This window comes from Mustelus asterias, chromosome 22, assembly GCF_964213995.1.
Source record: "Mustelus asterias chromosome 22, sMusAst1.hap1.1, whole genome shotgun sequence".
Lineage (NCBI taxonomy): Eukaryota > Metazoa > Chordata > Chondrichthyes > Carcharhiniformes > Triakidae > Mustelus > Mustelus asterias.
The window spans coordinates 6,051,492-6,180,263 of record NC_135822.1 but is presented as its reverse complement, the minus strand read 5'-3'; the positions used below and the strand labels follow the sequence as shown (position 1 = coordinate 6,180,263).

Here is a 128,772-nt window from a genome sequence, read left to right as displayed (position 1 = left end):
ACCCGGAGGAAACCCACGCAGACATGGGAAGAATGTGCAAACTCCACACAGATGGTGACCCAAGACTGGATTTGATCCTGTCTCTCTGGCGCTGTGAGGCAGCAGTGCTAACCTCTGTCCCTCACGACAACCAGTTGGGTGCACAGCAAGCTCCCACAATCAGCAATCAGATCACCTCTCTTTTGATTTGATTTATTATTGTCACATGCATTATTATACAATGAAAAGTATCGTTTCTTGCGTGCTATGTAGACAAAGCATACCATTCATAGAGTACATAGAGCAGAAGGAAAGGAGTGGGTGCAGAATGTAGTTACGGTTGTAGCTACGATGTAGAGAAAGATCAGCTTAATATAAGGTAGGTCTATTCAAAAGCCTGATGGCAGCAGGGAAGAAGCTATTCTTGACTCGGTTGGTACGTGACCTCAGACTTTTGTATTATTTTCCCGACGGAAGAAGATGGAAGAGAGAATGTTGGGGTGTGTGGAGTCCTTAATTATGCTGGGGAAGTTTAGAAGGTGTCAATGGATGGGAGGCTGGTTTGCGTGATGGACTGAGCTACATTCACGACCTTTGTAGTTTCTTGCGGTCTTGGTCAGAGCAGGAGCCATACCGAGCTGTGATGCATCCGGAAAGGATGCTTTCTTTGTTGATTGAGTGCTAAATATTGGCCCAGAAGTGCGAAGGGTGTAAATCCCTTACTGCTCTCTCTTGAAATAGTGCGCTGGGGTCTTTTATGCCTACCTGTAAGGATGAGTCGGCGGCCTTTTGGTCTCCTCTGAAAAACAGCACCTCTGGCAAGGCAGTACTTCCTCAGGGCTGGCACTGGAATGTCAGCCAAGATTTCTGTGCTCAACTCCTGGACTGGAACAATAATTGGACAGTTTGTCAAATTGCGGGGTGGGGGGTTACTCGAACCTGCTTTCTGTGAGAAGAAAGATTGGGGGGGGGGGTGGGTGGACAGTTTATTTATATGTGCTTGCAATGCTTGAGTAGCTTTTATAATCACAGCACACAAAATGTACCCAGGTTCACAGCTCCAGGTAGCGGGAGACCAAGGAGGTCATCCAATCTGACTGTCTGCCCGCCCCTCTACTGCGGTTATAGTCGCGACCAGCTGTCCCTGGAGAGGGAGTATGCAGTGTCTACAGGCACCATTGAGGCCTTCCGTACTCGTTGGGCACCATAGGGACTGAGGTGTATTATCGACCCCCTTTAATCACATTCTGATTTAATGTTTTTTAAAAGTTTATTAGTGTCACAAACAGGCTTACACTAACACTGCAATGAAGTTACTGTGAAAATCCCCTAGACGCCACACTTTGGCTCCTGTTCGGGTTACACTAGGGGAGAATTTAGCATGGCCAATGCACCTCACCAGCACACCTTTTGGACTCTGGGAGGAAACCGGAGCACCCAGAGGAAACCCATGCAGACACGGGGAGAACGTGCAAACTCCACACAGACAGTGACCCAAGCTGGGAATCGCACCTAGGTCCCTGGCGCTGTGAAGCAGCAGTGCTAACCACTGTGCCATCGTAATGTTTTAAGTTTCCTTTCTGCTTTGTGTTTTGTTTTGTGCAGTTTTCTTCTATTTGGGGGCTGCCCTTCTTGCTTTGTCCCTGAGTTTGTTTGAGTTAGTTTATCAAAAGGAATGCCCTCTACCCAGGTGTACGGAAGTCTTAATTTAAAAAGAAGCTGGCAGGAATATGATTAAAATAGCTAAAATAATCAGATCAAAATTACTTATTTACTGCGGCACTTATTGAAATTAAGTGTTGTTGAATTTAGGAGCCCATTGAGTGTTCAACTAAGCAAACATGTCAACTGTTCCGGGACATTTGTCGCAAACAGCTTTTGGTATGTGCTGTGCAGGGATTTGGCTGAGGGGGGAATGTTAGCTAAGGCACTGGGAGAGCTCTTCTTCCAACGGTACTGTGAGATTTTTGATCATCTCCAGCATTAGAACAGCTTCTCAGTTTTGGCATCTCGCTCTGAAGAGGGAAACTCAGCCAACACCGCCTCAATCCTGTGTGTGGTGTTGGCCTTCATTTTAAATGATGATAGGGAAGTTGAACGTAGAACCTTCAAACCGACGGGTGAATACCATCAAGGTCTCTGGTTCAAAACCTAGTTGGGGGGGGCGGGGAAAGAATCATTTGCTGGCACAGACTGGTTGGGCTGAATGGCCTGTGTCTGTGCTGTTGGTTAGGCCCCTGTTTGTTTTGGGAGATGATGGACTGCGGTCAGGGTGTATACCACTTCTGAATTGGACATCGTTGGTGGTGCCTGTTGAGGCCAATTAATGAGTCCCTTCCACAGCTGGCACAGATGAATAACAGTGGCCTGAGGATGACTGATGTATTTTTTCCTTCTGGTAGACCTCCTCTAGCCAGATTCTAATCACCAAATACAGGGAGGCAGTGTACACACAGTGTAAATTAGCACTGAACTAGCAATCCAGAGACCCAGGGTAACACTCTGGGGACGTGGGTTCAAATCCCACCACAGCTGATGGTGAAATTCCAATTCAATAAAAACCTGGGCCGGGATTCTCCCAAAAGAATTCCAAGTTCCCATGGGAGTAACTCCGCTGATTATTTAACGTGATTTCCAGAATGTATCTCCAACACTCTGTGCATCCCCTAGCGGGATTCACTCCGGAAATCTGGGGGCGGGGCCTATTCCCACCCAAGAGGCTGGTAGCATAGCGCTGAGCGGGCCACTGCGCATGCGGCTGATCTGTCAGCGTGGATTTCGGCACATGCGCAGTAGCCCCCCCACCCCTCCCCCTGTTGCCGGCCTCCAGATAGCTGTCCAGTCCTGCAACATGCCATATGTAACTGCGCCCCCCCCCCGGCCGCCAGCCCCAATCTCCCTGCTTCCCTCGGCAGCTCCGACCCTCCCACCCCAGTGGCTAGCCCCGATGTCCGCTTCCCTCCCTCTTCCAGCGATCCCAGTGCAGAATGGCAGCCCCCCACACCCTTACTGCCCACAATAGACCCTGACCCCTTGGCACTGCCAGATGCCCAGTTGGCAGTACCTAAGTGCACCTTGGGCAGTGCCAGTTTGCCTCTTGGGCAGTGCCAAGGTGGGGGGGGGGAGAGAGAGATGCTAGCGGGCCTGGAGAATTCTGTCCCGGGTTCGCGAATCATATGGAAATGAAGATTTCCAAATTCTAATCAGCTCTGTGCCAATTTCTGGCGCGGAGCTGATCATGAAAAAATCTAGTGCCGGAGATGCGCGGAGGCCATGGTACCCAGCGGGAAGCTCACAAAATGGCCCCACCTGCTGTCTCCCGACCCTTTGCGCCACTCGAGCAGTGCAGCAGGCTGGGAGAATTGGTCCCCTGGAATTAAAAGTCTAATGATGACCATTGTCAGTTGCTGTAAAAACCCATCTGGTTCACTAATTAAGTGAAGGAAATCTGCCATCCTTACCTGACCTGGCCTACATGTGACTCCAGAGCCACAACTGGAAACGGAGAGCAGTTAGGGATGGGCAGTTAATGCTGGCCCAGCCAGCGACGCCCACATCCCATAAAAATTAATTTAAAAAGAAAGCTGCCCAGTCAGTTACGCTTCTGGTTTAAGGTGCGGCTGAAAGCTGATAATTTCACACCTTAAACTATCAGACTTAAATGACTAACAGAAGATAAACAGTGATGATTTACCTCTGTGTGTCATTAGGAAAACATCAGGAATGTGCTGGACGCAATCGGTGTGAACAGGGGACAGGAGCTTGTGGAATATTTGAATGATTGTGCATTTAACATGCTGATTCTGATCAGAAAATATTGTTCCTGCCATCGTGCTTTTTTAACAACTTGATCTGACAAGCTCATGTACGCACAGTAAGAAGTCTCACAACACCAGGTTATAGTCCAACAGGTTTATTTGGTAGCACAAGCCACAAACTTTCAGAGTGCTCCTTGAAGGAGCCCTTGGGGGCATCTTTAACCTGTGCTTAATGCTCCCTCCACTCACATTGTCTGTACCTTTAAGACTTGATTAGCTGTAAAGACTCACATTCCAATCATTATTCATGTAAATTGAGTTTGTGTCTTTGTGCCCTGTTTGTGATCAGAACTCCCACCCACCTGACGAAGGGACAGCCTATTCCGAAAGCTAGTGGCTTTTGCTACCAAATAAACCTGTTGGACTTTAACCTGGTGTTGTGAGACTTCTTACTGTGCTTACCCCAGTCCAACGCCGGCACCTCCACATCAAAGCTCATGTGTAGCATGGAATGATGCTGTAATGTTAAGGGTTTGGATGGATTGGGATGAGAGTTCACAAGCATCTCAGTTTTATCATTAACTAAACTGGTTGCTTGTTTTGAAGGAGCTTGTTTAAGTTTTGTCCTTTTGTACCCCACCCCCCGCAGTTGTTTCCCAATCTCACCGTAACGTCTCACTGGGGCACAAACCCAAGAGCAACAGTCATTATCTGAACCCTGGCTTAAGCGACTGTTGTCTATGCGCAAGACACAACAATAGATACCAGCAGCCTGTTGAATGTCAACAAGCCAAACCTGTTCTTGATGTTATCCACTGTCTGCACATGCACACTTCTAGTAAAGAATGTTGCATTGGGTTCTGGAGCCGCAGGAACTCTGACTAAGGCTTCCCTCTTTTCAGTTTAGATGCCCCTCTGTTACTCCTGCTGAATTCAACAGGGAACAAAAATTGAATCTGGGACCTTCTGGTCCATGTGGTTTAAAGGCCCAGATGATCTCTGACTGTCAGAGCTTGTCATATTATCTTATCCATTGTGTTGGCACAGGTAGGTGGTCATGATGTGGAGATGCCGGCGTTGGACTGGGGTAAACACAGTAAGAAGTAACCTGGTGTTGTTAAACTTCTTACAGGTAGGTGGCACAGTCGGTTAGCACTGCTGCCTCACAGCGCCTGGGATCCAGGTTCGATTCCTGGCTTGGGTCACTGCCTGTGTGGAGTCTGCACATTCTCCCTGTATCTGCATGGATTTCTTCCCACAGTCCGAAAGACGTGCAGGTTAGGTGCATTGGCCATGCTAAATTCTCCCTCAGTGTACAGGCGCCAGAGTGTGGCGACTAGGGGAATTTTACAGTAGCTTCATTGCAGTGTTAATGTAAGCCTACTTGTGACACTAATAAATAATCTTTAAAATTGTCTCCTTTTGTGCTGTGAGATTCCAATCTTTCAATTTTTCTTGGCTGTTGATATTTTTGCTCTTTACCAATCTTACCTCCGCCTCTTAAAAATGTTACCATTTTGTTGGAGCTATGATATCAGGGACAGAGTTCCCAACAACAAATGGCCATTGTCATTGGTCAACATGCATCTCCAATCCAATGCTAGCCACATCAAATTAACTGGACATTTGTCCTTTTTCTGGGACTTTGCTGCGTACAGATCTGTATAAACAATGACTACACTTCACTCTGAATTGCTCTGGGTTGTGAAAGGTGCTATATTAACTCCAATTCTTTATTCCCATGTAAACTTTGAAAAGGTTAATGGAAATTGCAAGGATACAGGATCTTATCCTCACCTAATGTCGTCATAAGGTCATCTGCAAGTAGAAACTATTAACTATTGTGTGCATATACACTCTCACATTCAGCGTCTACTGATCAGAAATGTCAGGTAAAGATTGGGGAACATCAAGTAAATACCCTGGAGCTTAAAGTGCATCATATAGATTTAAACTTTAGGCACTGATTCATTTGCAATTTCCTATTTTATAATAATTGTTGTATCCTATAGTTAGACGGTCAAAAGATTAATAAAACATTCTAATCTTATAATGACAGATTTGTACTGACAAATCACTTTGTCAAGTCATTTTGAGGGTGGCACAACGATTAGCACTGCTGCTTCACAGCGCCAGAGATCCAGGTTCGATTCCCGGCTTGGGAACAATGTTCAGTATCCGTCGCCACTCTTCAGAAACTGAAGCAGTCTATGTCCAACTGCAGCAAAACCTGGAAAATATCCAGCTTGGGCTGACAAGTGGCAAGTAGCATTCGTGCCACGCAAGTGCCAGACAATGACCATCTCCAACAAGAGAGGATTTAATCATTGTCCCTGAACATTCAGTGGCATTAGCATCACTGAATCTCCCACTAACAACATCTTGGGTATTACCATTGACCAGAAACTGAACTGGACTCAGACAGTAAATACTATGGCTACCAGAGCAGGTCTAAGGCTAGGAATCCTGTGACGAGTAACTAATCTGACTCCCAAACCCTATCCACCATCTACATGGCACAGGTCAGGAGTGTGATGGAATACTCTCCACTTGCCTGGATGAATGCAGCTCCAACAACACTCGAAGCTTGATGCCATCCAGGACAAAGCAGCCCGCTTGATTGCTACCTCTTCCACAAACATTCAATCCCTCCACTACCAACGAATATTGGCAGTAATGTGTACCATCTTCAAGTTGCACTGGAGTAATTAACCAAGGTTCCTTAGACAGCGCCTTCCAAACCCATGACCATTGGCATCTAGAAGGACAAAGGCAGCAAATAGATGGGAACACCAGCACCAGGAGGTTCCCCTCTAAGTCACTCACCTTCCTGACTTGGAAATATGTCGCCATTCTTTCATTGTCGCTGGGTCAAAATCCTGGAACGCCCTCCCTAACAGCACTACAGGTGTACCTACACCTCGCGGATTGCAGCAGTTTAAGAAGGCAGCTAACTACCACCTTCTCAAGGGCAACTAGGGATGGGCAGTAAATGCTGGGCAACTAGGGATGGGCAGTAAATGCTGGCCAGCCAGTGACGCCCACATCCCATCGATGAATATAAAGTTTCAGGTCTGGTATTGATTCCACAACAGTTGGGACAGTGAGTGATTTGATTTTGAGTGTTTTTCCAGACTTGATGAGATGAATCACGTGTTAGCCCATTAGAGACTTACCTTGCCTGTCTTTTAGTTCAAGAGAATGGATCCTTCTCCAAATTGTTGCCTTTGAGCTGGGTGGGAATCTGCTTCCTTCCTGTTCTGCACCGCGCCCATTCCAGAAGCCTGGCGCAGGTTGGGACTTGCGCCTTGGCAACATACAGCTTTTGATTCATTTTACAGATGAGATTGGCTGTCCTGATGCTGAAACCCCTTCATGCAAACCTGCCACGGAATATATTCATCGTATTTAATGCAGGGAGGATTTTTAAAAACTTTCTTTTAGATGTTCTAGTGGTTGAATATTAATATAAATTAACATTCGGAAAAGAATATTTAGTAATTCAATATTGTTTGAACTTTTGAATTTCATCTATATCAGGTGTGGCTCATTGGATAGCACTATCATCCCCAAGTCAGAAGGTTGTGGCTTCAAGTCCTCTCCAGATTACTTGAGCTTTTTGATTTGATTTATTATTGTCATGTGTATTAGTATGCAGTGAAGAGTATTGTTTCTTGCGCGCTATACAGACAAAGCATACCGTTCATAGAGGAGGAAAGGAGAAGGTGCAGAATATTGTGTACAGCCATAGGTAGGGTGTAGAGAAAGATCAACTTAATGCGAGAGGACCACTCAAAAGTCTGATGGCAACAGGGAAAAAGCTGTACTTAAATCTTGGGCAGCACAGTGGTTAGCACTGCTGCCTCACAGCGCCAGGGACCCGGGTTAGATTCCCGGCTTGGGTCACTGTCTGTGTGGAGTTTGCACATTCTCCCCGTGTCTGCGTGGGTTTCCTCTAAAGCTCCGGGTGCACCGGTTTCCTCCCACGGTCCAAAAATTGGTGCTTTTTGCACCTGCATAATGGCATGACAGTTTCCACCCCAAGGCTTTCAGATGCTGGTATGTTGGGGTCCTCGGATTTGCGTTGCATTGACTCGCTGAATGTTTTTTTTTTGCTGTCTGCTAAAACATTTTCTTCAAAGATGTGACTGCTCCATTCGGGAAGCTGTGATAGTCTTTCAGAAGTTAGGCAGGGGGTCTGTGGGAGTGTGTCAATATTTGTGAGAGAGATCTGGGAACATATCAGTCTTCACAAAACGTCTCCCACACAAAAGTTTGAGAACCACTAATCTCACCTACTGCAGTGCCCGTTTTTAAACATGACTTCTCATAAATATTCAAATCATAAATCTTGAGTTTATTATGAATATGTGCCACAAGCCATAGTTTTAATGAATTATGCAAGGTGTCTGAGTTAGGATGAGAAGCAATTATTTTGTTCGAAGTTTCATGTGGAGGTCAGTGCTCTAATTATTGCACTTCCAGCTTTTTCTTAAAGAAAAATCTTCAGTTTCAGTGCATTAATATAATTTTAATATCACAATTAGAATGCAATAAATGAAGATGACAATTTGCAGTTATTAAAACATCACTCCTTTTACCTTTGCTAACATATTAAAACTGCTGCAACAGGACTTGGGGCCAATGAAATACTTTTGAAGCATCCTCCCTCCTGTAATAGAACATAGCAGCAAATTTGTACATGGCAAGATCCCACAACCAACAATGGGATAATGACCAGATAATTTGATCTAGTGATGTTGGTTGGGTTCAAATATTGGCAGTGTGTATTTGAGTGTGTTCCTAAACATGCTATAAATATTTGAAGCATTCTGACATCTGTGCTGACTAGTACACAGTAAGAAGTCTCACAACACCAGGTTAAAGTCCAACAGGTTTATTTGGCAGCAAACACCATTAGCTTTCGGAGCGCTGCTCCTTCGTCAGATGGAGTGGAAATGTGCTCTCAAACAGTGCACAGAGACACAACATCAAGTTACAGAATACTGATTAGAATGCGAATCCCTACAGCCAGCCAGGTCTTAAAGATACAGACAATGTGGGTGGAGGGAGCATTAAGCACAGGTTAAAGAGATGTGTATTGTCTCCAGACAGGACAGCCTATGTCACATTATCAGTAACCCCCACAGCTTGCCTCCTGGACTTGCAGGCTGTCCTGTCTGGAGACAATACACATCTCTTTAACCTGTGCTTAATGCTCCCTCCACTCACATTGTCTGTATCTTTAAGATCTGGCTGGTTGTAGGGATTCGCATTCTAATCAGTATTCTGTAACTTGAGTTTGTGTCTCTGTGCACTGTTTGAGAGCACATTTCCACTCCATCTGACGAAGGAGCAGCGCTCCGAAAGCTTATGGTGTTTGCTGCCAAATAAACCTGTTGGACTTTAACCTGGTGTTGTGAGACTTCTTACTGTGTTCACCCCAGTCCAACGCCGGCATCTCCACATCCTGACTAGTACAGGCAGTGCACAATGTCAAACCAGTCCCATTTTTTCTCATGTAATTTTATTTTATTTCATTCAGGAGGAATTGTGAATGAGGTAGCAGCTCAGTTATGGTGGGTACAGCTTTGAGTGCAGGCGTATACAGGGCAAACATCGTGTGCCTTCTGAACCTAAGGAACATTCAAGAATGAGACTCAAAAATGGACTGGTAGGGTTTCTATAGCTGTTAGTGCACAAAAAAATGTTAATGCCTTCGTAATCTCCAATCTGAAATTTTACTGACTATTTAGATTATAATTATAATGAAACGTCTCTGATTGTTTCCTTTTACTGTTAAGTATCTATTTAAATGCATGTTAAAGCCACCACAAATTTACAGTGTAGTTATTTAGCATACAGCTGTCAGAAGAAATATACCATATGGCTCTTGTTTCCTGTGCAGATTTTATTAGTCATCTCTTTTTACACTTCCATTAGAAACAGTAGCAAACACAATTCGAAGATTTTAAAAAACAGTTGGGTTTTACCGATGAGCTAGTTGGGTGAAAATGAAAACCCCCTGGATGAAGGAGGGACAAACACTGCCAACAACATCATGTGGATTGCAAAAAGCCGTCTGCTAAAGTGGACAGAATTTGTTGTTAGCAGGGAGATGAAATATGACCTCGATTCCCATCAGCGGTGTTGGATGAAATGTTGATGTACATGTGGGCTGATTCTGCAAGGAGGCTGTGCTGCAACTGTAAACTTTAAGAGAGTTTTGAGAGCAGATATCCACTCCATCTGACGAAGGAGCAGCGCTCCGAAAGCTAATGGAATTTGCTACCAAATAAACCTGTTGGACTTTAACCTGGTGTTGTTAAAACTCTTACTGCACTAAGGAACTGACAGGCAAGCCAGTTACTCAGGCCATTGATGTGAGTGTCTAATTAATGTTACCTGATGAAGGTGGGAATTTTTGGGATTGCATACTACATCTTCAGTCAACCCTTGTGACTCTCCCTGTGTCATTGAGTTTATTCAGTGATTATTCAAACCATGCAGGCGTTTAAGGAACCAGATTAGATTCCCGAGCTGAGCTGAGTTAACTTGTCTCAGGCAGAGTGTGAACAGAGTACTAAAGTTGGGCTTAATGTCTCAGGGTTAGGGAGGGGACAATTGGACAGTATACATGCCGTCTTGTACTGAAGTTGGCTGAAGATGGAATAGGGCTTGGATGTGATTGGGGGCAATTTTTTCACTCGGGGGTGGTGAGTGTCTGGAACAAGCTGCCAGAGGTAGTAGTAGAGGCGGGTACAATTTTGGCTTTTAAAAAGCAGTTAGACGGCTACATGGGTAAGATGGGTATAGAGGGGTATGGGCCAAACCCGGGCAATTAGGACTAGCTTAGTGTTAAAAACTGGGTGGCATGGACAAGTTGGGCCGAAGGGCCTGTTTCCTTGCTGTAAACCTCTATGACTTTATGACTGTCCAACATTTGACAACTTTCTGGCTTTCGATCCGAAGGTCCATGCATCCATAGTGGTCTTGGGTGATCTAATTGTGGAACGGTATCCCAGCAAGAAGTTGAGATCTTCAATAGGTAGAATTGGTGCTAAAAGAAGTTGTAGGCGGTAGGGAAACTCCCTTCTACTTGGGCTGATTGAGTTCATTACCCTGGAAGAACTCTCTGGTTCCTTTTTGAACAGTGCCATGGGATCTTTTATGTCTTCCAATGAGCTGGCAGCCGTTGGCATAACAGCTCATCTGAAAAACACTGCCAGCAGTACAGCGCTCCCGGACTTGCACAGAAAGTGAGCCAAGTCTGAAGAGTTTAAATCCATGTTCTGACACAAAAAGGTGGAAGCTGCCACTGAGCCATTTGAGAGTTGGAATACAAGAGAACATTTTACAACTGTCCTATTCGCCATCCGGCTGCATGGGGAGCAGCCAAGTTTGGGTGTTGCCCTGCAGAGGAAGGAAAATTGAATCGGGAACTTCCTCCCTGTGGTCTGTCAAAAGCAGGAACATTCTTATAGCCGTATAGCTGCAGAAGGAAACCTGAGAAAAGATATAGTGGGAGACCTTTCGATTCAAGTCCAAAAAGGTCACTATATCGGCAGTGATCAGACGGCTTTAACTATTTACAGTCTACTGTTTCAAACCAGGGCCCTTGTGCGTGTAAAACAACCGTTATACCACAGGAGCTACTCACCTGAATCATCTTCACGTGTGAACTTTAACTGGGTGTTGCCACCAGGCTGTAGGTGACCAATGGGCAAACAGCATTATTTTTAACCGCCTCCAGTTTTTCTTTTAAAGGTTGATGGTTAAGTCTGGAAAATGTGAAACTGATACTGCCAATAACACCATGAAGGTTGCAATAAGATTCCTACGACCAGTGTAGGATCCCCATTGGCATATTTAAACAGCCTCCTGCCTATTTGAAGAGTTCTCGGAAAATTAAATTGGGTGAGCAGATGGTCAGAGGAGAAGACCACCAGATTTTCCACTGCTCAGAAAGTTTAAAATACACCCAGCTCCCCACCCCACCCACAAAAAAAAAGTTTAAAGTTTATTTTTTCTCTTTATTAGTCACAAGTAGGCTTACATTAACTCTGCAATGAAGTTACTGTGAAAATCCCCTAGTCGCCACACTCCGGCGCCTGTTTGGGTACACTGAGGGAGAATTTATTATGACCAATGCACCTAACCTGCACGTCTTTCAGACTGTGGGAGGAAACCGGAGCACCCGGAGGAAACCTATACGCACACCCCGCACAGACAGTGACCCAAGCCAGGAATTGAACCCGGGTCCCTGGCATTGTGAGGCAGCAGTGCTAACCGCTGTGCCATCCCAAATAAATGTGGAAACGTTTGTACGTGACATTATTAACACATGCTTCAATTTCCCTATTCCATTCATGATCTCGGCTGTTTCTTGGGTAAGGATTTATTGGCACAAATATGTTCTGTGCCTGGCATTTCTGTTAAGATTGGAGGAGGGTGATTCTGTGTGCTGCCTATCTCCATTTATTACTGAAGGCAGCTTCCCCTCTCCCCGCACCAGATTGAGGTCTATAATGAGAGATGTGTCAAATATAAACACCTGAGTGCTGTGTGCCACCCATCCCAATTACTTCATCAAAAATTAGCTCTGGTCTAAAGTCCAAAGTAGAGAGCAAACATGCTGTCATTTTGCTCTGTCTTTATTTGTTTGCGTTTATCACTGAATGGTTTACACACCTTTTTATGAGAGGAGATTGTGAGCATGGTTAATTTGACAGTTTTTGTAATACCGCCATAAACCTTACCGATTATCAGAGATTCATCTTATTAGCTTTCCATTTTAGTTTTTTTTTTCTCGGTAAAAGTTTTTTTTCCCCCCTCTGGTCATGCACTTCATATTTTTTCAAGTTGGAAACCGCCACTTCTGAGCAGCACACTGTGGAAGGTGTCTGATCTGTAAACCACACCGACCCAATACCATGTTCCCCACACATTTCCTCACTTCGCAGGTTGATGCATCTCATCTGCCCCTGAAATAGGTAATGATTCTGTTTTGATCCTCTAGCGTGGTGCCAACTGAGCTTGCAGCTGCTTGTCTTTCTAAGGTCACCAGACATTTGAAAATGCAACATAATACTGAAAGACTCCCCTCGTGCATCATTTTTAACTCCGAGGCTGTATTGTTGCAAATGTTGTAATACATCATCAGAGTTTTACTTAATTGATATGTAATTTTCTATACATGTTTTCAGCTGGAATTAATATCCTTATAACAAGAGGGGAATGTACTAACACACTTGTTGAATCCTGACTTACCTCACTTCCAGCCATCCTCCCACCTCCCCACAGCACCTAAATGATCACCCCCTCCTCGCTTGGCTCACGATGGAACTGCAGCAGCACTTTGCCAACCTACTCAAATGACTATCTCTTGGTAAAAGGCTGGATAGTAAGCGTCCACATTCCTTTTGGAGATGGAGAGCCATGTCTCATCCAGTCACCTTTAGATATCCATGCAGCAGAATGCAGTTTATAATGACCATTAACAGGAGCCCTGGGTGATTTAATTCCTTGCTCCTCTCCCCACACGTCATCGACGCTGAGTTGATTGTAGTGGATTCTGTTGCCACTCAGCCAGCTCAACACAAACTGGGAATCAAAGCTGGACTGCACTGCTGTGTATATGGTTCAGTACTACACTAAGCAATCATTGTCTTTACCCATCAAAATGGATGCTGATGTGTTGGTCGTGTAGTTAGCCTATTGGTGACACACAGCAGATATAATCTGTATTGAGATATATACTTGAAAGGGAAAGATTTATGTGGCTCTGGGAAAAGAGCAGAGGAGTGGGAATAATTGAACAGCTTTCAAAAAGCTGAAGATCCTGTAATTCCATTATGATTTGGGTGCTATGGTTGTAATTTGTTTCTGCTGTAGTTTTGCTTTATTAGTGCGTGGTAGGCATATTAAATCAAGCAATCTTTCAAATGAGATATTAATTCAAAGCTCCAACTAAATATAAAAGATCCCTTAGTACTATTTAATGTTTTTAATCTATTTAATCTAAGCTAATGTTAACCCTTGATCAACATCACTAAAAGAGCTTTCTTGCTTATTTACCCAATTGTTGTTTGTGAGATCCTGCTGCATGTAGATTGGCTTCTGTTTTTGCCTCCCAAGACAAGAGTGAAGTACTTGGGGCAAGGAAAGCTCTATATTGACACAGGTTTGTTCGTTCTTCCTGGCAGTATACGATCTTGGTTGTGGCATGGCAAATATCTCGCACCGTTTTATCTGGAACTCTTTCCTAAATTCCTCTGCCTTCTCTTCCCCAACCTTTAATGTATCCTCAAGTGATCCTTCAGTCCCTGCACAGGGCTCTGTAGTTCAATGCCTCATTCCATCCATAAACTACTGTGGGATTTTATGATAAGTAAGTTGTTTGATATTTCCCTGTAGGTTTCTTTGTAGTGTAGCTCCCGTGAATAATTCCAAGAGTTGATTTTTTATTTAAGCCTTTGTGGTGGACATTATCGAGGTTGAGCAGGGTGGGAGTGACGATGTGAGCAACTTCGGAAATAGCAGTTCATTCAATAGCTGGATGAAATGTACCTCAGGCTGTTAAAAGAAGCCAGGGAGGAAATTGCGGAGGGGCTGACCATCATTCTCCAATCCTCACTGGGTACAAGTGAGGTGCCAGAGGATTGGAGGTCTGTTAACGTTTTGCCTTTGGTTAAGAGAGTGCAGGAAGGACCGAATAATTACAAGACAGTCAGTCTAACCTCAGTAGTGGGCAGATCAGTTCTGAGGAAGAGGATAAACTGTCACTTAGAAAGACATGGATTAAGCATGGATAGTCGGTATGGATTTGTTAAGAGAAGGTAATGTCTGACTAATTTGATTGAATTTTTTGAAGAAGCAAAGATTGAATTTTTTTGAAGAAGCAATGAGGATTGATGAGGGAATTGCATTTGATGTGGTCCTACAAGGCTTTTGACAAGGTACCACTTGAGAGACTGGTTAAAAAAATAACAGTCTCTGGGCTCCAGGGGAATGTAGCAAGCTGGGCACAAGATTGGCTCAGTAACAGGAAATAACATTATTGTGACTGGAAGGCTGTTTCCAGGGCAGTTCTGCAATACTGTGTCCCCCTACTTTTTGTCAGATGCATTACTAATTTGTACGTAAATGTAGGAAGACTGATCAAGAAGTTTGCAAACAAAAAAAATTGTTGTGAGGTTAATAGTGAGGAGGATTGTTGTAAACTGCAGGGAGATATCAATGGACTGTTCAGGGGGAATTCAACTCGAGAGTGTGAGGTGATGCATTTGGGAACTCAAGCGAGGCAAAGGATTACACAGTAGATGGGAGATACTAAAAGTTGTAGAGACATGGGAGTGAATATCCACAGGTCCCTGAACAGGTTGATAAGGTGATTAAGAAGGCACAGGGAATCCTTTCATTTATCAGCTGAGGCATAGAGTATAAAAGCAGAGTGGTTGTGCTGGAACTACGTAAAACATTAGTTAGACCACAACTTGAGTACTCCCTGCAGTTCTGGTCACCTCATTACAGAAAGGATGTAATTTTACTAGAGAGGGTACAGAGGAGATTGAGGATCTTGCCGGGACTGGAAAATTGAAGCCATGAGGAAAGATTAGATAGGCTGGTACAGTATTGTTCTTGGTACAGAGGAGGCTGACGGGAGATTTGATACAGGTGTACGAATTTGTATGGGGCCTGGATGGAGTGGATGGGAAGGGCCTGTTTACTTTGGCAGAGAAGTCAGTGACTAGGGGCATAGATTTAAAGTGATTGGGAGAAGGATTAGACAGCAGATTTTTTTTCCATTGAGGGCTATCTGGGATGTCTGGAACTCACTGACGGAAGAAGTAAGAGGCCAAAACTCTCAACTCATTTAAAAGGTGTTTGGGTTTGCACCTGAAGTTCCATAACCATACTTGGCACGGTGGCACAGTGGTTAGCACTACTGCCTCACTGCTCTAGGGACCTGGGTTCGATTCCCAGCTTGGTTCACTGTCTGTGTGGAGTTTGCACGTTCTTCCCGTGTCTGCGTGGGTTACCTCCGGGTGCTCCGGTTTCCTCCCACTGTCCAAAAGACAACAAAGAACAAAGAACAATACAGCACAGGAACAGGCCCTTCGGCCCTCCAAGCCCGCGCCGCTCCCCGGTCCAGGATTGAATCCTGAATCCAGGATCCCCGCCCAATTTTCCAGCCTATCTACATACCAATATCCTATCCACCGAGCTGTCCCTCACAGCTACGATGCTTTGTTCATTACAACCTATTAACTCACCCCCACCCCCCCATTCCAGACCATGTGATCTCCAGGGAGAGACGAAAACCCAGAGTGAAAAACCCCAGGGCCAATATGGGGAAAAAAAATCTGGGAAATTCCTCTCCGACCCCCTGAGGCGATCGAAACGAGTCCAGGAGATCACAATGGCCCCGATCGGAAAATGCTTCCCAACCCTAGTCATTTCCACTTCCACAAACACCATATGAATTCCCTGCCCCCGAGACAGGTTCCCAACTATCCGCAGTCTCACTCTGTACTGGCACCAGCAAGATGATCATAGAATGAAGCCTTGAAACGAGAAACCAGGAACAATTAGCCCGCGCCGCTCCCTGGTCCAAACTAGACCACTCTTTTGTATCCCTCCATTCCCACTCCGTTCATATAGCTGTCTAGATAAGTCTTAAACGTTCCCAGTGTGTCCGCCTCCACCACCTTGCCCGGCAACACATTCCAGGCCCCCACGACCCTCTGTGTGAAATATGTCCTTCTGATATCTGTGTTAAACCTCCCCCCCTTCACCTTGAACCTATGACCCCTCGTGAACATCACCACCGACCCGGGGAAAAGCTTCCCACCGTTCACCCTATCTATGCCTTTCATAATTTTATACACCTCTATTAAGTCTCCCCTCATCCTCCGTCTTTCCAAGGAGAACAACCCCAGTTTCCCCAATCTCTCCTCATAACCAAGCCCCTCCATACCAGGCAACATCCTGGTAAACCTCCTCTGTACTCTCTCCAAAGCCTCCACGTCCTTCTGGTAGTGTGGCGACCAGAACTGGACGCAGTATTCCAAATGCGGCTGAACTAACGTTCTATACATCTGCAACATCAGACCCCAACTTTTATACTCTATGCCCCGTCCTATAAAGGCAAGCATGCCATATGCCTTCTTCACCACCTTCTCCACCTGTGACGTCACCTTCAAAGATCTGTGGACTTGCACACTCAGGTCCCTCTGCGTCTCTACACCCTTTATGGTTCTTCCATTTATCGTGTAGCTCCTCCCTACATTATTCTCACCAAAATGCATCACTTCGCATTTATCAGGATTGAACTCCATCTGCCATTTCCTTGCCCAAATTTCCAGCCTATCTATATCCTTCTGTAGCCTCTGACAATGTTCCTCACTATCTGCAAGTCCTGCCAGTTTTGTGTCGTCCGCAAACTTACTGATCACCCCAGTTACTCCTTCTTCCAGATCATTTATATAAATCACAAACAGCAGAGGTCCCAATACAGAGCCCTGCGGTACACCACTAGTCACAGGCCTCCAGCCAGAAAAAGACCCTTCCACTACCACCCTCTGTCTTCTATGACCAAGCCAGTTCTCCACCCATCTAGCCACCTCCCCCTTTATCCCATGGGATCCAACCTTTTTCACTAGCCTACCATGAGGGACTTTGTCAAATGCTTTACTAAAGTCCATATAGACAACATCCACGGCCCTTCCTTCGTCAACCATTTTGGTCACTTCTTCAAAAAACACCACCAGGTTCGTGAGGCATGACCTCCCTCTCACAAAACCATGTTGACTATCGTTAATGAGTTTATTCCTTTCTAAATGCGCATACATCCTATCTTTAAGAATCTTCTCCAACAACTTCCCCACCACAGACGTCAAGCTCACCGGCCTATAATTACCCGGGTTATCCTTCCTACTCTTCTTAAATAACGGGACCACATTGGCTATCCTCCAATCCTCTGGGACCTCACCTGTGTCCAGTGACGAGACAAAGATTTGCGTCAGAGGCCCAACGATTTCACCTCTCGTCTCCCTGAGCAGCCTTGGATAGATTCCATCAGGCCCTGGGGATTTGTCAGTCTTTATATTCTCTAACAAACCTAACACTTCCTCCTTTGTAATGGAGATTTTCTCCAACGGTTCAACACTCCCCTCCGAGACACTCCCAGTCAACACATCCCTCTCCTTAGTGAATACCGACGCAAAGTATTCATTTAGGATCTCCCCTACCTCTTTGGGCTCCAAGCATAAGTCCCCACTTTTGTCCCTGAGAGGTCCGATTTTTTCCCTAACAACCCTTTTGTTCCTAACGTATGAATAAAATGCCTTGGGATTCTCCTTAATCCTGTCTGCCAAGAACATTTCGTGACCCCTTTTTGCTCTTCTAATTCCCCGTTTGAGTATTTTCCTACTTTCATTATACTCCTCCAGAGCTCCCTCCGTTTTTAGCTGCTTGGACCTAACATACGCCTCTCTTTTCCTTTTGACCAGTCCCTCAATTTCCCTGGTTATCCACGGTTCTCTAATCCTACCCTTCCTATCCTTCTTTTTTACAGGCACATGCTTGTCCTGTAGCCCTAACAACCGTTCCTTAAAAGACTGCCACATACCAGATGTGGATTTACCCTCAAACAGCCTCTCCCAATCAAGAGCTGCCAATTTCTGCCTGATCCCAATAAAGTTAGCCTTCCCCCAATCCAACACCTTATCCCTGGGACACCACTCATCCTTTTCCATCACTATCCTAAAGCTAACAGAATTGTGGTCACTATTTGCCACATGTTCCCCAACCAAAACTTTGAAGACCTGACCGGGCTCATTCCCCAGCACCAGGTCCAGTATAGCCCCCTCTCTAGTTGGGCTGTCCACATATTGTTCCAACGAACCCTCCTGTACACATTTTACAAATGCCTCACCATCCAGAGTCCCCGCCCTCAGCGATTTCCAGTCTATACCAGGGAAATTGAAGTCTCCCACTACAACAACCCTATATTTCCTGCACCTATCCAGTATCTCCTGACATATCCATTCTTCCACTTCCCTTGGGCTGTTGGGGGGCCTGTAGTACACCCCCAACATAGTGACTGCGCCTTTCCTGTTTCTAAGTGCTGCTTAGATGCATTGGCCATGCTAAATTCTCCCTCAGTGTACCCAAACAGGAGCCAGAGTGTGGCGACTAGGGGATTTGCACAGTAACTTCTTGCAGTGTTAATGTCAGCCTACTTGTAACCTGCAGGGCTGCAGACTAAATGGTAGAAAGTAAGGTTAGGGTGGCTCAGCTTTTGGCCAGCGCAGACACGATGGGCCACATGGTCTCTTATCTGTGCCATAAACTTCCTGTAATGTCGTCAGCCTTGGGTATTAAAAACTCCAAGATTGCCAGTTAAGCAAGAGCACATTGCAAAATGTAACCGAGTTTGAAACAGAAAGTGGGAGAGTTGCAAAAGTGAAAATGCTGTGTAAAATCTCAGATGTGTGTTGTTTTGCTGCTCAACCGTGGTGCGCATCACAGGCAAACCTCCTCTGTCTCTGTTGGGCCTCCATATGCATTCACTCTCCGATAGGAATCATTAGACTATAATGGACTGCGGGGATTCCTGATTGATTGATCTGTACTTTCACCTCCTGTCTCTCCCAGTCCTGAAGCATCAAGATAAAGTGTAGAACACCTGCAGTTACCCCAGCTGAGATCGACTAATTTAGGGAGATTGAATCTGGAGTGTCTGTGATTGGATACGACTTGTTCTGCATTACAGTGAATTTCTCAACTTATCCCTCAGAGAAACAATTTTGCAGATTTCTTGGCATTGCCCATTATCCAGCTTGGGTTTGGAAAATGAATAAAAATGTTAGCTGAATTAAACAGTAAAGCTGACAATTTAAAATCCCTTTAACATGACTGATGCCATTGGCCTTTTTACTATATAATGCTCATTAAGATGGTTATATTGTATTTTCCAGACGGAGCATTTTAGCAAAATGTATTGCCTTGTGAATTGAATGTAATTTTAAAACCATTAGTACTGTTCTTCACATCGTGACCCTGACTGATGCAAAGAGTAATTGGAAATCTTTCTCTTTTTACCCTTTGTGCTATGCCATCAAGAAGAAGTGTAATCTTATTTCAGTCGTTAGTGCAGTTGTTTGAGCAGAGTAGGATCTATTTTAATACAGTTACAACATGAAATCTGAGCTGAGGATGAGGGAAGAGTAGATTGTCTCGATCATTTCAGACATTGTGAGACTGCCTTGGCACCAGGGTCCCCCCAGCTGAGATCTCCTTTATACTGACAGCTGACCAAGGAAATCTTAAAGCAGGGTGAAGCCAGAAGCTGTGACTGACACTGGTTCAGCTGTCTAATGTTTGAAGGTCCGCTTATTCTGTGCTTCTATCTTGAATTTATTCAGTACCGCAGTAAATTAATAGCAATTTGTAAAGCTTGGAGGCTTGAATAAGAGGTGGAATGCAAATGGATTTGGTTTTTACATCTGATTTTTGCATAGCATGTATAATCAGTAATTACATTTAGTTTCTAAGTGCTGAAATTAAATCCAGATCTAACTTGTCTGCAATTTCGCGTACTAATCCGTTGCCTGGTCTTTATACAATTATACCAGTAATCCTATAGTAAAGCCATGTAAAATAATCTAGGGTAAAAATATTCAAGGCTAAATGTGATACTGGATTTGTAATTCACCCCTATAAGTATTTGCTGCTATGCAAATATTGATGTAAGATATAGACTGCACTTTACCCCTTCTCACTGTCTCCACCACTTCCCCACCCCCCAAAAAAAATGGATGGCTCAGTGGGTAATTGTTTTCAATATGTCAGAAAGGCCCAAGTTTGTTTGCTCCTTGTTATGGGTTCAGTTCACTGAAATCAATTATGTTGGTGACTCGCTACGTTTGGACTTCATGTCACTGGGCAAGGAATGGGCAGAAATTAGCAAGGGTCTCTACTCGTTCCTTTGATCTTTGTTGGAAGGTTTGGATTCGAGTCCCACTCCAGGGATTTGAGCACAACAATCTCGGCTGCCAAATCAGTGCAGTACTGAAGGAACGTCACATTGTTGGAAGTGCCACTTTTTGGATCAGATACTAAGGGCGGCACGGTGGCCCAGTGGTTAGCACTGCTGCCTCACAGCGAGCCAGGGACCCGGGTTCGATTCCCGGCTTGGATCACTGTCTGTGTGGAGTTTGCACGTTCTCCCCGTGTCACCCGGTTTCCTCCGAGTGCTCCGGTTTCCTCCCACAGTCTGAAAGAGGTGCCGGTTAGGTGTATTGACCCGAACAGGCGCCGGAGTGTGGCGACGAGGAAAATTTCACAGTAACTTCATTGCAGTGTTAATGTAAGCCTTATTTGTGACTAATAAATAAACTTTAAACTGAGGCTGTGCCTGCTATCTTGGGTGGGCATAAGATCCCACAGAACAATTTCAAAGAACAACAGGGTAGTTCCCCTCTGTGTCCTGGCTCACATTCATCCATTGATTGCCTTCACACCAAAACCGATTATTTGGTCATTATCACATTGTTGTTTGGGAGTTTGCAGTGTGCAAAGTGGCTCTAGTTTCCTACATTGCAAACAGTGACTGCTTTCAAAAGTATTTCACTGGCAGTAGAGTTCTTTGGAACATCCTGAAGTCATGCACGGTGCTATATAAATGTAAGTCTTTTGGCTCTTTCGTAAATGCATGGGCTGTGGATGGCAGGTGATCAATTTTGCAGGCAATTCTAAACGTAGAGGTGCACAGGTATCAAAGAGAACAGCCCAGGAATTACAGAATGAGCTAGACAGAATAATGTAAGTGGGCAGAAAAACGGCCAAATGAAATTTAATGCAAGCAGAGGAAGGAACGTGGACTCCATGAATGGTGTTGAAAAAGGTAATGATGAAGCTCGAAGGAATCTAAGTTGACTCAAAATGACTAACTAATGCAGAACAGCAGTCAGTAGAATGCTGAACTATATAACCGAGACAGTGGAGTAGGAACAGCAAAGGTTGTGATCAACTGTGAAGTGTTCTGGTTGGGCTCAATATGCCCAGTTCTATTTGCTGAGAAACAAGAGGAGATAGTCCAGCACTGCGGGGCTGTGTTGGGAAGAATTTGATTTGATTTGGTTTATTATTGTCACATGTATTGGGATACAGTGAAAAGTATCGTTTCTTGCGCGCTATATAGACAAAGCATACCGTTCATAGAGAAGGAAAGGAGGGAGTGCAGAATGTAGTGTTACAGTCATAGCTAGGGTGTAGAGAAAGATCAACTTAGCGTGAGGTAGGTCCACTCAAAAGTCTGACAGCAGCAGGGAAGAAGCTGTTCTTGAGTCGGTTGGTACGTGACCTCAAACTTTTGTATCTTTTTCCCGACGGAAGAAGGTGGAAGAGAGAATGTCCGGGGTGCGTGAGGTCCTTAATTGTGCTGGCTGCTTTTCCGAGGCAGTGGGAGGTGTAGACAGAGTCAATGGATGGAAGGCTGGATGAGGATGATTCCTTGTGTCAGAGCTGTGAGTAATGAGACTTTGTGTCTGAAAGGTGACTTCATGCTGTAGTTAAGGAAATAGAAAGGTTATTTCTGGAATCCTGCTTCAAGTTAATTTGTAGCGCATGGAAAAGTGACCACAGTTTCAAACTAGTGAACAACTTCGACAACAGATCACAGGAAGTTTGTCTTGCAGCGAGATTGGCATTTAGGATTAATTTCCAGATAGAGTAGTGGAGATGACAGCCTTGTTATCATTTAAGCAACAGTTGGGGAGTGGTGAGACTAAAAGTTTCAGTTTGGATGGGCAAGTCAAGGTGAGCCAAATGTCCGTCCTAATCAGTCATTACTTTGTGACCTTACGAAAGAAGGACTGGCCTCGACTGTGGTTTGAATGACTCACATTTGAATGGGTCACAAGGACATCCATATGTCAAGAGTGGAATTTGGTTGACTAATCAGGATGGCTTTTATGAATCTTTGCTGCAGAGTGAGTGACAGTTTTATGGAGTAGGGAGGTGAAATCTAAGAGGAGAGGAAGAGGAGCTTCAGGGATATTTTACAAACATCGGACAGTAACATAAAGAGAAAATGCTGGAAAATCTCGGCAGGTCTGGCAGCATCTTTAAGGAGAGAAAAAAGCTGTCAAGGACAAAGAGTTGTCTGGAAACGTTAGCTCTTTTCTTACATTACAGATGCTGGAGGAGGCCATTCGGCCCATCGAGTCTGCACCAACCACAATCCCACCTAGGCCCTATCTCTGTAAACCCACATATTTACCCTGCTAGTTCCCCTGACACTAAGGGTCAATTTAGCATGGCCAATCCACCTAACCCTCACATCCTTGGACTGTGGGAGGAAACCGGAGCACCCGGAGGAAACCCACGCAGACACGAGGCAGCAGTGCTAACCACTGTGCCACCCTGCTGCCCTGATGAATGCGGAATAGCAGGTAAATAGATGGTGGTGATAACTGGAATATGCTCTCCGTGCAAAAGAAAATCTGGTGTTCTTCAAGACTCTGTTTTTTGGATTTCCATTGTTCATGTTGTTTCTAAATTAACATGAAACATATCTTTTAAAATAATAGTGTTAAATTTACTAATGGCATGCATCAGTAGAAAGAAGACTGATCATTGTTAAAAAGAATCGGGCCACTTTATGTGGGTGGGCAGATGGGTTTTAATGGAGATAATTGTAGGGCAACGTATGTGGGGAAAAGTAATAATATACATATGTAACGAGAGGGTGGAAAGAATTTGTATCATCTCTCACCATACCACAAAAAAACATCTGGTAGCATGGAGCAAATTATCAGTAAAGCAGCTTGGGTACCCGAATATTTCAGGCGCACACTGGATCACAAATCTAAGTGGGATAGATTTTGTACAGATGAATGGTGATGCCGGTTCTGGAGTATTAGAAAGTGTTTGGAGAAGACTGAGCAAGCTTTGAGGGATTGCGAAGAAAGACTGGAATGAGAAAACTTATTTTCGTTTGAGAAGAAAGATTGTGGGGGGATGTGATGCAGATCTTTAAAATAACGAGAGGGGCAGATAAGATGGCAATTCGCAAAACTGTTTATCTTGGGCAGTGAACATAGAATTAGAGGACACAAGCTCAAAATTCAAAAGCTTCAAACAGGAATAGAGACTGGAATATGTGCCTTTTCCCACAAGATAATAGACTCTGAAACTAGTTGGCATAAGTTAAACTGAAAGCTGTAAAGGGCAGCTGGATTTGGCTATTTATTGAAAAGGAAGACATGGCATTAGAGAATATTTGTTTTTTGGGAAGGGGGGCTGAATTTAGTGTTCCATAATGTAGGGATTAACGGGTTAATTTTAAAATAAAGTTTATGAAAGAACGATCACATAGACTGTGGATGGAGCGAGTGGCTTTTCTTGCTGTAGATATTAAGCCCTAAGCATTGGAACAGTCAAAGTCAATCACTGCCACAAACACCATCATCCATCACCATCACTGTCTCAGGCTGAACCAGGCATATTCAAACTACTGCTGAGTTTACAATTCCTTATCTTCAACGCAGACCACCGACAATCCACCACATTTCATTCTTCGTCTCCAGTTTATTTTTTCGTGTCACAAGTAGGCTTACATTAACACTGCAATGCCGTTACTATGAAAATCCCCTAGTTGCCACACTCCAGCGCCTGTTTGGGTACGCCGAGGGGGCATTTAGCATGGCCAATCCACCTAACTAATATGTGTTTCAGACTGTGGGAGGAAACCGGAGCACCCGGAGAAACGCACGCAGACATGGGGAGAATGTGCAAACTCCACACAGGCAGTCATCCAAGGGTGGAATTGAACCCGGGTCCCAGGCGCTGAGGCAGCAGTGCTAACCACTGTATCACCATGCATATATAGGGCACTGGTGAGGCCAAATTATGTGCAGTTTTGGTGTCCTTATCTGAGGAAGGATGTTCTTACTATAGAGCGAGCACAGCGAAGGTTTACCAGGCTGATTCCTGAGATGGCAGGTCTGTCAAATGAGGAGAGATTAAGTCGGTTAGGATTATATTCACTGAAGTTTAGAAGAATGAGAGGGGATCTGAGAGGGAGAATCTTATAAAATTCTGACAGGGTAGATTCAGAAAGAATGTTCCAATGGTGGGGAGTCCAGAACTAGGGGTCATAGTTTAAGAAGAAGGGGTGAACCTTTTAGAACTGAGGTGAGGAGAAATGTCTTCACCCAGAAGGTGGTGAATGTGCGGAATTCACTACCACAGAAAGTAGTTGAGGCCAAAACATTGTCTGATTTCAAGAAGGAATTACGTATAGCCCTTGGGACTAAAGGGATATGGGAGGAAGGGGGGAATCAGGATACTGAATTCGATGATCAGCCATGATCATAATGAATAACGGGGCAGGCGCAAAGGGCCGAATGGCCTACTCCTTTCAATTTCTATGTTTCTATGCCACCTCCATCTCTACCTAAACCCACCTGCCACTGATGCATTTGTCGGTATCTTTGTTAACTTCTGGGTTGACTGTTTGAATGCTCTATTGGCTGATTCCTCACCCTGCGTGCTCCCCAAACCTCAGCTCGTCAAAGACTTTGCTACCCCTACCTTACCTTACATCAGTTCATACTAACCCCATCACACTTGCCCTCATTGATCTGCATTAGCTGCTTCAAATCGCAAATCTTCTTCCTTGTATTTAAATTCTTTTGAAGTGTATGGAGTTAGATCACAGATCAGCCATGATCTCATTGAATGGTGGTGGGGTCAGTCTCGAGGGGCTGAATTACCTCCCCTGTTCCTATGTCTTGCCTGATGCTATCCCTGAAGCCTCCTCCAGTCCTGGACCCCACCCCAATGATCTCTCTGTTTTTCTGGCATTCTCCTTTTATCCGTCCCTCACTGGCTTTGTCCTAATACTTGTAATGGTAGTTTTGACTGTCCAGACCGCTGCTCTGGATTTTCCTCCCTCTGCCATTCTGTCTCCTTACCCTCCTTTAAGGCCATCCTTAAAACACAGAGGTTTGAATAAACATTTGGCTGCTTCTCAATGCCCCATTCTTTGTGAACATTCATTTTCCAGATAAATATTAGTTGGTTCTGTTCTTTTAGAATGGCACTGAGGACTGTGGAGGAACAGAGAGATCTTGGGGTCCATATCCACAGATCTCTAAAGGTTGCCACTCAAGTGGATAGAGCTGTGAAGAAGGCATATAGTGTGTTAGCTTTTATTAACAGGGGGTTGGAGTTTAAGAGCCGTGGGGTTATGCTGCAACTGTACAGGACCTTGGTGAGACCGCATTTGGAATATTGCGTGCAATTCTGGTCACCTCACTATAAGAAGGATGTGGAAGCGCTGGAAAGAGTGCAGAGGAGATTTACCAGGATGCTGCCTGGTTTGGAGTGTCGGTCTTATGAGGAAAGGTTGAGGGAGCTGGGGCTGTTCTCTCTGGAGCGGAGGAGGTTGAGGGGAGACTTAATAGAGGTTTATAAAATGATGAAGGGGATAGATCGAGTGAACGTTCAAAGACTATTTCCTCGGGTGGATGGAGCTATTACAAGGGGGCATAACTATAGGGTTCATGGTGGGAGATATAGGAAGGATATCAGAGGTAGGTTCTTCACGCAGAGAGTGGTTGGGGTGTGGAATGGACTGCCTGCAGTGATAGTGGAGTCAGACACTTTAGGAACATTTAAGCGGTTATTGGATAGGCACATGGAGCACACCAGGATGGTAGGGAGTGGGATAGCTTGATCTTGGTTTCAGATGAAGGTCGGCACAACATCGTGGGCCGAAGGGCCTGTTCTGTGCTGTACTGTTCTATATCTATATCTATAATTTAATTTAATTTATTATTGTCACATATATTAGCATACAATGAAAAGTATTGTTTCTTGCACGCTATGCAGACAAAGCATACCATTCATAGAGAAGGAAAGGAGAGAGTGTATGATGTAGTGTTACAGTCATAGTTAGGGTGTAGAGAAAGACCAATTTAGTGTGAGAAATTAGATTCTGTTATGGATGAAGCTTCTGAACATACTGTTGGCAAGATAAGTTTGATTGATCACTATCAAAGGTCTAAAGTAAAATAATGAAAGGTTAGCCTGTTTTGTGCGGGTGTGGATGAGGAACATATATGGGGACCATTTAGCCCATCGAGCCTGTTCTGTTGCTATTCAGCGCTATTCTTGGCTGCTCTGTGGTTCCATATACCTTTCTTTGCCCCATTGCCCTTAAAAACTTTGGTTAACAATGTTTTTCAATCTGAGATTTAAAATCGACAGTTGACCAGCATCACCTGCCTCTTAAGGAAGTGAGTTAACATTTCAGGCTGATGATCTATCATCACAATGGCCCATTTCCTGACAATTGGGGTGGTGTGAGGTGATGGATGACGTAGATCCATAGAATCCCTACAGTGCAGAAGGAGGCCATTCGTCCCATCGAGTCTGCACCGACTACAATGCAACCCAAGCCCTATTCCCATAATCCCACCTATTTACCCTTCAAATCCCCCTAACACTAAGGGGCAATTTAGCATGGCCAATCAACCTAACCCGCACATCTTTGGATTGTGGGAGGAAAGCGGAGCACCCGGAGAAACCCACGCAGACACGGGGGTAACGTGCAGACTCCACACAGACAGTGACCCAAGGCTGGAATTGAACCCGGGTCCCCTGGCGCTATGAGGCAGCAGTGCTAACCACTGCCACCGTGCCGATGTTGAGAGAGCTCTGGTTGAGTTGCAGCCTTAAGATTTTACATCATAGTAAATTTATCTGAGAGTCGCCAGTATATAAATAAATTAAAAATTAAATTCCTTCTGCGGCTTGGTATAAAGATCGGCTTTATTTTCACACTAAACGTCCCTGCAGCCACAGTTACCCATATTCAATCTGTTCTGACTGGGTATTGAGTGTTAGCTGGAGAACAGATGCCTTGTAATTGAAAACAAAGCATCCTTTTCTTTCACATTGCCATAAATAGGTCATGATGGAGTAAGACATCCTTTCACAATTTGGAGCCAAGACTCCTTTTCGTACTAGCGTGAGCAGCTCAGAACAAAAAACAGGAAGTGTGGTTTTTTTAACATATATGTAAACTCTCAGAGTTTTAGCTTTCTTTCCTCAAAAGTACGTTACAAAGCAGTTATATTATCCAATTTGTATTGATGCAGAGCTGAATATCTTTGCACCAGTGCCAGCTGTGGAGAGCGTTTCTGCTTACCCCTAGCACACTCTTGCCAGGAAGCTTGACCACCTCCAGCAGGTGGGGATAACTACAGCCAAGTATTAGGCTAAATTTAAACTGGATTTTCATGTTAGCAAGAGCAGACAGTCTCTTTTTAAGGTATAGCTCTAATGTGCAGAGCTCCATTGTCCTGGACTGGTAGTGACCATGGAAGCCACGTACTGTGACTCAAACGTGCCAACACTATGTCGCTCTCTGTGTAGTTACCTGTCTTGGACGCAGCCACTAGTGGGGGGGTGGGAGGCCGTTGTGGTGTGTTGGGGGGGAGGGATGCAAGGTGGGGTTTTTGAGGGGGGGGGATGTGTTTCCCTTCGCCCAGGTTTTATTGCTGATGCCTCACTCATTTCTTCCCGCCTTCGCTGCTTCAAACTTGTGAAATGCTTGTGATGGTTTCTCCTCCTCCTCCGCCACCCCCACCCCCCCACCCACCCACCCCCCCACCCACCCACCCACACCCACCCACACCCACCCACACCCACCCACACCCACCCACACCCACCCACACCCACCCACCCACACCCACCCACACCCACCCACACACACCCACACACACCCACACACACCCACACACACACACACCCACACACACACACACACACACACACCATGCGTCTAAACAACAACTTATGTCTGGCAGTGCTTCTTATATCAGACCAGTACCTGTCGCAAAACTAACCTCTTGAGAGTTAATCACTTTCCCTTTCCAGCATACCTTACGCTAAAATATACGAAAGGAAAATCTGAATGCTGTGACATCTTTCCTACTGCAGGAAAAATCAGAATAATGAAGCAGTGTGTGTATCGATTGTTCCGTTTTGCTGTGTCCCATTGTTTTTATAGGAGGTGAAAAAAATGCTGGCTTTGACCCACAGATAGAATTTTTTTAAAAACTTGTTTCGAACCGGGATGAATAGTTAATTTTAGTAGCCCCTCCATTAACTATAGGGCTTTTCGCTTAATGCAGGGCATTGTTATCAAGGTGCTATCGAGAATTGACAGCAGCTTCACTGCTTTAAACGTGGTAACTTTCTGCCCCCGTAAAATTAAAATCGATAATTTTGCTTGGAAGCATTATCGCTTAATTCGCTGAGTAAATGTGTTTGGTTTGTATTCTTGCATTTCATAGTAATACACACACCCGTCAGTATGTAAATTGGAGTTTTGCACTGACTTGTGGTCTGTTGTATTCCTTAGAATAGAGGGTGTTATTTTTTTTTGCTCGCGTCACTGAGGTGCTGATATTCCTCATGCACGAGCCAAAAATGTGCAGTGATTTCTCTTGGTTCTCAGCTAAGCTGCTCTCTAGGGCTGGGGGTGGCGGGTAGGCAGCAGCGAGGTGGTTGGGGGGGGGGGGGAGGGGTGACAGATTCCTGTCAGTTGAGTACATTGCAGCTCCAGCGAAGGGAAAAACCATGGACCCATGCAGGTAAGCAGGATTTATGGGTGTGAAAAGAGGAGGATTGGGGCAAAGGAGAGTTTGTGCAATCACTAGATTGCCAGTGAACTCAGCTCCTGTCTGCTTATTCGTTTTTGAGCAGAGTTTAAATTGATCCTCCGTGCCTCTCAGCTGTTGGAAGCAGCAGCGCTGGGTATAAAATCATTGTGTGGTTGCCACAGCGTTCTTTTGTGCTGAGTAAATTTGTTCTTGTTGAGCTCAGATATAGATTCCTCAGGAGCAATAACTGGCATTTGAAAGGGAATTGAGTTATTTTCTTCTGAAATGGGAACGTTGTAAGCATGACATTGCTACATCGAAGTGTAGGAAAAGATCTGAGGTTTTGGATATTTAAAATGGGTAGCTCAATCAGGCATTGCTGTCCTTTCCCCTTCCATCTTTTAAAAAAAAAATACTGCTTTAGTGCATATCCCCATCTTAAAGATGAATCATTGTGACCCGTGGAAAGATCCAAAGCTGTAACCATATGAAATGCAAACAAGTTTCCAAATACTGTAAGCTCCAGAGTTCTCTGCATATCGCTATATGACAAACATGTGCTACATAAGACTAAAACTAGTAAGCAGCTGTCTTGCTGAAGGGGGTCTTTCTACAGTGTGTGTCACAGTGCTGTTGTCCTTTTGGATATCATATCTCAGCTAGTTGCAATAACCTTGCTCCCTTTGTGTCACAGCCCCAACCTTTTAAACATGCTGCCTTTTATGTAAAATTTAATATTTGCAGGTGGCACAAAGACAAATTTAATCAAGTCTGTGAAAGGTTTACACTGCTTAATGGAATTACATCTTCATAACTCCAGGTTGAAGTACCTGTTCTATACATACAAATGCGTTGGATCAAGCATTATATTACTGTATAAGTTTCTCTACCTTCAGAAGGAGTACATCAAGAGAACACAACAGCACTGTGTCACTTCTAGAAACCACAAGTTTAGATCATCAGATAAGAAGTGTTTGATAAGTCCGGGAAAGAAAATTGAAAACAAAAGATTTCTCTCCTAAGGCACATGAAAAACATAATGCTTAAGGCACAGTAGGTAAAATATTAATTGGTGTACTCTGTGTGCAACTTGATGCAAGTTTGAAAACAATAAATTTTAATGACAAATTTATCATTGCTTTGCTTTAAGACCCAATACTAGGTCAATGACCTGCAGGATACGGTGTCAATGCCTGCAGCGGGAAGTATAAACCTCTTAGTTTAAAATCATTTACTTCAAACTATTATCTATTAATTGAACTTTTAAGGCACAAAAACCCTCCTGCTCCGTTTTATTTAAGCTGCTTCATTCTAATAATTGATTATTCACACTTTCTAAGTATTTGAATTTAAATATTGCAGAAAAGAAAGACAAGATGCCAAAGTTTTTTGTCTATTATTTACAGGAGTAGATTCTAATGCTTTGAAACTAACCTAAGGCTTGGTTTGATTGAATTTTGGCAAGTGGTTTGAAGCCACCTTAAGCCTTAGACAATTTGGACTTTACTCTGGCCACAGTGTATCTGCAAACAGCGCAAGGCTATCTCTTTGAATTCCCAGGAAGACCTTGGGCCACCTTTTGGGTGTCAATGATGAGTTGGGAGGAGAATTGGCTCCTCCTGACAACAACTTGCATTTAGCTAGCACCTTCAATGTCCTAAAACATCCCAAGGCATTTCACAAAAGCATTGCCAAGCAAACTTTGCCACCTAAGAGGATACAAGGGGCGATGTGGCGCACTGGGAGATGGTGATGTAGTAGCATTGTCACTGGACTAGTAATCCAGACAGCCAAGGCAATGCTTTGGGGACCTGCGTTTGAATCTCACCACAGCAGATGGCGAAATTTGAATTAATGGAAAATCTGGAATTAAATGTCTAATGATGACCATGAAACCATTGTCGAATGTTGTAAAAAAAACATCTTGTTCACTAATATCCTTCAGGGAAGGAAGCCTGCTGTCCTTACCCGGTCTGACCTACATGTGACTCCAAACTCTCAGCAATGTTCTCTTAAATGCCCTCTGAAATGGCCTAGCCAACCACTCAGCTGAAGGGCAATTAGCAGTGGTTAATAAATGTTGGCCTTGCCAGCGATGCCCAGATCTCATGAATAAAGCTTGGTCAAAGAGGTAGGTTTTAAGGATCGTCTTAAAGGGGAAGGGAGAGGCAGAGAGGTCCTCAGTAACATTAAAATGATTCACTGATGTTTCAATACTAGGTGGTTGGAGCTTTGCACAGTCATTTAAGTTCACACAGACTGAGCTTAGAGAGCAGAGCCTGAGCAATGAGTAATGTGGGTCCAGCAGTTTAATGTAATGCTGTCAGCCTGTGCTCTCGACAGCCATCTATGATGCAAAGTTAATCCTTGTCCCAAAATGACTTTTTTCCAGTATAGGAGCAGTAAGGTGTGCTTATTTATTACATTTTCATATCTGAACAAGAGCAGTTATTTCAATACTTGTTGCATCACTGAAATAGCAACATCATTAAATTACAATGACATATCTAAACTCTTGAGGCTGTGCATAAGAGCCGTTTAAGGTGAAGCTAGATTAACGTACTAGAGAGAAAGGTAAAGGGTGAGATGAAGCTCAAGTGGAGCATAATCACTGGCATGAACCAAATGACCGAATGGCTTGTTCCAGTGCTGTATATTCAGTGTCATTCTCACAGGTCATAGAGAATTTACACATGTTGTAGGTTCAATCCTAGGTATGCACCGAGTCCACTGATCTTATCTGGGGCAATTGTACAGATGCTACAATGCTTCAGTGAAATTGGGCTACTCAATTCAAGATGGCGTCAAAGTGCAGTGATTGTTTGCGAGCTGTCCCCAGCATACCCTCCAATTCTATCTTTTACTCTTGCTCTATGCTTTTAAGCTCTCCTGCACCCTAGCTATGACTGTAACACTACATTCTGCACCCACTCCTTTCCTTCTCTACGAACAGTATGCTTTGTCTATATAGCGCATACGAAACAATACTTTTCACTGTATACTAATACACGTGACAATAATAAATCAAATCAAAAGAAGAGCGAACTCAGTCGAGGGGTGCTCCTGCTTCTGCTGACCTCGCGATGGAGGGTATTTTTCGTGTGAGGATAGGATCCGGTTCAGTTGTGATGTTTCCCACTCTCAACTGTGTACAGTTCTGGTCACCCTATTATAGAAAGAATATTATTAAACTAGAAAGAGTGCAGAAAAGATTTACTAGGATGATACCAGGACTTGATGGTTTGAGTTATAAGGAGAGACTGGATAGACTGGGACTTTTTTCCCTGGGGCTTAGGGGTGATCTTATTGAGGTCTATAAAATGATAAGGGGCATAGATCAGCTAGATAGTCGACATCTTTTCCCAAAGGTAGGGGAGTCTAAAGCTAGAGGGCATAGGTTTAAGGTGAGAGGGGAGAGATACAAAAGGGTCCAGAGGGGCATTTTTTCACACAAAGGGTGGTGAATGTCTGGAACAAGCTGCCAGAGGAAGTAGTAGAAGTGGGTACAATTTTGTCTTTTACAAAGCGTTTAGACAGTTACATGGGTAAGATGGATATAGAGGGATATAGGCCAAACGCGGGCAATTGGGACTAGCTTAGGGATTTTTAAAAAAGGGGCGGTATGGACAATTTGGGCCGAAGGGCCTATTTCCATGCTGTAAACCTCCATGACTCTATATCCTGCTGATAATCATTGGCCGAATTTGCAAATGAAGGTTGGCCACCAGTTCCAGAAGAGTAACTCCTGGAGTACTGTGTACAGTTTTGGTCTCCTTACTTGAGAAACGATATGCTGGCACTGGAGGGGATGCAGAGGAGATTCACTAGGTTGATTCCCGAGTTGAGAGGGTTGGCTTATAAGGAGAGACTGAGTAAATTGGGGTTGTACTCATTGGAATTCAGAAGAATGAGGGGAGATCTTATAGAAACATATAAGATTATGAAAGGAATAGATAAGATAGAAACAGGGGAGTTGTTTCCCCTGGCAGGTGAAACTAGAACTAGGGGGCATGGCCTCAAAATAAAGGGAAACAGATTTAGGACTAAGTTGAGGAGGGACTTCTTCACAAAGGGTTGTGAATCTGTGGAATTCCCTGCCCAGTGAAGCAGTTGAGGCTACCTCATTGAATGTTTTTAAGGCAAGGGCAGATAAATTTTTGAACAATAAAGGAATTAAGGGTTATGGTGAGCGGGCGGGTAAGTGGAGCTGAGTCCCCGAAAAGATCAGCCGTGATCTTATGGAATGGCGGAGGAGGCTTGGGGGGCCAGATGGCCCACTCCTGCCCCTAGTTCTTATGCTCTTATTAACTCGGTGCGATGACTACTGTCACCAGGGGCGAGAGAGGACTGGGAGGGAATCTACTGCCAATTATGTATAATGAAGGGGAAAAAGAAGAGTTTGCATTTATATATTGCTTATACAATTACTGGTTGTCCTCGAGCACTTTATAGTCAATGAAGTACTTTTGAAGTGTATTAATTATTTTAATGTAGGGAATGTGGCAGCCAATTTGCATACGCTGAGTTCCTACAAACCACCGTGTGCTGTGACAGTGTCAAAGCAAAATACTGAAGAAGCAGGAAATCTGAAATCAAAACGGAAAAGCTCAGGTTTGGCAGCGTCTGTGGAGAGAGAAACAGAGTTAGTGTTTCGAGTCTAATATGACTCTTGCATCAAAACTGGAGGAAGGTGGAAATGTGGGTTTTATGCTGAAAGAGGGGTAGGCAGAGCAAAATACAAGGTCAGGGGTAGGTTGGAGCTCAGGAGAGATTAAATGGCAAAGATATGGAACACAAGACAGAGAGTGGTGATTATTGTATTAAAGACTAAAGCAGATGTTAATAGTGGAACAAATGTTCGTGAAAGCACTGTGTGAAAGCAAAATAGCAGTTGTATGTTGATAGCAGGAAAAAGAGTCGGCACTCTCTGAAAGCAAAACATCAGAATAAGAAATCAAAAGAGAAAATGCTGGAAAATCTCAGCAGGTCTGGGCAGCATCTATAAGGAGAGAAAAGAGCTGATGTTTCGAATCCAGATGTCAAAGGGTCGTCTGGACTCGAAACATCAGCTCTTTCCTCTCCTTACAGATGCTGCCAGACCTGCTGAGATTTTCCAGCATTTTCTCTTTTGGTTTCAGATTCCAGCATCTGCAGTAATTTGCTTTTTTTACATCAGAATAAGATACAGACTGGCACTAGGGAGTTGGGGGTGGGGTGGGGGGGTGGGGGGGGGGGAGAATCAAAATGGAGGATGGAGTTCTCTGTTGACAGAAGTTGTTGAACTTAATGTTGAGTCCACAAGGCTATAAAATACCTAATCTGAAGTGAGGTACTGTTCCTCCAACTTGCATTGTCCTTCACTGGAACATTGCAGCAGGCCGAGGATAGAAATGCGAGCCTGGAAACAAGATGGTGAATTGAAATAGCAAGGAACCGAAAGGTTGGGGTCATGCTTGCGGGCCCAATGAAGGTGTCGCACAAAGCGATCACCCAGTCTGAATTTAGTCTCCAGTGACGATATTGTGCCTTTAAGAAATATATTTTGTGTCATGTTTCTTGTGCAGAATTTTTTAAAGAAGTCAGTTCTATTCACCCGGTGCCGCTTATCCTATAACCAGCAGCTCACATGTTGATACTGGAGAAGCATAATTGATCCTAATTGTTGGTGTGTTTGTGTTAATCTGGATTAATGCAGCTTGGTTATTTTAGTGTTTTCCCTGGGGTTTTTCAGAGTGGGGTTTGATTATGTTGATTGACAAGAAAAATCATGTGACTGGGTAGGGTTAGGCCCATCGAGAGAAACAAGCCACATTGCAGCTTGAAGTCGTTAGAGGGAGTAGCTGTCTATCTCTCACTGGAGATTGGAGTTTGGAACCTGCCAAAAATAGGTCTCCTTCTCTGAGGTTCTGCTGTTTGAAACTAGATCTTTCTCTAGAGGCTGCTGTATGGGGATTAGAAGACAGGTGTCTTTCTATATCTCTGTCCAGAGTGTTAAAGGCACCCCTGTAAGCCTGTGTGTTTTTGCTAACTGATTCTGAAGCGAGATTTATGTCTGTGGGGATATTGCTTAAACTGGAACTAAAAAGATAGCTAGCAGTTAAGAATTATACTTTGTCACGTTTAAGTATTTCAATTGGTGAAAGTTATGTTAATTCTTTTTGTTATATTTTAACTGTTGTTAAATAAATGTTTGTTTTAATTAAAGCTTCCCAGTGGGTCATTAGAATCACACCTGGAGTGAAACACCTTATGCTCACACTAATGCCAAAATAAAAATAAAATGGTTCTCGGTTAACTTCATAATATACCTTGGAGTTTCTAATCTAGTCCCTAACACTCCCCAAAGTGAAAAAGACCACATTGTGAACAGTGAACACAATAGATGAATTGGAAGAAGTGTGTGTAGTAAATCATTGCTTCATCTGAAAGGAGGATTTGGGGCCTTGGGTGATGAGAAGGGAGGAAGGAAAGGGGCAGGTGTGACCTGTAAGTACATGGGTAAACGCTAGGGGAAGGGGATAAGATGTTGGAGGTGATAGAGGAGGGGAGCAGGGTGACACGAAGGGAACAACCCCTTTAGAATTCTGATGGGGAGGTGAGGGGAATGTGTGGTGGCTGGGTTTGGCAGAGGATGATACTTTGTACAAGGGGGCTGGTGGGGTAGAAAGTGAAGAAGGGGCAGCTGGTGGGGGGGGGGGGTGGTGGAAGCTGGTGAGGGAAGTATGGGAAATAGGTCAGACATGGTTGAAGTCGAGTTATTCTTTTAAAAAATTCAATTTATGCACTTGCAATGGTGCATGCAAGTGGTCTAATTTTGTATTTATTGTAACCTCGCGTTATGGACATTACATACCTCTTTCTGTCGTCAAGGGGAGCCCGTTGACCAGCTGAAAAGTTTTGTAGCAAGCTCTAAAAATAATGAAGCCTCTCTTTCCCAAGAGAGTAATTTTATATGTTGCCCATATCTGCTGAAAGTCAGCTGTCCATTGAGAGTAGTGTAATTACAGGAGGTATTCAGATCTGCCTGGTGTCTCGAGGCTGAGGGATATTGACTGATGCCTGACACTTGAACGCATAAACATCAGTTCTAGTGAATGAGTTTGCTGAGGATTGTAAGTTGGCAGGCATCTTGCAATGAGGATTACACCCCAGGCAGCAGCAGAAACATGCCCTTACACGTCCTCTTCTGAAAAGCTCCAAAACGAAGGTGGGGGTTGGGTGTAGTATCGCTTGTCATTTCACCTGTGGGACCTGACTTTAGGTACGGTTTCAAACAATGGATTGGAAGTTCAGGCCCCCTAATAGTATAGGCATGGGCAGTGAAAGCCTATCGGCTTGTGTACATTTTGAATGATTCTCCCCCTGCCACACAAGGCACCAGCTCTTGCTTAGATTCTGTGTAAGCCAGTGTCCCTTTGATGCCTTACCCATTTGACGCTGAGTCAATGTGACCCTGGAGAGTAAATATTATTGGGCTATTTTACTGTAGTGCCAGTGCACCTGATTCTGCCCACACATCCTGTTTTCCAGTAATAGTGGTCTAGAGTAAGAACACTTAATTGATTTCCTCTCCATCACTCATGAATACACAGGGTTACTGTTGTGCCTGCTTGGTGCCTCAACAAGTTATCAGCAATCAGCACAAATAGGAGTTTGAACTAAGCTGGGCGAGGGCAAAGGATCAGGCCAATGAGGTTAAACCGAGGCTTTACCTGATGCAATTTATCAAAGCCACCTCAGCCTTTTGGCCGGGATGAGACATCAGATCAAGCCCGGGAGGAGGTGCAATGCCTCATCCTGTCAGCTTGGATCTTGTTTGATTGAGCCCAGAATGGGATGCAATGTCTTGTCTTGTCAGCTTGGATCTTGTTTGTCCCTCGTGGGGAGCATGATTGGACTTAATTTGAATTGAATTTGAATTTTGATTAGAATTAAAGTACCGAAAAGTACCCAAAAAATACCCCTCTGCCTGTTAATCTGCAGTATAGCATTCAATCAGGTGGACACCTTTTCCCAATAAATCCCCACTCGCCAAGAGAAGTTGTCCAGAACAGCAAGCTGCCTTTAATTTGAAACTACTTACCAGACACCATTGGTGTAGACTGATACAAGGAGAGTGTGAAGGTTCAGCCTGGTAAAATGTAAATTTCGGACTGGTTTTGGGATGGTTTTCATGCAGGAAAGTGCTCTATACTTGGAATGGGCTGTTGGGTAGGATAGTGATAGCAAGAAACTTGGATTGATTGAAGGAACAGTTAGACGACGTTGGGGAGGATGGATGCGTATGGGTCGGTGCAAGAGCCTGAGTTTGTTGCTGGGTTAGTCTTTACTATGTGGAGATGCCGGCGTTGGACGGGGTAAACACAGTAAGAAGTCTCATAACACCAGGTTAAAGTCCAACAGGTTTATTTGGTAGCAAAAGCCACTAGCTTTCGGAGCGCTGCCCCTTCGTCAGGTAAGTGGGAGTTCTGTTCACAAACAGGGCATATAAAGACACAGACTCAATTTAGAAAATAATGGTTGGAATGCGAGTCTTTACAGGTAATCAAGTCTTAAAGGCACAGACAATGTGAGGGGAGAGAGCGTTAAGCACAGGTTAAAGAGATGTGTATTGTCTCCAGACAGGACAGTTAGTGAGATTTTGCAAGCCCAGGCAAGTCGTGGGGGTTACAGATAGTGTGACATGAACCAAAGATCCAGGTTGAGGCCGTCCTCATGTGTGCTGAACTTGGCTATCAGTCTCTGCTCAGCGACACTTCGTTGTCATGTGTCGTGAAGGCCGCCTTGGAGAACGCTTACCCGAAGATCAGAGGCCGAATGCCCGTGACTGCTGAAGTGTTCCCCAACAGGAAGAGAACACTCTTGCCTGGTGATTGTCGAGCGGGTTCATTCATCTGTTGTCGTAGCGTCTGCATGGTCTCCCCAATGTACCATGCCTCGGGACATCCTTTCCTGCAGCGCATCAGGTAGAAAACGTTGGCCGAGTTGCAAGAGTATGTACCGTGTACCTGGTGGATGGTGTTCTCATGTGAGATGATGGCATCCGTGTCGATGATCCGGCACGTCTTACAGAGGTTGCTGTGGCAGGATTGTGTGGTGTCGTGGTCACTGTTCTCCTGAAGGCTGGGTAGTTTGCTGCGGACAATGGTCTGTTTGAGGTTGTGTGGTTGTTTGAAGGCAAGAAGTAGGGGTGTGGGGATGGCCTTGGTGAGATGTTCGTCTTCATCAATGACATGTTGAAGGTTCCGGAGAAGATGTCGTAGCTTCTCCGCTCCGGGGAAGTACTGGACGACGAAGGGTACTCTGTCCACCGTGTCCCGTGTTTGTCTTCTGAGGAGGTCGGTGCGGTTTTTCGCTGTGGCGCGTCGGAACTGTCGATCGATGAGTCGAGTGCTATATCCTGTTCTTATGAGAGCATCTTTCAGCGTCTGGAGGTGTCTGTTGCGATCCTCCTCATCCGAGCAGATCCTGTGTATACGGAGGGCTTGTCCGTAGGGGATGGCTTCTTTAACGTGTTTAGGGTGGAAGCTGGAGAAGTGGAGCATCGTGAGGTTATCCGTGGGCTTGCGGTACAGTGAAGTGCTGAGGTGACCGTCCTTAATGGAGATGCGTGTGTCCAAGAATGCAACCGATTCCGGAGAGTAGTCCATGGTGAGTCTGATGGTGGGATGGAACTTGTTGATGTCATCATATAGTTGTTTCAGTGATTGTTCACCATGAGTCCAAAGGAAGAAAATGTCATCGATGTATCTAGTGTGTAGCATCGGTTGAAGGTCCTGTGCGGTGAAGAGGTCTTGTTCGAATCTGTGCATGAAGATGCTGGCGTATTGAGGTGTGAATTTGGTCCCCATGGCTGTTCCGTGTGTCTGGATGAAGAACTAGTTGTTGAAGGTGAAGACATTGTGGTCCAGGATGAAGCGGATGAGTTGTAAAATTGCATCTGGAAACTGGCAGTTGTCGGCGTTGAGTACTGAGGCAGTTGCAGCAAGGCCATCGTCGTGGGGGATGCTGGTGTAGAGTGCCGAGACATCCATTGTGACGAGGAGTGCTCCTGGTTCAACTGCTCCATGTGTGCTGAGCTTCGTCGTCCAGTACTTCCCCGGAGCGGAGAAGCTACGACATCTTCTCCGGAGCCTTCAACATGTCATTGATGAAGACGAACATCTCGCCAAGGCCATCCCCACACCCCCACTTCTTGCCTACAAACAACCGCACAACTTCAAACAGACCATTGTCCGCAGCAAACTACCCAGCCTTCAGGAGAACAGTGACCACGACACCACACAACCCTGCCACAGCAACCTCTGCAAGATGTGCCGGATCATCGACATGGATGCCATTATCTCACGTGAGAACACCATCCACCAGGTACACGGTACATACTCTTGCAACTCGGCCAACAATGTCTACCTGATACGCTGCAGAAAAGGATGTCCCAAGGCATGGTATATTGGGGAGACCATGCAGACGCTACAACAACGGATGAATGAACACCGCTCGACAATCACCAGGCATGAGTTGGGGAACATTTCAGCGGTCACGGGCATTCGGCCTCTGATCTTCGGGTAAGCGTTCTCCCAGGCGGCCTTCACAACACAAGACAACGCAGAGTTGCTGAGCAGAGACTGATAGCCAAGTTCCGCACACATAAGGATGGCCTCAACCGGGATCTTTGGTTCATGTCACATTATCTGTAACCCCCACGACTTGCCTGGGCTTGCAAAATCTCACTAACTGTCCTGTCTGGAGACAATACACATCTCTTTAACCTGTGCTTAATGCTCACTCCACTCACATTGTCTGTACCTTTAAGACTTGATTACCTGTAAAGACTCGCATTCCAACCATTATTTTGTAAATTGAGTTTGTGTCTTTATATGCCCTGTTTGTGATCAGAACTCCCACTCACCTGATGAAGGGGCAGCGCTCCGAAAGCTAGTGGCTTTTGCTACCAAATAAACCTGTTGGACTTTAACTTGGTGTTGTGAGACTTCTTACTTAGTCTTTACTAACCATTGTCACTGGATGTTAGTGGCCAAGTAAGTCTAATCCCACTTTTATTGTATCTTTGACAACAACAGGTGAGCTAAGACAGGCAAAGTCAGTCGATGTTAGAGGGGGATTTAGGTAGTCTTAGTGATGGCCAACATAGGAGGTTGGAACCTCATCTCGGGATCGAATGTGACAGCAAGGTTGCAAACAGGTTGCTTAATCTCGGACTGTTGCCAGGGAGAGGGATGGAGTCTGTAGCTAAGTTTAAGTTTATTTATTAGTGTCACAAGTAGGCTTACATTAACACTGCAATGAAGTTACTGTGAAAATCCCCTAGTCACCACACTCTGGCGCCTATTCAAGTACACTTAACCTAAAGGAAGGGAGTTCGGAGTGGGGACTGAGAGACTGATCTCATGGCTCCCCTCAGGAAGAATTCCAGGGTTTGACTACTTCCTTATGTCTGAGTGACCAAAACCTAGATGCAGTATTCGAGGTGTTGTCTGAATAGAACATTGTACAGTTCCAGCATGGCATCCTCTCATTTATACCCCCACTGACTGATTATAGTTCAGTGCTCTGTTTACTTTGATTGCTGTTCTGCAGTAACAGGATGTGATTGTTAAGTCCTTGGCTAATTCAACATGATAATCTATTGCACTCATGTAGGTTTTTACTTTTACTGAACAGAGTGTTTAATCCAGAGTTTAAAAACGGAAAGACTGACTTGCATTTATCTAATGCTTCTCATGATGTCAGAATATCCCAAAAGCCCATCATAGCTAATGAAGTAATTTTTGAACTATTGTCACTGCTGTAATGTGGGAAAAACGTGGAAGCCAGTTTGTGCATGTACACCCTAGTTGTGACCGCAACACTATATTCTGCACCCTATCCTTTCCTTCACCCCTATGTACTCTATGAACGGTATGCTTTTGTCTGTAAAGTGCAAAAGAAACAATACTTTTCACTGTGTACCAATACATGTGACAATAATAAATCAAATCAAATCGCAATGTGATCATAACCAGGTAATCTGATTCAGTAATGTTGATTGGGGGATAAATGTTGGAGAACTCCTCTTCCTTGTAAAAACACAGTGGGATTGTTTGCACCCGAGAGGGAGGACTGGGCTTTGGTTCAACTGCACCTCTGATAGTGCAGCATTCCCTCAGTACTGCACTGGAGTGTCAACCTAGATTTTGTACTCTAGTCTCTGAGCCATTCTGTCCACCGAGCTCAAAATTCGAGGCCCAAAATATGGTTGCCGTGTGAGGAAATTTGAGAGATTGACTCTACAGCCTCGTACAGGGAGTTTATTGTTCTACTGTCAGAATGCTTTGATTTCCTATTTAAAGGTGTACTCCCATGTTTTCTGCAGTTGATCAGTTCTCAATTATAAATGTTGCTTTGATTATTGATGAAAGGAAATTATCCTGAAGAATGAAAATATTGTATTTAAAGAGAAACCTGCTTTTTCTCATCATTAAGTGATAACAGAGTGACTGGAGCTGAGCAGATGAACCGTGAAGGTGCCCACGGGAAGACTCCCGAGGAGATGTACATCCAGCAGAAGGTGCGAGTGCTGCTGATGCTGAGGAAGATGGGATCAAATGTGAGTGATGAACCTAATATGCAAATCTAGCACAGTGGAGACTATTCAACCGTTCAGGCTTGTGCTGGCTCTTTGGTAGAGCTATCAACAACAAGTTAGATTAAAGGAACTATATAAATATAATAAAACCATCCCAAGGCACTTCGCAGGAGCATTATAAAATAAAATATGACACTTAGGCCATTTAAACAGATAACTAAAGGTTGGTCAAAGAGGTAGGTTTTGAGAAATGCCCTAAGGGAGTGCAAGTCTCGGGAGAAATTTGAAAACAAGTTTTGAGAATTTTAAAATCTAGGCATAGCTTGACCAGGAACCATAGAAACTAGAAGCAGAAGTAGGCCATTCGGCCCCTCGAGCTTGCTTCGCCATTCATTTTGATCATGGCCAATCATCAGATTCAATATCCTGATCCCCCTTCCCCCATCCCATGACCCCTTTAGCCCCAAGAGCTATATCTAATTTCTTCTTGAAATCAGACAACATTTGGACCTCAACTACTTTCTGTGGTAGTGAATTCCACACATTAACCACCCTCTGGGTGAAGAAATTTCTCCTCACCTCAGTTCTAAAAGGTTTACCCCTTATTTTCAAACTATGACCCCTAGTTCTGGATTCCCCCACCATTGGGAACATTCTTTCTGAATCTACCCTATCTAACCCTGTTAGAATTTTATAAGTTTCTATGAGATCCTCTCTCACTCTTCTAAACTCCAGTGAATACAATCATAACCGACTTAGTCTCTCCTCATATGACAGACCTGCCATCCCAGGAATCAGCCTGGTAAACCTTTGCTGTACTCCCTCTATAGCAAGGTCATCCTTCCTCAGATAAGGACACCAAAACTGCACACAATACTCCAGATGTGGCCTCAACAACGCCCTATACAATTGTAGCAAAACATCCCTATCCCTACACTCAAATCCTCTCATTATGAAGGCCAGTATACCGTTTGCCTTCTTTACTGCCTGCTGTACCTGCGCACTTACTCTCAGCGACTGATGCACGAGGACACCAAGGTCTCATTGAGTATCGACTTCTTTCAATTTACACCCATTCAAGTAATAATCTGTCTTCCTATTATTGCTACCAAAGTGGATAACCTCACATTTATCCACATTATCCATACTCAGCCTGTCTAAATCACGTTGAAGCACCTCTGCATCCTCCTCACAGCTCACCCTCCCACCCAACTTTGTATAATCTGCAAATTTGGGGATAATCTATTCAGGTCCCCCTTCCAAATCATTAATATGTAATGTGAACAGTTGGGGTACTAGCACAGATCTCTGCAGAACCCCACTAGTCACTAACTGCCAATGAGAAAAAGACCCATTTATGCCAACTCTTTGCTTTCTATCTGCTAACCAGCTTTCTATCCATCTCAAGACATTACCTGCAACCCCATGTGTTTTAACTTTACATAGTAGTCTGTTATGTGAGACCTTGTCGAAAACCTTCTGAAAGTCTAAATAAACCACATCCACTGGTTCTCCTTGGTCAACTCTACTAGTTACATTTTCAAAGGATTCCAATAGATTCGTCAAGCATGATTTCCTTTTGTAAATCCATGCTGACTTATCTGATTCTACCACTTTCTTCCAAATGCCAAGTTATGAAATCCTTGACAATAGACTTTAGCAATTTCTCCAGTACTGATGTTAGGCTCACTGGTCTATAGTTCCCTGTTTTCTCTCCACCTCTCTTTTTGAATAACGAGCTTACATTAGCTACCCTCCAATCTGTAGGAACTATTCCAGATTCCAAAGAATTTTGGAAAATAACCACCAATGGATCTACTATTCCCAGGGCCACTTTCGTAAGTACTCTGGGATGAAGATTATCAGGACCTGGAGATTTATCCATCTTCAATCCCATCAATTTCTCCAAAACCATTTCTCTACTAATGCTGATTTCCTTCAGCTCCTCACTAAAACATGTTTTTCTCAGTGCTTAACATAGAACATAGAAATCCACAGCACAAACAGGCCCTTCGGCCCACAAGTTGCGCCGATCACATCCCCACCTCTAGGCCTATCTATAGCCCTCAATCCCATTAAATCCCATGTACTCATCCAGAAGTCTCTTAAAAGACCCCAACGAGTTTGCCTCCACCACCACCGACGTCAGCCGATTCCACTCACCCACCACCCTCTGAGTGAAAAACTTACCCCTGACATCCCCCCTGTACCTACCCCCCAGCACCTTAAACCTGTGTCCTCTCGTAGCAACCATTTCAGCCCTTGGAAATAGCCTCTGAGAGTCCACCCTATCCAGACCCCTCAACATCTTGTAAACCTCTATCAGGTCACCTCTCATCCTTCGTCTCTCCAGGGAGAAGAGACCAAGCTCCCTCAACCTATCCTCATAAGGCATGCCCCCCAATCCAGGCAACATCCTTGTAAATCTCCTCTGCACCCTTTCAATGGCTTCAACATCTTTCCTGTAATGAGGTGACCAGAACTGCGCGCAGTACTCCAAGTGGGGTCTAACCAGGGTCCTATAAAGCTGCAGCATTATCTCCCGACTCCTAAACTCAATCCCTCGATTAATGAAGGCTAGTACGCCATACGCCTTCTTGACCGCATCCTCCACCTGCGAGGCCGATTTAAGAGTCCTATGGACCCGGACCCCAAGGTCCTTCTGATCCTCTACACTGCTAAGAATGGTACCCTTCATTTTATACTGCTGCTCCATCCCATTGGATCTGCCAAAATGGATCACTACACACTTATCCGGGTTGAAGTCCATCTGCCACTTCTCCGCCCAGTCTTGCATTCTATCTATGTCTCGCTGCAACTTCTGACATCCCTCCAAACTATCCACAACACCACCTACCTTGGTGTCGTCAGCAAACTTACCAACCCATCCCTCCACTTCCTCATCCAGGTCATTTATGAAAATGACAAACAGCAAGGGTCCCAGAACAGATCCCTGGGGCACTCCACTGGTCACTGACCTCCATGCAGAGAAAGACCCCTCCACAGCCACTCTCTGCCTTCTGCAGGCAAGCCAGTTCTGGATCCACAAGGCAACAGCCCCTTGGATCCCATGCCCTCTCACTTTCTCAAGAAGTCTTGCATGGGGGACCTTATCGAACGCTTTGCTGAAGTCCATATAGACCACATCCACCGCTCTTCCTTCGTCAATGTGCTTGGTCACATTTTCAAAGAACTCAACCAGGCTCGTAAGGCACGACCTGCTTCTGGTACATTATTCATGTTTTCCTTTGTGAAGACTGAAGCAAAGTACAAATTTAATTCCTCAGCAATTTCTTTATTCCCTGTTATGAATTCTCCTATTTCTGACTGTTCGGGGCCTACATTCGTTTTTAATCAATCTTTTTCTCTTTACATAGCTATAGAAACTTTTACAGCCAGTTTTTATGTTTCCTGCTCGCCTACTTTCATACTCTATTTTTCCCTTCTTAATCAATCCCTTGGTCCTCCTTTGCTGAATTTTAAACTGCTCTCAATCCTCAGGCCTTATAATTTTTCTTGCCAGTTTGTATGCTTCTTCCTTGAATCTGATACTACCTCTAATTTCCTCTAGAAGCCATGGTTTGGCCACAATTCCCTTACCTCTCCTGCGGCAAACAGGAATAAACAATTTCTGGAGTTCACCTATTAGTTCTTTAAATGCCTGCCATTGTCTGTCCGCTGTATTTCCTTTCAGTAATGTTTCCCTGTCCATCATGGCCTCTTCATGCCTCATGTCATCATAGTTCCCTTTATTGAGATTCAGGACCCTGGTCTCAGAATCAACTACATCACCATCCATCTTGACAAAGAATTCTGCCATATTATGGTCACTCGTCCCCAAGGGTTCTCTGAGAAGCAGATTGCCAACTAATCCTTTCTCATTGCACAACACCCAGTCCAAGATGGCCTACTCCTTTTTGGTTCCTCAACATATTGCCGCAGAAAATCATCCTGTATGCACCCCAGAAATTCCTCCTCTATTATACTGATTAATTTGACTCTCCCAATCTATATATAGATTAAAGTCACCCATAATCACAGAGCCAGTGAGCACAGGAGAAGAGGACTTCAAAAATAATCATAGAATCCCTATAGTACAGAAGGAGGCCATTTGGCCCATCAAGCCTGCAACAACATCAATCCCTCCCAGACCCTATCCCGTCATGTATTTACCCTGCTAATCCCCCTGACACTAAGGAGCAATTTAGCATGACCAATCAACCTAATCTGCACATCTTTGGAGCGTGGGAGGAAACCCACGCAGACACAGGATGAACACGCAAACCTCACACAGTCACCCGAGGCCGGAATCAAACTCAGGTCCCTGGCACTGTAAGGCAGCAGTGCTAATAACCACTGTGCCGCCTTGCAGAGAGTTATGCCACAGGAAGCAGAGCTTTGAATGACGTAAGTCAGTGGAGGGTAGAATGTGGAAGGCCAGCCAGGAATGCATTGGAATTGTAGAGTCGAGAGGTAACAAAGACGTGAATGAGAGTTTCAGCAGCTGGTGTGCTAAGACGAACCGAGTAGAGCGATGTTCCGGAGATGGAAATAAGCAGTCTTAGTGAGGGCAGAAATGTGAAGTTGGAAGCTCATTTCGGGCTCAAATGTGACACCAAGGTTGCAAATAGGCTGCTTAATCTCAACTGTTGCCAGGGAAAGGGGGTGGTGTGTGGAGCCAAGGGAACGGAGCTTGGAGTGGGGATCAAAAATAAAGGCTTCAGCCCTCCCACTATTTGATTAGAGAAAGTTTCTGCTCATCCAGTACTAGATCTTGGAAAGGCAGCCTGATCATTTCGAAACTATCTGGTTAATCCCAATTCCCTTCTGAATCCCCATAGCCCTGTATATTTAACATTCTGATTTTCCATAATTCTGTTCAGATAAAGGAGGTGAGGCCTGGCTTTATGTTCGGTGTCGCCCCAGTTTATGGTCTAGAAATATATTGTTATCTCTCTCAGGCTTATTGATTCTGCAGATATAAATATTTAAGAACTGGCAACTGGGGAAGACATTTAAGTCCGAAATCAGTCTCCGATGGCTAGCAGCAGAACTCCTTTTAGGACCATAGAATCTTGTTAATCCTAATTCATGGTTAGTGTACAAAACCCAGGGAACTAAGAATTTAAGCCAGCTCTGTGAAGCGAAATTAAAATAGATGCAAAAGTTATGAGAGAGCCCAAGAAAATGGCTTTAATCTCTCCTTTGTGTGCTTTTTGAGATAGAGGGAAATAAAAGTCACTCCTGGAGAAGCTTGAAAGATATTAAAGCCCTTCCAGGTTTATGATACCCCAGAGTAAAATATGTTAGTTATAGTAATACAGCAAAACATTATTTTTGTGTAGCAAGCTTGATCTTTAATGGTAAACCAATAATTGTGGAATTTATTACACTCACGAGAGGCGGCTACAACTTGCTCACAGCCGCACCGTTCTTCAGTTATCATTTGTGGAATGAATTCTGCACTCAGCAGGTTCTGACAGACTATCCGTGCTACTGTGAAGGTACTTGTGAATTTCCTATTTACCCGATTTAGAACTGATCTAGACTATGTTATTTATTCTCGGTATTTCCCACACATGGGATAAGGCTCTCCAACACCAAAACCGACCTTTCTCCAGTGGCGAATGGAAGGTGCCTGATTTGAAAAATTAACCCAGGTTTACAGCACCGGGATCCCACCCATTTCAGCAGTTTCCTCCGTGCTTTCGGGCTGAAAATTGGAAAATTTAAAAAATCCAAATGTATGAGTTAGGAGTATTGATGGGCCATTTGGCCCCTCACACCCTGCTCCACCATTCAGTGGCAATACGGAGTGGCACAGTGGTTAGCACTGCTACCTCACAGCAGCAGGGACCCAGGTTCAATTCCTGGCTTGGGTCACTGTCTGTGCGGAATCTGCACGTTCTCCCTGTGCCTGCGTGGGTTTCCTGCGGGTGCTCCGGTTTCCTTTCACAGTCCAAAAGATGTGCTCGTTAGGTGCATTGGCCATGCTAAATTTGCCCTTAGTGTACCCAAACAGGCACCGGAGATTCAACTCAGGGATTTTCACAGTAACTTCATTGCAGTCTTAATGTAAGCCTACTTGTGACAATAATAAATAAACTTTATAAGACCATGGCCTCAACTCCACGTTCCCACCTACTCCCAATAACCTTTGACTCCATTGTTAGTCAAGAATCTCATCTACCTCTGCCTTCAAAATATTCAATGACCCTGCCTCTGGGGAAGAGAGAGACCCTACCTCAAATCTGTCTTAAATGGGGGATCCTTTATTTTAAACTGTGCTCCCTAGTTCTAGTCTGTTCCACAGAAGGATGCTTTGAGCATCCACCCATCAAAACCCACAGGGTTTTATATGTTTCAATAGGATCACTTTTTATTCTTCTGAATTCCAGTGGATACAGATCCAACCCTGTTCAACCTTTCCTTGATGTGGAGATGCCGGCGTTGGACTGGGGTGAACACGGTAAGAAGTCTCACAACACCAGGTTAAAGTCCAACAGGTTTATTTGGTAGCAAATACCATAAGCTTTCGGAGCACTGCTCCTTCGTCTCCTCCTGACGAAGGAGCAGTGCTCCGAAAGCTTATGGTATTTGCTACCAAATAAACCTGTTGGACTTTAACCTGGTGTTGTGAGACTTCTTACCGTGTTCAACCTTTCCTTGTCAGATAATCCCTCCACACTCCCTGCCATCCCATCCTACGATCCCAGGTATCAGTCAGTTGAACCTCTATTTATATCCTTTCTTAAATAAAGAGACCAAAGCTGAGCGAGATGTGATCTCACCGGCTATACAACTGCAGCAGAGCATCCTTACTTAAATATTCCATTCTTCTAGCAATAAGCAACAGCATTGCATTAGCCTTGTTAATCACTTGCTGTGCCTGCATACTAACGTCTTGTGAATCATGCAGCTGGACATGCAGATCCCTCTATATCTCAATAGTTCTGCGATCTCACTTCATTTAAATAATTTGCTGCCTTTCTATTTTTCTTACCAGAGTGGACAAGTTCACCTTTCCCCACGTTACAATCTATTTGCCAATTTTTTTGCTCAGTCATTTAAGCTACCTGTATCTCTTTGCAGACATCTTATGCCCTCCTGAAAACTTATTTTTCTACCTGTCTTTGTGTGAGCAGCAAATCTCACAACCAAGCGTTCGTTTGGTGATGTAGATTGTAAATAGCTGAGGCCTTTGCACTGATCCCTGTGACACTCCAGTCATCACATCTTGCCAACCTGAAAATGACCCATTAACGCTTACTATAATAAAAGCAAAATACTGCGGATTCTGGAATCTGAAACAAAAATGGAAAATGCTGGAAAACCTCATCAGGTCTGACAGCATCTGTGGGGAGAGAATAGAGCCAACATTTTGAGTCTAGAACAAAGAAGAAAGAACAAAAAAAGTTACAGCACAGGAACAGGCCCTTCGGCCCTCCACGCCTGCACCGACCATGCTGCCCGACTGAACTAAAACCCCCTACCCTTCCGGGGACCATATCCCTCTATTCCCATCCTATTCATGTATTTGTCAAGACGCCCCTTAAAAGCCAAATGATGACCATTTGTCCCTTACTCTCCATTTCCTGTTAGCTAACCAACCCTCTGTCCATGCTAATATGTTACCCCCATACCATGAGCTCCCACTTTGTATAATAAAGTGATAACGGCAAAGCTCACTCATACAGAGTTTCAACGAAGATTCCACACAGATGGTACTTGGTGTGCTGAGTGCAACTAAATTAGAAAACTGACTTCCAGCATTTGCATTTATAGCCCATCCCTAATTGCCCTTGAGAAGGTGGTGTTAAGTCATCTTCTTAAACTGCTACACCACTCCAACCAGGTTGGTACACCCACAGTGCTGTTTGAAAGGGATTTCCAGGTTTATAACTCAACAGCAGTGAAGGAGCTGTGATATAGTTCCAAGTCAAGATGATCCGTTGTTTGGAGAAGGTGCTTGTGTTCCAAAAATATTTATTATAACTATAGCCTGCTTCCAATGAACATGCAGTTGTTCAAAATTTGCAAAATGGCTATAAGGGAGCTGCACACTTGCAACTCTTGACTGTGCTCAGTGAGCGTGACTCTGTTAGCTTGGCTAGGAGCTTCTCGGACAATGAGAGAAGCTGTGTACAACCTAGCAATGGAGCAAAGTGCATTGTGAACAAGCACTGTGAAACTTGCAGTCGAGGAATGACGGAGAGCATTATTACTGTCTTGTCTCCCAGTGAATAGCAGGTGGCTTTCGATCTTTACTGAATTAAATATTAATTTTGAGAAGATGACCCCCCCCCCCCATCGTTGAACTAAACATAATTACTTCTTTCCCTTTACTTTTTTTTCCTCATTATCTCTTCATTTTCTGAGGGCCTTGATTCCTAGTTAGAGTGTGATCCCACATGCACCTTCTGGTTGCTCACCAAAGTGGCTACTCTTCATGCAACAGCCCAGACGGAGGATTATTTGACTTGAGGCTTTTGTTTCTGATTGCGTGTAGAGACGGCACTAATACATGTTTGTCAGTTCAGAGCCTTGGTTCTGTGATACCGTCTGAAACCTTGAGCAGAGGCTCAGGAATTAAATCATTTGTGTGGGGAAAAAAAATGTCACAGTTGGACTCTGGAATGAAAATGATCTTAGAAATTCTGCATTCATCAGCCCTGCTGCATTTAAAGAAACATCGCTTTAGTGGCCTATTCTGAATAAACCTAATGTACTGTAAAGCTATGGAGTTGTGTAGAAAGAACTTGCATCAATTTTACTGCCATTTTGATGATTGTTGGGATGACAATAAGTGAGTTTCCAGCAGATTAAGGGAGATGAACTTCTTTTGCCTGCCAATATTTTCTTATTTAGCAATCCCTGTTTTTGAAATCACTCATTTAACTGCTGCATCAAGTAAGAAGATGAGTCTGTAATAGTCAAGAGAAGTTCCTGTGTATTTACCTTGTAGTTCTTAAAAGAACAAAAGCAGCGAATTGTGTGCTCATTCTGGCAGTCAACCTTTTAAGCATCTGAAAAGATGAGTTGGGTTGACAAGAACATGGTATATAAATCAATTGGTGCATTTACAGAAGTCAACTGCAGGTATTTTTACATAAACACAAAACCTGCACACAGAAGTTACCGGAGCAACATAATTCAGTGCTTCAGCCATTGACATGGCAACACTCGAGTTGTTCCTGAGGCAATGACATATAATGTCAACATTATCTTCCATTAACTGCGCTCTCCTGTAATCGAACCTGGAGAGTGTTTTGGTTGCTGCAGCTTTGATTCCCACTTCGTTGAGCCCCCGCTCTTAGGCTCTGTGAGGATACTCCAGCAGTCTTCAGGAATTATAGATTAATCTCCTGGATACTGCTGTGAGCAAACCTGAGAGAAAAATCATTGGGGAATTTTTAAAACATGTTTCTTTATTTTTTTTTTTGGACGCTATTAGGTTATAAAAGTATTGGAAATGAGGGAGGGACGGTTTGGAGTAGAGAGGAAACTTCCAGGAATTATTCCAACCAGAGAGATTGCGGAGTCCAAGGGAACATTGTTGCTTACCTTCATGCTGCCAATTTGAACAGCCAGATTGATACACCACTGATACACCAATGAAATAATCTCAACAAAAGCTTCAATTAATACTCGAAACATAAAAGTGAATTTTGAACAGTTTGTCAGAATTTAACTTCCCAAAGCAAGATTGTTTTTATTGAAATTGTTCGTATTAATTGCAAAAACATGTCATTTAGAGGTTATAGAGGTTTACAGCATGGAAACATCCCTTTGGTCCAACTTGTCCATGCTGTCCTTTTTTTTTAAACCCCTAAATTAATCCCAAATGCCTGCATTTGGCCCATATCCCTCTATACCCATCTTACCCATGTAACTGCCTAAATGCTTTTTAAAAGACAAAATTGTACCCGCCTCTACTACTACCTCTGGCAGCTTGTTCCAGACACTCACCACCCTCTGTGTGAAAAAATTGCCTCTCTGGACACTTTTGTATCTCTCTCCCCTCTTACCTTGAACCTATGCCCTCTAGTTTTAGACTCCCCTACCTTTGGGAAAAGATATTGACTATCTAGCTGATCTATGCCCCTCATTATTTTATAGACCTCTATAAGATCACCCCTCAGCCTTCTACGCTCCAGAGAAAAAAGTCCCAGTCTATCCAGCCTCTCTTAATTCAAACCATCAAGTCCCGGTAGCATCCAAGTAAATCTTTTCTGTACTCTTTCTAGTTTAATAATATCCTTTCTATAAGGGTGACCAGAACTGTACACAGTATTCCAAGTGTGGCCTTAGCAATGTCTTGTACAACTTCAACAAGACGTCCCAACTCCTGTATTCAATGTTCTGACCAATGAAATCAAGCATGCCAAATGCCGCCTTCACCACTCTGTCCACCTGTGACTCCACTTTCAAGGAGCTATGGACATGTACCCCTAGATCTCTTTGTTCTGTAACTCTCCCCAATGCCCTACCATTAACTGAGTAAGTCCTGCCCTGGTTCAATTTATTAAAATGCATCACCTCGCATTTATCTAAATCAAACTCCATCTGCCATTCGTCAGCCCACTGGCCCAATTGATCAAGATCCCGTTGCAATCCGAGATAACTTTCTTCACTGTCCACTATGCCACCAATCTTGGTGTCATCTACAAACTTACTAACCATGCCTCCTACATTCTCATCCAAGTCATTAATATAAATGACAAATAACAGTGGACCCAGCACCAATCCCTTGATTTGGAGGTATTGAGTCTTGGCTACAGTTCTCCAGGCGACTGAAATGCCTCTAGTATAGAATCATAGAATCCTACAGTGCAGAAGGAGGCCATTTGGCCCATCGAGCCTCCACCGACCACAATCCCACCCAGGCCCTATCCCCATACCCCATAACCCCATGCATTTACGCTAGCTAGCCCCCCTGACACTAAAGGGCAATTTAACGTGGCCAATCCACCTAACCCACACATCTTTGAACTGTGGGAGGAAACCAGAGCACCCGGAGGAAACCCACGCAGACACGGGGAGAACGTGTGGACTCCACACACAGCGACCCAAGCCGGAAATCAAACCCGGGTCCCTGGCATTGTGAGGCAGCAGTGCTGACCACTGAGCCACCCAAGTATCTTGCCCAAGTGGCCATCCTTCATACAAGAGGCAAACCACGGAGGATCACAGCAAAACCCAATCACATCCTGTCCTTTCTGAATTCCAAAGAGGAGTCCTATTTGTTTCAAAATAATTAACTGTTTTTCTCTTTCCAAAGATGCTGCTTGACATGCTGAGCTTTTCCTGTTTTTATTTTACATCCTATCTATGTGTGTGAACATTTCTGTGGAGCTCATTACTGCCCAGTGACCTTGACTAATCTCCTTGTCCATTTCCCCACAAAACCCCCCCACCCCACACCATGCTCGATGTCAGGAGCAACAGAGTTCCAATTGTTTGGTGAATTCAGCTCAGTCCAGGACTTGCATCTTGGAGGCTCTGTATGTAACTTGTATTAACTTTATTTAGGTTTTGCTTCTGGGATGTCGCAGTGCTGCTTTTCTCAAATGTTGCTGTAGGAAGATGAAATTAAATACCGCTCCGCTAGGGTACAGTGCTACACACACATGCTTGCAACAGCAGCAGTGTTGTACAACGTGAGCTGTGATAGCCAGTACCAGAAGTCTCTTCTGAATTCTGAATTGTGCTGTTTTCCTGCAGGGGATTGCTAAGCAGAGTTGGATTTCCTGTGATGGTTTTCCTGCCACTGCACACTGAAACTATTCAGAAAATTAACCCCATTGACACAAGAGTTAGAAACATGACATTCCAAGCAACCTGACTATGCATACATTGGCAGACTTGTGTTAATTCCAGATTCTGAAGGGCAAATTGTTTACAATGAAAAAATCACTGCAGTAATTGAGCAAACATTATGATCAGTCTAATATCTACCTATCAGTGGTTTCAGGTATTTGTTTGTTTAAATGTGAGTCGTCTTAGTTGATTCTAGCTAATTAGGATTATAAAACAAGAATAATCATAGAATCCTACAGTGCAGAAGGAGGCCATTCGGCCCATCGAGTCTGCACCGAGCACAGTCCCACCCAGGCCCTATCCTGGCAACCCCATGCATTTACCCTAGCTAGTCCCTTCTTGGGGTGGTTCATTGACTTAGATGTCCAGATAAGACCATTGTTGTCTATTTTGCTAGTTGCAATATCTAAGATATTATACCCCATGATACCTCCCTCGTGCCTCTTTATCACATTTTTCACCTGTACATTCATAACTCCTGTAAACGTGCTGATTCAATCAACTCCCTTGACAATCCATACATGCGCTGACCAACTTCTGCATAAAGCAATTAAAACCAAACTGTACTTTATAATCCTGCTACTCTTTGTTCTTTTTCAGAATCTTTGATCATGTCAGACATGTTGGCTTTGATCCCAGCCAGCAGTCATGTCCAGATTCTGCTTGCTGTTCCCCTCCATCATTGAACCTGCCGAGACTTGTGTTAGTGGAAAGGCACATAATTTACATGTGGCCCATGGGTGCCTCTACCACTGTAGAGATCTACTTCCGCTATGCTGCTGGAAACACTTGCACCTGACTACCGTCCAGGTCATTTCCCTTGCTGGATCCCTCACCCCCACCAGTGGAACCAAATCGCTCCAATTTGAAGGTCGCCATGCCTTATCTCACTATATAGAAGCCTCTAGACATGCCATGTTTTCAAAATGTCAGGACCAAGGCAACTCCTGGCCCATAAGATCCTAGCCCTGGCTCCAGCTCCTTTTCTGCCCATTTGGTGCCATTGGTCTTGTATGGGGAAGCTGGAGATTCCACCCTATGTAAGGCCCAGTGGAAACTCTTGATAGAACATAGAACATAGAACAGTACAGCACAGAACAGGCCCTTCGGCCCACGATGTTGTGCTGAGCTTTATCTGAAACCAAGATCAAGCTATCCCACTCCCTATCATCCTGGTGTGCTCCATGTGCCTATCCAATAACCGCTTAAATGTTTCTAAAGTGTCTGACTCCACTATCACTGCAGGCAGTCCATTCCACACCCCAACCACTCTCTGCGTAAAGAACCTACCTCTGATATCCGTCCTGTATCTCCCACCACGAACCCTATAGTTATGCCCCCTTGTAATAGCTCCATCCACCCGAGGAAATAGTCTTTGAACGTTCACTCTATCTATCCCCTTCATCATTTTATACACCTCTATTAAGTCTCCCCTCAGCCTCCTCCGCTCCAGAGAGAACAGCCCTAGCTCCCTCAACCTTTCCTCATATGACCTACCCTCCAAACCAGGCAGCATCCTGGTAAATCTCCTCTGCACTCTTTCCAGCGCTTCCACATCCTTCTTATAGTGAGGTGACCAGAACTGCACACAATATTCCAAATGTGGTCTCACCAAGGTCCTGTACAGTTGCAGCATAACCCCACGGCTCTTAAACTCCAACCCCCTGTTAATAAAAGCTAACACACTATAGGCCTTCTTCACAGCTCTATCCACTTGACTGGCAACCTTTAGAGATCTGTGGATATGGACCCCAAGATCTCTCTGTTCCTCCACAGTCTTCAGAACCCTACCTTTGACCCTGTAATCCACATTTAAATTAGTCCTACCAAAATGAATCACCTCACATTTATCAGGGTTAAACTCCATTTGCCATTTTTCAGCCCAGCTTTGCATCCTATCTATGTCTCTTTGCAGCCTACAACAGCCCTCCACCTCATCCACTACTCCACCAATCTTGGTGTCATCAGCAAATTTACTGATCCACCCTTCAGCCCCCTCCTCTAAGTCATTAATAAAAATCACAAAGAGCAGAGGACCAAGCACTGATCCCTGCGGCACACCGCTAGCAACCTGCCTCCAATCCGAAAATTTTCCATCGACCACCACCCTCTGTCTTCGGTCAGACAGCCAGTTACCTATCCAATCGGCCAACTTTCCCTCTATCCCACACCTCCTCACTTTCATCATAAGCCGACCATGGGGGACCTTATCAAACGCCTTACTAAAATCCATGTATATGACATCAACTGCCCTACCTTCATCAACACACTTAGTTACCTCCTCAAAAAATTCTATCAAATTTGTGAGGCACGACTTGCCCTTCACGAATCCGTGCTGACTATCTCGGATTAATCCGCATCTTTCTAAATGGTCGTAAATCCCATCCCTAAGGACCCTTTCCATCAATTTACCAACCACCGAAGTAAGACTAACCGGTCTATAATTACCAGGGTCATTTCTATTCCCTTTCTTAAACAGAGGAACAACATTCGCCATTCTCCAGTCCTCTGGCACCATCCCCGTGGACATCGAGGACCCAAAGATCAACGCCAAAGGCTCTGCAATCTCATCCCTTGTATCCCACAGAATCCTAGGATACATTTCATCAGGCCCAGGGGACTTATCGACCTTCAGTTTATTCAAAACTGCCAAGACATCCTCCCTCCGAACATCTATTTCCTCCAGCCTATTAGCCTGTAACACCTTCTCTTCCTCAAAAACATGGCCCCTCTCCTTGGTGAACACTGAAGAAAAGTATTCATTCATCACCTCGCCTATCTCTACTGACTCCATACACAAGTTCCCACTACTGTCCTTGACCGGCCCTAACCTCACCCTGGTCATTCTTTTATTCCTCACATAAGAGTAAAAAGCCTTGGGGTTTTCCTTGATCCGACCCGCCAAGGACTTCTCATGTCCCCTCCTAGCTCTCCTAAGCCCCTTTTTCAGCTCATTCCTTGCTAACTTGTAACCCTCAATCGAGCCATCTGAACCTTGTTTCCTCATCCCTACATAAGCTTCCCTCTTCCTTTTCACAAGACATTCCACCTCTTTTGTGAACCATGGTTCCCTCACTCGGCCATTTCCTCCCTGCCTGACAGGAACATACCTATCAAGGACATCCAGTATTTGTTCCTTGAAAAAGTTCCACTTTTCATTAGTTCCTTTCTCTGACAGTTTCTGTTCCCAACTTATGCCCCCTAATTCTTGCCTAATCGCATCATAATTACCCCTCCCCCAATTGTAAACCTTGCCCTGCCGTACGGCCCTATCCCTCTCCATTGCAATAACAAAAGACACCGAATTGTGGTCACTATCTCCAAATTGCTCTCCCACAACCAAATCTAACACTTGGCCCGGTTCATTTCCCAGTACCAAGTCCAATGTGGCCTCACCTCTAGTCGGCCCATCCACATATTGTGTCAGGAAACCCTCCCGCACTCACTGCACAAAAACTGCCCCATCCAAACTATTTGACCTACAAAGGTTCCAATCAATATTTGGAAAGTTAAAGTCCCCCATGACAACTACCCTGTGACCCCCACACATATCCATAATCTGCTTAGCAATTTCTTCCTCCACATCTCTATTACTATTTGGGGGCCTATAGTAAACTCCTAACAACGTGACCGCTCCTTTCCTATTTCTAACTTCAGCCCATATTACCTCAGTGTGCAGATCCCCCACGAAGTGCCTTTCCGCAGCCGTTAAACTATCCTTGATTAACAATGCCACTCCTCCACCTCTTTTACCAGCTTCCCTACACTTAGTGAAACATCTATACCCCGGAACGTCCAACAACCATTCCTGTCCTTGTTCTACCCACGTCTCCGTAATGGCCACAACATCGTAGTCCCAAGTACCAATCCACGCCCCAAGTTCATCTACCTTGTTCCGGATGCTCCTTGCATTGAAGTAGACACACTTCAACCCACCTTCCTGTCTACCTGATGTAGGTTGAGCCTAGAGTTTGGGTTCTGGGCACATTGCAGATCCTGGTGCTGCACACTTGCTGAAGTATCAGAAGGGCCAAGCAGTTTTGGTCCCATTGATGTTTGTTTATCCAGGCCCTTTTGCGTCTTGAATGAGATTACCTGGCACGGTGGGGCAATGGTCAGCACAGCGGCCTCACAGCGCCAAGGACCCGGGTTCAATTCCCAGCTTGGGTCACTGTCTGTGTGGAGTTCACACATTCTCCTCGTGTCTGCGTGGGGTTCCTCCGGGTGCTCCGGTTTCTGCTCACAGCCAAAGATGTGCAGGTTAGGTGGATTGGCCATACTAAATTGCCTCTTAGTATCAGAGAGATTAGCAGGGTAAATACGTGGGGTTATGGGGGTAGGGGCTGGGTGGGAATGTGGCCAGTGCTGACTTGATGGGTCAAATGGCCTCCTTCTGCACTGTAGGGATTCCATGATCTCCTCCAGTGGATCTTTCTAAAGACATGGAGCAGAATTAGCTTATTGCAAAAGTATAATAAACCGTTAAACAGGAATTGTAAAGTTTTCGCATTTTTTGAGAGAGAAGATAAAACAGAAATGTGTTGATCGTGTTCAGACTGTAAGCATAAAGTGGAACATCTGAGGACAAAGTGGGTGGAGCACCTCAAAGTATTAGCCTGGGGCAGCGCAGCAGTAAAAAGTCTGCATATCTGCACTGATGTCTGAAGTCGAGCATCTCCCCGATGGCTCACTGGTGTGTCGTGTGGCACTAATCCATACAGAGCAGGAAAGTACCTGGATCGGTCTCCAGATTTTGTCTGCAGGTCCTGTTTATAAGTGGAGTAGGATTGAAATCAGCCTCCACATTCTCACTTAGGAAGGTGGCAGGGGCCAGGGAGGGGCGTTAGTTCTCTTTCCCCCTGCTCAGTTGGCAATGCTCAATGATAGAGTCTGAATGATAGAGATGGGTTTGGTTATGATAGCTTGGGCATGTGCTTTGGCATGGTGCCACACTCTGCAACAAACTCAAGTTCCTACACCGAACTGCAGTTACAACCTTAGTAACTGATTAGAACAAAGACAATTACAGCATAGGAACAGGCCCTTCGGCCCTCCAAGCCTGCACCGACCATGATGCCCTAAAATCCCCTACCCTTCCGGGGACCATATTCCCATCCTATTCATGTATTTGTCACGATTCTGCAACAAAAAGGCTCAGTTTCTAGCAGCATAGGGCAGGTAGTCCCAGACCATTGGAAAACGCTGGTACTTGAGCAATTACGCTTAGTTGGTAACGCTTCAGTTTGTCAAGCCACCTATATAAAATACTGGAGATCTGCTACCCAAGAGAAAGAAGTGAAGCATGAACAGCGAGGTGATGAGGTTGAAGAGAGGTGGAAATTGAGAATATATTTTAAGAGCAAAGGTTAACCTTCTGCGTTGGAACAGAGTTTTATTTTGAGCTTCTCGCTATAGCCTGGGCTGCATTTCCCCAAAATAAATTAGAGTCACAGAGGTTTACAGCATGGAAACAGGCCCTTTGGCCCAACTTGTCCATGTCACCTTTTTTTTAAACCACTAAGCTAATCCCAATTGCCCACATTTGGCCCATATCCCTCTATACCCATCGTACCCATGTAACTTGTCTGAATGCTTTTTAAAAGACAAAATTGTACCCGCCTCTACTACTACCTCTGGCAGCTTGTTCCAGACACTCACCACCCTCTGTGTAAAAAGAATTGCCCCTCTGGATCCTTTTGTATCTCTCCCCTCTCACCTTAAACCTATGCCCTCCAGTTTTAGACTCCCCTACCTTTGGGGAAAGATGTTGACTATCTAGCTGATCTATGCCCCTCATCATTTTATAGACCTCTATAATTATGCTTATCGTTGGGTCAGACAAACAGTGCGTCTCTTTTCAGTGTCCTTTCTGCACTCAAAACTCTCTCCAGTTTGACTTGCTACCCCTTCACCTCAAGAAAATGATGCATATTACACTGGTAAAATTTATTAGTTGCTTGTAGATTATTAGGTCATTCTTGTGGCCCAGTTCTGTCATTTCCATGTTGATGCAGAACCTGTTTCAGAAAATAATATTTAAATGCCACAATGCTGCTAACCAACTTTGGAAAATAAAATGGGGATCTTTATTTTAACAGCTCACTCCAAGTGAAGAGGCATTTCTACGAACCTATGCAGGAGTAGTGAACAGCCAGCTTAGTCAACTGCCGCAGCACCCGATTGATCAGGGTAAGTACAAGATACTTCAAGACTGTGCAAAGTCTGGCATTCGTAGAAACGGTTTGGGTTGCAATCTAATTTTGAACTGAAGATTCAGTATTTATTTGTCAGGGCGAGGACCTGATGGAGCATTAATATTGTGCACCGCATGTGGCAAATCAAGTCCTACAATTTTAGCAAGTAGAGGTTGCTTTAGTATTTACTTAGTCCACTGAGGGCTTCTAATGGCCAGAGCTGGGTACTGCAGAATTATAACACTGACTGCACTACGGTTGCAGAGAACGTGGTTATTGTAACCCTTCATGGACCTGGAACACATGGGACAACCTGCTGTCCCGTTCCTTACCCGAGTCAGAACACCATGGCATCTATCAGTCTGACATTCGCCCTCAATACGGAGGATAGTAAGAAGTCTCACAACACCAGGTTAAAGTCCAACAGGTTTATTTGGAATCACGACCTTTCAGAGCGCTGCTCCTTCATCACCTGACGAAGGGACAGCGCTCTGAAAGCTCGTGATTCCAAATAAACCTGTTGGACTTTAACCTGGTGTTGTGAGACTTCTTACTGTGCCCACCCCAGTCCAACGCCGGTATCTCCATCAATAAGAAGGATAGTAGGCCTGAAGCTTGGTCAAGGAGGTAGATTTTAAAGAGCGTTTTAAAGCATTGAATTATATTAAGTTCACTTCGAATACTGAGCAGTAAATATGTCTTCAGGTTCCATTCCTGAATATCTTTAGAAAGAGGCATCATTGACTAGTTGACTCCTGGTCACACAACATACTGATTTTAAAATTCTCGGCCGCGATTGTCCCATTCCACCCGCTAATTTTGTGGTGGATTGGATTGGGAGAATCGTGCGTGCGCCGATTCACACATGCGTTCCACCGCGCGCGCATCACCCAGTGACGAATATCCGCGCAGTCGGGACCACACTGGAAACAGGTGGGAACAGCAGGTAAGTGATCATAATATTTTAATGTCATTTAAATGTGATTAGCGGGCCTGGGACTGAATTCTCTGGGCCCGATAGCATCCCCCACCCCGCCAGTATAATTTCACTCCAGCGGGGTTTAGAGTAGCTCCCACTTTCGGGGAACTAGCAGGACACCCTGCTTTAGTGAAAGGGGGACAATCGGGGCCCCCACAGGCGGTCAGGCAGTGGGGGGGTGGTGCCCCCCTGGGCATGGGCATCTGAGCGGTGCCGGCCTGTGCCCCCGGCACTGCCAAGGGGCAAAGTGCCCATGCCCAAGGGGCACCTTACCACTGCCCATCGGCCATGGGGCAGCGCCATGGGGGCAGGGCTTGGGTCGATTGTTGGGGGGGTCCCGCTGCCACTCTGCATGGGGATCAGTCAGGACTGGAGGGAGGCCAGTGATTGGGGTGGGCTGGGGGGGACAGTCTTCCGGGGGGGGGGGTCTGCCTCTCGTAGCGGGGGGGTTGCTGGGGAACGGGGTGCTCCTGGACGTGGGGGAGGTCGGGGCTGACTCAGGAATGCTCATGAGGGCTGCGATTGGGCCGTGCTTGGAGGGGCAGCACTGTGGGGGTCCTGGGCTGGCCAGCGGTCGAGCTGGCTAGCGATCGGGAGGATGACAGATCGGGGCCACTGCGCATGCACAGAGGACCTGGAACTGTTAATGATATTTAATGATATTTCCAATTGTGACCTCTGCATTGCAGAGTGTGGGAGATTCGAATCTGAATTCTCACTGAAAAAACAATCGTGGTGTACACCAGTTTTCCCGCCAATTCAGCACTCAGAACATTTTTGGGAGAATCGCTCCCCCTCCCCCCTTTGTTTCCAAATCCCAATGGTCTCGCACAAACTCATCTCTACAACCTCTCGTTCCCACAATCTTCCGAGATATCTGAGCTCATCTAATTCTGGCCTTTTGAGTATCCCCTGATTGATGGGCCTGTCTTCAGTTGCCTTAAGCACTGAAAGTCCCCTCCTACCTCTCTCCGCCTCGCTATGTTACTTTTGACCTTTAAGACCCTTCTTAAAACCAGCCTCTTTGACAAAGCTTTTGGTCACCTGACTAATATGTCACATGGCTCAGTGTCATACTCAGTTTTATAATGCTGCTGTGAAGCATTTTGGGATGTGTTATATTAAAAGTGCTATGCAAATATAAGTTGCTGAGGGGAGGAAGGAGGAACTCTCTTGTCCTGAATTACAGTTATAGAGATATCCAGCACGGAAACACGCCCTTCGGCTCAACTCGTCCATACCGACCAGGTTTCCTAAACTGAACTAGTCCCATTTGCCTGTGTTTGGCCCATATCCCTCTAAACCTTTCCCATCCATGTGCCTGTCCAAATGTGTTTTAAATGTTGTCATTGTACCGGCCTCTACCACCTCCCTCTGGCAGCTTATTCCATATACACGCCACCCTCTGTGTGAAAAAGTTGCCCCTCAGATCCCTTTAAGTCTATCCCCTCTCATCTTAAACCTATGCCCTCTAGTTTTGGACTCCCCTACCCTGGGGAAAAGACCTTTTCATCTTATATAAAGCTATTCACCTTAGCCACACCCCTCATGATTTTATAATCCTCCATAAGGTCACCCCTCATCTTCCTACGCGCCAGAGAAAAATGTCCCAGCCTAACCAGCCTCTCCTTATAATTCAAACCTTCTGTCCCGGTTACATCCTTGTAAATCTGTTCTGCACGATTTCCAGTTTAATAACATCCTTCCTAGTCTATGTAGGTGGGTGAAACACTGCTTTAAGAGGGAGAGTCAGCTGCTGATTGCACTTGGAGCAACAGTAGATATTTTGTTTGCGGAATTAGCTCATTATTAAATGGGACATTTCTGCCTGGGGCATTGATGTCACTTATTGGATCTCCATAGAATGGTGGATAATTAGAAATATTGAGTGTGAAGAGGTGGATGCTGATTTTCATCCTTCCTGCCAAGAGTAGGAATGAATTAGTAATGTGTGCACAGATGGGGTGAGTGGAAATATGCTATACTTTTAAAATAGTGCTTGAATTAATTGTTATTATCATATTTAGTTTGATTATTTTTCTCAAAAAATATCAAATTGCATCTCTTCACAATGAAGGATGACGTTGAAGCAAACACAGCTGAGATTCCCTGAGGAACCTTGTGAAATGACTCATGGATAGTTGAATTTTTAAAACTCATTCTTAGGATGTGGGTGTTGTGGGCTCAGCTGTTTTATATTCCTGTTCCCCAGTTGCCCTGAGGAGCAGTTTGATACCACACATTAAAGTGCTCGGCCACTTCAGAGGGCAGTGAGAGTCAAGCACATTAGAGCCATTCTCTCTTCCACCTTCTTCCGTCGGGAAAAAGATACAAAAGTCTGAGGACACGTACCAACCAACTCAAGAACAGCTTCTTCCCTGCTGCCATCAGACTTTTGAATGGACCTACCTCACACTAAGTTGATCTTTCTCTACACCCTAGCTATGACTGTAACACTACATTCTGCACTCCCTCCTCTATAAATGGTATGCCGTGTCTGTATAGCGTGCAAGAAACAATACTTTTTACTGTATCCTAATACATGTGACAATAATAAATCAAATTTTTAAAAATCAAACATTTAGGGAAAGAAGCGCAGTTTTCTCTGAGTCACAAAGAATATAGAAACATAGAGGATAGGAGCAGGAGGAGGCCATTTGACCCATCGAGCCTGCTCCGCCATTCATTACGATCATGGCTGATCATCCAACTCAATAACCTAATCCTGTTTTCTCCCCATAACCTTTGATCCCATTCGCCCCAAGTGCTATACCCAGCCGCTTCTGGAATACATTCAAATGTTTTGGCATCAACTACTTCGTGTGGTAATGAATTCCACAGGCTCACCACTCTTTGGGTGAAGAAATGTTTCCTCGCCTCCGTCCTAAATGGTCTACCCTGAATCCTCAGACTGTAAGGGAGTATGAGGGAATCAGTTAGCTCTTTAAAACAACCTGATAGCTCCACAGATGGACTCGTAATCCAGAGGCCTGGACTAATAATCGTGAGAATGAGAGCTCAAACCCTACCATGAATCTGTAATGTCCCATATAATAATGAGCTAATTCCACAAACAAACATATCTATTGTTTGCCCAAGCCCAAACAGCAATTTACCCTCCCTCTTACAGCAGCGATTCACCCACCTACATAGATCCTAACTTTAATTTCACGATTTTTAAACTGAATTCAGATTCATGGTAGGATTTGAGCTCTTGTTCTCATGATTATTAGTCCAGGCCTCTGGATCACGAGTCCAGTAATGCTGACTGTCTCCCAGCGCTTTAACTCGGTCATTGTTGGATTTGCCAGGTTCCCACCCTATTGTCTGCCTCACAGAATGAATATTCCTCGCAACCATGTTGTATCTTTTTGACCTTGTGTGTATGACCCTTTACTCATGGGGAGTCTGTCCTGCTTTATCTGTAAATGCCGTGTTTCCTGATGTGTAGCAACCTGCAGATTACTGCCGTTGCTCTCCATTTTGCCGCGGATGCCTTTTTGTTTGCGTGGTAAAGATCAAGACATTTCTGTGGTTGCTGTGCCCAAAGTCTAATTGCAATAACGTGTCTCAAGATGAAGATGTCAAACTATTACCAACCCAGCTGTACCTATGGTTAGGTATACTGGTGGAAAGTAACTAGCCAGTGTAAGGAGAAGAATAGAAAGTGTGACGCTGAAAAATTCAATAACCAAGTTAATTGCAGAAATGTGTTAACAAGTTTTAATGCAATGATTTTGCTCGCATATATCCTCCACATCTCATTTTTGTGGTGTTTAAGGTGTTCCATAACTGGAACTTATTGCTGATGTTTTCATGTGAGCGAGGTTGTAAATAATTTGGAATAGCTGAGAATTAAGTGGATTCAACTGTTTCTGGTGTAAATCACAAGTGTGTTTTTTCAACACTGCTGGTGGTTGGAAATAATTCTTCGAATGACATTGTCTTTAGCTGCTGGGAAGAAACTGAAAGGATAATTACAGGAGGGTAATGTCAAACCTCAGGGTACGAAGAGGTAGCATGGGACGATTGCTATTAATAGCCCCATGTTGAAGTGAAAAGGTAGAATGCTGGCTTGCTGTATCATTCAGTCACTGCATTTTGATGCATATATTTGCATGAATGTTTTCGATGAAGAAACATTAAAATGAAAGGTTTTGATGCCACCTGTATTCTTGTAGAAGTTATCATTATTGAAGTTTGCAGACAGTTGCTGTTAATTCGTGCACCCAAATGACTTGGGTAAATGTATATGATATGTTACTGATTCATACGATCACCAATGTACAGTGGTTGGCACTGCTGCCTCGCAGCGCCAGGGACCCGGGTTCAATTCCGGCCTTGGATGATTGTCTATGTGGAGTTTGCATGTTCTCCCCGCGTTTGCACGTGTTTCCTCCGGGTGCTCCAGTTTTCTCCCACACTCCAAAAGATGTGTAGGCTAGGTGGATTGACCATACTGAATTGTCCCTTAGTGTCCAAAGATATGTAGATTAGGCAGAGTAGCCATGGTAAATGCATGGGGTTACGGAGATAGAGCAGAGAGGCGGGGCTGGGTGGAATGCTCTCTTGGAGAGTCGGTGCGGACTTGATGGGCCAAATGGCCGCCTTCTGCACTGTAGGGATTCCATGGTTCTGAGAGAACTGGTAGAACCAGGTCCAGGATATTTACCCCAGTTAATTGCACAGGTCATGGGAATATTGAAGTTGACCTCAGTATTCCCTGGGCACGTGGGAGAAAAATCAGCCTTTGTCCATGGTACTGTTTGCTATTCAATAAAATTGCTGGAATTTGTGCATGTGGCAGGATCAAGCCAAGCTACAATGTCCACCCCCACATAGCTTTCTGACATTTAGTGTCAAGATTCACACGTGAAGAACATGAACCAAGGTAATAAACGTTAGTAATATTACCTGCAAAACTATTCCTCAGCGTGAATCAGTAACTTGAGGGAGAAGGGGGGGAATGGAGGGCAGGGGAAAGAGACCGAGGGAAGAGTGCTGAGAAAAAAAACTGTATTTTAATTTCTTTCACCATTTGTAGGTTTTTATATTGTTTGGACATTCTCTCTCTCCAATGGTGACAACAGTAGGCATTCCAGAGCACCTGAAAACCAGGCCTATCCAATATTCAAATGAGTCGTGCTTGAAGTTAGGAAAATTAATTCAGTTACCCTAGCAACCACAGTTAGTTACCTTCAGGTTCTCCTAAAGATGAGGTTCAGACAGTAAAACAGAAATGTGAATTGACAATGCCCTTTTTGTGTGTTAAAGTGGTGAATGATAACATTCCAAGCCTACTTGTCCTGTTTTCAGTGCAGTACATTCTGTGCCCAGTGTCAGCATTTTCTTAAACAAAACTGCAGACACATTTTGGCATTGTGTCCAAAAATATTTTGATTAGAATGGATTCTTTTCTCCCAATAACACTGTAAATAGATCCTTGGTTCAATGGTCTTTGATTATTACTGTGTAGAGGATGCCAGCATGGGGAAGAGAAGAAAGCAGGTTTGATAGAATCCCTACAGTGCAGAAGGAGGCCATTTGGCCCATCGAGCCTGCGCCGATATCAATCCTACCCAGGCCCTATCCCCGTAACCCCATGTATTTACCCTGCTAGTCCCCCTGACCCTAAGGAGCAATTTAGCATGGCCAATCAACCTAACCCGCACATCTTTGGAGTGTGGGAGGTAACCGGAGCACCCGGAGAAAACTTGCACTGACACAGGGGAGAACGTGCAAACTTCACACATGCACAGTCACCCAATGCCAGAATTGAATCTGGGTCCCTGACGCTGTGAGATAGCAGTGCTAAACACTGTGCCACTGCTATGTGCCCCTCAAAGCACGCTGCCCTGGTATTTGGTTTGCATACTGGGACAACAGAATGCTTGCTTAGATGCCTGCTCTTTCCAACAACTGGATGAGCTATTTTGATTTACTGCCACTTTTAGAGGTACTGTACCATCATTAGCAATTTGTGAATATAAAACAATGATTAAAATCCAATGAAGTTATAGCACCACATGGCATCTTCAGTGTGCCAGATTATTCATAAATTCTGCTTGGAGAATAATGCAGAACTTGTTGTTTGCCGTCTGTTTTTTGTTTATGGGTTTCACACACACTGCATGAACATCATCTTAATTTATTGTCGGAGAACAATTCCCTAATTGTGCCAAGACATATTTTGCCATTAACAGACCTTTGTTTTCTTTCAAATTTACATCTCTTGGCTGCACTAAGATTATAGTCACTGTGCGCTAAAGGGGCAGGAAGCAGAGTTAGTTAGTCAAATATCCCCAGCTAGATCAGAAATCATAACCGTAATTTTTGGTGGGGGGGTGTTTAGCCCTCCTTAACTTGGTGCAAGTTATCATGGGCTGAGTGAACATGCTCTGGGGGTGGATCTGCTATTTGGGTGTGCAAGAAATTGCCTGCATTTGTTTGAAGTTAGCCCCTCTTATGGAGTATATTAGTTTCCACATATGTCCTGCCGGTCATCTGACTTACAGTGCTTATCGTAAGTATGACTTCCCCCTGACAGTTGACTTTGTTGATTATTCTGGCTGGAAGCAACAACGCTTTACATTGGGTAAATATGATCTTAATGTAATTTAACTTGTCAGTCAGGACAGATTTTCACTCTGGGTGCCAGAGATGAAGGTGTATTAGCCCATTATTATCAAACTGCAGCTATATATCAGTGTTTCAGAACAACAATAGGTTCAGGTTCTGAAGCAGCATGTTTGAGATTGTTTCCTTTGTCCCATTTTGGTTTACCTGATCGAGAAGCCAGGTTTGTAAGGATGTCTAGTTTCTGTCTTTAGGTTTTAGATGATTCTTGTGCAGATATGATAAGTACATTCGTTCATTGTAACCATTGCAAGGTCATTGACATTGCTTTGCTTCTCTGGTTTTCTTCAAGCCTCATTTTGTTGATTATTCTGGCTGGAAGCAACAACGCTTTACATTGGGTAAATATGATCTTAATGTAATAAGTAGGAGCAGGAGTTAGGCAGGCACAGGCTCAGCTATACATGTAACCCTCCTACCCTGTCCCACTCCAACCATTTTTGGAAGTCCCAGAGTGTGGATTTCGCAAAACTGGCCTCTGCTTCCTTGTTTCCTAATGTCTGTATCGAGGAAAGGGTCATTCCGCATGGCAAGTGGAGGAAAATTGATGCTTGTTAACATTTTGTGTAGTTTAGTTACTAAGTCATCACCAAAAACTTAGCTTTATGTAGTAGTTTTATCGTAGTAATATGTCTCAAGGCACGTCACAGTCAGAACTAAATAGGAATAGAAGTAAGGGGAGAGCACCAAGACATGGTTAACAAAGCAGGGTTTGTGGAAGCGATTCAGGGTGGTGAGATATAGCAGCTGGAGGTGTTTTGGGAAAGAGTTTTAGAATCTAGGGGAAAATGATGGAAGACTCATACACCAATGGCAAACTGAGGGGGGGGGGGGGGGGGGGGGGGTGGATACAGAGCAAAGGGTTTGGCCAGGCACAGGGAAACCACAAAGGAATGGGGCAGGGGATCAGGGGCATTTAGTTGACAGGTTGCAGATTTTGAAGCTGAATATGCCAAAGGTCTTGGAGGTCAGTTAAGATGAGATGATGGCTAAGTGGGACTGTGCGTGGAATAGAATGTGGGCAATGGAGTTCTGAATGTGTTGGAATTTAGAACTTGCAGATTGATGAGTGGAGATTTGGAAAAGCCATGAGAAAGTTGATGGTGTGGATTCTGATCTCAGCCCCAATTCCACTTTCCTGCATGGTCCCCATAACTCCTGACTCCATTATGGTTCAAAAATCGGCCTATCTCATCTTTATATATATTCAGTCAGCCTCCACAGCTATCTGCATCTGGCTGTACCACAGAGTGCCACTTGGAAAGCAATTTAAAACTAAAACCAGCTTGCAGATATACTGGAATTAATTCCTGAGCCAGTTGAGTAAACAGCAGCAACAAACAACTTTTTTCTGGTTTGTCATGCATGCAGTGTTAGGTTTTAATTAACAGATCTTTCTTGATTTTAATGTAAAGTTTATTTATTAGTCAGAAGTAAGGCTTACATTAACACTAGGGAAATTCCCCAGTCGCCACAGTCCGGTGCCTGTTCAGGCCAATGCACCCGAACCAGCACGTCTTTCAGAATGTGGGAGGAAACCGGAGCACCCGGAGGAAACCCACGCAGACACGGCGAGAACGTGCAAACTCCACACAGACAGTGACCCAAGCTGGGAATCGAACCCAGGTCCCTGGCGCTGTGAGGCAGCAGTGGTAACCACTGTGCCACCATGCCACCCATGTGCCACTGTGCCACCCATGTGCAGTACAACAGGACATTAGTGCTGCAGTTTCACCAGTTTGGAAATGCATTGAAACACTGATTAACACATCTCCTTATAAGAACATAAGAACTAGGAGCAGGAGTAGGCTATCTGGCCCCTCGAGCCTGCTCCACCATTCAATAAGATCATGGCTGATCTTTTCGTGGATTCGGCTCCACTTACCCGCCCGCTCACCATAACCCTTAATTCCTTAACTGTTCAAAAATGTATCTATCCTTGCCTTAAAAACATTCAATGAGGTAGCCTCAACTGCTTCACTGGGCAGGGAATTCCACACATTCACAACCCTTTGGGTGAATAAGTTCTTCCTCAACTCAGTCCTAAACCTGCTCCCCCTTACCTGCTCCCCCTTATTTTGAGGCCATGCCCTCTAATTCTAGTTTCACCTGCCAATGGAAACAACGTCCCTGCTTCTATCTTATCTATTCCCTTCATAATATTATATGTTTCTATAAGATCTCCCTTCATACTTCTGAATTCCAATGAGTATAGCCCCAGTTTACTCATACTCTCCTCATAAGCCAACCCTCTCAACTCCAGAATCAACCTAGTGAATCTCCTCTGCACCCCCTCCAGTGCCAGTATATCTTTTCTCAAGTAAGGAAACCAAAACTGTACACAGTACAAGTAACATGAGGAAATAATTTTCTACACTTGAGCACCATATCTCTTTATTCATTCACGGAGTGTGGACATTGCTAGCAAGGCCAACATTCATTATCTATTCCTATTTATCCTTCCAAAGGCAGTGGTGAGCTGCCACCTTGAATTCAACTGAGTGGTTAGCCAGGCATTTCAGATGGTTGTCAAGAGTCAACCACATTGCTGTGGATCTGGGGTCGCATAGAGGCTAGACCAGATAAGAATGAAAAATTTCTTTCCCTAAAGGACAGTAATGAACTTCATGGGTTTTTAATGACAATCCAGGAGTTCCTGTGGTCACCATTATTACAACTTCTATTTATATAGCACCTTGAATTAAAACATCCCAGAGCACTTCACAGAGACATAATAAAACAGAGTAGCACCGAAATGTGATTTTCTTTTATTCATGATTTATTTTGGGTTATGATGTGGAGATGCCGGCGTTGGACTGGGGTAAACACAGTAAGAGTTTTAACAACATCTGACGAAGGAGCAGCGCTCCGAAAGCTAATGGCATTTGCTACCAAATAAACCTGTTGGACTTTAACCTGGTGTTGTTAAAACTCTTACTATTTTGGGTTGCACAGTTGGGCAGCACAGTGGTTAGCACTGCTGCTTCACAGTTCCAGGGACCTGGGTTCGATTCCCAGCTTGGGTCACTGTCTGTGTGGAGTCTGCACGTTCTCCCCGTGCCTGAGTGGGTTTCCTCCGGGTGCTCCAGTTTCCTCCCACAGTCCAAAGATGTGCAAGTTAGGTGGATTGGCTTTGCTAAATTGCCCCTTCATGTCCTTAGATGCATAGATTAGAGGGATTAGCGAGGTAAATATGTGGGGTTACGGGGAAAGGGCTTGGGTGGGATTGTTGTTGGTGCAGACTCAATGGGTTGAATGGCCGCCTCCTCCACTGTAGGGATTCTATGAACTAGTTAATTGAATTTAACTCCAAAGCTGCCTTGTGGCGGGAAGGGGGGATTGGATTTGAACTCATTTCTCTGGATCATTGGCCCAGTAACATAACTATTATGCTAACATACTCCTACTTCCGGACATCAACTATTTGGTAAATGCAGTACAGAATTACCATGTTAAAAGATTTAAATGATCCAAGCTTCTCATTTTCTCATTGTTTTCTCTGCAGTTCTTGATAAAGAAATTGGGGGCAGCCAATACTGATTAGTTATTATAGTTTGCAGTATTGTGAAATGTAGTTTGCAAACCTTGTTGCACTTTTTAAAATGCTTTTGTTAAGAAGAATGCAAAAGCAGCTACATGAATTTCATTGTGAGTGGCTTGAGGTTCCCTTCATGTTGCAAACTCCAAACTGTAGTTGCAGCAAGCAGCGTTGGGTTCCATTATTCCTACGCGGACTGTCGAACACTTGTGCACTTCTGTTGAAATGTCAATTCAGTTTTCATTTCAGTTGCTCAGGCATGCACAGGGAAAAAGCCATAACTGAGGTCCCAGAAGAAAATTTACTTACTGAACCCTGAAAATAACACCCAACACCGTGAAACCCTGCAGTTCTTGCAAGACTTGACACAGGCAGCTCACTCAATGGCCCTTCTGTCAGCTACTGCCACTCAGTAAAAGGGAGGAGGGTAGAACAGTGGTAATGTCACTGGGCTAGTAATCCAGAGCCCCAGGCCAAAGCTGTGGACATGAGTTCAAATCCCATCATGGCCACTAAGGAATTTAATAAGAAATCAGTCCAGGTAATAGCTACCATCAGTTGTTGTAAGAACCCATCTGTTAAGAAAATGTATTTTTCGGGGATTTATATTTCAGGGCGGCACGGTGGCACAGTGGTTAGCACTGCTGCCTCACAGCACCAGGGATCCAGGTTCAATTCCCAGCTAGGGTCACTGTCTGTGTGGAGTTTGTACATTCTTCCCGTGTCTGCGTCGGTTTCCTCCGGGTGCTCCGATTTCATAGAATCATAGAATCCCTACAGTACAGAAGGAGGCCATTCAGTCCATCAAGCCTGCACCGACAACAATCCCACCCTATCACCATAACCCCATATAGTTACCCTGTGAATCCCCCCGAAACTAGAGTCAACTTAGCAACCTGCACACTAATTTACCAATCAACCTAACCCGCACACCTTTGGACTGTGGGAGGAAATCGGAGCACCCGGAGGAAACCCATGCAGACACGGGGAGAACGTGCAAAATCCGCACAGACAGTGACCCAAGCCAGGAATCGAACCCGGGTCCTCGGCGCTGTGGGGCAGCAGTGCTAACCACTGTGCCACCGTGCCGCCCCTCCCACAGTCCAAAGATGTGCAGGTTAGGTGGATTGGCTGTGCTAAATTGACAAGGGGACTAGCTAGGGGAAATGCATGGGAATAGAGCTTGGGTGGGATTGTGGTCAGTGCAGACTCGATGGGCCAAATAGCCGCCTCCTGCACTGTAGGGATCTATGGTTTCTATGAAAAGCCAGGGCTCTTCCCAAAATGCTGTAACATCCAGGATCATGAGCAGACTGTCGTCCGCTGTTGAATCACATAAATTGTTTGTAGCTTTTGGATTCTGAGTCGGGTTAGGTCAATTTCCATGTAATTAATATCTGAAATAATATGAAATCTTTGAGCACATAAAGTCAATTTTGACAAACTTTGCACATTATTGTAATGAGCTTGACTTTCTTTTGCACAACCTGAAATTAATCCAAGTGTGGCGTTTTCAGTGAATCACTTTCACTCCCTAAGGTCATTTCATTAGAATGTGTAATCCTGTGGGTGGCATTGTGGCACAACACATTAGGAAGGAGAGCAGTAGAATTCTGTTTTACCCCAGTATTCCTGTAGAATATTCTCCCAGTCTCACCTTTTGGCTAAGATCAAGCGTTGGATCAAGGCGAAGATGGGATGCAATGCCTTATCTTGTCAGCTTGGATCTTGTTTGTCTATCTTGTGGAGACTTATGAATTTTTTAAAAATTCATTCGTGGGGCATGGGCGTCGCTGGCTGGCCAGCCTTTATTGCCCATCCCCAGTTGCCCTTGAGAAGGTGGTGGTGAGCTGCCTTCTTCAATTGCTGCAGTCCATCTCCTGTGGGTTGATCCACAATGCCATTAGGGAGGGAATTCCAGGATTCTGACCCAGCGACTGCAAAGGAACGGCGATATATTTCCAAGTCAATTGGATTCAATTGGATTTTGAATTTGAAGCCACGTTGCATCTTCCTCATGTTCCCACCTAGCTTTGTCTCATCTGTGAACTTGGAAATATATTTGGTTCCCACATCCAAATAATTAATATATATTGTGAACAGCTGGGGTTCCAAGTACTGATCTTTGCGGGGTACCCCACTAGTCACAGCCTGCCAATGCGAGAATGACCCATATATTTTTACTCTTGTCTTCTACCTCTTAGGGAATCCTTAAACCATGCCAGTAAATTATCTCCTATTTCATGCTTTAATTTTGCTAACCAACCTCCTGTGGGGGACTTGATCAGAAACCTTTTGAAAATCCGAGTATACTATGTTCACCAACTCCCATTCATCAATTCTGTTAATAACATCCTCAAAAAACTCCCAACAGGTTCATCAAGCATGATTTAGCCCAGTCAGATCATTATTATCCAACTGTCTATTTATCACACCCTTTAGAATAGATTCTAGCATTTACCCCACTACTGATGTAAAGTTAGCAGGTCTGTTGTCCCTCTTTTTTCCCTCCCTTCTTAAATAGTGGGGTGACATTTGCTATCTTCCAATCTGCAGGAACCATTCCAGAATCTATTGAATTTTGGAAGAAATGCATTCACTATCTCCATAGCTACATCCCTCAACATTTTGGGATATAGAATAATTTCTCCAATACATCCTTCTTAGTAATACTAATCTTCAATTCCTTATTCTTCATAGTCCCTTAGATCTCTAATTCTGGGAGATTTATTGCATCTTCCTCAGTGTCGACCAGCTGTAGGATCCTTTGTATGGTTTGCTTCAGTTATAAGACTTCATTTTAAGATATTTTTGTCTGTGTAACTAACTCTGCTAAGCTTTAAAGCTAACTTGAACAAATTTTAAAACTCAGCTGGGAATTCTGGGATAAGCTTAGAAATTGACTGCATTCTTTCAAAGTACAATGTTAGCAGAGATTATGCTAAACAAAGTTTTTCACGGCCACACAGCTGCCAATTGTTTATGTAAGTTGGAGACTGTGCGTGCCCAGCTATTTCAATAACACAGATAAGAATTCATATATTGTAAGTTACAGTTATCTGTTTAGTTCAGTTCAGTCCTGTGCAAGGTCTGAGTTCAGGTCTGTACAGGGCCTGGCTGTGAACCCAGTCCCCAGCTTCTCTCTCTCTCTCTCTCTCTCTGTTTCTACAGTTTTTAATTTTAAACAATGCTCAATAAAAGAAGTTCAACTTCGGGCCAGTTTTGTCTATGTCTATTCTAACATGGTAAGAAGTCTCACAACACCAGGTTAAAGTCCAACAGGTTTATTCACCGGCATCTCCACATCATATTCTAACATGAACAGACCCTACACAAGCGCAAGCTAATAACTTAGCTTCTCTTCCCTTTCTGTTTTCCCCATCATAAATTCTTCTTGTTCTGCCTATATTGTTGTTTTAGGCAAACCTTGTCTTCTTACTAACTATTGAAACATTTTCAATCACTTTTAATGTTTTTTGCCATTTTGCAGTCATATTCTCTTCTCCCTTTCTTTAGCAGTATCTTGGTTCTCCTTTGCTGTATTCTGAAATCCTCCCAATCCTCAGGGTTATTACAATTTCTGCCAAAGCTATAGGCCTTTTCTTTTAATCTTAAACAATACTTAACTCCCTTTGTTAGCTGCTGTTGACTGACTTTTGGGGTTTTTGTGCCTTGAAAGAATGTATAGTCGCTGTAAACCATGTAGGTTTAAGAAAGGCATATCACCCAACCAATCAGACTTCCTTCTACTCTGCTGTGGAAATCCAAGATTTCAGAACAAGACTGCTTTTTGTGGCCCAAGATTTTTCTGGCTTGACGGGATGCCTGATTCAAACTTCACCCTCTCCCAATCTGGAGCTGTCTTCAGGAGATCTCCCTCGTACAGCCAGTGCCTAAGCTCTCCACATTAACCCTAACATACCTCTCTCTCTCTCCCTCTTTAATTTCAGCTTCCATTGTCCTTGTGCCTCTTTTGAACTTAACCTTTCCAAATATAAAAATCTTTCCTATCTTTCCTATTGTCCCCACTTGTGGGATCAAATAAAATTGAATAGCCTACCCTTCTTTATAGCTTTGCAAGCTATAAAAAAAATGTACCTTCACAGACAGCAGACAGTTCCCCAGTGGAGGGTTGAACCCTATTCTGCTCTCATTCAATCTCCATGCACTGCACAGATTTTCAGTGGGCGTAATAACAGTAGAAATATGAACTAATTTTCTGCCAACAAAGCTGTTGAGTTTCATGCTGACGTGTAACCATCTACATATGAAATGCAGAGAGGTGTATGTTCTTCATAAAAATTATATGTCACTAGTTAACTCAAATTATGTAGCTACTTGCCTTGCAGTTTGATTTAGATCTTAAGATGGAGGGTGCTGTTCATCACTTACCTATAATTTTGAAGTGACCATCTCAGTTTTGACATTACAGACCAAGCTGGCTCTCCTAAAGGGCATAGCTGCTAGACTGGGTCCAGCAGGTGGTGAGGGAAAAACCTACTTGACCTCACCCCAACCAGCCTATCTGTCGCTGATGCATCTGTCCAGTTTTGCTAAGAGTGACCGCTGCGTCCTGTGGAGGCAAAGTCCCATCGTCACATTGAGAGTATCCTCCATTGTCTTGTGTGGCATAACCACCATGCAAAATGAGATAGATTTCGAACAGATCTAACAACTCGAAACTGGATTACCATGAAACGCAGTGGCCCGTCAGCAGCAGCAGAATTGTATACAATCATAATCTGTAACTCATGACCCAGCATCTCATCTCTCTCTCCCATTACCACCAAGCCGTAGTATCAACCCTGGCTCAATGAAGAGTGCAGGAGGGCATGTCAAGAGCAGCATAAGGCATACCTAAAAATAAGGGGTTTTTAATTAATTCAAGGGATGTGGGCTTCACTGGCTAGGACAGCATTTATTGCCCTTCAGAAGGTGGTGGTCAACCTAATGCAGCTATGACACAAGGACTACTGGCATGCCAACAGTTTAAGCAGCATGTGATAGACAGAGCTATATGATGCCATAACCGATGGATCAATTCTAAGGTCTGCAGTCTACCCCATCCAATCGTGAATAGTGGATGATTAAGTGACGAACAGAAGAAGGTTCCATAAATATCCCCATCCTCAATGACAAGGGAACCCAGAACATCAGTGCAAAAAACAAGGCAGTATCATTTTCAGCAACCTTCAGCCAGAAGTGCCAAGTAGATGATCCACCTTGGACTCCTCGTGAAGTCCCCAGTATTATAGGTGCCAGTCTTCAGCCAATTCCATTCACTCCACATGATGATAACTACGTTTGAAGGCATTTGTTACTGCAAAATCTATGTGCCCTGACATCCTTATTACAACAGAACTGAAGACTCGTGCTCCAGGACTAGTGCCCCCTTAGCCAGACTGTTCCAATACAGATGCAACACTGACTTTACCCAGCAATATGGAAAATTGCCCAGATACATCCTGTCCAGAAAAGCAGGACAAAAACAACCCGGCCAATTACTGCCCCATCAGTATACCTCGATTATCAGAAAAGTGATGGATATTGTTGTTGACAGTGCCTTCAAGTGGCACTGAGAAATAACCTGCTCACTGACGCTCAGTTTGGGTTCTGTCAGGATCATTCAGCTCCTGACCTCATTACAGCCTTCATCCAAACATGAACAAATGAGCTGAATTCCAGAGATGAGAGTGACTGCCCTTGACATCAAGGAGCCCTCGCACGGGACTCTCCACGTACTGAGCACAAAGGAAGATGGTTGTGATAGTTGGAGGTCAGTCAGTTCAGTCCCAGCACATCACCACAGGAGTTCCTCAGGATAATATCTTTGGCCTAACCATCTGAAGCTGCTTCATCAATGGCCTTCCCTCCAAGTGAGAAGTGGGAATGTTCAGAGATGACGGGACAATTTCACCAAGCCTCCTTAGACAGCATCTGCCACACCCAGGACCACTACCATCTGGAAGGACAAGGACACGTAGGAACACCACCAACTGGAGGTTCCCCTCCCAAGCCACTGACCATTCAGACTTGGAAATATATCGCCGTTCCTTCACTGTCACTGGGTCAAAATCCTGGAACCCCCTTCCTAACAGCACTGTGGGTGTACCTACACCACACGGACTGCAGCGGTTCAAGAAAGCAGCTCATGCCGTCTCGTACTGAAGTCGGCTGAAGATGGAATAGGGCTTGGATGTGATTGGGGGCAATTTTTTCACTCGGGGGTGGTAAGTGTCTGGAACAAGCTGCCAGAGGTAGTAGTAGAGGCGGGTACAATTTTAGCTTTTAAAAAGCAGTTAGACGGTTACATGGGTAATATGGGTATAGAGGGGTATGGGCCAAATGCGGGCAATTAGGACTAGCTTAGTGTTAAAAACTGGGTGGCATGGACAAGTTGGGCTGAAGGGCCTGTTTCCTTGCTGTAAACCTCTATGACTTTATCACATCCTTCTCGAGGGTAATTATTGTTGAGCGTTAAATGCTGTCCTAGCCAATGACACCCTCATCCTATGAATTTTAAAAGCATGTATTTTTGTTTTAAATATTAAAAAGCTTGTTATTTTTATAGGAAGGCCAGTTCCTGTAGAAAGTTTTGCTTTTGACAAAAAACCTTGAGCACGTTAAAGAAATTATTAAAACTCAGCACATAAAAGGTTTCTGCTGTGGAAGCCTTTTTGAATTGTTGCATTCATTGCTCTGCACCCTCCATCCGAAGACAAGGCATTGACTTGAAAATCGTCAGTGTCCAGTCAGCTTTTGAGAAGAATCCTGAGTGAATCGGGGAAGCTGCCTCAACTAGTGGAATAACAGGAAATTACCTTTAACTGAGAGGGGGAAAAATCCAGTGTTCATAGATTAAAGTTATGAGTTCCCTCAGTAACACTGTCATACACGTGGTGATAAATTTAATGTCTTTGTGTAGTAAGTTAGTTTCACTCATAGAATCATAGAACCCTACAGTGCAGAAGGAGGCCATTTGGCCCATTGAGTCTGCACCAACCACAATCCAACCCAGACCCTACCTCCATAACCCCATGCATTTACCCTAGCTAGTCCCCCTGACACCAAGGGGCAATTGAGCATGGCCAATCCACCTAACCCGCACATCTTTGGAGTGTGGGACGAAACCAGAGCACCCGGAGGAAACCCACGCAGACACCGAGAGAACGTGCAGACTCCGCACAGAGCGTGACCCAAGCTGGGTATCGAACGCGGGTCCCTGGCGCTGTGAGGCAGCAGTGCTAACCACTGTGCCGCCGTCTCAACATGACAATACCCTTTGTTTTGTAGCTAGCCTCAGAAGGAGGGTAAAGTCAGTCAAGGCAATTCAGTACTAATGCAGTTCATAACGGCAATGGTGTATTTCAATCTACAATGAGAGTCTTGGCTCTAAACAGTTTTATATTAACCTTTATAATATATGAAACTGGGTTACACTAAGCCATGAATGACCTTTATGTGCTTGGTTGTGAAACTATTTTTCGCTTAATTTTCCTTCCAGTTTGCAGAACTACCATTAAACCCATGGACAATGATTGCAGTTTGCATATCAGTTATTCACTGTAAGAAAAGCTATTACCTGGTGGCGGGCGAATGGATGTTATCCCACTAAATGTAGTATTTTTTGACCCTACTCGAGCTGTAATAATTCAATATGCAAAAGTATTTTTGAGATGGTAATAATGGGCCCAGAATTCTATTTTCTCTTCACAGATTACATTTTACATTGCGCAAATAATACAGAAAACTCAATTATTAAGTAGCCAATTTTATAATAACATCCCTGGTGGCATCGATTGCCGTGAGTCAGGATGTGCTGTTTTAAAACTGGCAACAGAATCTGATGGGCAAAGAGTTTAGTGTGATAATTACAAGTGTACGCTATATGCAAAATGTTAAATATGTAGATGGAGAAGGGTGTTCATTACCTAAGTGTCATAAAGCAGTCTTCATCTATCAGTCGGCTCCCTAGCTTTGTAAGGAAGCTGGGACAGACAACTGGTCTGTTCAAGAGCAATAAGAGCATTCAAATGGTCATTGGATAAACATGTGGATGATATTGGAATAGTGTAGATTAGAGGGGCTTTAGATTGGTTTCACTGGTCGGCGCAACATCGAGGGCCGAAGGGCCTGTACTGCGCTGTAATGTTCTATGGTATAGGAAGCTAGGAAAGCAAGTTCTCTGGAAAGCTCAGCCTGAATTGTCATAGTCAGCAACCTCGTGTTCCATTTAAAAAAAAAATTCTTGTGGCTCACGAGTTTGAATTCTAATGCAGAAAATTGAGCATGTAAATCTAGGCTGTGGCTTCAGTGCAGTATTGAGGGGAATGCCGCGCTTACACGGCTGCTCCCTTTAAGGCAAGATTTGAAAACCCCTCCAAAAAGATCCCATGCAACTATTCAGAGGAAAGTGTAGGAGTTCTCCTTTAAACCAAATCACTAAAAACAGAGAGTCTGATTATTTGTTTCACTGGGTTTTATGGGATCTTGCTTTGTGCAAATTGTCTGCACCATTTTTATGCCACAGGGGTTTCTGCACTGACGCAATATTTAATTAACCGTGATGAAACTTTGGGACATCCTCAGGCATGGAAGGCGCAATGTTTGCAAATTCTTCCTTGCCCTTTTTATATTCCTTTTCAAATAGTTATTTAATTTACTTTTAAATAATGTTATTGGCTATAACCATTCATGATAAAGCATTCCGAGTGTTGAGAGGGAAATTCTAGTCTTCCCACTTGTCTGTCTAGTTGTAATCCGCTCTTCATGCTCCCTTATTTTCTGATATGCCGTCCAGTGGAAACAGTTTTTCACCGTTTACCCTCTCAAGTCTTCCATAATTTTGAAGGCCTGGATTAGTTATCCTTTATTATCTGAATCAGATTTAAAACAAAGTCTGAAAACAAATTATGCAATAATTCTGGTGTAAGCTATGCCCATTATGTTTGTCAATTAGTTATGATGGAGTTTAAACATCAGGTTTTAAACATTCTTTTTCTGCAATCAATGTTCCCCCTCCCTAAGGTGCCAGAGTAATTGCAGGGTGTGTGTTATAATTGATTCAGCCGTAGACTGGGAGTTTCTCTTTTATGTTCTTAACTAGACCATCACTTCCTTTGACTCACCACCGTGTCTCCGGGAACTGCGCTACCAAAAGGTATCTCTGTTTTCCTGCTTAGTCAGTCATGCAGGATCACTGTGGACACTGTCCAAGCAGCATGAGTCCATTCGAGGTGAACCAACACCCTCCTGATTCATGCAAGAGTTAACATTAGCAGTACTTGCTTTCCTTCGATGTTTCCATAGTTTTCTGTTTACATCCTTCAGAGGAATGTGTGATTATTACAAGAGGCGGTGATGATTTTTGCTGACGCACTGTTGGCGCCAGGTGCAACCTTCTCCCTCCTGCTTTTGTTACTGAAAGTTGAGAAGGGATTAGGTTAATGAACATGGGAAAGTGGCATAGCTTAATTTTATAGCCATTACAAGTGAACTGGCACCAGCAGACATTGAATTGTTTCGAAATGGAAAGTGGAGATGGAAAAAAAAATTATACCTGCTCGTGGCAACAGTATGATTGTATATATGGTCAAATTAACAGACACTATTAAACAATAAAAGAAGAGGGTTCGTTAATTTGGGAGCATTTTAGGTTGAGGTACATGGTGCGTTTACTCCTAAGAATTTGAAGTCTTACAATTTAATCATTTGAATTTAGCAACACAATTAATACAGCTAAGTTAAAATTCAGTGGCAATGGTGAATTTCCAGGTAGCGTGACTTAACTTGCCTTTAAAGGGCGGCTCTGTGGCACAATTATTAGCACTGCTGCCTCACAGCTCCAGGGACCTGGGTTCGATTTCCGGCTTGGGTCGCTGTCTGTGTGGAGTTTGCACGTTCTCCTCGTGTCTGTGTGGGTTTCTTCCAGGTGCTCCGGTTTCCTCCCACAGTCCAAAGATGTGCAGTTAGGTTGATTGGCTGTGCTAAATTGCCACTTAGTGTCAGGGGGACTAGCAGGGTAAATGGGTGAGGTTACGGGGATAGGGTTTGGGTGCGATTGTGGTCGGTGCAGACTCAATGGGCCAAATGGCCTCCTCCTGCACTGTAGGGATTCTATGATTCAATAATTAAAAATCGGCTGGATCTTATGACGCCTTTTTCTTTTATGCGTTACCATTTATTAGTGTTTTTAGCAATTCTTGCCAAATTTGGGGAGGGTAGTGGCACAGTAGTAATGTCACCAGATTAATAATCCAGGGGCCTAGACAAATGCTCTGGGGACAGGTATTCGAATCCCACCATGGCAGCTAATGGAATTTAAATTCAGTTCATAAATCTGGAGTTAAAATATGAATCTCGCTAATAGTGACCATGAAACTATTGTTTATTATTGGGAAAAAAAAACCATCTAGTTCACTAGCATCTTTTAGGGAAGGAAATCTACCATCCTTACCAGGTCTGGCCTACATGTGACTCCATTCCCACGGTTGACTGTTAACTACTCTCTCAAATGGCTAGGCCAGCCCTTTGTGCCCATGTGAAAGTAGTGGTGAGCTGCTAGCTTGAATCACTGCAGTCCATATGGTGTTGGTACGACATTGTTGCTTCATCAATCATAAGGTCAGAAGTGGAGATGTTCGCTGATTAAAAAAAGCACCATGTTCCGCACCATTCGAGTAACTCACCTCCTGACTCCCCAAAGCCGACCACCTAGAGGGATAAGGGCAGGAAATGCATGGGGACACCACTTCTTGCAAGTTTGCCTCCAGGTTGCACCCCATCCTAACCTGAAAATCTGCAGCCTTTTCTTTACTGTCGCTGGGTCAAAATCCTGAAACTCCCTCCCTAACAGCACTGTAGATGTACCTACACCACACGGACTGCAGCGGTTCAAAAAGGCAGCTCACCACCACCTCGAGGGCAGCCAGGGATGGGCAATAAATGCTGACCAGCCAGCAACGCCCACATCCTGTGAAAGAATAAAAAATGTTCCAATTGCTATTTTCTCTATCCACATCTTAAAGTTGCTGAATCAAACTCCAGTTGCTAATTATTCCCAGTTGTAAACTACTTTTTTGCATCTGTCTTTTGTTTATTTCTCAATTGAAAATCTTCAGGATTATCTGTTGCTACCTGATGGTGAGTTCAAATTCAGACATTGCATGATCATTCTTAAACCAATGACTGGGATAAATCATGTAACCAAATAGGTGTGGCATCCTTTCTTGGAAAGTTAATAGGAATGACCTCTGTCTGGGGCTGAGGTAATCATAACTTTTCTCCATTGAGTCATCGTGCTGAGCTTACAGAAATGCAAAACAAATGTGCTTATGTGTGAAGCAGTTTGTTTAGAGCAGTTTACAGCTCCTTGTTCCCCAGTTTTCCAATATCCACTCTTGTGCTTTGACAGGACAATCCTGGCTCCCAGTGCTGTGACTCCAAGGAAAGATGAGGCATTATATCAAATGGATGCATACAGGCAGACAGAAAATATACTCCAAGCATGGCAGACTGTTCTCAGAGATGGTTCTGTTTTATAGGCTGGTCCAAAAGCAACACAGGGCGGCACGGTAGCACAGTGGTTCGCACTGCTGCCTCACAGCGCCAGGGACCCGGGTTCGATTCCTGGCTTGGGTCACTGTCTGTGCAGAGTCTGCACATTCTCCCCTCCCACCGTGTCTGCATTGGTTTCCTCCGGGTGCTCCAGTTTCCTCACACAGTCAGAAAGACGTGCTGGTTAGATGCATTGACCCGAACAGGCGCTGGAGTGTGGCGAATAGGGGAATTTCACAGTAACTTCATTGCAGTGTTAATGTAAGCCTTACTTGTGACTACTAAATAAACTTATAAAAATTATTTTGAAGCCAAGTCCAGTGGGGCGTTTTCGGAGTGTTCCTGGATTGGTAATGTTTCATTGGTTTAGACTCCAGTAGTATACCACTAAATATGAATGAGTTATTCAAAGAGCTTTGCAACCTTTCAGCTTCTGCCGAAGCGCGAGTTGAAGCTGTGCTTGTGCATTCCAGCAGCATGCGAGGATAAGACAGGATGTTGGTTCACACACAATTCAAATCAGCGACTTGACCACTTCAGCGTGCTCCGGACTGAGGGGAGGAGTCTAGAAAAAATGGAGGAGCTGTAAAGATGTTTAGATGTTGAGAAAGTGATCTAATAAATATAACTGCGCCCTTGGCCTTTGATTCCGGGCAATGCACAATAATTGATCCAGTGAATCAATCACGTTTGCAAAACCAGAAGGCAAAAGAAGCAGTGATATAGCAGCACAGGAACAGCAGAGCAAGCATCAGCTCCCCCATTTAAACAGTAGCAGCATGTTCTACTTGGGGCTTTTGAACAGGACTGCAGTTAGTCCCATAAACTAAAGACAGGCCTCATCCCACCCACCAGTCAAGTTGGAGGAAAAATTATTTCCTCTGGTGGGAAATCTAGAACAAGATTTAGAGGGCGGGCCATTTAGGAATTAAATTAGGAAGCACACCTTCACAATGGGAATCTGAAATTAATTTCCTCAAAATGCTGGATCAATTTAAATTTTCAAACTGAGTGTGATAGATTTATCAATCCATTGAGCAAGTATCAATGGATCGGAAACTAGCGTTTTACTGCATATCAGTCCTGATCTAATTGGTGGATAGGCTTGAACAGCTGAATGGTCTACTCTGGTTCCTACCTCTTGGGAGAAGCTCATAGCATGTTTATCCACATTGAATTAATTCTGTAACATCATACATTGTGTTGTGGGTTTTTAACCTTAGCTTTTGTAACTCTGCATTGTCTGAAATTGTAATAACTGGAAGTACAATGTGACGGTCAAGGATGTGTTTTAGTAAGTAAGATGGGGGCTGCCATTGTTCGAAAAGGATTGGCCGATGTTCAACTTAACTTTCTAATCTCCACGTCCTGTTTCTCACGCTGGAATGTAGATATTTCACAAAACGTGCACGGAATGTTTTAGAAATGTTTGTTTGTAATGCGCTCACATTCTGATTGACGAACGGTGCCTGGAAAATGAGAGTTACAAGTGAAGCACTTGTCTCAGGTTTTAGTCACTGATGCACTTTGTATGTAGTGCTTGGGGTTAAATACTAAATTTAGTTTCCACAGTGTTGTGAGTTTTACCATTAACATCAGTTCCATAAACTGGATGATATTAGTGAAATGACATAACAACATAGAAAAGGACAGAATTGAGTGCTGGGCCATCATCATTGTCATAGCAGGGAGAGGGACAATGATAATTCTGATCTAACTGTGTATTCTATTCTACCCTTTATTCTTTTTTGTCCCGTAATAAGCAGCCGCTCACTGTCTCCTACTTTGTAAAACACTTCTTTTTGTGGACTTACTATTGTTTTATGTTTATTCAGTCCCGTCTTTTTGTTACAGTCTAAAATCGGTCTTAATGGGTACATGAATAGGGAGGCAATAGAGGGATACGGACGAGTAAGGGCAAGAGGTTTTTCCTTTAGTTTGGTTAGGGTATTATGATTGGCGCAGGCTTGGCGAGCCAAAGGGCCTGTTCCTGCACTTTTCTTTCAGCTTTGTCCTCATATCGAAGTTCAAGAGGTTAACTTTCCAATCCCTCGCCTCACCCCAACACTGGATAGGAGTTGCCCACTGGGAGTGTGTTGTTCATGTCCTGGCTCAAATGCAGCAATATTTCCAGTCATGAAGCATTAACCATCAAAACCGGGCACCCAAAGATCTGCTGAGTAAAAATCGTACAGTGTATCTTCTGGGGTGTCCTCTGGCCAACTGCTGAGCTGCCGCACATCCTCTGATGCAAGCCCAATGTTAGCTTGTGAGGCACCACTGCACCTCAACACTGCAGTCACAGAGAAAGTAACAAAAGGAACATCCCAATGCATTAAACAACAGGTCTGGATCTCTGATAAAGTTAAAATGCTGCAGATGCTGGAATCTGAAATAAAAACAGAAATTGATGGGGAATCGTGATGGACTGGGCTTCGTTCACAACCCCATGCCTTTATTTTAGATTAATACAAAAACAGAAAATGCTGGAAAATCTCAGCAGGTCTGGCAGCATCTGTGGCAAGAGAATAGAGCCAACGTTTCGAGTCTGGATGACTATTCGTCAGAGCTGAAGACGAGGAGAATAGGACAAGACTTGTACTGTGAGGGGGAGATGGTGGGGTGAAGGGCTGTGATTGATAGGGATGATGTGGAGATGCCGGCGTTGGACTGGGGTAAACACAGTTTACCCCAGGCCTTCGCGACACACGACGGCGCAGAGTCGCTGAGCAGAAACTGATAGCCAAGTTCCGCACACACGAGGACGGCCTCAACCGGGATATTGGGTTCATGTCACACTATTTGTAACCCCCACAGAGTTTCACTGGCTGTCTTGTCTGGAGACAATACACATCTTTTTAGCCTGTCTTGATGCTCTCTCCACTCACATTGTTTTGTTTCTTAAAGACTTGATTAGCTGTAAGTATTCGCATTCCAACCATTATTCATGTAAATTAAGTCTGTGTCTTTATATGCTCTGTTTGTGAACAGAATTCCCACTCACCTGAAGAAGGGGCTTGCAGCTCCGAAAGCTTGTGTGGCTTTTGCTACCAAATAAACCTGTTGGACTTTAACCTGGTGTTGTTAAACTTCTTATTGATAGGGATGGCATGGACAAAAAGACAAAAGGAATGTAAATGATGATGATAAAGGCTCTCGGAATGGTGCTAAGAGTGTCTGTTCAGAGATTGGAATGTGTAAATGGCAAAACAAAGGTGCAGAGTGTAGGAATGTGGCAGAAGGCCCTAGTGGGGGGGAGGGAGGGGCGGCAAGACAAGATGGAAAGCGAGATTTTAGAAGTGGAAAAAATATAAGTAATAAAAATGGATTAATAAGATGAAGAGAAGAAATGAAATAGAATTAGTGGGAACGGAGTGGAGGTGGAGGAGAGAGTTAATACTCTGAAGTTGTTGGACTCGATGTTCAATCCAGAAGGCTGGAACATGCCCAATCGGAAGATGAGATGCTGTTCCTCCAGTTTATGTTGGGCTTCACCGGAACATCACAGAAGGCCAAGGACAGACAGGAGAGTATGGGCCTATAGCAGGCATCCATCCCACAGCACTCAGCCCATTCTTGGAAGACCCAGAGTCCCACAACAATGCGTGGATCTCGCAAAACTAACCTCTGCCCCCCCCCCCACACCTTTAATCATAATATTTGGTGGGTGGGGGGGAGGGGGGGGGGGACTTCCACAGAGCAAGGGGGAGGAAAATTGGATTCTTGAAATTTGTTAATCTTTTGTGAAGTTTAGTTACTAAATCTTCATCAAGAGCTTAGCTTTATATAGTTCCTTTCTCATGATAAAATGTCTTGAGAAAATTCGCAGTCACAGCTGGAGAGGGCTAGAATTAGGAGAGTGGGCCAAAGGCATAGTTGATGAAGGAAGGCTTTATGGTGGTGAAATATAGCACTTTTGAAGGGTTTGGGGCAAGAGGTTTAGAATCGGATACAAAATGAGGGAAGACTCAACCACCAATGGTTAATGGAGGGAGGGGGGATGCAAAGTGTGCGGCCAGGCACGAGGCACAGAAGACCACAAAGGAAGGGGATGTGACTCAGGAACATTCTGTAGACCAGTTGCAGGACTTTACATATGCTGCAGGTCCTGGAAGTCAGTTAAGATGAGGTGATGGTGAAGTGCTAGTGGTTAATACTGTTGACTCACAGCGCCAGGTTCAATTCCCGGCTTGGGTCATTGTCTGTGTGGAGTTTGCACATTCTCGCTGTGTCTGCATGGGTTTCTTCCGGGTGCTCTGGTTTCCTCCCACAGTCAGAAAGACATGCTGTTTAGGTGCATTGGCCATGCTAAATTCTCCCTCAGTGTACCTGAGCAGGCGTCGGAGTGTGACGACTAGGGTATTTACACAGTAACTTCATTGCAGTGTTAATGTCAGCCTACTTGCGACACTAATAAGTAAACTTTATATATTAAAAAAAAACCTTGCACATGCCACATGATCTCCCAAGATATCAAACTGTTCCAACCGCACAGTGACTCAGCCGGCAAGATGTGTTAAATCCCAGCTCTGCAAATTTCTGGCCTGCACAGAACATCTCCCAACAAGTCAGAAAGGTTAACAAGCAGAGAGCGCTCCCAGGATGCAAGAGTTGAGAAACATTCTGCTCCATATCGTTCAGAATTTATTGTGGGTCATGCTACTGGCTCCAATTTCAATCACATATCTACTGTCCCTTTCATCCCAGAACTGGTTCCAGCTAAAGAAACCGAACGCATGCATCTCTGGATGGCACTTTTCATTGCCCTCAGAAGCAGTGAGTTCATTATTGCAGCGGTCACCTGTTACGGTACCACCTTGAGTCAATATTGATACACACCTGACTGGCAGAAGCCAGACTGACTGTTAAATCCTCCCAGTGCTAACATGCAGTTCCTAGGGGGCTGGGATAGAAGCTTCAATGCATCAGCACACTCTTGGGTGTCTTATTAAAGTTACTGCTTTTAGGGATTTGTTTTTAATCTTGCTGTGGTCTTTTGATATGGTTCCATCAGTCTCAGACTTACTTTCAACACCAGCAACTTGGGAGATGAAAGCAAAATATTAAATTTGTGCATCCTTTAATTTGGTTAACGTTTTTAGTTCAAACAGGTTTGGTATTGCATTCCAAAAACCCACAATTTAGAACAACTTGTTTAAACATAGATTAGAAGCAGCATCTCCTGTTTTTGTTCAGTAATCTTCACAATGCTGCTGCCAATTTTCCTTGCATGAAGCTTTCATGATTGGCACACAGGCCTACCATATGCCTGCGTAACCACCTCTGACTTTTATCAGTAATTTGTATGATGGCCGCAGCATGTGTGACCATGTGCTTAAATAGAAGCATTTGTCTTGAAGCGACACAGCCTTAGAAAGAAACTTAAATTCAGCAAAATCATCTGAACCTTTATAACCCGGAACTTTGGCAGCTAAACCTTTATGACACGTACTTGGTGTATCTCAAAAATACCACAAACTTCAGAGTAGAAATAAGGGAAGAGCTAGAAAAAATCTAGCATTAAATTTTGAAGTTTTTAAAATTCTTTCATGGGATGTGGGCACCTCTGGCTGGGCCATCATTTGTTGCCCGTTCCTAATGGCTTGCTAGATCATTTCAGAGGGCATTTAAGAGTCAACCACATTGCTGTGGCTCTGGAGTCACATGTAGGCCAGACCAGGTAAGGACGACAGATTTCCTCCCCTAAAGGACATTAGTGAACTAGATGGGTTTTTCCGACAATGGTTTCATGGTCATCAGTAGATTCTTAATCCCTGATTTGTTTTATTGAATTCAAATTCCACCATCTGCCTTCGGCGGGATTCGAACTCGGGTCCCCAGAACATCAGTTGAGTTTCTGGATTAACAGTCTAGCGATAATACCACTAGGCCATCGCCTCTCCCACAAGTGTTCAAGATAGTGTGGTCTGTATGAAAATATATTTTGGTGCTATTTGTTTCCCTACAAGTATTAAGCCACTTTTTTTTTGAAAGCTGATTTTCTTTTCCTGTGCAAGTGTGAGTGCATTCAACAGATTCACAAAGATCAGAGGGTCCAGTGTTAATATAGTAATCAATTAAACTGATTTCACAACTTCCGCATATCTACTTCATTGACATTTTATGTGCGACGTTATCGGCATTTTACTCCATTCTAAAGCCTTTTAGTTTATTTTAAAATTGGCTGTTTTGTCAAATGTCTGGTCACCAAGGTGCGTTATATCAGTGAAGATTTAAAAAAGTTTGCCTTTCACAATCTCAGGACATCACAAAACACTTTGTTGCCAATCAAGTACTTTTTGAAGTGTAGTCACTGTTACTATTAAGTTCAAGTTTTTTTATTAGTGTCACAAGTAGGCTTACACTAACAGTGCAATGAAGTTACTGTGAAAATCCCCTAGTCACCACGCTTCGGTGCCTGTTTGGAAGAATTTAGCATGGCCAATGTACCTAACCGGCATGTCTTTTGACCTGTGGGAGGCACCCAGAGGAAATCCACACAGACCACGGAGAATGTGCAGACTTTGCACAGACAGAACCCAAGCCGGGAATCGAACCCTGGTCCCTAGCGCTGTGAGGCAGCAGTGCTAGCCACCATGCTGCCCCAAAACACAGCAGCCAGTTTGTGCACAGCAAACTCCCAGTAACAGCAATGTGATAATGACCAGCTAATCTGTTTTTAGTGATGTTGATTGATCACCAGGGATAAACCTCCGTGTTCATCTTTGATATACTGCAATGTGCTGTAATGTCCGCCTAAGAGAGCTTCATTCTAAAGAATGACCTCAGCACCGCATTGAAATGTCAGCCTGGATTATGTGTTTGCAACCTTCTGGTTCAGAGGAAGAGTGCTGCCCACTGAACCACATGTGAAGCAAGAAATGAGAAAAAGCCATTCATCTCGGATCCTTCACGGATACCATGTACAATTTGCAACAGTCTGACATCTGATAAACACCTCATCATATGTAGCCTTCCACCTCCCTGCAACACGCATCAAAATCCACCTGTGGTTTCTAGTCTGTGGTTTTATCACAACAGTCTTCTCTGAAGTGTGGAGCGTTGCTTTGTCCTAGCTTAACCTCTTCAGAGCCTTCACATTGTGGATACCTTACATTGTGTTCTGTGGCACTACCACCATGATAAATGGCATAAATTTTGAACAGATCTAGCAACATAAACCTGGACATCCTTGAGGCGCTCTGGGCCATCAGCAGCAACAGAATTGTACTCAACCACAATCTGTGACTGCATGGCCAGTCCAAAGATGTGCGGGTTAGGTTGATTGGCCATGCTAAATTGCCCCTTAGTGTCCTGCGATGCATAGGTTAGAGGGATTACGGGGATAGGGCCTAGGTGGGATTGTTGGTGTAGACTTGATGGGCTGAATGGCTTCCTTCTACACTGTAGGGTTTCTGTAGTTTCTATATGCCCCCCTTGCCATCAAGCCAAGGGATCAACCCTGGTTAAATGGAGAGTGCAGAAGGACATATCGGGAACAGCACAGGCACACCTAAAAGTAAGGTGTCAATCTGGTGAAGATAGAACACAGGGTTACTTGCATGTCAAACAGCGAAAACAGCATGCAATAGACAGCTAAGCAATCCCACAACCAACGGAACAGATCTAAGCTCTGCAGTCCTGCCACATTCAATTGTGAATGATGAAGGGCAATTAAGCTACTAACTGGCTTATGAGGCTTCACAAATGTCCCCATCCTCAATGATGGGGATCCCAGCAAATCAGAGCAAAAAAGACGAGGCTGAAGCACTTGCAACCAGTCAATTGGATGATCATTGGAACTTTCCAACGTTTGGAATCATACCCAGCATAAAGGAAGGTGGTTGCCATTGTTGGAGGTCCATCATCTTAGTCCCAGGATATCACTGCAGGAGGTCATTACGCTAATGTCATGGCCCAACCATATTCATCTGCTTCACCAATGACCTTCCCTTCTTCATAAGGTCAGAACTGAGGTTCTTCACTGTTGATTGCATAATTTTTTGCACCATTAATGACTTGTCAGATTCAGATGCAGTCCCTGTCCAAATGCAGCAAGATTCAAGCTTGGGTTGACAAGTGGCAAGTAACATTCATGCCCGGTAATGAACAGCTCCAACAACAGAGAATCTAACCATTGCCCCTTGACGTTCACTGACATCACCACTGAATCCCCCACCGTCAGCACCCTGGGAGCTCCCATTGACTAGAAACTGAACCACACCAGCCATATAAATACTGTGGCTGTAAGAGCAGGTTGCGAATCTGCAGCGAGTAACTTGGCTCCTGACTCCCCAATACCTCTCCACCATCCCAAGGTACAAGTCAGGAGTGTGATGGAATACCCTCCATTTGCCTGCACGGGTGCAGCTCCAACAACACTTAAACTTAACACCATCCAGGAAAAAGCAGCCCACTGGACTGACACCATATTCACCATCTTCAACATTCAGTACATCGAACACTACTGCACAGTGGTTCCTTCACTGTCACCAAATATTTTCACTGTCGCTGGGTCAAAATTCTGGAACTCCCTTCCTAACAACACCATGTGTGTATCTACACCACATGGACTGCAGCGGTTTAAGAAGGCGGCTCACCACCACCGTCTCGAGAACAATTAGAGATGGGCAATAAATGCCCGACATCTAGAAAGAATACATTTTTAAAACTTCCTTGGCTTTCTTGAGTTTGCTGTTATTTTTTCTACCTTGAACCATTTATCATCCCCATTTTCATAGTTTCCCACAGCACCTTCTGCATTAAAATTATTTCTAGATTAGGTTAATTCACACTCAATCCCTAATGGGTAATATCCAAAATACAGTATCAGACCATCCCCTTCTGGCTTGTGCTGGCTTATCTCAAGTCCAATATGATCCACTCACTCTTCGTGATCTGCTCTGATGGTTTTGGTACCTTTCATTTCAAGGCCATCATCTCTTCCTTCGACCGATAGAGAAACAGACAATTACTGCAGCTGTTTGCCCCCTAATACTCTTATTCCCCCAGCCCTTATCCTCCGAGTAATGACTTCAAATTTGGATCTTTTACATCCAAAGATCTTGAATCTTGGAGATACATCAGCCTTGCTGGGTCCTTCGTTATCCTCTCCCTTTTCTGTCCCACAATTTGTTTTTCTTCTCGTGGCTCGGAAATTCACACTGGATTCATAGAATTCTACAGTGCAGAAGGAGGCCATTCAGCCCATAGAGCCTGCACCGACCACAATCCCACCCAGGCCCTACCCCCATAACCCCATGCATTTACCCTAGCTAGTCCCCCTGACACTAAGAAGCAATTTAGCATGGCCAATCCACCTAACCCACACATCTTTGGACTGTGGGAGGAAAGCGGAGCACCCGGAGGGAACCCACACAGGCACGGGGAGAATGTGCAAACTCCACACAGACAGTGACCCAAGCTGGGAATCGAACCCAGGTCCCTGGTGCTGTGAGACAGCAGTGCTAACCACTGTGCCACCAATCCTGCCCTTTTCCGCAGAGTCTCTTCCTCGCTGTTATCCATTAAACGGATATCCACTTAAATTGCTCCCTTTGGTGTTGCTCCGATGCTGTCTGCAACCGTTTGCCTCCCGATATTTTACAAAGACCTACTGCCGAAACATTGACATTTTCTGCACTAACAGCCACCAATGAATCTGATTTACATTTAGATTTTCTTTGGATTGTGGCATTGCATTTTTGACCTCATGTCAATTAACCCAAAGATCAGCTACCTCAGTTATAATTGAGACCCACACCAGATGAGTTACCATTTAAATTTACAGGAAAACCAGGTGGAAGAATGTTGAGCGATTGTTAGTGTGGGGCTCTTGAACCCAGTGTTATCCTCATATATTGCATGCACCAAAAAGCATACACAAATATACACACACTGCAGGGCTCACAGATAGCAATTAAAGCAATAACCATGACTACAGTATTAATGTAAGCCTACTTGTGACACCAATAAATACACTTTAAACTTTAATATCAATCATATCTATGATAATGTTTTGGACTTTACTGACAGGCAGGTAAAAATCAAACTCTGCAAGGAATAAAATATGCAAACTCCAGAGACTTTCTCATGTCAGTTGGTCAGGTTTTTAGTCAAAGAGTCAGAGAGATATACAGCATGGAAACAGGCCTTTCGGCCCAACTCGTCCATGCCGACCAGGTTTCCTGTACTGAACTAGTCCCATTTGTCTTTAATTTAGTTTAAATTGCCCCTTAGTGTCAGAGGGACTAGCTAGGGTAAATGCATGGGGTTATGGGGATAGGGCCTGGGTGGGATTGTGGTCGGTGCAGACTCTATGGGCCGAATGGCCTCCTTCTGCTCTGTAGGGATTCTATGATTCTGTGAATCCAGTGTGAATTTCCGAACCACGAGAAGAAAAACAAATTGTGGGACAGAAAAGGGAGAGGATAATGAAGGACCCAACAAGGCTGATGTATCTCCAAGATTCAAAATCTTTGGGTGTAAAAGATGATGGCCTTGAAATGATATGAAATGGCCCATCTCCCACTAAACCTTTCCCATCCACGTACCTGTCCAAATGTCTTTTAAATGTTGTCATTGTACCCGCCTCTACCACCTCCTCTGGCAGCTCATTCCATACACACGTGCACTCCCACATCCAGGAGCATTGAAGTCAAGTGTTTTAACCCGGCTGAGATGATCTAATTCACCACAGACTGGGGATCAAACCTACTCTAACCTATGGCTCAGTACAATGCCATGATCCACTAAGCATTGAGAGAGCTCAGACTTTGACAATTTAATTTGCAAACTTATCGGTCACTTGTGGGCCCAGAATGAAAGACAAGAGCCATTGCTAAATGGTATTGTAAATCTAAGAATATTTTCCTGCAATGGAATCCTTGGTACCTAGCGGGGTTATTGTATTGGGAAGCATGATCGTTGAGTCCAGGAACAATGTTCCCACACCCCCATTGCCTTGATCTCTACCCCATCAACCTAGGGAAGTGCTCAGTGAGCCATTCAAGTGCTACATGGCACAGGAAGGAAGAATGGGTTAATCCTCAAGACGCAAATTCAGCTCGGGAAATTGAGTTTGTTGGTGGCTTTGAAGCTGTTTTCTGAATGGGGAATTAGCCGTGAATGTAACCAGCGAGAGGCGATGTGAGAGCTCCAGCCTCAATGGATTCCAAGCTTTGTGTCTCGGGTGTGTGCGCTCAAAAAGTGAGGGTATCATCCCCCATGTCACAGACTGGAATTAAGAGTACAACACTGGTAATCTGGAGTCTCCATAGGAAATTGCTGGCAGCTTGTCAGGATGTCACACTGGGTGCAGCGCCTACTCAGGGCTGGATATATTCTGTTTGGAGTTGAGTAACCAGGTGGAGCAGTTAGCTTAATTAGATTTTTGTACATTGAACCTGCTCTCGAGCCGAAAGAATCAGCTGCGAGGGCTTGTGATGACAAGTCTAGAATCAGGGCTCCAGGGAAAATCAGTGCCTTGAGTATGTTATTGGATTCTCTTAGTCCATTAAAATATTGCTGCTGCTTTCTGTTTGCCTCTGACCAAAAAGCACCCTCGGCCGAGGAGATCAAACCCCAGTAATGAGGAAATTAAACTGTGTTGTCTGAAAATATTGGCCCTCGGATTGATTTGATTGGCAGTTCAGAGTGCGCGCACTTACCCCAGGAAAAATTAGTCTTGCATCCTGAAACTGCCTCAAGTCTGTGACAGATTGCACAAAGGTTTTTCATAAATTTAGTTCTTCCATGGCAACGGCTAGAGAAAACATTCGTACACATGAGGGTTGTTTGTTTTTAAAGTTTTTTTTAAAGTGAGAGTTTTAATGATGTTACTGATGTATGATTGGAGTGCTTAATGGACAGATTGAGGCAAAGCTGCACTTTCACTCTGCATGTTCGTGACGTGTGAAGCTTTGTGCCATTGAGTTACCAGGGCCATTCCTTTAATGAGCTTGGACGAAGACTGGGGGGTCGGTGCTTATTTCCCAAGTTGGGAATACGACGGAATGCCCTCGGGCATATCATGGAGAGTTGATGTTGGAGGTTGCTGTGTGTGGAGTTAGCTGATTGCAGCTGAAGTGACAGCAGATCAACCAGAATTGGGCTTCAGTTCCTTTGCGATGTGGAGGAGTAAAAATGAACCTGGCACTGCTCTTCTGGTTGCAAGCCAATAACTTCTCCCAAAGGTCTGTTTACTTGGGCATTGGATGAGAGTAAGTTCTGGCGTGACTTTGAAACACTCCAGACCAAAATCTGCAGTCTATGCTCATGCATGATGAATGCCCCCATGGGTGCTTTTCACCTAGGAACCCAACCCCAGCAGGAGTTGGCACTTTGAGACAAAAGCATGAACAGAACAAAAAATTGAATTTGGCAGCCAGGAGTTTAATTTTAACGATATGCCCTGTTTCATCGCTGTTTATGACATCTTGCAAATTGCTTGATTCTTTGGATAGCCTGAGTTAGAACTTTATAAAACACCACCAGTTAGACCACAGCTGGAGTACTGTGTGCAAATCTGATCACCACATTATAGGAAAGTCTGATCACATCAGAGAGGGCTCAGAGGAAATTTACAAGAATGTTGCCTAGACTGGAGAATTTATTTATGAGGAAAGATTGGATTGGCTGGGATTCATTTCTATGGTAAGAAGTCTCACAACACCAGGTTAAAGTCCAACAGGTTTATTTGGTAGCAAATACTATAAGCTTTCGGAGCACTGCTCCTTCGTCAGATGGAGTGGAAATGTGCTCTCAAACAGTGCAAACAGACAAAATCAAGTTGCAGAATACTGATTAGAATGCGAATCCTACAGCCAGCCAGGTCTTAAAGGTACAGACAATGTGGGTGGAGGGAACATTAAACACAGGTTAAAGAAATGTGTATTGTCTCCAGACAGAACAGCTAGTGAGATTCTACAAGTCCAGGAGGCAAGCTGTGGGGGTTACTGATAATGTGACATAAATCCAACATCCCGGTTTAGGCCGTCCTCGTGTGTGCGGAACTTGGCTATCAGTTTCTGCTCAGCGACTCTGCGTTGTCGTGTGTCGTGAAGGATGTCCCGAGGCATGGTACATTGGGGAAACCATGCAGACACTACGACAACGGATGAATGAACACCGCTCGACAATCACCAGGCAAGACTGTTCTCTTCCTGTGGGGGAGCACTTCAGCAGTCACGGGCATTCAGCCTTGGATCTTCAGGTAAGCGTTCTCCAAGGCGGCCTTCACGACACACGACAGCGCAGAGTCGCTGAGCAGAAACTGATAGCCAAGTTCCGCACACATGAGGACGGCCTAAACCGGGATGTTGGATTTATGTCACATTATCAGTAACCCCCACAGCTTGCCTCCTGGACTTGTAGAATCTCACTAGCTGTTCTGTCTGGAGACAATACACATTTCTTTAACCTGTGTTTAATGTTCCCTCCACCAACATTGTCTGTACCTTTAAGACCTGGCTGGCTGTAGGATTCGCATTCTAATCAGTATTCTGCAACTTGATTTTGTCTGTTTGCACTGTTTGAGAGCACATTTCCACTCCATCTGACGAAGGAGCAGTGCTCCGAAAGCTTATGGTATTTGCTACCAAATAAACCTGTTGGACTTTAACCTGGCGTTGTGAGACTTCTTACCGTGTTCACCCCAGTCCAACGCCGGCATCTCCACATCATTCATTTCTATGGACAGAGTAGGCTGAGGGAGACCCAACCAAATATATAAAATTGAGGGGTCCAGATAGAATATATAGAAAGGCCTTGGTTGAGGGGTTGATGACCAAGGAGCATAGATTTTGCGAGGGAGATTAAGATTGTATTCAAGGGAGAATCTTTTCACCCAGAGGCTGGTGAGAGACTGGAACTCGCTGCCTGAAAAGCTGATAGAAGCCGAAACCCTCGTAATCTTTAGCCAGTACTTGAGGGGAGATGGTGGTGTCATGGTAATGCCGCTGCACTAGTAATCCAGAAGCCCGGGTACATTTTCATATCCCTACAGTGCAAAAGAGGCCAATCAGCCCATCAAGTCAGCACCGACTCTCTGACAGAGCATCTTACCCAGGCCCTCTCCCCCACCCTATCTTTGTAACCCCACACATTTACCATGGCTAACACATCTAACTTTAGGACACCAAGGCAATTTAGTATGGCCAATCCGCCTAACCTGCCCATCTTTGGACTGAGCACCCAGAGGAAACCCACGCAGACACGGGGAGAAGTGCAAACTCCACACAGTCACCCAAGGCCGGAATTGAACCTGGGTCCCTGGCGCTATGAGACAGCCGTGCTAACCACTGTGCCACCATGCTCTGCGGGCACGGGTTCAAATCCCAGCATGGCAGCTGGTGGGAGTTAAATATAATTAATAAATCTGGAATTAAAAGCCAGCCTCAGTAATGGTGACTGTGTAACTATCACTAATTGTTGTTTAAAAAAAAATACATGTCCTTTAGGAAAACTAATGTCCTTCTGGGAAGGAAATCTGCCATCATTGCTGGTCTGGCCTATGTGCGACTCACAGCAATGTGATGGACTTTTAATTGCCCTCGAAAATGGCCCAGCATACCATTTAGTTCAAGGGCAATCAGACTGGCCTTGCTAGCAACACCCACATCCCATGAAAGAATTTTTAAAATGCACTTGCCTAAAATTGGACGCCTGTAAAGTGGGGCTCGGCTCTTTGTTGGCTGGTGTGGATATGATGGCCAAACGCCTGACTGTGCTCCACATTTCTATGATTTCTAACCATTCTAATCAGTTTTAACTAAGTTGGAAGGTCTGGAGTTTTAGGAATTTAAACTTGAACAGGAAAAAAAATACTGCTCCAATTGAGCGTGATTCAGTCTGCATTGGGGAGGTCTAATGGTAAAGTGGGGCTGTCAGGCTTTAGTTTGAAATAAAAGCCTTCTGCACATTATGATGTTGTAAAACTAGAATGGAAATAGTGACAGGCTTCCTTTTGAAAACTCTTTTGAAAAAGAGATCTAAATTGAAGTAACCACCTTCTCTACGGCAGCTCGATCTTATAACCTGGGGGCAAGTAGGCAGACATCAGTGAGAATAGTTTGACGGCAACTTTTGAGTGCTGCAAGACAGGCATTCTGCATTTCAGAACAGGATTAGGCCTTGCAGTTCCTCAAGCCTGCTCTGCCTTTTAATGGCTGGTCTGTATTTAAACTCCAGCTGCCCACATGATTTCTTAACCATCAGATGGAGGAACAGAAGTTGGCCTTTCAGCCCATCAAGTCTGCTCTGCCATTCAATAAAATCATGACGAATCTGATATCTTCAACGCCACTTTCCCACTTATCTCCATGACCCTTGATTTCATTGCCAATTAAAAATCTGTCTATCTCAGCCTTGAACATACTTAATGACTCATCCTCCACAGCCCTCTGCGGTAAAGAATTCCACAGATTCACTTTCCTCTGAGAGAAGAAATTCCCCCTCATCTCGTCTTCAATGGGTGATCCCCTTACTCTGAGATTATGCCCTCTGGTCCTAGACTCTCCCACAAGGGGAAACAACCTTTCCGAACCTGTCAAGCCCCCTGAGAATCATGTATGTCTCAATAAGGTCACCTGTCATTCTTCTACACTCCAATGAGCACAGTTCCAACCTACTCAACCTCTCCTCATAAGAAAAGCTCTCCACACCCAAGATAAACCTAGTGAACCTTCTCTGGACTACCTCTAATATTTTTCCATAGATAAGGGGACCAGAACTGTTCATAGTATTCCAGGTGTGATCTAACTAGTGCCTTGTGTGGTTTTACCAAGACTTGCCTATTTTTATACTCAATTCCCTTTGAAATAAAGACCAACATTCCATTTGCCTTTCCATTTGCCTGCTGAACTTGCATGCTAGCTGTTTGTGATTTATGCACGAGGACCCCCTTAATACCCTTGTCTAACAAAAATCTGATCAATCGCACTTGAGGATTTCTTTGGACTTAGCCTCAGCAACTCTTGAGGGAAGCGTTCCAGATTTCCGCTACCCTTTGTGTGAAGATGTGCTTCCTGATATCCCTCCCCTGAGGAAAGCGTTTTTTTCTATCTACCCCCTCAATTTATTTCAAACATCTCAGTGAGATCATCCTTTAATCTTTTGTACTCAAGGTAATGCAAGCCTAGCTTATGAAACAGGTCCCCCTCATATAATCATTCTATCCTTTTAAAGATTTCTATGTTTGGATTAGGCAGGATAATGCGGCAGATTTTGTTGCGTAAATTTATTTTACTTTTATTGCAATTTCTCATCTTGCCAGCTCATGTTTGGCTGTTCTTATCTCTTACCACCTAGAACATAAAAGTAATTAAAAATAATTATGTACTTGCACACTTCTATGCATTAGCGCACGCAAGGATTACTTCAGACATGGAGTGAAACTACTGAGCTAATTACATTTCACTATCTTCTGTGGGGCATTTTAAATTGCACCTATCTGCTGGAGCTCCTCGTAATGATCTCCTATTTACCGCTGGTTTATCATTTATCATCTCATCTTCTCATTCTAATTGATGCCTCACTGTGTGCCTGCACCCTTTGCTGCACACAGCAAATAGTCATAAAAGAGGATTCTGATAAGCTTCAAGTGCTAGAACGTTAAGATAAAGACCAGAGAGAGCGTCAGAACTTTGTGTCGGCTGCATCACAAGTCCAAAAGAAAAATAATCTTAAGAAAACATCAAACTGCATGATTCGGAGTCCAACTCCAGCATTCCATGAGAAGGTAGGATAAAGTCTTTGGCACTGACTAAGCACCTTGGGACATTTTAAAAGTTTGTTTATTTAGTGTCACAAGTAGGCTTACATTAACACTGCAATGAAGTTACTGTGAAAATCCTCTAGTCGCCACACTGGTGCCTGTTCGGGTACACTGAGGGAGAATTTAGCATGGCCAATGCACCTAACCGGCACGTCTTTCGGACTGTGGGAGGAAACCGGAGCACCCGGAGGAAACCCACGCAGACAAGGGGAGAACGTGCAGACTCCGCACAGACAGTGACCCGAGCCGGGAATCGAACCCAGGTCCCTGCGCTGTGAGGCAGCAGTGCTAACCAATGTGCTAAAGACACTATATATGTGCAGGTTGCTGCTGTTGTTGGCTGCTACATCATCAGCCTTCAGTTAACAGCTGTTGTTGGGAGGCACTCAGTGGGGGACATGGAAACGAGAGGGAGAACTGGTGGGACAGATTCCCAGTGCTGGTTGAGTGCAGTTCTCAGTGCTGGCAAAGACCTAGGTGCTGGTCGACGCGCCTGTGAGAATGTGTGCCCGGGGAGACTATTCCACAGACTTCATTTTGACTGCTTCGCTGTTGAGTGCGGGTTCAACCATGAAAGCAAAATACTGCAGATGCTGGAAGATCTCAGCAGGTCTGACAGCATCTGCGGGGAGAGAATAGAGCCAACATTTCGAATCTGGGCGACCCTTAAGGGAGATTTTCCAGCATTTTCTGTTTTTGTCCCAGGTTTAGCCATGTTCACAGGGCCGAACTTGCCAACTCCAAAAATTCCCAAGCAGGTGACCTGTGTAGGTCAGAAAATCTGTTTGTGCTTGTGACAAATTAAACCATCGTGTTTGGTATATCGCTGTATTCTGTCTTTCTGTTGCAGCATATATGGGATTAAAAGGCAGTTTCGCCCATAGGAAATGGCCCAGGGTGGTTTGATGTACATTGTTATGGCTGCAACAGGTACCCAAGGGAGGGGGTTAGGCTATTCAGTTCTGCATTTTGCACCTTTTGTCTGTATTTTTGTTACGTTGGCAGTTCTTTTTGATGTTGAGGTATATTATTAAACCTTATTTTTCTTTGAAAAGTCTGCGTTTGTCTACGTGTCTGAAGCAGTGAGTGTGTGAGACAAGAAAGAGAGTAGTTAGTATTCAGGGAAAGATATGCAGTTTCTGTTGCAGTTCATCAAAGCGGACACATCTGTTCATTTTTTTTATTTTGAAGAGGAATAATTACATCTATAACTGCTGAAGATGTGCAGCGTGTTATTGCTTTTATTCTCTTATCCATTGTATATTTTTCTGGCCTCAACTGCAGGTGGATGAGGTGTTAATTTTCTTTTTGAAGCATCAAAATAATCTGAGGGCCCATAATGTTCCAGTATTTAGGTACAGTTGTTAAATCTCCAAACTCATCACCAGCTTTGGCATTTGGTTATAAAAGTGTCTGCTGTCAGCTTGCCCATACTCCCATCCTCACCGGTGATACATTTGCTGGGGCGACATGGTGGCCCAGTGGTTAGCACTGCTGCCTCACAGCGCCAGGGACCCAGGTTCAATTCCCGGCTTTGCTCACTGTCTGCACGTTCTCCCCGTGTCTGCGTGGGTTTCACCGGGTGCTCTAGTTTTCTCCCACAGTCTGAAAGACGTGCTGATTGGGTGCGTTGGCCATGCTAAATTCTCCCTCAGTGTACCCGAACAGGCGCCAGAGTGTGGCGACTAGGGGATTTTTACAGTAATTTCATTGCAGTGTTAATGTAAGCCTATTTGTGACACTAATAAATAAACTTTAAGAAGCCTAGCTATTTTTCATATTAATGCCCTTTGTGAAGCTAGAAAAAAAAGAAAACTTGCATCTCTGTAGCACCTTTCGCAAGCTCAAAATGTCCCAGTTAATTAAGTACCTTTTGAAATGTAGTCATGGTCATAAAAAGTGCAGCAACCAATTTGCACGCAGCAAAGTCCTGCAAACAGCAATGTGATGATGACCATGTAATCTGTTTTGGTAATATTTATTGAGGGATGAATATTTGTCTGGACATTGGAAACAACAACCCTGATCGTATTTGAGATGATGGCATGGGATCTTTTACATCCAGCTGAGAAAGCAGATGGGGCCTCAGTTGAGAGACAGCGTCCCAAACATTACTCCCTCCGTACTGCGCTGGAATGCCAGTCTGCATTTTTGCAATCCAGCCTCTGGAATGGAACCCAGAATCTTCTGACTCACAGGCAAAAGTGCTTCCAACTAAACCACAGTTGCCATCTTCCATTTCCCAACCCTTGGGTCACATCCACAGGTAAAAGTCGCCATGACTTGGCGCTGATTCAAAATGCAGCATTCAGATACAGTAGAATTTAGAATCCCTGCAGTGCAGAAGGAGGCCATTCGGCCCATCAAGTCTGCACTGACCACAGTCCCACCCAGGTCCTATTCCCGTAACCCCTCATATTTATCCTGCTAATCCCCCTGACCACTGGAGTTAATTTAGCATGGCCAATCAACCTAACCCGCACATCTTTGACGTGTGGGAGGAAACCGGAACACCCGGAGGAAACCCACGCAGACACAGGGAGAATGTGCAACTTCCACACAGTCAGTGACCTGGAATTTCACGGGGTGCGCATTGCTGGGAACGCCAGGCAGTGACCCGAGGCTGGGATTTAAGCCACACTTCGGGTAATGACTGAGCCATGCAGGGACTGGCCCTGCCAGGACAAGCATAGCAAAATATTTTAATCCAAACAAAGAGCTCTTTATATATAAAACCTCGAAGAAAATGAGGTCATGGGGTGGAGGCCATTACTTTGGCAATAATTAACCTAATTACAATCCAGGGCTTTGGCCCAAGCTGTCACGTCCCCTGATTCCCATTTATTGTTTGGTCATTGGCTTGATGGCAATGGCTGCCTCTTCGTTCATTGCGTACAAAACTGCGACCAATCGTGAAGTTGTGGATGATTCCAGAGCTTAGTGAATGTGGAATCTCTCCAATCAGCGACTGAAACATTTGACCTGTTGCGGCAGCAAGCTCGTGCTCTGCATACAAACAGAAGAAAAACATCTTTCACTCCACCATCTTATCTCTTGTTTATAAATGGTCCAAATTGACCAGAAATTCTGATCTGTTCCCATTTAAAACAGGTGACTTTGCTCCGAGTCATTCGACTGGAATGAATCTTATCTTCACTTTCTTCCCTGCTTGTTCTGTGTCTCAATCCAGCGCAGCTTGGTTACACTTCAAAGTGCCAGTTTTTTTCTTTGAAAGTCATGTGCTGCTTTTTTATGCTTTAACAAGCCGACTGTCTCCTCGAGTATAGACGCCAGGGATTTGCAAGTGGCTGCAATTGCCAGCTGAGCTGGAGGTGGGCCTGTGTCGACCTCTTCCCATCCACTCGTATGAAGTACCTGAACAGTGAGGCTGTAGAGGGACAAGCCAAATTAAACACAGCTCAATCCAAGCAGCTTTGTCACAACCATGTCGTAGGCCCCAAACTACCCATCAGCAAAGTTGAAGGAACTGAGCTGGAGCCATCCACCAATATGGGTTTTTAGCTCATTCACAGGGGGTGCACATTGCAGGGAAGGCCAGCAATTCTTGCCCATCTCTAAATGTCTTTGAGAAAGTGGTGATGAGCTTCCTGCTTGATTTGTTGCAGAGACACACTGGAGAGACGGTGTTTGGAATTCTAAATTGGCAAGATGGCGCAGGATTGTGGCGCCTTCTTGCAAGCTGTGCCCAGCATACCTTCTAATTCTATCTTTCACTCTCGCTTTATGCTTCCAAAACTTCATTCTAGCTCTTTTAAACTCTCTAACAGTGCTCTGATTTCCCTGCTGCTGCCATCAGACTTTTGAATGGACCTACCTCGCACTAAGTTGATCTTTCTCTACACCCGATTATGACTTTAACACTACATTCTGCACTCTCTCGTTTCCTTCTCTATGAACGGTATGCTTTGTCTGTATAGCGCGCAAGAAACAATACTTTTCACTGTATGTTAATACATGTGACAAATCAAATCAGTGAGTTTACTCTTTAATTGGTCGGAAAGCGTATTAAAGGTAGATTGATTTTGAATTGAGTGGAACTGAGCTTTATGTAAGGGAGAGACCCTGTACTGGTCTGTCTTGAGCCTTGGTCATTGTTGTGATTTCAATTAACAGCTATTGTGAAATACAAAAAACTTGTGGCTTGATTTTAATTCTAGGACATTTTGCCATTTTCTTCTGTTGCATAAAAATGTAGCCTTTGCGGTGACCTGGCCTTACACAAATCCCACTCCGTGTCTGGCTAGCAGATTAAAGTGCCATTGATTCAAACTCGTGATTGTCAGCAGTGTAGACCGAGTTCTTTCATTATCAAACTGCTCGCTTGCTGTTCTGTTAACAGCTGAAGTTAGAGTCTGCAATCATCTGAACAGTTTCAGCTGAGTATCTCCGCCGTCACTTGCTAACACATTGTCGTTTTTTTTGTAAACCCCGCAGGTGCAGAGGACGTTGTGATGGCTTTCTCCAGACAAGAAACAGAGGACAGGCGGCAATGAAGAGGAATAGTTACCGATGGTTTGGGGGCAGGCAGCAAGTTTATGGACGTTGCGTGTGAAGATCCCAGGGTGTTCCTGAGTTGCTTGTCTTCTCATGCGCTGCAGCATCACAGCTGTGTGTCTGTGATGACCAGTGTTGTTCATCAGGACGGTCGACCCACCAGAGGAAAAAAAAAAGGACTTTTCTTTTGATTGGCAGAAAGGATCCACTGTCCCTCTGTGTTTTATTTCCATCTGTTTGCTTTGTTTTATTTTTTTTTAAGATACATATAGACTGCCCCTGGCCTGCAGCACCAATGCAGCTTGGGTGGCTTACGGTTAAAACTGGTCTGTGCCCCTCATGCTGTGCACTGAAGCATCACTTATCCACTCCCACTATAGAAGCTCATGCAGCATTTTCCAGTTCGTGCCAGTGGACTCTGTGGAGAGCTGATTAACATTGCACGTCCTTTACAGCAGATTAATAAACCATAACAGACTGGAAACTGCGCCATGCGCAGCACACAGACAATTTGAAATGTTAAATTAATTTAAGTTGTAAGTCCTGCCGGAGCTAGTTTTAGTTACCCTGTTTTCATGGTATCAGCAAGTAAGCTGCTTGCAGGAAAATCTTTTAAGCAAGATCTTAGCCAATGACCAAAATGTATTCAAAAGGCTTGTGTGCGTTTTATTTTTCAGTGCCAGTGATCCCTTCCCCTTTCCATTTCTGAAGGAAAATGGATCACGCAGGCTAACGATTTACTAAGAGAAAACGCTCGCTGCAAAAAACCAGTGGACAAAAGGCAGCACAGTTTACAAACCCGAATTAAGTAACAGGGGCAAGTGGGGAAGCAGATCATCAGGGAGTGATGTGGTTTTAATGATCGGAACAGCTAAGTTACTGGTGTGGATGCAGTTGCTGAGTAACCCATCCCTAATGTGGTTTCACCAGCCGTGGGAGGACACAGGCATCCATTTCATTAGCTACATTTGCAAGGCCTGGATGCCAGCTACTCGATATCCACCCAGTGAAAGGCTGGGTGCAGTTTTTTAATTATTCATATTTTACATTGTATGTACCACCAAAAAAAAAACTGTCCAAAATGTCCACTGTTTTGACTGTCCTAGTTGTAGACTCCATATCCTGAACTCTCACTAAATGGAGTGAATATTGCATGTTTGTGTGTGTTTTGGTATGACAGCTGGTTTGAAAGCAGGGGTGCCTGGTATAGCGTCTACACTGTTGTGACAGATATTTTATGAAGCTGCGTGCTTCTAAAATGGTTAAACCGAGGCAGATTCTGTACTCAGCGCACTACTGTCCTTGACTTGAGTTGCAGTTAAGGAAATGTATTGATTTTTTTTCCCCCTCTCTGACAAATAAAACAAAGAACTTAGTAATCAGAGCAGTCTGACTCAGGAACACTGTTCTCTGCTATAAGGCTGCCCAAGCTTGTTTTTCAAATTGAGTAACATCCTTCTCCCCAAAAGTAATACAAAATAGGAATTCTGTTCCTCAACAAACTAGCTATTTACATTGATAGAAAGCAAATCACTCCAGTAAAATACATCGTTTCTAAGCTGTGAGAAGCTTTGAATTACCTTGGGTTTGCCTTGTATCCTGATGCAGCTCTGGCAGATTTATTCAGAGGGAGGCATACCCAGTACTCATAATATGGCTGACTATGTTCTGTGCATCTACTGATCAGCACAGTAGATGATGTATCTTTTGTCCACCTCAGCCCCCACCTGCTCCCTCCTTTTTGCCTAATTTCAGTTAGAGATGCGATTAAGTTGACACCTAAATCAAATTGTACTGTTTAACGATTGCTCTTTTTTGACGGTTAAGTAAGTTGGGAGGTCCTCTGACCAAAAGAGAGTGTGCTGGAAAATCTCAGCAGGTCTGGCAGCATCTGTGAGGAGAGAAAAGAGCTGACGTTTCGAGTCCAGGCGACCCCTTGTTCAAAGGTCCTCTGGTTTGTTCTTCTTGGGAAATACGTTGAAACCTCGCCATGTTCAAAGCGTTTTCGTTTTCTCCTTCATGACTGAACTGTTTGTATTTGGTTTGGTCCTTTTTGCAATCGCTCCTTTGTTCAATCAGTCTGTCGGAAAAACAAACCTGCAAAGCAGCGCCATTATAGACAAAATAAAATCAGCAGAGGCATTTCAGCTGTGGCATAGATATTAGATTGGGTGTTTCCTTTGATGCCCGGCACAATGAGTCCTTGGTTTCTGCTGTCCCACTGTGGAATAGAATAGTTCCACTTTATAGAATCATATAATCCCTACAATGCTGACGAAGCCCATTTGGCCCATCGAGCCTGCACCAACAACAACCTCACCCATGCCCAATCCCCATAACCCCACGTATTTACCCTGCTAATCCCTCTGACACAAAGAGGCAATCTAGCATGGCCAATCCATCTAATCCGCACATCTTTGGGAGGAAACCGGAGCACCTGGAGGAAACCCACATAGACACGGGGAGAACGTGCAAACTCCACACGGACAGTAACCCAAGCTGGGAATTGAACCTGGCTCCCTGGTGCTCTGAGGCAGCAGTGCTAACCACTGTGTCGCCCACTTCTTCGCTCAACAAGGCTGTATCAGAGGACAGGTCTTTTCAAGCTGCTCTTACTCACTTTCCAGAGGCTTCCAACATTGCCAGAGGCTCAGGACTCGACTACTCCCACCGGTCGTGGAGTCTGAAACATGGGGAACCATCTCAGGATAAGGGGGGGGGGGGGGCGATTATTTAGGACTAAGATAAGGAGCAATTGCTTCAGCCAAAGGATTGTGAATCTTTAGAATTCCCTACCCCAGAAGGTTGTAGGCGCTCCATTTTTCAACGTATTTCAGGTTGGGCTACACAGATTTTTGCCCCCTTGGATTCGGGGGATATGGGGAGTGGGCAGAAAAGTAGAGTTGAAGCCCAAGATCAGCTGTGATCATATTGAATGTTGGAGCAGGCGCAACGAGCCATGTGGTCAACTCCTGCTCCTATTTCTTGTGTCCTTGTATTCCCCCCATCAGTGAGGGGACTATGTAAGTTATCCGATATCCGTACACATGAATTCACATGCATCGTGAATCAACAACTTGTGTCAAACAGAAGCCACATTTTCCACATGGCGAAAAATCCAAGCCTTTCTCCAAGGCCCATCAAATAGCAAGTTCAAAGCAACGTTAGCTCAGTGTTATATCATTGTTATGTATGGGAAATGGGACTGATGTACATTTAACTTTGCATTCAATTGTGTAGATATTAGAGATCTGTGGAAAGTAACTGGCTAGCATGGAGTTGTGATCTTAAGCTGAAACTGCTGTCCATGGGTTCAGACAGAACAATACATTCGGCTGTGAAAGTAAGCAATTTAACACAGTCTTCATTGTATCTCTGTAAACGTTCAGTCAGGCAGCAGCGACTTTCTGGTAGATTAGCGCCTCTATTGTTTTTTTACCCAACTTCTCCGAATGTCAGTGACCCACATGGAACTACAGTTCATCAAGTGCCTGCAACCTCGTGCCCTACAGTAACTCCCCAACTAGCCATTCTTCCTGACTATAGGTTGCAGTAGTCTCTGGCAGCTTAGTCTACAGAATCATAGAATCCTACAGTGCAGAAGGAGGCCATTTGGCTCATTGAGTCTGCACCAACCATAAACCCACTCGAGCCCTATTCATAACCCGATGCATTTACCCTAGCTAGTCCCCCTGACACTAAGGGGCAATTCAGCATGGCCAATCCACCAAATCCGCACACCTTTGGACTGTGGGAGGGAACCGGAGGAAACTCGTGCAAACACGGGGAGAACGCGCAGACTCTGCACAGACCTTGACCGAAGCCGGGAATCGAACCCGGGTCCCTGGCCCTGTGAGGCAGCAGTGCCAACCACCGTGCCACCCTAATTCATTCCTCCCCCAGCAACTGGATCTTACGCTACTGGGTTCTGAATCCTGTCAGCAGGCTGAAGTGGGGTCAGAAGGCCACCCTGTGTGGGAATTAGTGATTTCCCCCCAGGGCAGCCAATTAATGGCAGAGGGCAGGTTCTTGTCCAATGCCAGACAATGGGAGGCATTCCTGATTGGCAACAGGCTACAGGGCAGGTAAGTAAGGGAGAGGGTGCTTCCAAATGGAGCCATTCTTGCTCTCACTTTCTAAAATAAAACATGGCTTTTGCTGCCAGGCCACGACTGGGGGTGTGCAGGACATTGCATTAGGGAGACCCCCACTGCCCCTGCATCCAGGCAGGCTCTAGACCTGCCTGAAGCCTTGTACCCCTGGTCTCTGTTATTGGAAGGCTGGCTCCAGGCAGTTAAACTGACCCCTGGCACCTTTGGAACCTGGAAGCCAGCTGGACAATTCCAGTCTGCCTCCTTTACTTGGCCTTGAGCAATTGTCAGTTACCTTGATAAGCCACCTACTGCATGCATGTGGGTAGCCATGCTGCATTTCCCCCATCCCATCTCTGCGCGAATGGCCCAGGAACAGAATGGAGCTGGGGGCAACTGGCATGCCAACTGGTAGCACCACTTGTAACGCCCATGTGCTTCCACCCCCAACTCTGGAGTTGGCTCAGTGTCTCCACAAGCTTGTTTTCCAGAAGTGGTGGGTGCTCGCAATCAGGATCATTTGATTTTATGCAAAATTAGCAATAAGCTAATGGCTGCTGGGTCGTTCAGAACTTGCACATTGCTGAAAAATGCAGTGTTTTGATTTTCATCTTACACTCATCAGGACAAATGCATGAATGCCAAATTTCAAATGCCTCAGCCAATCAGCGTGGACTTGCCAACAATCAGCACCCTTTCCTCCTGTGGTATAAATCATTGTGATGATCTGAAATTTGGCATTCTTGTATTTGTCCAGATAAGTGTAAGACCAGAAGATTCAGCAACTTACCACTCCCCTCAGCAATAATAAGCTGGTGCATGACACATTTGATGTAACAATACTAGGTGTATATCTAAGTACATGGTTACAGGGTCATTTTAAGATATTAACAGATGAGACCTAATGCCCTCTAATTTACTAGCTGTCCTATCATTTCTCTCTCAATGTTTTAGTGTAATACTATTTTCAATATCCCGAATCCCCAACAGTGATATCCAGCTCTGAGCTACGCAAGATGTCAATGGTCTTGAGGTTGAATGGCTCTGTGTCTACATTTCAGGCACAAAATGGGCAACCATCCAGTATCTCAGAAGGGTGTCTTGGGCATGTGGCTATAGCATGTGTTAGGCCCTCTACTTAGAATCATAGAATCCCATTCAGCCCATCGAGCCTGTACCGACAACCATTCCACCCAGGCCCATTCTCCGTAACCCCATGTCGTTAGCCTGCTAATCCCCTGACACTGAGGGGCAATTGAACGTAGCCAATCCACCTAACCCGCACATCTTTGAACTGGGAGGAAACCCACGCAGACACAGGGAGAACGTGCAAACTCCGCACAGGCAGTGACCCGAGGTCGGAATTGAACCCGGGTCCCTGGCGTTGAGAGACAGCAGTGCTAACCACTGTGCCACCCAGTATACTTGTATATGTTTGAGGCCCCCTTTGCAAAGCTGGGCCTGTAGCCTTCAGATAAACATCTAAATGTGGTCTAACCAGTGATCCTTAATTCATGAATAAAGCTATATTAAAATTGTTAAATTCTGCTCTTGGGCAGTATGGTTGGTCTGTATACAATTTGAACTTGTTTTTTTCTGCTCAGCCTAGTTATAGCATTAAATTGGGCACTGCACCAGTTAATTTGGAGGGTCGGAGTTGGTAGATGGCTGGTATTTACACTGACATGGCGGCTATTTATATTGTGGTTACTGATTGCCTGCCGGCTAGTGAATCTCCTCATGGTGCAAATGGAGAGATTTGAACAGCCAGTCCTGCTAAAGTAGGGCAGCGTGCCACACACTTCAGCAAACTGATGACCTTGTGGCATGTGTTGTGTCTGCACACCGTTGTTACTGTGCTGTATAACTTGCCATCCCAATATCCCCGTGTGTGCTGCCAGTCTCTTGTGTGAGTCCTTGTCAGGGTCTTTAAATTGCTGGAAGACAGGGTAACAGGAAGAAAAGCAGATCACTTCATTTGAACTAGAGAACACAAGTACAAAGCATCAAAGAAGATTCAACGTTCTCCTTGAGAGCTGTGGTTGCATATGGAATCGATTACTATTTAATTGCTATGTCAGTTTGTGTTGTGACAAATATAATTGGTTATTAACAGGATTGCAAGTTAAATATAGAGGTTATAGGCGCATGGTGTTTCACACATTAAGGACTGTGGGGAACACCATGCCTCCTGTGGAAGTACCCGCTGGAAAGAATCAAGCAAGAATAAGGTGGAAGTGAGGATCGGTCGGTGTACTGGACTTTTATTTATTTACCTTTAAGGAGGGCGATAGTCAGGAAGAGATTTTGTCAAATGATCCCACGGAAGGTGAAATTAAGTGTTATTCAAAGTAACGATGGGGCAAATTCTTCGCGCTCTGTGAGAATTACGTTCATAAAACCTTTTCTTAGTTGTGTAAAATAATTTAGATCCGACCTTTGGAATTAATCAAGCTGATTTCAGTTATTTTTAACAAAAGGAAAGAGTGAGACGATCTTGGGTTTTGCTTTCCAATTATGTTTCCCTCACTTTGTACTTGCACTTGCTTACAAGAAATTATACCTCACTGTGTGCCCCCTTTTCTGTCCTGTCTGGTTGGATTTGCACAGTAAGAAGTCTCACAGCACCAGGTTTTGATTTGAACCAAGGATGGAGTTATTGGCCTCGTACCCCCACCTGCTCCACCCTGCAGTTGAGTTAAATATTAATTGTAGATGTAGTTGTGTTTGTACTCTGAGGCAATTGCCTATAAACTGCACTCTTCAGTAACCCATTGGAACAGGCCACAGCCATCCATGCCCAAGGACCTCTGCACTGCAATGGCTGGGAACCAGAGCTGCTAGACTCCAATGTTACTGTAAGGAAATGAGACTGGTGTATTCCAGACATAATGAGACTTGTCCCCCTTCACTTGCATATTTGAATCTTACTATTTCTGTTCAGTTGTTGCATCTTCTGATAATGTAACTCCAAAGGAAAACTAAAATGTTTTTATTGAAGTACATTGTAATTTTGTGTGTGTTTGGGGGGGTGGGGGAGAGCTGTGTCGGAGATGGAGAGTAGAGGGTTAATTTAAAAAATCACTGTTGTCCTATGACCTGTTGACCCTTATTTGTCATTTTTATAATACAAATAAAGTTAAGATTTGTCAAATATGCATCTCCCAGATCTCTGAGTGTTCCAGTTTAAACACCTTCACTTGTATGTCCACAACTGGCGCTGTCGCTAAGTTTTTTTTCTTATTTCTATCTTCATAACATCATCCAACTTCATCCCTGCCTCATCTCAGCTGCCAGGAAACCCCTTATCTATGCTTTTGTTGCCTCAAGACTTGACTATTCCGTATGAGTCTCCCACATTCTACCCCCCGTAAACTTGAACTCATCTAAAATTCAGCCTGTGTCCTAACTCGCACCAAGTTCTTTTCACCCATCACTGCTTTGCTCATTGGCTGTCAGTTAAGCGATGCTTCAATTTTTAAATTCTCTTCCTCGTTTTCAAGTCCCTTCATGGCCTTGACCCCCCGCCCCGACCCCCCCAGCTCTATAATCTCCTCCAGCCCTGCTGAAATAGAATCCTACAGTGCAAAAGGAGGCCATTTGGCCCATCGAGTCTGCACCGACCACAATCCCACCCAGGCCCTATCCCCATAACCCCATGCACTTACCCTAGTTAGTCCCCCTGACACTAAGGGGCAATTTAGCATGGCCAATCCACCTAACCCTCATATCTTTGGACTGAAATAGCTGCACCAACCTAACTATGTACTCCATGAACATACTCAATTTTAATCACTCTACCCTTGGTAGTCGTGCCTTCAGCTGCCAGTGCCCTAAACTCTGGAATTCCCTCCCTAAATCTCTCTGCCTCTCTTTCTTCCTTTAAGATGCTGCCTTGCAACCACCATTTTATCCAAGCTTTTGGTCACCCATCCTAATATCTGTCTCTCAATGTCAAATTTTGTTTTAGAAGCGTAGAATCCCTACAGTGCAGTCAGAGGCCATTCAGCCCATCAAGCCTGCACCAACATCAATCCTACCTAGGCCTTATCCCCTTAATCCCAAGTATTTACCCTAGCTAGACAACCTAACACTAAGGGGCAATTTTGCACGGGCGATCAACTGAACCCGTACATCTTTGGAGCGTGGGAGGAAACCAGAGCACCCGGAGGAAACCCACACAGACACGGGGGGAACATGCAAGCTCCACACAGACAGTGACCCAAGGCTAGAATCAAACCTGGATCCCTGGCACTGTGAAGCAGCAGTGTTAACTACTGTGCCACCCATATAATGCTCCTGTGAAATGCCTTTGGGTGTTTCATCACATTAAAAATGCCATATAACTACACATTATATTGAGATTGACTGGAATATCTTATCCTAAGAAAGATGGCTTATGGTATTTTTTCTCTTGAATGATTTTGATCATAGGGGTGGCACAGTTGTTCGCACTGCTGCCTCACAGCGCTGGGTCCAATTCCCGGCTTGGGTCACTGTCTGTCTGGACTCTGCACGTTCTCCCAGCATCTGCGTGGCTTTCCTCCGGTTCTCCGGTTTCCTTCCACAGTCCAAAGATGTGCTGGTTAGGTGCATTGGCCATGCTAAATTCTCCCTCCGTGTACCCGAACAGGTGCCGCAGTGTGGCAACTAGGGGATTTTTGCAGTGTTAATGTAAGCTTACTTGTGACTAATAAATAAACTTTACTTTAAACTTTTGATTCTTTTAAAATCTCGCATCATTGAACCAAGACCTATGAAGCAAGAATGAAACTTAAATGGACTCCTTGCTTCAATCACTTTCACATCAAACTTTGAAACATAAACAATCCTTAGAATGCAAATCTTACATTTACACTTTAGAAATTTCAATGTCCACATTTGTGCTAGAAATGGAAACTAATCATATAAACATGTTTCATTGTACTGTCCTCCTGCAGCCAGTGCTAGGTGAGAAATTACAATGTAAGTTTACTTGGTTTCCATTATAACAATGGACATGGGAAGTTATCGTTTAAAATGGAAACACAAAGTGTGATTTTAAAATGCGGACTGAATTATATCCATGTACCCTGATCCAATTATCCTTCGAATCAAGAACCGATACACTTGCCCTTGACTCCCCATTTCCAATGCCTCAGGAGTTAAACCGAGTGATATAAGCTCTCTTGTGAAAGCTGGTGCCCAATATTCGGCAGGTAACCTAGCTGGCCAAAGTACTGAAATACAATTGTGGTAACTGCAAGTTCTGGGAGGAGCAGACTAATTTTGGAGCAATATTGATGAAGCGTGCTATGAAAGACCTGACAATCATTGACACAGATCTTGGGTTTAGTGGTCTAACGTAGTTAAAACAATAATCTCTCCCTCAATGTCAACAAAACAAAGGAGATTGTCATCGACTTCAGGAAGCATAGTGGAGAACATGCCCCTGTCTACATCAACGGGGACGAAGTAGAAATGGTTGAAAGCTTCAAGTTTTTAGGCATCCAGATCACCAACAACCTGCCCTGCTCTCTCCTCCTCCACCCGCCCCCTCAACAATGCCAACACTATAGTTAAGAAAGTCCACCAACGTCTCTACTTTCTCGGAAGTCTAAGGAAGTTTGACATGTCAGCTACGACTCTCACCAACCTTTACAGATGCACCATAGAAAGCATTCTTTCTGGTTGTTTCACAACTTGATATGGTTCCTGCTCTACCCAAGACCGCAAGGAACTACAAAAGGTCATGAATGTAGCCCAATCCATCACGCAAACCAGCCTCCCATCTATTGACTATCCACACTTCCCGCTGCCTTGGCAAAGCAGCCAGCATAATTAAGAACCCCACACACACCAGACATACTCTCTTCCACCTTCTTCCGGCGGGGAAAAAGGTGCAAAAGTCTGAGATAATGTACCAACCGACTCCAGAAAGCTTCTTTCCTGCTGCCATCAGACTTTTGAATGGACCTACCTCGCATTAAGTTGATCTTTCTCTACACCCTAGCTATGACTAACACTACATTCTGCACTCTCTCGTTTCCTTCTCTATGAACGGTATGCTTTGTCTGTATAGGGCGCAAGAAACAATACTTTTCACTGTATACCAATACATGTGATAATAAACCAAATCAAAATCAAAAAAACCTACCTGTGTACTCAGGATGTCTATGGCACTGATTTGTAAATTCTAAATATGCAAAATAGTATTACAAATCAGGTTGCTCCCAAATGATTCAACTTCTCCCAAATTGAGGTTACTGCAAGGTTTGATGGCACTGATGTAAGATACAGCAACTAGAGAAACATTTCAAAAGGCGCAGGCATAGCATTTCGCAAAATGGGTCGCGCTAAAATAGATATTTGGGATTTCCCCAAATGATGAGTCTTGATCTGTGACTTCCGTACTAGGAATGAGAAAAGAAGGAAGTCCCTGTAAAACATTCTCCCAACGTAGCACTTCACTCCTTGGAAATGCTTTTTGGCTAGAAAGCGGAAATGTTTGCTTTTGCCAGTTTTCACTTCTGAACTAATCAGCCTCCTGCTATCCTTCATCAGTGAATCTAGATAGAGAGACCCTGTGGATGACATGTCCTTACGCTTGCCTCTTTCAGCAGGAGTCACCAGATAACAATCAGGATGTGAAAAGTGAACTGATTTTCTCTCCCCCAACTTCGAGGCAATGGAATTAAAATGTTGCAATCTTGCAGTTTAATTTTAGTATGTTCCCAATGGTGGGGGAGTCCAGAACTAGGGGTCATAGTTTGAGGATAAGGGGTAAATCTTTTGGAACTGAGGTGAGGAGGAATTTCTTAGAAATCTTAGAAACACTACAGCACAGAAAGAGGCCATTCAGCCCATCGAGTCTGCACCGACCACAACCCCACCCAGGCCCTACACCCATATCCCTACATATTTACCAACTAATCCCTCTAACCTACGCATCCCAGGACACTAAGGGCAATTTTAGCATGGCTAATCAACCTAACCCGCACATCTTTGGACTGTGGGAGGAAACCGGAGCACCCGGAGGAAACCCACGCAGATACGAGGAGAATGTGCAAACTCCACACAGACAGTGACCCAAGCCGGGAATCGAAACCCAGGTCCCTGGAGCTGTGAAGCAGCAGTGCTAACCACTGCTACCGTGCCGCCCCATCCAGAGGGTGGTGAATGTGTGGAATTCACCACCACAGAATGTAGTTGAGGCCAAAACATTGTGTGATTTCAAGAAAAAAATTAGATATAGCTCTTTGGGGCTAAAGGAACCAAGGGATATGGGGGAAGCGGGGATCAGGATATTGAATTTGATGATCAAGATGAATGGCGGAGCAGGCTCGAAGGGCCGAATGGCCTCCTCCTGCTTCTAGTTTCTATGTTTCTAATTTTGGAGAAACCTGATTTGTAACACAATTTTGCATATTTAGAATTTACAATCAGTGCCATAGGCATTCTTTCTGAGTACACAGATAGATTTTTTTAACAGCCTTAGACCACTAAACCCAAGATCTGTGTCAATGATTGTCAAGTCTTTCATAGCACGCTTCATCAATACTGCTCCAAAATTAATAGCAGATTGGTACAGTACAGGGAGGAGGCTAAGTCCTGGGCTGAGACTAGATAGAAATTAAGAAATCATAGAAACCCTACAGTGCAGAAGGAGGCTGTTTGGCCCATCGAGTCCGCATTGACAACAATCCCACCCTTATCCCTATAACCTCACACATTTACCCCACTAATCCCTCTAACCTATGCCAGGCCACTAAGGGGCAATTTAGCATGGCCAATGTACCTAACCCGCACACCTTCGAATTGTGGGAGAAAACCGGAGCACCCGGAGGAAACCCACACAGACACGGGGAGAACGTGCAGACTCCGCACAGTGACCCAAGCCGGGAATCGAACCCGGGTCCCTAGCACTGTGAGGCAGCAGTGCTAACCACTGTGCTGCCGTGCCGCCCCGGATTAGACGTAGCTTTTCAATCCTCTACCAATTCAATCCTCAAACAGGTGACACAGATTTTCAACCGAGCACCAATTACAGCAGCATTTTAAAACTGAAAGTAACGGTGTTATTTGAAAAGTCCAAATGACAATTGGAGGGTCTCCGGGTGGAATTGTGAGATGAGGTTTTGCCACTTTTGAGTAAGCAATTTGAGAAGTGCGAATGATTCCGGGCAGGGCTGGAGTTTCCCTTCAAGTTCTCATTTTCAGCCCCAGTGCCTCTGACAAAGCAGAGGATTCTTTCAGTTCCTAACCTGGGCTGGATACGTCATCTGCTTCAATTTCCAACCTGTGCGAAGTTAACCAAATACAGAGGCTGTGTATAGTGATACTAGAATTCCCAGCCAGAATGGAAATGATTGGTCAATTCACCCAACAATCGTGGTTGCAGACTGCAGGTAGTAAGTGACAGGAGTTAATTATTTGTAATCCTCCACTTGTCTCTGTCAGAGAAATCACTGCGTTTTTATCAGGGGCGGTTGCTGCACTTTCAGTCATGAGGTTTTGTTTATTCATTTGTGGGATGTGGGCATCGCTGGCTGGACCAGCATTTATTGCCCATCCCTAGTTGCCCTTGAACTGAGTGGCTTTGCTCGGCCATTTCAGAGGGCAGGTGAGAGTCAACCACGTTGCTGTGGCTCTGGAGTCACATGTGGGCCAGACCAGGTAAGGACGACAGATTTCCTTCCCTAAAGGACATTAGTGAACCAGATGGGTTTTTCTGGCAATCGACAATGGTTTCATGGTCATCAGTAGATTCTTAATTCCAGATATCTTTTATTGAATTCAAATTCCACCAGCTGCCATGGTGGGAATGATAACCAATGTCTCAGAACTGAATCTAATAAATTCCTTCAAAGAAGAAGAGGTGGGTATGAATTGCTCAGTGATGTCTATAATTTCACAGAATTGTTACATCACAGAAGGAGGCCATTCAGCCAATCGTGACTGCGCCAGCTCTTCAAAGGAGCAATTCACCTTTTCCCTGTAACCTGCACACTCTTCTTTTTCAGATAATCTCATTTTCTTGGATACTTCAATTGAACCTGCCTTCACCACACACTCAGGGAGTGTATTCCAGATCTTAACCACTCGCTGTCTGAACAATGTTTTCCTCATGTCCCCATTTCTTTCACCAATGAACCTGAAATCTTTCATAGAATAGAATCTCATAGAATCCTTACAGTATAGAAAGAGACCATTCGGCCCATCCAGGCTGTAACGACCACAATCCCACCCAGGTCCTATCCCCGCAGCCCCATGCATTTACCCTGCTAATCCCCCTGACACTAGGGACAATTTATCATGGCCAATCCACCTAACTCGCACATTTTTGGAGTGTGGGAGGAAACTGGAGCACCCAGAGGAAACCCACGCAGACACGGGGGAATGTGCAAACTCCACACTAAGAAGTCTCACAATACCAGGTTAAAGTCCAACAGGTTTATTTGGGAGCAAAAGCCACTAGCTTTCGGAACGCTGCCCCTTCATCTTCTTGGAGATCCTCTCCACTTGGAGCCGGCAGTTTGCGGTGTCGATGGTAGTCATGATGTGGAGATCCAACGCCGGCATCGCCACATCATGAAGTCCACACAGACAGTGGCCCAAGGCTGGAATTAAACCTGGGTCCCTGGTGCTGTGAGGCAGCAGTGCTAACCATTGTGCCACCGTTCCGCCCCCTTTGCCCTCTCATTCTCCATCCTTCCATCTGTATGAAGAGTTTTTCCCTATCTATCCTGTCCCGACCCCTCATGATTTTCAATGCTTCTTATCAAATCTCCTCTCAACCTTCTCCAAGGAAAATAGTCCCAATTTCGCCAATCTACCAACATTATTGAATTTCCTCATCCCTGGAACAATTCTCTTGAATCTTTTCTGCACCCTTTCTAATGCCTTCACATCCTTCTTGAGGTGTGGTGCCCAGAACTGAATGCAATACCTCAGTTGAGACCAAAGCTGTTTTTTAAAATTCATTTTTTATTCATTCATGGGACATGGGCGTCGCTGGCTGGCCAGCATTTATTGCCCATCCCTAGTTGCCCTTGAGAAGGTGGTGGTGAGCTGCCTTCTTGAATCGCTGCAGTCCATGTTCTGTGGGTTGACCCACAATGCCGTTAGGGAGGGAATTCCAGGATTTTGACCCAACGACTAAGAAGGAATGACAATATCTTTCCAAGTCAGGATGGTGAGTGACTTAGAGGGGAACTTGCAGATGGTGGTGTTCCCAGGTATCTGCTGCCCTTGTCCTTCTAGATGGAAGTGGTCCTCGGTTTGGAAGGTGCTGTCTAAGGATCTTTGGTGAATTGCTGCAGCGCATCTTGTAGATAGTACACACTGCTGCTACTGAGCGTCGGTGGTGGAGGGAGTGGGTGTTTGTAGATGTGGTGCCAATCAAGCGGGGCTGCTTTGTCCTGGATGGTGTCAAGCTTCTTGAGTGTTGTTGGAGCTGCACCCATCCAGGCAAGCAGGGAGTGGGGAGGACATATATATATATATGTTTAACAATACTATGACCCCATTACAAAGCTCAGGATACTGTCTGCTTTATAAACCATGCTTTCTACCTGTCCTGCCACCTTCAATGACTAATGCGCCTCTACACCCCAGGTCCCGCTATCATTAATATTTGCACTCCCTACCCTATTTGTTTTTGACGGGGTAATTTGTATTCACATGAACAGATCGATAAATTGCAGATAATCTCAGCTCCAGCAATTATTGGCCGTCCATTAATAAGAACAATTGACATTGGAACCTGCAATTTCAGAAAGTTACTTCAAACGTGGTCTGAAGGACCCTCATACAAGACAAACAGGACAGATTTCTGGCGTAATAAATCTGTTTCTAAAAAGATACGTACTTTGGATATGTCCCAGTGGTCTTTGCAATATATCGGCTGCACACGCCAAGGATTTGCACATTCCTCAGTTACAGTCAGTTAGTCTTCACTGCTGTTACATAATACGTCTGTGCTTGGAATAACTTTCACATTTCCATCCATTTGAGGAGGTGAGATGTGCTCATTTGTGAAACATGAACCAAGTCATATCTTTCTCTGAAATAATGCCCCTCTTTAGGATATGGCTCCACATGTCTGCTGTCCTCTTCTCCTGGGTGATAGAGGTTGGAAGTTTGGGAGGATCTTTCAAAGAGTGCTTGATGAGTTATAGTGCATCTTGTAGATGGTACACACTGCTGCACATTTGATTTGATTTATTAACCTCACGTGTTGGGATAGAGCGAAAAGTATTGTTTCTTGCGTACTAGAACATAGAACATTACAGCGCAGTACAGGCCCTTCGGCCCTCGATGTTGCGCCGACCAGTGGTACCAATCTAAAGCCCCTCTAATCTACACTATTCCAATATCATCCATATGTTTATCCAATAACCATTTGAATGCTCTTAATGTTGACGAGTCCACTACTAGACAGACAAAAGCATATTGTTCATAGAGTACATAGGGGAGAAGGAAAGGAGAGGGTGCAGTATATACTATTACAATCACAGCTAGGGTGTAGAGAAAGATCAGCTTAATGTGAGATAGGTCCATTCAAAAGTCTGACAGCAGCAGGGAAAAAGCTTTCTTGAGTCGGTTGGTACATTACCTCAGACTTTTGTATCTTTTTCCCAACTGAAGAGGGTGGAAGAGAGAATGCCTGGGGTGCGTGGGGTCCTTAATTATGCTGGCTGCTTTGTCGAGACAGTGGGAAGTGTAGATGGAGTCAATAGATGGGAGGCTGGTTTGCGTGGCGGTTTGGTCTACATTCACAACCCTTTGTGGTTTTTTGTAGTTTTTTGGTGAAGGGAGGGAATGTTTAAGGTGGTGCTCCAGGGAGATCTACCCCAGTTTCTCCAATCCATGGAATTTAAGTCCTTCATCCCTGGATCTAGGATCCCTGGGAAGTGGCTGTTATATTTTGCAGCACCCTTAATGGTACAGTGAATAAAGACAATAAAGAGTCCAGAACTAGGGGTCATAGTTTGAGGATAAGGGGTAAATCTTTTAGAACTGAGGTGAGGAGAAATTTCTTCACCCAGAGGGTGGTGAATGTGTGGAATTCACTACCACAGAATGTGGTTGAGGCCAAAACATTGTCTGATTTCAAGAAGAAATTAGATATAGCTCTTGGGGCTAAAGGGATCAAGGGGGATATGGAAGGAAGGAGGGAATCAGGATATTGAATTTGATGATCAGCCATAATCAAGGCGAATGGCAGGGCAGGCCCAAGGGGCCGAATGGCCTCCTCTTGCTTCTAGTTTCTATGTTTCTCTGCCTAATATACATCTAAACCACATACTCCAGAGATTTCAGATTCCATTTCTAGTCTGTACAAAAGGTCGCTGGTGCTGGAACTAATTGGTTAGGGGAGGCAATGGCGTAGTGGTATGGTCATTAGACTAGTAATCCAAAGACTAAGGGTAATGCTCTGGGGACCTGGGTTCGAATCCCCCCCACAGCAGATGGTAAAATGTGAATTCAATAAAAACCTGGAATTAAAAAGTCTAATAATGACCATGAAATTATTGTCAATTGTTGTAAAAACCCATCTGGTTCATTAATGTCCTTTAGGGAAGGAAATCTTGATGTCCTTACCCACTTTGGCCTACCCACAGGTATGTGGTTGACTCTTAAATGCCCACAGGGATGGGCAATAAATGATAAAAATTTAGTCCAAACTGACAATGACACCCTGTCATCAGATATATGTAGAACGTTATCTGTGTCAGTCAGATGTTGATAATATGGTGTCTCCTACAATAACTTAATAAGGGCGTGTCAAAGGAAATAGATGTGCTTTGATGAAGAAATGATCTTTGTAATATATTTGCTACGTACAGCAGGCATTTCTACTCTCGCAGTTGCATTCTATATTTTTGCTGCATTATAACATTGACCAGACTTCCAAAAAGAACTTCATTGGCTGGAAACATGACATACAAAACAAGTCTTTCATTCAATCCACTTGGTTTCTCTTCCGAAATATCACAAAATGTCTCTGTTGTAAGTATTCATCAAGGCCATTTCCATTAACACTTTGGTTGGGGGAGAAAGGCAAAGTTAGCAAAGTTTAGCAAAGTTTTTTTAAAAAGTTTATTTATTAGTCACAAGTAGGCTTACATTAACACTGCAATGAAGTTACTGTGAAAATCTCCTCGTCGCCACACTCGGGTACACTGAGGGAGAATTTAGCACGGCCAATGCCCCTAACCAGCATATCTTTCAGACTGTGGGAGGAAACCAGAGCACCCGGAGGAAACCCACGCAGACACGGGGAGAACGCGCAGACTCCGCACAGACAGTGACCCAAGCCGGGAATGGAGCGCGGGTCACTGACACTGTGAGGCAGCAGTGCTAACCACTGTGCCACCGTGCCGCCCAGTATGCCTGCATTAGGACTCTCACCGACAAGATTAGCACTCGAATAGGTGAGGACAGCAGTGTTTGGTTGTCAATTGAATTATTTGTGAAATATAGGTACATTATAGTGCCCTGAAGCACAGGCGGCTGAATATCGCCCAGACGTAGAGAGAGGGGAAATTCATTTTTGAACTGGTTGTTATGTTGCAAGTCTGTTTAACTTTTGTTACCATTACCACTGTGATGTCTGCAGACTGACTGGCACACATTTGGATCGGGAAAACATTCCAAAACATTTTTAATATTGTTCTTTGTTTTGAACTTGACGTTTGTGTTGGAAATCAGACCAAGTGACGCCATGGTTCAGAACCGTGTTTAACCTCTGCTGAAACAGGAGAGGTGCAGACAGGCTGATAAATGAAAGGACACTGAGGGACCATTAGGGAGTTTTTAAAAAAATGAAGTCAGCAGACAACATGCATCACATGCAATGACTTAAATTGTGTAATGGCAATTATGTCTCACACAAAATGACAAAGAAACTACAGAGGTTTACACTCTGTGTTGCCAAGGTCAGGCTATTCAAAGATTCAGACAGTGAAACCCAAAGGAATGAGCAAAACCATACATAGCTTCAATAGCTAGTGACAATCGTATAAAGAGAGAACATGGGAAGTGAGTGAGTTAACGGCACATTTGTAATGACCTTGGGAAACCCAATGCCTCAGGGTGGCACAGTGGTTAGCACTGCTGCCTCACCGTGCCAGGGTCGTGGGTTCAATTCCCAGCTTGGGGCACTGTCTGTGCGGAGTCTGCACCTTCTCCCCGTGTCTGCGTGGGTTTCCTCCGGGTGCTCTGGTTTCCTCCCACAGTCCAAAGATGTGCAGGTTAGGTGGATTAGCCAGGGTAAATTGACTCTTAGTGTCAGGGGGATTAGCTAGGGCAAATGCATAGGGTTATGGGATAGGACCTGGGTGGGACTGTGCAGACCCGATGGGCTGAATAGCCTCCTTCTGCACTGTAGGGATTCTATGTATCTCAGTGTCATACTTTGTTTTATAATATTCCTGTGAAACATCTTGGGACATTTCATGACATTAAAGCTGCTATATAAATAGGTATTGTTGCAGCGTCCACAAGGAGAACCCTTGAATGAAGTTCAAAGCCCCACACAACATGGAAACTCCCCAGTGTCAGTCCAAACTACTTGGTTTCTTAATGGAACCTGGAGTTATATCGACTGGAAAGTTCCCTTGGCAGACCCCTTGTTGTGAGCTGTTTGGCTCAAACACAGCAAAGGTGAGAAGTGAAGAAGTAAAGAAAGTTATCTCCGATTGCAACGGGATCTTGATCAATTGGGCCAGTGGGCTGACGAATGGCAGGGAGAGTTACAGAACAAAGAGATCTAGGGGTACATGTTCATAGTTCCTTGAAGATGGAGCCGCAGGTGGACAGAATGGTGAAGAAGGCATTCAGTATGCTTGGTTTCATTGGTCAGAACATTGAATACAGGAGTTGGGATGTCTTGTTGAAGCTGTAAAGACATTGGTAAGGCCACACTTGGAATACTGTGTGCAATTCTGGCCACCCGATTATAGAAAGGATATTATTAAACTAGAAAGAGTGCAAAAGAGATTTACTAGGATGCTACTGGGACTTGATGGTTTGAGTTATAAGGGGAGGCTGGATAGACTGGGACTTTTTTCTCTGGAGAGAAGGCTGTGGGGTGATGTTGTAGAGGTCTATAAAATAATGAGGGGCATAGATCAGCTAGATAGTCAATATCTTTTCCCAAAGATAGGGGAGTCTAAAACTAGAGGACATAGGTTTAAGGTGAGAGGGGAGAGATACAAAAGTGTCCAGAGGGGCAATTTTTTCACACAGAGGGTGGTGAGTGTCTGGAACAAGCTGTCAGAGGTAGTAGTAGAGGCGGGAACAATTTTATCTTTTAAAAAGCATTTAGACAGTTACATGGGTATGATGGGAATAGAGAGATATGGGCCGAATGCGGGCAATTGAGATTAGCTTAGGGGTTTAAAAAAGAAGGGCAGCATGGACAAGTTGGGCCGAAGGGCCTGTTTCGATGCTGTAAACCTCTATGGCTCTATGACTCGAAGGGAGGTGTAGGTGTTTCAGAAAAGAGGCAATCCCTGAACGGCAGAAAATATGGTTGGGGTGAAGTGGGGATTTCTGATCAACGCCTCAGAGATTCCCCCCACCATCTGTTGGAGTGTGTGTGCGCGTGTGTGTGTATGTGTGTGTCTGTATGTCTGTGTCCTTGTGGATTGGCCGTGGTAAATTGCCCCTTAGAATGAGGGGGATTAGTAGGGTAAATACGTGGGGTTACGGGGATAGGGCCTGGGTGGGATTGTTGTCGGTGCAGACTCGATCAGATGAATCTGAATTCTTTACTGTGGGAATTCTATGATTCTATGAAGTGCCCGGTCTCATCGAGTGTCGCTAAACATGAACTATCTCATAACGAAGGTGCTTCTTAATTAGGTAAATAAATAACCTCTGTCAGCTCTGCTTCCACTTGCCTGAGGTTTTGCAACGAAGCATTTGACCCAATTTGAACAGCATTTGTCAAACTCCTGAGGGGAAAAAATTGGCTTGAATTATAAATATATATAATTATAAACATAAATAATTAATCATTCTTATTACATGAATACGTCTGAAGTTTGCCCTTCTTTGGATTTGATTGGGCCGGATTCTCTGACCTCACCCGTAGCTGGGATTCTCCAGTCCCGCTGCAGTGATTGGAGTTTTGGCTGAGCGCCAAAGTGTCCGTTCTCACTGGGGGTGGGGCGTGAACGGCCGGAGAATTCCGGCCATTGCTTTGTTGTATTTTGTTATAAATCATTCATCTTATTCTTTATATTTAGTGTTTCTCCTGATATCCAGCGCAGTGTAAATGGAGATCTGCAAAATGAGAGAGCTCCGTCCTTGGCGGTCGCTGGGACTTTGATGGAGTTTGGGACAAGGGTCCAAGCCTTAAAGTGAGTTGGCTAAATTTCACGGAATCCCGGAGCCCAGTCAAGACTGGAATATTACAGCTCTGTGCGCAACCCACACCGTATACAGGATCCAGGTGGCAAGGAATGGACCACAGCCTGAGCTACTGTGGAGCTGACCATAGCATTCGAACTCAGTCATTAAAGCTGGAAGCCAACAAGAATTTCAACAGCGGCAGAAAATCTGCAACACTCTCCCCCAAAAACTCCAAGATTTTGGGTCACAGATACTATTTGGATTATCGTTACTACGTCTCAAATAGTGTGTATGTTTCTTTTATTTATCAGTGGGATATCATAGAATCATAGAATCATAGAAACCCTACAGTGCAGAAGGAGGCCATTCGGCCCATCAAGTCTGCACCGACCACAATCCCACCCAAGCCCTATCCCCATATCCCTACATATTTACCCGCTAATCCCTCTAACCTACACATCTCAGGACACTAAGGGGCAATTTTGGACTGTGGGAGGAAACCGGAGCACCCGGAGGAAACCCACGCAGACACGAGGAGAATGTGCAAACTCCACATTGGGCATGGGCATCAGTAGCCAGTATTTCTCTCCCATCCCTTAGTGCCGCCTAGAAGGTGGTGACAGGCTGTATTTCTTGAACCACTATATCAATCTGGTGAAGGTGCTTCTCCAGGATTGTCACCTGGCGGTTGTGGAAGATTGGCCAATACATATCCTCATCAGGATGGGTTTTTTAATTCATTCATGGGACATGGGCATCGCTGGCTGGGCCAGTATTTATTGCCTATCCCTAGTTGCCCTTGGAGGGCAGTTGAGAGTCAACCACATTGCTGTGGCTCTGGAGCCACATGTAGGCCAGACCGGGTAAGGATGGCAGATTTCCTCCCTTAAAGGACATTAGTGAAACAGATGGATTTTTCCGACAATCGGCAATGGTTTCATGGGCATCAGTCGATTCTTAATTCCAGATATTTTTTATTGAATTCAAATTCCACCATCTGCCGTGGCGGGATTCGAACCCGGGTCCCCAGAACATTAGTTGAGTTTCTAGATTAATAGTCTAGCGATAATACCACTAGGCCATCACCTCGCCAGTGTGTGTGATCTGGAGGTGATAGCGTTCCCATGAACCTGCTACCCTTGTCTTTCAAAGCGTTGGAAGACATGGGTTGGGGAGATGATATTGAGGGGGAGGCATTGTGGGAAGGGAGTGTTTGAGTTGAACTCCCCCTCCCCACCTTTAATCACTTAATTTGGAATTACAGGAATGAACAAGAAGTTTGGGTTTGACACTGTGGACTTTGACACTGTAGACAACAAACACCTCAGATTCCAACCCTTATTCTTCTTGTAAGAGCCATGTTAGTGTCTCAGGTATTCCTGTCACAAATAGGAAAATTATCTTGCTGAGTTTTTTTACCTCCATCAGCCGCAGGGGTTCTGTAATCACAGGGCCACCTTCCTCAATAACTTCACTTTAATATCACAGTCATGGACTGGACAGTGGGCGTCACGGTGGCACAGTGGGTTAGCACTGCTGCCTCACAGCACCAGGGACCCATGTTCGATTCTGGTCTTGGGTCACTGTCTGTGTGGAGTCTGCACATTCTCCCCGTGTCTGCGTGGGTTTTCTCTGGTTTCCTCCCCACAGTCCAAAGATGTGCGGGTTAGGTGGATTGGCCATGCTAAATTGCCCCTTAGTTTCAGAGGGATTAACAGGGTAAATTGTGGGATTATGAGGATAGGGCCTGAGTGGGATTGTTGTTGGTGCAGACTCACAGGGTTGAATAGCCTCCTCCTGCACTGTAGGGATTTATACATCAGAAACTGCCACAAGCCGGGGTCTGTTGTTCAGTCAGTCACGGGGGAGGCAGCCATTAGGGTTTATACTAACCAAAATTTACCTCTCTGTCCTGAAACTCTCTGGCATGGAGCAGGGACAGATGGATTTATTGTCCCCCGCGCCCCTGTTCCGTCATGAGCGATGCCCCACACAGTGGGAGAGTGGATCCGTGATTCTTGGGATATAATTGGCATGATCCCAGAAATCAGTGCAGAAGGAGCTGGTTCCTGATTGGTTACAATGCTTCAGGTGACACTTTTCAGCATTGAGCCCAGTGGTGAGGATCCCCCCCCCTCCCCCCCCCCCCCCCCCCACCCCCCCGGCCCCCATCCCCGCCCAGCCAACCACGATTACCCCAGGGCCCGGGCAAATGGGGCCAAGAGTCACAACAACGACTTGTGTTCATATAGCACCTTAACACAATAAAACATCTGAAGAAGGTCCACTGGAATATTATAAAAGAAAGTACAACACCAAGACACATAAACTCATCTTAGGTCAGGTGACCGAAAGCTTGGTCAAAGAGGTGGGTTTTTTTAATGAGTGTCTTAAAGTCTAAAGTGAGGTTGTAAAGAGGGTGTAGGGAGGGACTTCCAGAGCTTGGGGCAACTGAAGGCCTCACTGCCAATGGTGGAACGTTTGAAACTAGGGATGCTGAAGAGGCTGGATTGAGAGGAGCACAGATATCTCAGAGGGTTGTGGAGCTGGAGGAACTTACAGAGATAAAGGAAGATGAGGCCCTCGAGGGATAGGATAACAAGGATAACAATTTTAAAACTGAGGTCAATTCCAGCCTTGGATCACTGCCTGTGCGGAGTTTGCACCTTCTCCCCGGGTCTGTGTGGGTTTCCTCCGGGTGCTCCGGTTTCCTCCCACACTCCAAAGATGATTTGATTTTTGCTTTGATTGATTTGATTTATTATTGTCACATGTATTAACATACAGTGAAAAGTATTGTTTCTTGCGCACTATACCGACAAAGCATACCGTTCATAGAGAAAGAAATGAGAGAGTGCAGAATGTAGATGTGCGGGTTAGGTGCATTGGCCATGCTAAATTGACCCTTAGTGTCAGGGGGATCGGCAGGGTAAATACATGGGGTTACGGGGATAGGGCCTGGGTGGGGTTGTGGTCAGTGCAGACTCAATGGGCCGAATGGCCTCCTTCTGCACTGTAGGGATTCCATGACTTCAAGCGGGAGCTATTGTGGGCCAGTGAGCACAGGGCTGAGGGGAGAATGAGGCAGAAGAGTTTTGAAGGGCCTCAAGTTTCAAGAGTATAGAACATGGGGGAACCTCAGTACTGTTCCGGCTGCATGGCCAGCGGAGGGTGGAAGTCCAGGGGAGAAGCCGACAGACATCCAACACAAAATAGTTAGTGCACAAATAATTTATCATGAACGTGCTTTCGATGAGATGGTGGAATTTGCAGTTAATAAAGGAAGATAAAGGTGATTCTTAAAAAGGGCAATTTTAAAATGCTAACCTTAAGAACAAAGATTAACTTGCATTATCACCTCACTCAGAAATGTCGCAAAGTGCATCACGCAATGATTTACTGAGAACTGCAACAACCAATGGAATGTAGGCATTCCAGCAGCCATTTTGTGTCCAGCGCAATCACAACAATGAGATGGATAATCAGTATTATTAGTGTTAATGCGGAAAGAATATTGGCCAGGTTATCAGCAGGGCCTCCTGTTCTTTATTGGGATTACTGGCTACCTAACCACAGGAATAGGCCGCAGAGCAAGCCTTAGTTGGATACTTCACCTGTAGAGTGACGTCTCTGGGAATGTAGCACTCCCTCAGTACCGCACCAGAGTTTCCACTCTAGGCTCTGAGCTGACACCCTTGGAATAAGATCTTTGGGCTTATAGTTCTGTAACCACTAAACCCTCCCTTCTCAAAATAATTTAATATCCTAATGTCCTGCCTTAACTTGCGTCTAATTCATGTGTGTGGATTTGAGCTCGTTTGAACAGATGGGCTGGAGACTCCCACAATCCCACCCTTCCCTAAGGAGCATTAAAAGCTGTAAAGAAAGGAATTATGTAATGGAGTGCGACACCAGCCTGCTATTTGATAAGGGGTGAGTTTGCCTCAAAAACACCAGCGAGCTTGTTGAATAAAAATCAATTTGGTGAAATGTTAGTTGAGTGAGAAAGGCTTCTGCGCCCAGCTCCCTTTGTTGTGAGTTACTTAACTCTGCTGGATTTTAGTGATAATGAGTGAAGGGTGTGCTCTATTTTTCTATGTGGTTGTGTTCCCATTATTACTCGAGGCCTTTTTCGACAACCACCTGTCGTTTTATCCCGTAGCAGCGATGATGAAAAGTGCTTTGTTTTCCACGAACACCTCCTTGTCTACTCCTGTGTTGTTCAGACGTGAATTACAACAGTCAAGACTGCCTTTGATGGTAAATCTGTGACATGTCACCACAATGCACTTTCTGTGTTCCTGGCAGATACACAAT

The 128,772-nt window shown here is 44.5% G+C and overlaps 1 protein-coding gene across 4 annotated transcripts; it reads left to right on the top strand.

Annotated features, from left to right (window-relative positions):
- Positions 1-9,281: 9,281 nt before the first annotated feature.
- On the top strand, positions 9,282-112,832 carry ctnnbip1 (catenin, beta interacting protein 1). 4 transcript variants are annotated; one of them, XM_078238724.1, is made up of 4 exons: positions 9,282-9,411; positions 41,906-42,029; positions 59,927-60,017; positions 103,961-112,832. In XM_078238724.1, exons 1-4 carry the CDS (start codon positions 9,404-9,406, stop codon positions 104,017-104,019), a joined length of 282 nt encoding a protein of 93 aa, XP_078094850.1. In that variant the 5' UTR covers positions 9,282-9,403; the 3' UTR covers positions 104,020-112,832. The 4 variants fall into 4 exon arrangements, with proteins under 4 accessions (XP_078094850.1, XP_078094851.1, XP_078094852.1 ...); XM_078238725.1 differs by having other exon boundaries at positions 9,288-9,316; XM_078238726.1 differs by lacking the exon at positions 9,282-9,411 and adding an exon at positions 21,629-21,648.
- Positions 112,833-128,772: the final 15,940 nt, after the last annotated feature.

What these genes read in the sequence shown, in the direction of transcription:
- ctnnbip1 (XM_078238722.1), top strand. An exon ending in TGAGGAAGATGGGATCAAAT is followed by an intron (nt 42,030 to 59,926) that starts GTGAGTGATGAA and finishes TTATTTTAACAG; the next exon opens with CTCACTCCAAGTGAAGAGGC. An exon ending in GCAGCACCCGATTGATCAGG is followed by an intron (nt 60,018 to 103,960) that starts GTAAGTACAAGA and finishes TAAACCCCGCAG; the next exon opens with GTGCAGAGGACGTTGTGATG.